We start from the raw sequence: 144,179 nt of genomic DNA, 5'->3' as shown, positions 1-144,179 counted from the left end.
GTTCCCACTGTCATTTCTGGTAATTTCACCACTATATTTCTCTGTCTAAAAACCAGGCATCAAGAAACAGTGATTTAATAAAAGCTTACTATAGGAGAAGTCCAAAATGGTACAGATGCCCGGTCTACAAACCATTGCATTTTGTGTAAGTGGAAAGATGAGTCTTTGCTTTGTTGCACACACAACATATTAAACTTGCAGCTCAGCACTATTGCCATATTGACCCTTGCCACGTATAGCGCCGTCTCATTGCCTACGAGTATTGCAGTGCTTTGCAAGAGCTCAGCCTTTCCGAGTAGCCCAGGCCTCTGTAAACGTTAATACATAGAAACCTCAATTAAATAGAGTTGGGAGACCAGAAGGGGGCGCTCTCATGCCCTATGCTGATAGCGGAACCCAACAGTCCTTTCATGGCAAGGACTCAGCCAATGAGGGACTATTAACGCTCAGCCAATGATGAAACATGGACTCTTTGTTTACTCCACTCTCATCCCAACTTCCTTTTCCCCCGCTATAAAAGAGTTCTCCCCTCCATTTTTGTGGGGGGATTTGCACATGGCTCACCATGATTGCAGACTCCCAATTTAAGTCTTTGCAAATCTCCAAATAAACCCAATTGTGCTAGAGAAATAACTGGCAGTCTATTTGTTTTAGGTCAACACCTGGCTGGATTAGGGGACACCAACTGCCCATGATGGCACCCAGGGCTCATCCCCAGCACGCTTTGTCCCAGAACTAGTTGACAAGACAACAAAATACCAAGGCCTGGTTGGCTCAGACCCTGGGGTGGTCTTGGGTGCATCCTGGGGGACCCAGTTGTATAAACCCAGCTACAAAACCTACAGAAAAGAAAAAAGAGGTGGAAGGAACACATGATGACCTTGCACAGGGTTCAGAAATTAATAACTCTATGAATTTATTTCAAAGAACTTTTCAGAACCGTTTTTATACCAAGGAATATGGCAAAAATCTGCACTTTTGCTCTAAATCTCTGAGTCCTTTTTGGATGAGATAACCACTCTCCGATTCACCGTTCCACATTATAAAGGCTCACTTAGTTCTCCTCTGGTCCAGGTTTGATTTGTTCCAATGGTCTCTGGATTTCAGAGTATCGAAGCATCTATGCACGTTGATATGGATATAAATTACTTTTAAGCTACTCATGAACTTTAAGCCTGCAGTTCGTTTTTGAAAACTGAAGGGCTTTACTAAGCTACTTCATGGTCTCCTATTGTAATTTAAACAAACAAACAGACAAACAAGCTTTTAATTAATGCTTGTCTTGCTTTATTTAAAACATGTTTTGTTAAATTGCAAACTTGGAATGTGCACATTTTGCCTGCCTACTAGGTCTTCCAAATAATTGGTAGTTTAATTCTACAAACAAAGACACTATTTTAAGTTGGAAAGAAAATTAATCTTTCTTTTCTTCTTATCTCTTTAAGAGAAGCTATTTTCCTTCTTCCCCTTAATTCATTTCTCTTGAAGCTCTTAGACTTGATTTGATAATACACCAAGTCTTTGGGATTTGGGGAGAAGTTTTAAATGGACAGATAACTTTTACAATACATGTTTTTCTCTAGTTCATTATAGTTTCTACTTTGAAACCAGAAGTTTCTAATACTACTTCAGAAATAAGACCAATTATGCATGGGCTCTATGCTTAATGTTCTATAGGCATCATCTCATTTAATCCACATAACCACACTACTGAGATGGACACTTAAAAAAAATAAAGGATACACACATTTCGATCAGTTTTGACAAATGCATGAGAGAGGACATTTTCATCACCTGAGATAGTTCTCTTTTGCCCCATCCCAGAGATCCCACTGCCATACATACACATACTGATCTACTTAGAGCTCTTCTGCTCATTGAAAATTGGATCAGTTCTTCTTTGAGATCAGCTTGAATGTTACCATTATCAACTATTTTATATGTATTTTCTAATCTTAAATGGTGGTGTTCCTGAAACCCGAGTACTGATTAGAACCTTAACGTGCTAAAATATGTCATACTCCTACATGCTTCTATGAAGAAGGAACCTTTTAGAGAGGGGAGAAAAACATTAGGCTGCTTTCCTTTTTCTCTGTTGTCCTAAAGCCTTCAAAGAGCGTCACTGTTCTTTTCATGTAATATACTTAGATATAAAAGTGTCTCATAGTATAAAGAATTTCATCATTCCTAGTTTTTTCAGATATCAATAACACTACCCCTTAGGGCAAAAAAACAAAAAGAATCCATACACTGACTTTAAGCAAACAGTTCAGTTTTTCCTACTTAGCATGTTATGTAGTATGTATTTTTGTGTGTATTTGGGTTTATTAACTTATAATATTCATGTTGTTGATTCCATGAGTTACAACCTATATAAACTCTGTATAGGCTCATCTATATACACTCAGCTGCAAAGCTAGAGAAAACAAAAAGAGAAAGAAGGGGAACTTCCCTGGTGGTCCAGTGGTAAAGAATCCGCCTTACAATGCAGGGGATGCGGGTTCCATCCCTGGTCAGGGAACTAAGATCCCACATGCCATGGGGCAACTAAGCCCGCACCACAACTACTGAGCTCGCAGGCCTCAACTAGAGGGCCTGTGTATTGCAAACTACAGAGCCCATGTGCCCTGGAGCCTGCACGCCACAACTAGAGAGAGAAAACCCGCACGCCACAACTAGAGAGAAGCCCACGTGCCTCAACGAAGATCCTGCGTGCCGCAACTAAGACCCAACACGGACAAAAATAAATAAATAAATTAAATCAATCAATCAATCAATCTTTGAAAAAAAAGAGGAAGAAGAAACAGAGGCTGACATTGCACAAGGTACAGAAATAAATAGCTCAATTAACTTATTTCCAGCAGATTTTTATTCATTCTGTTTCGCTCCTTTTTTTTTTTTTTTTTTTTTTTTTGTGGTACGTGGGCCTCTCACTGTTGTGGCCTCTCCCGTTGCGGAGCACAGGCTCCGGACGCACAGGCTCAGCGGCCATGGCTCACGGGCCCAGCCGCTCCGCGGCACGTGGGATCCTCCCGGACCGGGGCACGAACCCATGTCCCCCGCATCGACAGGCGGACTCTCAACCACTGCACCACCAGGGAAGCCCTGTTTCGTTCCTTTTTTATTGCTGAGCAGTGTTCTGTTGTGTGGGCATACTGGAGTTTGTTCATCTGTTGATGGACATTTGAGCTGTTGCTAATTTGAAGCTGTTAGCAAAAAAAAAAAAAAAAGCTGTGATAAACATTTGTGCACCTATCGTTGTGTGGATATATATTTTCATTGCTCTTGGGTATATACACCTAGCAGTGGAATGGCTGGGCCATGTGATAGGTGTATGTTAACTTTGCAAGAAACTGCCGATGCAGTTGTAAAACTTTGCATCGCTACTGGAAACGTACAAAATTTCTAATTGCTCCACATCCTTGCCAACACTTGGTATTGTCAGGTCTTTAAAAACTTATATTATCCGTGAAATGAAATCTCGTGGGGTTTTTTGTTGTTTGTTTTTAATATTTATTTATTTAGTTAGTTGTGCTGGGTCTTAGTTGCGTCACGTGGGCTCCTTAGTTGTGGCATACGAACTCTTAGCTGTGGTGTGCATGTGGGACCTAGTTCCCCGACCAGGGATCGGACCCGGGCTCCCTGCGTTGGGAGCACACAGTCTTAACCACTGCGCCACCAGTGAAGTCCTGAAATCTTGTGTTTTTAATTTGCATTCCCTGATGACTGATGATGTTCAGCATCTTTCACATGCTAATTGGCCATTCATATATCTTCTTCTGAGAAATGTCTATTTAATTTTTTCCCCATGTTTTTCTATTTGACTGTCTTCTTGCAACTGAGTTTTAGTACTTCTTTATATATTCTTTTTTTTTTTTTGGTACCTGGGCCTCTCACTGCTGTGGCCTCTCCCGCCATGGAGCACAGGCTCCGGACGCACAGGCCCAGTGGCCATGGCCCATGGGCCCAGCTGCTCCATGGCACGCGGGATCCTCCCGGACCGGGGCATGAACCCGTGTTCCCTGCATCGGCAGGCGGACTCCCAACCACTGCACCACCAGGGAAGCCCTCTTTATATATTCTTGATACAAATCCTTTGTCAGATAAATAGTCAATGTTGGCACTGGCACTTAGCTGTGCTAGAATTTAAACAAAGCATTAAATAGACATATTGGAAATGTTGAGATCATTATCAATGAAACATTTACAGACCAAAGATTATACATCGCAGGTGGGAGGAGTATTAGACAGCAGTCAGATTTACCAATTCAGACTGCTATGGGCTTTCGGTAGACAGGAGGTCACAGGCAGGGCCCACTGCTGCCAAAGTGAAAGGTACTGACTCACACCATGGCCATATGTAAGTTAGATGAGCAAAAGATCATTATGCAAATACACTCTGGTTAAATCTAAAGCAAGGGGTGGGGGACTTCCCTGGTGGTGCAGTGGTTAAGAATCCACCTGCCAATGCAGGGGACATGGATTCAAGCCCTGGTCCCGGAAGGTCCCACATGCCTCAGAGCAACTAAGCCTGCGAGCCACAACTACTGAGCCCATGAGCCACAACTACTGAAGCCCGTGCACCTAGAGTCCGTGCTCCGTAACAAGAGAAGCCACCGCAATGAGAAGCCCGTGCACTGCAACAAAGATTAGACCCCGCTCGCTGCAACTAGAGAAAGCCTGCGTGCAGCAACAAAGACCCAACACAGCCAAAAGTAAATAAATAAAATAGATAAATTAAAAAAAAAAATCTAGAGCAAGGGGAAAAGCTGCCTCCAGGAGGTCAAAGCATGTAGCTGTGTAGGAAAGCACACAGAGAGTAGGTAGTTTCTATCTGTATCCTTCAGAGACTAAGCTGAGAGAGATCATCAAATGAAACAAAGGTGCAGTGGGATAACCCCGTGTATGCACATAACAACGCACATGACAACCCTTGTATACACACCTAACATCCCTGTGTGTGCACATAACAACCCCATGTATGCATATAACAACCGTGTATACACATATAACAACCCCGTGTGTGCATATAACAATCATGTATACACATATAACAAACCCCGTGTGTGCATATAACAACCCTGTGTACACACAACAACCGCGTGTGTGCATATAACAACCCCGTGTACACACATAACACTCCCCTGTGTGCATATAACCAATGGGGGACCAACAAGAGAGTCATTCAGTAAAAAATTATAAAATAATAATAAAATGACTTAATCTTAAATGTGGTGGAGACAGAATTGAAAGGTGCAGGCACTACCCATTCTTCTACTCTAGAAGCCATTTACCAATGATTAGATCCCTTTTAAAGAAAAGAATTGCCTTTAAATATTGTTGAACCTAGACTTCCCCTGGACGCCTGTAGCTCTCTTGTTTGAGCAAAGGACTAAATAGAATTTTAAGGATGATTTTGACTGTGAGGATTTATCTTCTCACACTGTGACTTTAAGGGTTGCGGGCTTTTACAAAAGGGTGGAGTTTCTTCATTCCTCGCTGAATCTCTGGTCTGTAGACTGGGACGAAGGATCAGCCAGAAAATAGAGGACAGGAAGCATGAGTTTGTTAAACTGATGTAAGTAAGGCATTGAAAAGGATGGCCTCTCACGTGGAAAACGGTATATTTTCTTCTCCTTTTTTTTTTTTTTTTTTTTTTTGCCGTACGCGGGCCTCTCACTGCTGTGGCCTCTCCCGTCGCAGAGCACAGGCTCTCCGGACGCGCAGGCTCAGCGGCCATGGCTCACGGGCCCAGCCGCTCCGCGGCATGTGGGATCCTCCCGGACCGGGGCACGAACCCACGTCCCCTGCATCGGCAGGCGGACTCTCAACCACTGTGCCACCAGGGAAGCCCTTCTCCTTTTTATGTATCACTCAGATCTGGCCTCCCAGATTATATAATTTATAATTTTTATAAATTATATATTTAATTAAAATAACATTGTTACAAATAAAATTAAAAACCTGTGATCATTTTGCACATCACACTTTTAGCTACAGCACTCTTCCCGTGGGATGTATTTTGTCTATTTATATTGGTCTCACCTCTTCTTGACTATCCACACCAGGATCCAGCACTGTGCCATTTTACATGAACACCTGTGAATCACTCAACCTCCTCTGCTGTATGGTGAGCGCTGCTTACGCGATCAAGCGCTGGGTGTTATAGGAAGACATGGCCCGTGTCTAGCTTGATCTTATTCTTCTACAGGTACCATCATGGTGCTGTTGGATCCTGGGGGAGCCTTGTGCTTTTAGAAGAGTTTTCTACCACCATGCTTCTCAAACCGGGTGCCCATGTCTTTAAGGGAACCTAAGGACAAGGACAGCTAACAAATTGAGCGTTTACTGTATGCCCAGCACTGCCCTAAGCACTTTGATGTATATCAGGTCATGCTGCCCTCATCCCAAAGGCTTAGGGGTTGGGTGCCATCCTCAGCTCCTCTTAGAACAGAGAAAATAGGTCACTAGCTACCTGTGGTTTTGAATGATCGATCCCGGGCTCTTCCTTCTGCATTTCCATATATCAAAGGTCATTTGTTTTATATTTCTTCCCTTGAACTAAAACCATTTAGTCTGTTGTTGGTCCACACTGATTATAGAGAAAGTTAGTGAAGCCCATTCTTTCCCCGAGGCAGGAATGGGCTTCCCTCTTCACGGTGACACCGTCCTCGGTCTGGCTGTACTTTAGGAGGCAGGATCAGAGATGTATGGAGTGCAGTTCCACAGACTTGACCTTCAGTGTCCCAGCTTGCACAATACATTCCTGATTAAGTTTCAACCAGGGAGTTTGGTTTTTTAAAAAATCATGTAAAGAATTTATACCATGTATTAACTGGGTTCTCCTCAGGCAGTAGATTCACATTTCCCTCTCCTGTCACGGACCTCGCTGACTGTTCAACTTCTACTTTGGGCTCCTGTGTCACCTTGGCCAGCCCTGTCACCTCCATGGATCTCGAGTTTCTTCACCTGTAAAATGAGAAAACCCTCTGCTCCTCTGCTAAGGCATCACTGGGATGCAGGCATTTCTTTAGAACACTGAGAGAGAGGAACGTGCCCCAGGAGTGTCAACGGGTTAGTCGACCTGATGAAGAGGCGGGACTCTTGGCATTGTCACAAGCCTTCAGCCACCGACCCCTCCCCACCCCGGGGTCCTCATCCTTCCCTCTCCAGGGAAACAGCATTGGAGCTCCCACCACGCGCCCACCCGCCCAGCCTCCGTGGGCATCCCCTGACCCGTCCACCCAACTATAGATTCCAGTGTTTTTTTTTTTTTTTTTTTTTTTTATTCCAGTGTTTTTTATTGACTCCCCTGCACCTAGCCCAGTACTTGACACGTGGCCGGTGCTCATTCACTAGTATTGAAGGAAAGAAAGAATAAATGGATGAATGTAAGTTTGGGAAAATGTGGGTCATTGACACTTCTCCCAAGAGAGAGACAGACCAGAGCTCCATAAGTGTCTATTTAGGACAAGAGCTAGACAAGAGCTCTGTATATGTCCATTTTTGTGAACCTGGAGAATTATCTGGGAGACAAGGAGGAGGGTCAGGGCAGGAGTTGGCGGGGGGTGGGGGGTCCTGAATCACAGCGTGCACGGGAGTCAAACCAAGCAAGCATGTGGGCATTCTTCTGAGTCGAGGGCGGAGGGAGCTGAGCTCCAGTCTAGGCTTTGCTGTGTGGCGGGGACAGTTAGTCAGGAAAGCCAGGCGATCACATACGTGAATCTGAAAGGCTGTTAGCCTTGCTGCCACCCAAGGGCAAGACCAGTCCACCGTTCAGCCGGTGTTTTCTTTTGTTAGTACTGGATCCTATCACAAAAGGATTGCTGTCTGTGACAGTCAGGTGGCTCTTAACTCCGTAATGAGACTAATACAGCCTTACTTGTTCACAAGAGAGGATGCTACATAGAAACTAATACTACCCAGTAAAGTCCAAGGCAACCTCTACTGGGAAAGCTGTTCCCAGTCTGACAAGTCTGTCCCTCTCCGGGCCCACAGCAAATGCACCGTGTCGCTTAGTGAATCCCTGTACTGGATGATCTCTTCCTGAAAAAACACTGCAGCCTTCATTCTTTCATTGCTGACACTTTCATGTTTGAGGGAGCCACCCAGGTGATAAGGGAGTGGGGGGAAAGTGACAGTCACCCCTGAGAGCAGACCTTGCCCAGCCCTTGGCTTCCTGCCTGAGGGGGGTGCTCAGTAAAGCCAGCTGATCTAATTCCCTCCGTTCCTCTCTGTCTCGCCCTGCATGCCTCCCTTTTCATCTCCTGTTTGGCTTAACAGCCCTTTCTTAAAATGAGTCCATTTGCTTGTGTGAAGTGCAGAAACCCATCAGGCCAGAAGGATTCAGCTTTTTTTACCCCTCCCCAGGCTCCGGTCACGGGGCCCGCCCTGGTGGCCCTCTGTCCTTGGGTTCTGCCAGCTCGCGTCAAAGCGAGGTCCAACCTTTGGAACAAAAAGCACCGCACGCCAGGCCGGAGGACCCTGCAGCATCACCGGACATGACGGCGCCTGGGAATGAGACACCGACTCCCCCGCTTGCCACGGGGCAGCGCTTCCAAGGCCTTGGGGGGCGGCGAGGAAATCTCCACTCCTTTTCTCAGAGCTTTGATGTGCCGCTGTAACCAATGCACAGCGGGCGCTGCACCCTGGTTTGAATTTAAGCCGTCCTGTTGAATTTGAGCTAACCTCTCTTTACAGGAGAATTACACAATAACCACGTCACAGGGAAGTCTTCACTGCCAGCCCAGTGACATGGCCCTAGGAGTCCACAGCCTCCACTGAGGAAGCACAGATGTCTGGGAGAAGGAAGAATTTTGTTTGTAAGCTGCTCGGGGTCTGGACTTGTCCATTGGCTCCTTAGCAATCTACTGAAAGCAGCCATTTCGTCTCCACCCTGTAAGACCAAACCCTTCCCTTGCCCTTCCGGCTTCCTGACTCACCAAGGAAGCCTTGGTCTATTTCAGTTGGTTAATGGAACACCGTCAGTCTGGCTACCTGTGCTTACGCAGACCTACCGTTCCTAGAGGGACAGTGCAGTCTTTAAATAAAGCCCAGACTCGGGTGTTCAGACCTGGGCTCCAGTGCCTGCACTGCCACATTTAGCTGTGCGCTCCTGGGTAGGTAATTACCCGGACTGTGATATTGCCTCTGGAAAAATCAACAGTGGGACCCAGCAGTCTCTGTGGCGCGTCCCAGCTCTAACATCTCTCTTGAGAATGTCTCTGGGCTAGAGAATTGTTGGCAAATTTCAGCCTAACTCATAGCATCCTGACATGGCATCCGTCCCTCGAGAGGTAACACAGGCATGTAACAATTAGCTGCAAGATTTCCTCAGTTCATTATAAATTGCCAAAGAGGGTTCATCAGGCTCCAGACTAGACTTTTTTTTTTTTTTTCGGTACGCGGGCCTCTCGCTGTTGCGGCCTCTCCCGTTGTGGAGCACAGGCTCCGGACGCGCAGGCTCAGCGGCCATGGCTCACGGGCCCAGCCGCTCCGCGGCATGTGGGATCCTCCCGGACCGGGGCACGAACCCGTGTCCCCTGCATCGGCAGGCGGACTCTCAACCACTGCGCCACCAGGGAAGCCCCAGACTGGATCTTGGCTAGCTCTGAGTAGTCCGTTTTTATTGTGTGTCTTAGAGATATTTTCCATGTGCATTTCCCTTGTGTGGTATGGTCTCTGGGAGAATTCAGGTGCAACAAAAGCAGACGTCACAGAAATGTCAGGTCATTCCGACTCACTGCAGTTTTTGCCTTTGCAATCGGGCACGAGGCACAACCCAGAAGTACAGAAATGAGGAAGCAGAAGAAATTCAGACCCACCGCCCTACGCCATGCTCGCGCAGACCAGCCAGTGAGACGCCTCTGTGACCGCCCACCCTGGATACTTTTGGTAGCCATGTCGCTGGGATAAAGGCATGTCCACGTTGTCTTGTCCTGAACCGAGGGGGAAAATGCTTGAAATCTCAACCTCTTCCTAATCCCATAGGAGTCCTTTCATGGCTCAAGCAATGCCGTCCCCGATTGAAATGGAAGACGGTGGTTGGTGGTCATTTTTCACTCTGTGACAACAAAATCCAAGGCCCAGCCCAATGCAGTTGCTTTGGGAGACCCTAACTACAGTGTCTGAATTTATAGACACCTGTGAGAAGTCTCTGGGGCCTCAAGGTCACATCAAATCAAAGTCTTCTTTGCAGCTGTGAGCGCAGTCAGGCAGCCAAGGAGGAACTCTGCCCACACAGCTCCCGGTTCTTCCCTCTTTTCTTTTCTTTTCTTTTTTTTTTTTTTTTTTAACATCTTTATTGGGGTATAATTGCTTTACAATGGTGTGTTAGTTTCTGCTTTATAACAAAGTGAATCAGTTATACATATACATATGTTCCCATATGTCTTCCCTCTTGCGTCTCCCTCCCTCCCACCCTCCCTATGCCACCCCTCTAGGTGGTCACAAAGCACGGAGCTGATCTCCCTGTGCTATGCAGCTGCTTCCCACCAGCTATCTACCTTATGTTTGGTAGTGTATATATGTCTATGCCTCTCTCTCGCTTTGTCACATCTCACCCTTCCCCCTCCCCGTGTCCTCAAGTCCATGCTCTAGTAGGTTTGTGTCTTTATTCCCGTCTTGCCCCTAGGTTCTTCATGACCTTTTTTTTTTTTTCTTATATTCCATATATATGTGTTAGCATGCGGTATTTGTTTTTCTCTTTCTGACTTACTTCACTCTGTATGACAGACTCCGGGTCCATGCACCTCACTACAAATAACTCAATTTCGTTTCTTTTTATGGCTGAGTAATATTCCATTGTATATATGTGCCACATCTTTATCCATTCATCCGATGACGGACACTTAGGTTGTTTCCAACTCCTGGCTATTGTAAATAGAGCTGCAATGAACATTTTGGTACATGACTCTTTTTGAATTATGGTTTTCTCGGGGTACTTCCCTCCTTTCTGAGCTGTGTTTTGATGTAGCAAATGGCTTAGGAATAAAGGATGGTTTTGCTCACCACCACCAGCTTCCAGAGGCTGAGATGGTAGCTGGAACCCAGTCCACAAGGGAGAAGAAAAGAGGGCAAGATGGCGGACCTTTGGGTCGGTCTCTGGTGAACTCTAACCTCGTTGGTCCCTAACACCATGTCTGTGCCTGACTTGAGTGACACTGATCAGTGTCGTGGAATCTGATCCTGTCATCAGGAGCCACACCTCTTGTGGAAGAGCAGTCCTCCACCTTTACTTTAACCTCACCATAAATGCCATCCTTCCTGACTTCACAGCCACAACAGAGAAAGAGGCACCAGCTTAGTACCGCCTAGGAAGCCTTGGGTGGGGGAATGGGGCTGGAAGTTTCCCTTTGCCACTGCAGGGGTGGCATGTGTGCTCACACTCAGCAGACAGACGATCAAAGCTGAGTGAGTCAGGGTCTCCCCGGGACCCAAGGGACCTACGTAGCAATTTACCAGATGGGACCAGAGACCCGCTGGAAGAATCAATGGGCATCTACCATTGCTTGACTTCACTTCCCGATTCAGCCTTCCACACCACGGGAGTCTGACTCAAGATTTGTCAAGTGCTTTCATATAATATATTTAAAAAATAAGTTCCCCCAGAATCCACTTAATACTGAGGAAGATACCCATTTTTCAAGAAAGGAAAGCCCGTACTCTTGGTGCGCTATCCACCTTGCTTAAGATACAAAAGGAATACGCGATCTATCATTGGGTTGGCAGAACTTGCCATGTTTGGGCCAAAATACGAATTCCCTTGGGCTAGTAAGTCTACAACCCATCAAGTCAGGAAATTAAAAAATCACTTAAACTTTTTACTTGACTGAGTTGCCGGGCACATTCATTCAAAACAATCAAACAACTACTCCTGAGAAGATACATACACGATTCCTCTGAGAATTTGATCCCTCCTACCTCCATATCTCTAGTAAAATTAGAAATTCTTGGACTCAGAGCCCATCTATGTTGCCGAGTTTTTCATCTTTCCATCTTCTGGCAGGGTGTGAGGTGTGCAGTAAATTGTCTTAAAATGCTTTTCGCTTCCTGGAAAGTTAAATGCTTGGTCCCAAGATTTTACCGCAATATCCTATACCCAGGAAGGGACTCTAAAACTGAGTCTGGAGTTTATTGTAAGAAAAGTGACATTGCTAAGCAGGTTATTAAGTGGCAAATGAGGTCACATTTTTACAACACAACTCTTTTCCTTCAACGTTGTAGGTATGTAACAGTTCTCCTCTTTGCTAGTTACTTAATGCCTTTAATTTGCAGAACTTTTTCATGGTCTAATTGGCACCTTCACTGGAAACATTATAAATCTTTTTTTTTTTCTCAATAGCCTTAATAATGGAATAAAAGCATTGGGACCAGAAACATATCTCCTCTCCCTTTCCTCATGTCAGGAAGCCCTTTAGGGTACATGAGTGAGTCATCGTATTATGCTTTATAATGAGTATTTTTCTCTCTTTTTTCCTCCTCTAATGGGACAACATTGCTTGTAGCCTCAATCAGTCACAAGAAGACGTAAGCAGGCCAACTCCAAACACAAATCATAGGAACAACTGTGAATAACTGCAGTGAACCACATCCAATCCCTCCTTTAATTTATGCTAACGTGACGTTAGAGCAACACAAATGGCCATGACCAGTTTCTCTGTATATAATTTATAGAAAGTTACAACACCTCCAGCTGTAAGCACTATAGCATGGCCAAGGCACCGGCTTTCAAAATCAAGCTCACTGAGTTCTTAAGACGACAAAAGGAATCCCAGGGATGGCAAAACGGGGCACCTGTGATGCCTGTTATCCCTCAATGTCCAAGGAGGACGTCACAAAAGGGTCCCTTTCCCTTGGAACCCAAGCGCTTCTCAGACCCCTTCCCACACAGGAGGGCTCCAGGCATCCACCATCACTTTACCCGAGCTGGCTTATGATGTCAAGTCTCTTTGTCATCCCTTCCCTATATGTGTATGTAAAACTCTTTCTAGTAATGGAAATGAATAGATTTTATAGCTCATCTTTAAAAAGTTTCATTAACCCCCTGTAACTAAGATGTTATTTTCACTAATAGATGACATTGAGGCTCGAAAACACAGCTATTTTTGTTTGTGCAAAAGTCCTGCAACTTCTAGTAGATTGCCCAGCACATAGTAGGTGCTCAAAGTTATTTACAGAATAAAGAAAGCAGAATTAGTATTACCAACCAGAGCAAAAGATGACAATAACCAATTATAGGCCCAGCCTTATTCATGGATAGCACAGACAGCCACGGACATGATCTATGTATTAGTCAAGAATCTCCAGGGAAAAAGAACCAATAGAAGATATATATGTGTGTGTATATATGTATGTACATGAGAACTGGCTCACAGGACTGTGGGTACTGGCAAACCTGGCAGGCTGCAGATCCAGAGAAGAGTTGATGGTGCAGCTTGAATCCAGAGACAGTCTGGAGGCAGATTCCTTCTTCCTTGGGGGTCCTCAGTCTTTTCTCTTTAAGCCTTCAACAGATTGGATGAGGCCCACCCACAATAATTGGCTTTACTCAGAGTCCACTGATATAAATGTTAATCTCATCTGCAAAAATACCTTCACAGCCACATCTAGATGCAATCTGGATCAACATTCCAATAGAATTTCCTGAAATTTCACAAGCTCATTCGAAAATTTGTGTGAAAACGCAAATGGCCAATAACAGCCAAGGACATCTCAGGGAGGAGAAAAGCGCTATTTTCACTGCTGGGTTTTGAGTTTATTAAGAACTACGGTAAATTAAGAGAGAGGTATTTGAGCAAGGAGAGACAAATACACGGAGAATCTAAAAATCTAAAAATAGACCCACTCATGTATGGACACTTGCTTTATGACCAAGATGACATTGTAGAGCACTGGGGAAAGGATGGTCTTTCAACAAAGGGTGAAGGATCAAATGCATATCCATATGGAAAAAGATGAAACTTGATTCCCACCTCATGCTATGCACAAAAATCAACTCCAAGCGGATTTTAGAACTAAATGTGAAAGTTGGAACAATTAAACTTCAACAAGTTAATACGGTGGAGTATTATTTTTTTGATTTAAAAAAAATTGTCCCTTTTGACAAAGGGTGTTTTATTTATTTTTTAAACATCTTTATTGGAGTATAATTGCTTTACAATGGTGTGTTAGTTTCTGCTTTATAACAGTGAATCAGTTATACATATACATATGTTCCCTTATCTCTTCCCTCTTGCGTCTCCCTCCCTCCCACCCTCCCTATCCCACCCCTCTAGGTGGTCACAAAGCACCGAGCTGATCTCCCTGTGCCATGCGGCTGCTTCCCACTAGCTATCTGTTTTACATTTGGTAGTGTATACATGTCCATGCCAATCTCTCACTTCATCCCAGTTTACCCTTCCCCCTCCTTTTGTCCTCAGGTCCATTCTCTACGTCTGAGTCTTTATTCCCGTAATATGGTAGAGTATTATCAGGACTTTGGGGGAGGAAAAGATGTGTTAAGCAGGATACAAAACCAAAACCCACTCATCATAAAGAGAAAACTGAAAAACTGTAATGAGTACATTAAAATTAAGAATTTTTATTTATCAAAGACACAGTACAAAACAATAAAAGGTCAGCCACAGAGTGGGAAATATAACCACAACCTATATCAACAAAGGAGTCCTATCCAGAAGATATTGAGTCATTAAGAAAAAAAAAAGACAACCAAGTAGAAAAATAGGCAAGAGATTTGAACAAGCATTTCATAAGAGATCTCCAAGTAGCTAATAAATAGATGAAAAAGCGTTCAACGTCATTAGTAATGAGGAATGTGCAAATTACAACCATAGTAAGATACCTCTACACACTGCCATTTAGACATTTTAAAATGGAAAAGACAGACAATACCAAGTATTAGCAAAGATACGGAACAAATGAAACTCTCATCCACTGTCAGTAGGAGGCTAAGTTAGTATCACCCTTGGAAAATGGTTTAGCATTATCTACTCATGTCTGATAAACTCATGACCTAGGAGAGCAGTTTTACATACGTGTGTGTGTGTGTGTGTGTGTGTGTAAGACTTGTAAAGAATCATCATAGCAGTGCTGTTAATAATGGTCCCAAACTAAAAACAACACCCAAATATCTGTCAACAGAATAGACAGATATAACAAAATACTCTAAAGCAATGAAAATAAACGAACATTTGCCACTATATGCAACAACATGGAAGAATTTCACAATCTTAATGCTGAGTGAAAGAAACCAGGAGCAAAAGTCTTCATACAATATAACTCCATTTATATAAAATTCAAAAGTAGGCAAAATTGAACTCGGGTGTTAGCAGTCAGAATTTCTGCTACTTTTGGAGGGGAGGGAAGGAAAGCGCCCAAGAGAGAGGACTCATGGCGACTTCTTGGGTGGGGATGTGGTTCTATTTCTCGATAAGGTGGTAGAGACAAGATGTGATCACTTGGAGGTGACTTGTCAAGCTATATACTTAGGATTTTATGTTACACTTTAATAAAAAGAACTTTTAAATTCTTGAGCTGATTTGGTAGAAAAAGTTGAGGAAATCTGAAATAGAGAATAAAGTGGCAAAGAAATTTTAAAAATAGAAAAAGCTAAGGAAGGTAAAGGATTAATCTTGAGATCGACACCCAAGTACTAAGAGTTCCAGAACAAAAGGTTATAGAAAAAAAGTGGAGGAAGACATTATCCAAAATATTTCAATGGAACTTCCTAGAACTAAAATTCAAAGTCGCCTCCTAATCCATCAAGGCACACCACAAACAAATTTCAGAATACTGGGGCAAAGAGTAGATCCTAAAATCTTTCAAAAAGAAATAATATCCAACTTCTCGCATCCATATAGGAGCAGAGCCTGCAACATTTGCAGAGCAAACAATTTTCAATGTAGAATTCTACACCCAGCAACACTATCAATTAGTGAAGAATAAAGAGTGTTTTTTTTTAAGATTTGACTGCACCGCGAAGCTTGCGGGATTTTAGTTCCCTGACCTGGGATTGAACCCTGGCCCTCAGTGGTGGAAGTGCAGAGTCCTAACCACTGGACAACCAGGGAATTCCTTAAACAAGATTTCAGAATGCTCACTAGAGTTTGGCTAGTTAGGCTAGAGTTTCCTCCCAAATAGGAAAACTGTGTATTGTTTTGTTTCAAAAGGTTACAAATTCAGTGCTTGAGAAATGCAGCAGGTAAGCCACAGGACTAGTAAAGTCTGTTTTCGGAGCTGTCTGCCAGCAGACAAGCAGGTCTCTGTTCAGGAAGGCTTTTCTTATGAGGGGGCTTGAAGGAAGGTTCTGTTTACATCCCACCCTGCCCTTCCCCCCTTCAACCAGCCTCACTTCTTTTTTCTTGAACTTCTCATAGGGATAGAAATTGGTGGCATTGTCCTTAGCAGGACTCTTGTGGTTAGGGATGGGGGGGGACCCCTTCTCAAAGGGCAAGTGTTGGGCTCTTCCTTGTTCTCCATTTGGGGGCATTGAGCGCCTCGTGGTAAGATCGGTGGGCTGCTCATAATCTACACACTGCTGGTGAACACAGAGGATGTTTCATTGTCTTTCTTCTTGTTCTGCTGCCCTGCCAACAGATGTTAGCATCCTCCATGGAAATATTTTTTATTTCAGCATCACGCTGGAGGTCTACCTTGGGGATGCCGCTCAGCGTCTGGATGCTCGCTGCACGTTCACAGAGACCGCATTCTTCAGCTTGACTTTCTGCTTTCATGTTCTGCAGCTCTTTCCTCTTCTGCAGCTCTGTCTCAAAGTTCTCCATCATGTGTGCGACCTCATGCCTTTGGTTGGTTTCTGCACGAGCGACGTGCTCAGATGGGGTCTTCCTCTTCATTGATCTCTTCTGTGCCCCTGTTCCTCAGTTTCCTCATGTCTCCACACCTCCTGTCTTCTGAGTGGTCTCCCCTTGTACTTTCTCTCTCGCCAGCAGGGCCACAGCACAGGCCATGAGCCCCCTTCCCCAAGTCCTGCACCCCTTGGGGCTCCTCCAGTTTGATAAACTTCTTCTGAGTCCAGCTCATCTTCCCACAACTCTGAGTGGGTCCAGTGTGGGTGGAGAGTCTCCATGATGGCACAGACCCTGAGGTCCAGCTGCGGCAGTCAAGACATTTTTAGACATGCAAGACCTCAAAAAACAAAGACAAGACAAAAACAAAAAACAAAACAAAAAAGCCTCTCAGGCACGCTTTCTTATGAAGCTACGTATGTACTCTTTGAAAACAAAGGAATACATCTAGAAAGAGAAAGATATTGGCTCCAGAAACCAGGGATCCAACAAGAGAGAAGGGAAACAGTCCCCAGGAGATGCCGAAGAGAGGCCATAAGATGATCTGCACATTCGACAGGAGGGCAGAGGGGTCCAGGAGGAAGGGCTCCCGTGAAAAAGAATGAAACTGACAGACAACCTCTGTTACAGTATTGGGGCAGGCTTATACCTCCAGCAGAGTCATTTACTAAGTCCAGGGAAACCATAATTTGTTCAAGAAAGGAAATATAATCAGAGCTTAATAAATAGTTAAGCTGCTATTTACAGGGGCATAATGAAAATGCTAAATCTAAAAATTATCATGTAACTTCATTGAGTGGAAGGGAATATAAGTGTGGGAGGGAAAAGGTGTGAGTTGTGTGGGAAGAGAGTGAGACCCTGACTTTCAAAATGGCAAATGGCAATCATTTCTAAGATATTAAAATATCAAGAAATGGCAGTGTAAAACCAGCTAAAGGGTTGCAATGGCTGCATGGAGGATGTGAACATTGGAGAGGGGAGGGGCAACGTAGAAGACTTCTGGTTTTCTTTTGCAGAACCGTAAGCAGCTTTCGGCAGGAAAGAGCTCTCTACGGCGGCCCCCTTTGTCTTGTCACTACCCTTACACCAGGTGCCCGTCATGCTCTACTCATCTCCGGCCCTAGCACGCCTTTCACATCTTTTGACCACACGGTACCTTGCCTAACCTGTTGGTTCTTTCCATAGATCAAAGAAGTAGCCATGAAGAATAAGTAATTAACAGATGACCAGATCTCTCTTCTCCAGCTTCCCCTGCTGTAATCTCGTGAACAAACTGTGTGAACAAGACAGCATCTAAAGAGAGATCACGACGAGTCAACAAGCCTGCACACACGCCTGCACGCAGTGGGGTGTGGCGAGGGCTCTGACCCCCTACCTCAGTGATTCACTGAGATGACCTCCCTGTTTCCCTTTTTAAAGGCTTTCACGGCTGAGCAGAATCTTCGGAGACGGTTTTTAGGAGACACTGAGTCCACCATCTCCCCAGATTGCTGGCCTTCTGATTAAAAGCAACTTTCCTTTCTACCCACATTTCTCCCTCTCTCTCTCCCTCTCTCTCTGTCGCTTTCTTGTATTGAGAACAGGAGCCTATAACCTATAAAAACCAAACAGCTGGGTACAGGCAGCTAGGTACTGTATTGCACTTAGGTAAGTCATTTACCTCTGGAAGAGGATACGCAAAAGTGTCCGTGGCTGTGCTAGCCCGGAGAGACTGCTGGGGAAGGTGGCTTTGCTTTAGTCTTACAGGAGAAGCTGTAGCAAGAAAGACACAGGCAGCCGGGATGGGAGGAAGCCTGGACCCACTCTGCTCACCAGTGGGCGGAAGCTTGAATACACATAGAGGACAGAAGTGGTCTTTTCTACCAGAAGGAATCACTAAAAACGATGGACTTAAAAGGAGCAAGAAGCTGAAGACACAGGTAGGAGTCCACATGAGAGCGTCAGGTTAGGGTCTTTTCTTTGAGGGAATCTTTACCTTGTCTGGCAGTATGCCCCGACTGCAGTAGGCACTGGAGGACTCTGGCTACAGAACCCTTCCTGGGAAGGTGGCCTATCCACTTGCTCACCCACATGTGAACTAACTAGCACAAGTCCCTCAGGCTCACCCATCGCTCACCCATCCAGGCAGCTGTCCTGGCTCACAACATTGTTGAGCCCCCGATGAAAGTGGATACATCAACAGGCCTCCCCTGGGTGTTCTTTGTTAATCCCTTGAAGGACTCTATTTCACGAGCAATTCCCAAGCTGTTTGGCATGACAAGGTAAATTAACAGAGCAGTTGTTCTTTCTGTCACCCAAGAACATTGATAACAAGAGAGGAGACGGAAGGTGAGACGGGGGTCTGGTTTCTGGTCCTGGTCCTGTCTTTTTTTTTTTTTTTTTTAATTTTTATTATTTATTGGAGTATAGTTGATTTACAATGTTGTGTTAGTTTCAGGTGTACAGGAAAGTGATTCAGTTATACATATACGTATATCCATTCTTTTTCACATTCTTTTCCCATGTAGGTTACTACAGAGTATTGAGCAGAGTTCCCTGTGCTGTACAGTAGGTCCTTGTTGTTGACCTATTTTATATAGAGTAGTGTGTATATGTTAATCCCAAACTCCTGATTTATCCCCCCCCTTTCCCCTTTGGTAACCATGTTTGTTTTCTATGTCTGTGAGTCTCTTTCTGTTTTGTAAATAAGTTCATTTGTATCATCTTTTTAGATTCCACATATGTGTGATATCATATGGTATTTGTCCTTCTCTGTCTGACTTACTTCACTTAGTATGATCATCTCTAGGTCCATCCACGTTGCTGCAAATGGCATTATTTTTTCTCTTTTATGGCTGAGTAATATTCCACTGTATCTATGTACCACATCTTCTTTATCCATTCATCTGTTGATGGACACTTAGGTTGCTTCCATGCCTTGGCTATTGTAAATAGTGCTGCAATGAACAGTGGGGTGCATGTGTCCTTTTGAATTATGGCTTTCTCAGGATATATGCCCAGTAGTGGGACTGCTGGGTCATATGGTAGTTTTATGTTTAGTTTTTTAGGGAACCTCCATACTGTTCTCCATAGTGGTTGTACCAATTTACATTCCCACCAACAGTGCAAGAGGGTTCCCTTTTCTCCACACCCTCTCCAGCATTTATTGTTTGTAGACTTTTTGATGATGGCCATTCCGAGCGGTGTGAGGCGATACTTCATTGTAGTTTTGATTTGCGTTTCTCTAATAATTAGCAATGTTGAGCATCTTTTCGTGCGCTAACATCACACTCAACGGTGAAAAGCAAAAAGCATTTCCTCTCAGACAAGGATGTCTACTCTCGCCACTTTTATTCAACATGGTTCTGGAAGTCCTAGCCACGGCAATCAGACAAGAAAAAGAAATAAAAGGAATCCAAATTGGAAAGGAAGTAAAACTGTCACTGTTTGCAGATGACATGATACCATACATAGAGAATCCTGAAAATGCTACCAGAAAACTCTTATAGCTCATCAATGAATTTGGTAGAATTGCAGGATACAGAATACACAGAAATCTCTTGCATTTCTGGTCCTGTCTTAATGAGCACAGCTGTTAATTGTTCTCTGACTCAGGTTACCATTCATTTTCCCTTATAGGTTTGGACTTCCTCAAGGGAATAAATATTATTTTATTCGTCTTTATTTTTTCTTTGATGCCTACAAAATTGCCCATAACCAAGCAAGTGCTCAGAGATATTTCTTTTTGAATTAATGAACTGAGCGCACTTAGTCCCCTTAGCAATCACATAAACATAACTGCCTCCCCCGACGTGCTGAGGGCAACATTCTGGGGTTCCATTGCCTTTTACTGATTCAGTTCTCTGTTGATTCTTCCTCCTCCTAACTCTATGTCCTTCTCTGTTGATTTATTTTTTCCTCTCTTGGCTCTCTGGGTCCCATGCGTTCTTTCAAATATTGCCTTGAAGCTGTGATTCTCAGCTATGTGATAACTCCCATGATGTCAAAGTCTCTAAAAATGCTCAGAACAGTAACAATTTAAATTTCCATCCATTAAATTTTACCTAAATAAAACATGCCTAACTTGGGTGGAGAGAAGTGGAAAAGAAGTTAGGGAATTAAATAAACAAGAGGATGTTGCAACCTCCAGAAAGTTGGGAAAGGTCTGTCCCAGAGGACCAGAAACCATGTACTTTTATTAGTACTGGGACTGACCATCTGTAGCAGACCCTGATAGAAATAAATCTTGTTAAAGCAATATTTTTCAAGCTCTGCCGCCCACCTGGTTTTGTTCTTACTGGGACTTGGAATCACAACAGACATGGTCACAGAGTGGACTCATGGCTCAGGTGGTCATTTTAAGAATAATCAGAAGGGCTCCTAAATGCAATTACTCTGAAGTTAACAAAAAGTTGACTTTTTTTCCCCAGGAAGTAGCTGGGCTGGTGTCCTTTCAATTTTCCTATATGTCACTCTCATTAAATCTAGCTATAAGGTATCTCGACTCTGGCTGGCATTGGCTGAGAACAAATGCCATGCTTTGGGGGGATGGGTTAGGTTCAAGGATAGGATCAGGGAGACTAGTTAGAGAGCTACTGCAATAGGCCATAGCAAAGGAGAGCACAGGTAGTGGGAGAGATCAGATGCCGGGTGTACTTTGGAGCAGAGTGGACAGGACTTGCTGATGGTTCAGATGTGGAGTATGGGAGATGAAGATTCAAGAATTTTTTACCTGAGAAACTTGAAGAAAGAATTTGCCACTTACTGTGATGGGAAAGGACTATGGGGGGACTGTTTCTGGATAAAAATAGTTTGGCTTTGCAGATGTCAAATTTGACAAGCTTATAGAACCTCAGGGGAGATGTCAAGTATGTGAGTGTGGAATTCAGAAGACAGGTCCAAGATGGAGAAATAAATATGCAAATCTTCCTCCTATATATGTCTTTAAAGCTGTGGGGGAACAGGGAGTGAGCAGAGGAAGGACAAAAGACATATTTTAGAGGACTCTTTAACAAAGGACAAAGAACTGTGGATTCCGGGGAAAGCCAGTTCTTGGAAGTAGAGAAGAGGAGGAGAAACTGCTGGTGAGACTGGGGCTGAGAAGGAATAGGGGGCCACTAAAGAGGTGTCCTAGAGCCCCAGGGAGGAAGTCTATGGAGAAGGCAGGAGTCATCAAAGGACGGAGACACTGACCGCTGGATTCAGCGACACACAGGTCACCTGGACAAGCGCAGAGCTCGAGGAACGGGAGGAATGAAGGCCTGGCCAGGGTAGGTTCATGAGACAATGGGAGAAGGGGAAGAGGAAGAGGCAGGCATTGGAACTAACTCTTAGGAACGTTGCTGGAAAGGGAAGCAAAGAAAAGAAGCAGCCTGGGGGAAGGACGTGGGATCAAGGGGGTTTCCTTGGAATCGCGGTGCTGTGGTTACCATCATTGAGATGGGAGCTGGCATGGCGTGTTTATACGATAGAGGGAGAAATGAACGACAGGAGAGGGGCCTGATGGAAACGGAGGGCTTGGGTGTCACATCCAGGATGTGCAGGGTAGGGACAAAGGCAGGCAAAGAGGAGGACTGCATGGCGAGCTGTGTGGAAGTTCTCTTCTGATACTTCCATTTTCTTCTCACTAATATACTCTTGAAAATACTGCTATTTAATGAGTTAATGGGATTTTTCGTGGGCAGATCTCCATTTCTTTCTGTGCTGTGGTGGTTGTGATGGGAATGATATTCTAAATCCTATTTAGAGGAAAAATCAACTCAATACAACAACTCAATTCAGCATCTCTCGGCAGAGTGCCATGTGCCACGTACTTCCAGCCAGGTGTCCGAGCTACGGGCTGGTCCCCATGGACAGTGCCATCACTGGCTTTTATGTAACACAATTAAATGCCTCCTGATGGCAGTAGCTGTCACTGCTGCTCTTTACTGCACTTTACAGCTCAACCAACACCGGCCCAGATCACCTGGGCTATAGCAACAGTCATGGTAGTTCCCCATTGTATTTGGAGGGCCATTTGCCTCAGAGGGAAAAAGAGAAAGAAAGAAAGAAAATAAGCTTAGGTGACTTCTCCTTATTTTGTTTCTGGCTGGTTATTTTGGAGGGTACGGGACTTCACTTTGTCTTTCTTTTTTTTTTTTAAATTTTATTTTATTTATCTTTTAATACAGCAGGTTGTTCACTTTGTCTTAAAGAGAAATAAAGATTCAATTTGCTCTCTATATTAAAGCCCCAATGACAAATTTTGTCAGAGACTTAAAAAGCACCCTTTAAAAAAGTAGACAATGGGGACTTCCCTGGTGGTGCAGTGGTTAGTGCTCCACTCTCCCAATACAGGGGGCCCCGGTTCGATCCCTGGTCAGGGAAATAGATTCCACATGCATGCCACAACTAAGAGTTGGCATGACACAACTAAGGAGCCAGCGAACTGCAACTAAGGAGCTCCTGAGCTGCAACTAAGGAGCCCATGTGCCACAACTAAGGAGCCGGCAAGCCACAACTAAGACCCAATGGAACCAAAAAAAAGTAGACAGTGGGGACTGGATTTATGTCGCTTTGTACCTACTTACAACTGCCGGCTGCCATCCAAAAACATGAAACAGTTTTAAAATTACAGTTTTGGAAAAGGCTATCCTTGATAATGTATCCTTTTGTTCATTACTGACACCTGAAGTTAAAGGCATTTGAGAATGTTTCTTCTGAGTAATGAAGAGAGAGAGAGAGAAAGGAAAAAATACAAGTTGATCTGTTTGATTAGGGGCAAAAATTGTTTCGAAGAGCTGCAGAGAAACCATATGAAGATAGTAAAATAGCTGTTGGAAAGTGGACTCATCATGAATAATTAGAAATCATTTAATTTACTAATGAAATAGCTACACTGCGGTTGCCATCACGTATGCAGAAAGGAAATATTTAACTCGTAGGTACTATTAGCACTATGTAAAGTTGCTTTTTTAAGTCAAGTAACAAAAGCACGGAAGGAGCAAATTAAAGCACTCGAAAAAAAGAAAATTCAATTTGCGCTGAAATTTTCCACGGAATGATCCTGCTTCCCTATATCCCAAACCTGCTGATTTTTTTACGAGCGTGCTGCTCCCACCCAGATTTATTCCAAATTCAGTTGTGGTTTTCATCTCTGTAAATGCGGATTCCTGTAATACAAATAACTCAACGTTAAGAAAGAAGGAGTAATCCTGGTCCCCAAATTATCTAGTAAAATTGCCTTCCCCTAAGAGCGCATGGCATTTGAGGAATAAACACAGGAAACAGTAACTCTGCCCACCTCCCCATCACTGCCTTAGTAAGAAGTGACTGGGGAATTCACTCCCTCGGGGAAAGCATCACACCCACGGTCAGTGTACGTCCACAGACCTCCTGCGCTCGGCACTGGGTTTTCATCAATTTCACACGCACCTGCGGGGCCAGCTGGCCTGGGGAGGACGTTGGGAGGCGATATGGAGCTGACTGACACCTCCCTGTTTCTCAGGGGCTCCCGGAGTACATGGCAAGATCACCACGTGTATACGTGACCACAAACCAAGGGTGACACGGACTTCCTGGGAGACACAGGTGCAGTGGAAGAGAGATTCTGACAGGGCCAGCGGACGAGGCGAGATCTGAGTAAGGACTGGTGCTGTCGGTGGCTCCTCGACAAGCACAGGTGCTCGAGAATGACATCGTGCCCTTCTGGATAACCACATCTCCTAGTCTCTAGATGTGATGCTTTGGCCTCCAGGGCCTGAGAGGGGACTGCCCCACCCAGAGCCAGCCAATTCCTACAGACAGTAAACAACGCAACTGGGAGCTCACCTTTCACCTGCCAACCAACCCATCTAGAGCCGGCACCCCACCACCTCCTCTATGGGGTGCTCACTCCCCCCCCGCCCTAGTCACCCAGGGCCAGGTGCCAGACACCTAAGGAAGTCCCTACACCCAGAGCCCTGAAGTGGTCCAAACCAGCCAGTCCAATGCAGTTTTCTGTAGTCTTAACGCCAACATGCATACTTGAGGGTATAAGACAGTCTACGGTGCGTTCAGTCACTCATTGTATTGTGTTTATCGAAGTTTAAGTTAAAGAAGCTTCTCAAGCATTCTTAGTTAAATATCTATATGTAGATATAAGTACCCATACTACAAATAAGATACAGTGAGATTTTGGTATAAAGCTTATTCCCTTCTATGCTAGTTAAGGACAGATTCAACAGCAAGCATGGCAAAGTCCCCAGTAAGAATAACTTAAATAAGGTAGAAGCTTATTTCTCTCTCACATTCAGTCTGAAAGTAGGTGGTCCAAATCCGGCAAGTTTCCTCTACTTAATAAAATACCCAAGTGACCGAGATGCCTTCTATTTTGCCATTTTATCAAATGCGGTCCTCAATCCCAGAGTGGTTTCATGGTCCAGTGTGGCTGCTTGAGGTCCAGTCATCACATCACAAACTCATTCCAGACAGCGGGAGCATGGAAGGGAACAATAAGGGCATGTCTCGGCATTTGAAGCACCCTTTCCAGAAGTTTCCATTAGCCAGAATTTAGTCATATAGCCACACTGAGCAGCAAAGGACGCTGGAGGCTGTGATCTTTCACTCTGGGTAGCCACATGGGCTAGCATAACGTCCGGGGCTCTATGAGTAAAGGAAGAGGGGACAGCTCGCAGACTCTGCCTGCCCTTCTCACAAGGAATCACTGGGGCCTCTAGGAAGATGTGACAAAGTGCAGTCCGGCCCCTCCACATTCCTATTTCTCCTCATCCTGGTTCTGTATCTCAGCGGTTCTCCTCTGCATCTTCTGGGGAACGGTGTCCATGGCCATGGGCCCTGGAATGACATTTCCCAGTATTTTCAAGAGAGAGAGGAGTGTGGCATTTTTTAAAGCGACATTTTCCAGCCCTCGCCTCACTGTCAGAGGCACGCAGGTTGTCGTGCCTGGAAGGGTTAAGCTGGCTTGGAGGCCCCAGAAAGGGCAGAGTCTGGTGACTTCTCTTCCTAAATTAGCAGCGTCAAGTATTAGAGATGCAAGCTTGGCATTTAAGATTTGCTTTTCTCCCAAGGATTTGCTCTAAAGTGAAAGCCTGAGTTGCTTATGACCAGGAAATGGTCTCCCGCCTTCCCTCTCTGTTCTGTCCCATCTCCTCCCCATAGTGGGATGGTGACAGGGGCTGCTCTGGTTTTTGACAGAGAGGGAAGGCTTCTGGGTTGTGGAGCACCTGAAAAGGGCTCGGTCACTTTGTGGAAGCTTTGACCTCTGTGATGCTTGGCTGGTTCAAACCAACAACCAAACATCCCTCAGTTTCTTGTGACTTTGTTCTTTAATTAGCATGTACACATTATACATACACTATAGGGATGCCCTTGCCTTGGAGACTTAGCAGGGCAAACCTGGAATTCCGTATAGAGCTGGAAAGAACACTTATGCACCAACAAGGAAACAGATCATGTTTCCAGGTTCAACAGCGACCCGGCCTTCTTAGAGATGCCCGGAGCACCGCACCTCGGTGCCACACTCGTCATGTCGTGGCACACAATGTCCACACTCATGTCGTGGCACACAATGTCGTCTCTCATTAGACGCTCAGGCACCGCAGAGAGCACAGCTGGCAGCTCCTACTACCTGTATGTGGGTGATCGAAACATCCCTATCCCTGTATTCCTTCTAGCTTCCCAACCACAGAGTGGCGGAGTGGGGAGGGTCGAGCTCCCTCCAGGGTCCCACTAGACCCCGGGGAGGGAACCGCAGAAAGATCAGGGCCCCGGGGCTAATCGTGGTCACCACCCTGTCCCCTCAGGGCCTGCGTTGTAAGCGACTTCTCAGTATGTATAGCCCGAGGGCTTATATCCAGTCTCCTTGGGAAGCGGGCTGAAGGTCAGAGCTCTGACTCCTTGCTCTGGTAAATTGGCATTAAGTTCCATAAGAAAATCCTTTTCCCCTTCATAATTTTCACGGGGTGAAGAAAATCACCCTACTCTTTCCTTACAGCTTAGATTTTCCTAAGAGATTTGAAGTCTCTGATTTTTCAGAGCACAGCGATTGCGTGGCTATATTTCTATATAGAAATACCTCAGGGATATATTTCTACCATTCCCCGGGCTTATCTGTTGATTCTCTGAAAACCGTATCAATTTTTACTTCAACCCCTGTCACCAGAACTTCTTCATGGTATGGGGATCATATTTTCTGCATCCCAAATGGTTATCTAATGCATGTTTAGACCACAAACAATTTAAACTGTGACTGATCTGGAAAACCTGGGACACTTGGTTGACAATCCCTTGGGTCCAACCAGACAAGGCGGAGTTTTGGGGGGACTGTGCTCTGTGGTATGTGAGTAACAGTAACGTTTACCGTGTGCTTTCCGTGTTCCAGGCAGTGGGTGAGATGCTTTCAAGATAGAAACACATTACTGGCTTGGGACAAGTGACGTGAAATGGCACCAGCATGCCCAGTGGGACCCTTCCCTTGTCTTTCTGTAATTTAAAGGAGGGCAGCCAACAGCAATCTTCCCAGACTTCCTTGCAGCTAGGGATGACCACGTGACACACTTCTGACTAATGGGAGATAAGCTGAGATTTCTCCTCCTCTGGAGAAAATAACAAAGCTTCAGAGCAGCAGGCTTTGTATTGTCTGTCTTCCTCCCAGTTGGAGGACAGGACAGACAGGAAGCCTAGAGGGGCCTCGTGAGGATGAACGTTACAAATCAAAGATGGTGGAAAAGAAAGTTAGAAAGAGCCCAAAATAGATAACAAACAAGGACCTGCTGTAGAGCCCAGGGAACTCTGCTCGCTTACTTTAATGGCCTATATGGGAAAAGAATTTAAAAAGGAGTGAATATGTATACGTATAACTGATTCACTTTGCTGTACAGCAGAAACTAACACGACATTGTAAATCAACTGGGCTCCTATATAAAATAAAAAATTTTTTAAAAAGGGAAAAAGATAAAAAACCTTTTTTATTGGACACTGGGCAAACATGAATAGGATTTTCCACGTTATATGTATATCATAATCATTTACTCAATAAACAAGTATTATTTAAACAAAAGAAAGAGCCTGAGTCCTTGGTGACACTGCTGAGCATACCAGCCCTAGACTGCACACCTGGGCCTTCTAGCTGTGTGAGATGAACAATACCCGTCCTGTTGAAGTTGGATTAATTGAGTTTTCTGTTTGCCGCAGCTAGGCAGTAGCAAATACGTTAAGTCATTTTCACCGAAGGAGTCTGGGGTCCGAGAGATTGTCCCCTGCCCAGTGCCAGCAGTGATGATGCTGGGTCCAGGTGTGCAACTCCAGCGCCTGTGCTGGACCAGCGTACTCTTTCCTCCTTACGAGCTAGGGATCTGGAGTCACGCAGGGCTTGGGACCTTTCTGCGACAGCCTCACCGTTTCCCTCCCTGTTCCCTACGCAGTCCTGTGGCTTTAGCTTCCCTGCTCTCCCTGCCACCCCCCTACCGAGATGTGGTCCAGAACCCTCCCAGAACTGGTGGGACAAATCTCTCCCATCAGTTAGTTAAGTGTCTCTTTTCTAAGGAGAGGAACCCCGTTTAGGGGAACCTCTGAAGAACTGTTGGTACTTTGTCAAAAATCCCACAGGGGTCCACAGGTTAGAACCCTCGCTGATGGTTTCTCTACGCCCTTGAAATAGACTGGCATATTCAAACCCACCGAGTCAGGTCTGTCTGTTTGGCCGTCTCAGGCATTTGGTCTGAGGATGCCCATCTGTGTCACACCAGACCTCAGGGGTTCCTGCCTTGCAGCCCGATGACACTGGCCATCACAGTATTTGTATCAGGAAGTCGGCGAGGACCCTTTTCACAGCATTGCAGGGCATCCTCGCTGTAAGGACCCTTGGGGGAAATGGGTTTCAAAGCATAAGAGTAGAAAGAAATGCTCTTCTCCTGAGGAACTAACTGAATTCTATTTCGTGAACACTGGGACTCATACAATTGGTTATATTTTTCTGAGCGACTTGCCTAAAAGTGTGTCCAATTAGTGTTTCACTAATTCTTTTTGCCCTTATTTTTCCCTTCACTCTGATTTATTCTTCACCTTCTGATACACCTATATTTTTAGAGGCCACCTGAAACCCCCTTTTGGGAGCACGGTGTGTACAAAAGTAAAATGCCATTCAGCCCAGGACCTCACTGGCTGCTTCTATAGCTCAGACGCTCCTTTTTCATCGCCAGCTTTCCTCAAAACTAGGAGAGGCCCTAGGCACCTTCCAAAATCTAACGAACAGTGACAGCTTTTCCCTCGCTCACTCAGACTGAAGCCAGCATCGGCTGAGAGTCCTGGATCTCGGAAAAGAAATCTGAGGGCACCTGTCAAAAAGAAAGATGGACACAAGGTTTCTCAAATGCAAGGAAGTGTTCTGACAGGCAATTGTTTTCTCATTCAGCCTCACCTAAACATTGAGAGCTTGGCAGTCGGTGTGTGGGTAAAGCATTCTTGCTCTTATCAGCGGAGTGCCTCTCTGACACCTGGCAAATCCAGCCACTGGGGCTTGGGGATTAGAAATGGAGTCAGGGGTCTTGCCAAGTAGGATGGTGGCAGCCGGAGCCCAGGAGAGGCCCGTGGAATCATGCCCTTCCCCAACCAGCCCTGCAATCGAAGTGGGTTTCAAAATGTATGGTTGAGACTCTAGGCTTTTAAGAAGTGGATCTAAAAAGAGGGGAGAAATAAGAACAGACGTCTCGATCCAGTCACCATCATCCATTGTTTTATTTCAAGAACATCTCAGCTTTGCATTGTAAAAGAGACCACGTATCTTTCAGTGAAACTCTTTTTCATGGGGTGGGTTATTTAAGCATGAATGCTTTGGATAGTATTTTAAGATGCTCTTTGCATTTTAGACTGATCAAACTCACAGTCAATGTCAAATATTGCCAAGGAACACGTCCTTGTCTTTGGGCCATGGCTGTTTCACTTTTAAACTTGGGCTAGATTGCACGAATGGTCATGAGGTCTTCCTTGCCCCCAACCCCCATAATTCACACCCTGGCATGTGGTTTCATAACTCCTTCCATCAAGAGCTGGGGTCTCACTTTGTTATAAAGCAGAAACTAACACACCATTGTAAAGCAATTATACCCCAATAAAGATGTTTTAAAAATTAAAAAAAAAAAAAAGAGCTGGGGTCTTCCTTTCTCCCATGTTTGGGTTGACCACATAGCCTTCTTTGGACAGTAGCAAGTGTGATGCAATCAGAGACTTGAAAAGCACTTGCCCTGCCGCTGTACTTGGAACCCTTCTGCCCCAAGTGAGTAAGCCCAAGGAGGCCTGCTGGATGATGAGGGATGTCACAGACATATGACATACGACCTTTCATTCCTATTGCCCAGCTTAAATAGCTCCCGCCTCCCGCCCCAGCACAGAAACTACAAGCTGCATGGGAGTGGATGGACCACAGACATGTGAGTGAGCCCAGCCAAGGCCAGCAGAGAAGAACCAGCCAGCTGAACCCAGCCCAAATTGGCAGCCCTCTCACCTGGAAAAGAAAATCGCAGCATCAATTCTTTAACTCCATGCTAAAGGATGCCCTGGCTCTCTTCACGGAAGCATATAAAGTGTCTAGTCTGGAGTCTGGCACAAAGGAGTAATTTAAAAACATTATTGAAATCATTGCATCTCTTCTCTTTGCCATCAGAGGCTCATCTGATAGCACAATGGTTCAGAAGAGTTTTTTTTTCTTTCCATTTTTATATTGTGATAAAATACACATAAAATTTACCGTCTTAACCATTTTTAAGTGTACAGTTCAATGGTATTAAACACGTTCATGATGGTTGTGCAACCATCACCACCATCTATCTCTAGAATTCTTTTCATCCTATAAAACTGAAATTCTATACCTATTAATAACTCTCCAACCCCTCCTCCCCTCAGCCCCTGGCAACTACCATTATACCATTAGTCTCCATGGTTTTGAATACACTTAAGTACAGCCAGCCCTCAGTATCTATGGGGGATGGGTTCCAGGATCCCCCGTGGATACCCAAATCCAAGGATGTTGAAGTCCCTGATGTAAAACGGTGTAGTATTTTATACACATCCTCCCGTATACTTTCAATCGCCTCTAGATTACTTATAGTACCTAATTCAATGTAAATGTGCTGTAAATAGTTGTAAATACAATGCAAATACTATATAAACAGTTACCAGTGTGCAGCAAATTTAAGTTTTGCTTTTTCGACCTTTCTGAAATTTTTAAAAAAATATTTTTGATCTGCAGTTGGTTGAATGGGTGGATGTGGAACCCACAGATAGGAGGGCACACTGTACCTCCTATAGTGGAATTATACAGTATCCGTCTTTGGGTTCATCCATGTTGTAGCATATGTCAGAACTTCCCAACCTTTTTAAGGGTTTTAAGGTTCCATTGTGTGTATATACTACATTTTGCTTACCTATTCATTGCAAATGGACCCTTGGGTTGCTTCCACGTTTTAGCTATTGTGAATAATGCTGCTAGGAACACGAGTGTACAAATATCTCTATGAGACCTGCTTTCACTTCTCTGGGTATATACCCAGAAATGGACCTGCTAGATCATATGGTAATTGTTTTTAATTTTTTGAGGCAATGCCATACTATTTTCCACATCAGATGTACCATTTTACATTCCCATCAACAGTGTACAAGAATTCTAATTTTTCCACATCACTAACACTTGTTATTTCTTGTGTGTGTGTGTGTGTGTGCGTGCGTGCGTGTGTTTTGATAGTAGTCATCCTAATGGGTGTAAGGTGGTATCTCATTGTAGTTTTTTTTTTTTTTTTTTTTTGCGGTACGCGGGCCTCTCACTGTTGTGGCCTCTCCCGTTGCGGAGCACAGGCTCCGGACGCGCAGGCTCAGCGGCCATGGCTCACGGGCCCAGCCGCTCCGCGGCATGTGGGATCTTCCCGGACCGGGGCACGAACCCGTGTCCCCTGCATCGGCAGGCGGACTCTCAACCACTGCGCCACCAGGGAAGCCCCTCATTGTAGTTTTGATTTGCATTTCCCTAATGATGCTGAGCAGCTTTTTATGTGCTTATTGGCCACCTGCATGTATTCTTTTGAGAAATGGTTATTCAAGTTCTTTTTCCATTTTGAATTGGGTTGTTTCTTTTTCTGTTGTTGAGTTTTAGGAGTTCCCTATATATTCTGGATAGTAATCCTTTTTTTTTTTTTTTTTTGATCAGATATGTTTTATCAGATATGTGATTTACAAATATTTCTTTCCATTCTGTGGGTTGCCTTTTTACTTCCTTGACGGTGTCTTTTGATTACATTTTAATGAAATTCAGTTTGTCTGTTATTTCTTTTGTTCCCTGTCCTTTGGTATCCTATCCAAGAAAACATTGCCAAATACAATGTCATGAAACTTTTGTTCTATGTTTTCTTTTAAGAGTTTTAGGTCTTACATTTAGGTTTTTAACCCATTTTGAGTTAATGTTTGTATATGGTATTAGATAAGGGCCCAGCTTACTCTTTTTCATGTGGATGTCTGGTTTTCCCAGCACCGTTTGTTGAAAAGACTGTTTTTTCTCCCAATGAATGGTCTTGTCACACTTGTCAAAAATCAAGGGTTCATTTCTGGGCTTTCAATTCTAATCCATTGGTCTATATGTCTATTTTGATACTGTCTTGATTATTATAGCTTTGTAATAAGTTTTAAAATCAAGAAGTGTGAGTCCCCCAGCTTTGATCTTCCTTTTAAAGATTGTTTTCGCTATTTGGGGTCTCTTGACATGTCATATGGATTTTAGAATGGGTTTTCTATTTCTGAAAAAAAACATATTTGGAGTTTCGATACAGACTGCTTCAAATCTGTAGAACACTTTGGGTAAATTTGATATCCTAACAATATTAATTCTTCCGGTCCATGAACATGGATATTTTCTATCTATTTATGTCTTCCTAAATTTCTTTCAGCAATGTTTTGTAGACTTTACTGTACAAGTTTTCACCTCCTTAGTTAATTCCTAAGTATTTTATTCTTTTTGAGGGTATTGTAAATGGAATTGTTTTTGTGATTTCCTTTTCAGATTGTTTATTGTTAGTCTATTGAAATGCAACTGATTTTATATGTTGACTTTGCATCCTGCTACTTTGCTGAATTCATGTATTAGTTCTGTTGTGTGTGTGTGTGTGTGTGTGTGTGTGTATGTGTAATCTTTAGGGCTTTCTACATATAAGATAATAACATCTGTAAACTTAGATAATTTTATTTCTTTCTTTCCAATTTGGATGCCTTTTATTTCGTTTTCTTGCCTAATTGCTCTGGCTAGGACTTTCAGGACGATGTTGAATGGAAGTGGCAAAAACAGGCATCCTTACCTTTTTCCTGATCTTGGAGGAAAAGTGTCAGTGTTTCACCATTAGAATGACGTTCACTGTGAGTTTTCCATATATGGCCTTGATTATTTTGAGGTAGTTTCCTTCTATTCCTGGTTTGTTGATTGGTTTTATGATGACTGGGTGTAGAATTTTGTCACACACTTTCTTTGGCATCGAGATTATCATGTGTTTTTTCCCCTTTCATTCTATTAATGTGGTGTATTTTTTTTGTGTGTGTGTGTGGTACGCAGGCCTCTCACTGTTGTGGCCTCTCCCGTTGTGGAGCACAGGCTCCGGACGCGCAGGCTCAGTGGCCATGGCTCACGGGCCCAGCCGCTCCGCGGCATGTGGGATCTTCCCGGACCGGGGCACGAACCCGTGTCCCCTGCATCGGCAGGCGGACTCTCAACCACTGCACCACCAGGGAAGCCCTAACATGGTGTATTATATTGAGTGATATTTGTATGCTGAACCATCCTTGCATTCTAGGAATAAAACTCACTTGGTCATGGTGTATAATCCTTTTAATATGCTGCTGAATTTAGTTGCTCACATTTTATTGAGGTTTTTTTTTCATCAGTGTCCATAATGGATATGGATATTGGTCTGTAGTTTTCTTTTCTTGTAGTGTCTTTGCCTTTTGTATCAGAGTAATGCTGGCCTATGGAATGAATTAGGAAGTGTTCTCTCCTCTTCAATTTTTGGTAAAAATCTGAGAAAAATTGGTGCTATTTTTTTAAGTGTTTGGTAGAATTCACAAGTGAAGCTCAGTTTCATGGCTTTTCTTTGTTGGGAGATTTTTGATTACTGATACAATCTCCTAAAGCTTACTTAGATTTTATATTTCTTCAATAATTTAGTCTAGATAGGTTTTATGTTTCTAAAAATTTGTCATTTCATCCAGGTTTTCCAATTTGATAGTGTATAGTTTTTCATAGTACTCTCTTATAATCCTTTTTATTTGTGTAGAATTGGTAGTAATGTCCCCAGTTTTATTCTGATTTTAGTAATTTGAGTCTTCTCTTTTTATCTTAGTCCTACACAACAGTTTGTCAATTTGTTGATCTTTTCTAAGATGCAGTTTTGGGTTTTGTTGATCATCTCTATTCTTTTTCTCTTCTCTATTTTGTTTATCTCTGCTTGAATCTTTATTATTTCTTTCCTTCTTCTAGCTTTGGGTTTACTTGGTTCTTCTTTTTCATTTGTAAAGTTAGATTATTGATTTGAGATCTTTCTTCTTTTTTAATGTAAGCATTTATAGCTATTAATAAAAGTTGTGTCCCACAAGTTCTGGTATAATGTATTTTTGTTTTTGTTGTCTCCAAGTACTTTCTAATTTCCCTTGTGATTTCTTTTTCTATCTGTTGGCTTCTTAAGAATATGTTGTTTAATTTTTACAGTTTTCCTTTTGTTACGGATTTCTAACTTTATCCCCTTGTGGTTGGAGGAGATACTTTGTAGAATATCTATCTTTTTTAGTCTATTGAGACTCAATTTGTGGACTAACATATGGTCTATCCTGGAACCTGTCCCATGTGCACTTGAGATTAATGTGTATCCTTTTGTTGTTGGGTAGGGTGTTTGGTATATGTCTGAGAAATCTAGCTGGTTTATTGTTGTTTAAGTCCTCTATTTCCTTGCTTTTCTCTGTCTGCTTGTTCTATCCATTATTGAGAGTGGGGTGGAGTATTGAAGCCAACAACTAGTGTTGTAGAACTGTCTATTTCTCCCTTCAATTCTGTCATCTTCTGCTTCAATTATTTTGATGGTCTACTGGGTGCATAAATGTTTTAATCATTATATCTTCTTACTGTATTGAACCTTTTATTAGTATATAATGTTCTTGGTCTCTTGTAAATTTTTTTTACTTAAAGTCTATTTTGTGTGATATTAGTGTAACCACTCCTGCTCTCTTTGGGTTGCTATTTGCATGAAATATCTTTTTTCCATCCTTTCACTTTCAAACTATTTGTGTGAGTCTCTTTTAGATAGCATATAGTTGAATCATGTGTTTTTATCCATTCTGCCAATCTTTGTCTTTTGATTGGAGCAGTCAATCTATTTACATGTAAAGCAATTACTGAGGAGGGACTTAATTCTGTATTGTGCTGTTTGGTTTTTATATGTATTGTAGCGTTTTTGTCCTTCATGTCCTGCATTATTGTCTTCTTTCTGTGTTTTAGTTGATTTTTTTGTAGTGAACATTTAAACTCCTCTCTCACGTCCTTCTGTGTATATTCTATAGCTATTTTCTTTGTGGTTACCATGGAGATTATACATTTAACATCCTAAGGTTATAACACTCTAATTTGAATTAATATCAGGTTAACTTTAATGACATACACAAACTCTGCTCCTTTACAGCTCTGTCCCACTCCCTTTGGTTGTTGATGTAACAAAATTACATCATTATACACTGTGTGCCACAAACATAAACTAAAAATTCTTCTAAATTTATTCGTTTCTTAAATTCTGTAGAAAACAAGATTTGGAGTTATAAACCAAAGTTATAATAATCCTAGCTTTTAGATTAATAATTATTTTTCTTTAACTACATTAATCTTTTAAATCATGTAGAAAACAAAATGTGCCTTTACAAACCAATGTTACAATAATACTAGCATTTTTTTTTTTTTTTTTGGTACACAGGCCTCTCACTGTTGTGGCCTCTCCCGTTGCAGAGCACAGGCTCCGGACGCACAGGCTCAGTGGCCATGGCTCACGGGCCCAGCTGCTCCGCGGCACGTGGGATCTTCCCGGATCGGGGCTCGAACCCGTGTCCCCTGCATCGGCAGGCGGACTCTCAACCACTGCGCCACCTGGGAAGCCCAATATTAGCATTTTTGACTTGAATTTGCCTTGACTGAGTTCTTTATTTCTTTACATGGCTTTGAGTTGCTCTCTCATGTCCATTACTTCACCCTTTAGAACCTCCTCAGACGTTTCCTACAAGTCAGCTAAAGTGATAATGAACTCCTTCAGCTTTTGTTTATCTGGAGACATCGTAGTTTCTCACTCACTCTTGAGGAATAATTTCACCAGATGTAGGATTCTTGGTTGACAGTTTTGTTTTGTTTAGTTTTGTTTATAGCACTTTGAATACATCATCCCACTGCCTTCTGGTCTTCAGAGTTTATGGATGTATTTGTTTCCTATTACGGCTGAAACAAATTATTGATACCACAGCTTAGAGCTTCAAAAAGCACAAATTTATTATCTTACAGTCTGGAGGTCCTAAGTCCTAAAAAAAAATCAAGGTTTCAGTAGGGCTGTGTTCCTTCTTGGAGCTCTGAGGGAGAATGCATTTCCCTGCCTTTTCCAGCCTCTAGAAGCTACTTGCATTCCTTAGATCACAGCGTCTTCCTCCATCTTTAAAGCCAGCAGTGGCAAATTGAGTCCCCACATAACCTCACTCCAACCTTGCTTCCAGCATCACATCTGACTCTCCTCTTCTGCCTCCCTCTTCTACTTATAAGAACCCTTGTGACTTCACGGGGCTCACCCCAATAATCCAGAATAATCTCTCCATCGCAAGGTCATCTGATTCGTAAATTTAGCTCCGTCTGCAACCTTAATTCTCCTTTGCCATGTAACCTAATGTATTCACAGATTCCAAGACATGGACAGCTTTGGAGGTCATTATTCTGCCTACCACACTGGACAAACCATGCCCTTGTTTTAAGAATCCCTTCTTCCTCTCAGGCGCTGAGGCCTGGAATTTTATGTCAGAGAGCCATTCTTTTTTGGCAAGGTGCCCCCGTTAGGAGATACCAGTGAGCCTTCAAGAACCTTGAATTTTTTAGCACCTATAATTCTGATTTCCATATTCTAAGTCACTCTGGTGACAGAAAATTTCATCTCACACTAGCGAGTATAGACGAAATCCTATTTTTGTCCAAGATTCATAATCCTTCAGCCCCCAGGCTTGTAAAGCTTATTTTTTGGTTTTGTTGATACTCTTTGTTGCAAACTGTTTACAATCTGTGAGTCTTCAGCTCTTTCAAGCTTGTATTCGAGTCTGGATCACATAACTGTCAGGATAGACACAAACTGAACCAGATTGCTCCTACTGAAATCCTAAGAATTCTAACTGCACCTTTAAACCCTATATTGCTTGCAAGTCAGAATGATACTGTGGAGGAAGCACTCATGTTTGAGGCTGAAAGAACTGAACGGAAACCCATCTCTATGACTGATTACTTGTGTGACCTTTGGCCAGTTACTTCTAGTTCTCTCAACTACAGTTTCTTCATTCCTAATGTTATTTTTTACAGACATTGTAAAGTTGTTAGGAGGATAATAGATGGTATAATAAACCACTTCGCATAGCCCATGTTGAACATACAGTAGCCATTATTACTATTTAATCTCCAAGTATATATATATGCACCCAGTAGACTATAGCCAACATCCATGCTAGTCTCTGGGAGGAGTTCAAAGCAGGAGGCAGGTGGTCCCGAATGATAAAGAGTTCTCAGTGAAAACAAAGAAGGGAGGAATATGATCTTGACTAGTTTCTTTTTTTTTTTTTTTGCGCTTTCGTTTCCTAATCTAAAAAATAATCAACTTAGATTAGATGATCTTTAAACATTCTTCCCGTGCCGACATTCTGTGGTTTTCAGAAGCGTCCTGACTATTGGTAAGTATGACTCATCCAGGAAATAAATAGGATTTTCACCAAAGGTATGTGTAAAAGAATGCAAAGTTATCATGTCCAGTACTGACCTCAGGACCTTGAAAACAACATAACTGTCATTCAACCACATCATTTTGAATGTCTCCTTTGGACACACAATGTATCTTCAAGCCAAAAGGCACCATGAACTAGAACAAAATGGCAGACATCTGGTTTGAAGAGAAGTTTCACACAAAACACAGAGGTGGCAGTCACTCTGGCCACGAAAATGGACCAAAAGGAAAGCATTTAATACAACTGGCTGAATAATAGCCCTTGGAATTCCAGCAGTGTGGAGGTGGCCATCCAACACTGATGAAAATCTTCCATGTGTCTCCAGTATTTTCTGCTACATTTTGCTTTTTGTCCTTCTCTTTGGGAAATAACAGGAGGATTTCAGCTTGGCTGCTGTTGGCTTCAAGGCTTTCTTTTAATGTACAATTGTCAACCAGATCACAGCAAGAACAAATTATATGTCAGCCAATGATTGCATAACAGAACTCATTTCCATTTGAAGAAAGGGATGAAGGTGACAATGTACCCTCTCTCAGGAACATCCTCTCATGCAGAGTGATGGGCTCAAGTACAAAGCTTAGGCAGATCCAGCTCAGAAACAGCCGAGAGAGACAGGCTGTGAATTAGAGGCTGCCCACGGTGACAGCTCTGTGACAGAATAAGCAGGGCAGGAAGGATGGGCCTGGGGAGGGTGGCCGACATTCGTTTGTGTAAGGACTAATGGGAGAGCCAGCAAACTCAAACTTCATGGAAAGAAGGATCTGTGTCTGATACCCACAATTACAGAGGAGGTTGTCATAAATGTGGGACTTAAATAGTTTGGGAATTCAGAGCTCTTTATTGATAGAGATGCCCATTAAATGCTAGCTGAGAAATATTGGCAGACTATGTATTGCATTAGCCCTTTTGGGCTGTCACTGGGTGTCCCATGGGAAGGTCCTGGTATCAGAAGTGACCTGCCCGATATTCAGAGCAAGATTTTGAAATATAGAGAAACAAAGCAGATTTTACGGTCTTCCTTCTACACATCACCTTCTAGTTCTTTTATGGTTAACGATGATAGGGAGTTGACTGGAAACTCTTTCTGAAGGTGTATCAGCAGAATTAATTAGAGAGACAACCTATATTTCCCTGTCTTTGGGGTTTTGCCTCTTCTATGACCCAAGTTGTCACTTTTCATTTGTGTTGGGGTGTTTCCAGCTTAGCCCATGTGGGAGTTTTACTTTTAAAACTAATTGCATCTGCTCTTTTCTGGGTTGGCAATGCCAGTGGATTGTTACACGAGCAGTAGCTTATAGCTTGATCCAGGTTGGCACGAGTCAACAAAACTGGCCTCTTTGTTTCTAGCCGCTTCTTCCCCTCGTTCCATGGGATGCACAGAAGTTTATTTATCCTCTCTTTTTTTAAGGATTCAAAGACAGATGCAATTGGATAAGAGTGAAAATATGAACATTTTGAGGGCCTGCTTTGAAGAGTTGGTCACAAATACATACGTATTCAATGAAAGAAAGTGGGAAAAGGAAAGAAAGAGAGAACAAAGGAAACAAAGAGCAGGGAAGGAAGAGGGAGAGAGGCAGGGCGGGAAGAAGGGAGGCTTAGGGAACTGGGCAACATCTCACCTAAATGTAATGGCTTCCGATCACCATTTAATGGAATTCTGGTATCATCTTAAGGACGCAGCCTTCAATTTAATCAGAACCACATTTTATGCTGGAAACCACTGGACTCAGCTTGACTCAGTTCCGAGTCTTATTTTTATCTAAGGGAGCTTTAACATCAAACCCTCTTTAACTCCTTACCTTCAGCTGTCTAGGAAGCAGACATCAAGTTCCCTGCATTCCTTCCTTATTCACCTCTTTCTAATCTTATGTCTCTTAATCTCTCAATTATAGGCTGGAGGATGGGGCGGTGCGGGGGGCGGGGGGAGTGAGGGGATGGTGGGGGAAGGCCCTTCCTGGTAGGGTTGCTAGACAAAATATATCAACTTAAATCTGAATTTCCGATAGAGGGTAAATTTGTTTTTTAGTATAAGTACGATCCAAATACTTGGGACACACTCAGACCGAGAGAGTATTTGTTGTTTATCATTTGTTGTTTTGGTTTCTTTTGTCAATAATCTGAATCTGAAAGCACACATATGTAGACGCATCTGAGCTTTTAAAGAACAGGGTATCTCTGTCCCAGTGTCCTTCCCCTTGGTGGCTGTGCTGTGTCACAGGGTTCACCCAGCAGCTCTACCCTGAGCGACCACCAAGACTGTTTGTACATAGCCCAGGATGCAGCGGACTGCACAGTCTCAAGATGGGAGGAGAGAACCGCCTGCTAGGGGCCCCTCGTGTCCCTAACTTCCGTCTCGACAGGCGCGTGAAAGACAGACTCAGCAGTTTCCTTCATCAGTGGGAAGGAATTATTGAGACATAACATTATTTTTACCAATTTACTGTCTATATAAACTATTCATTAAGAGTGGCATGAACATAAACAGTCAACAATTTGCTAATATTTGTGAATAAAAAGCTACACACATATACATCTCAACAGACCCATCTGCATACGTATTTCCTCCTTCTGAGATGGTCCATTCCACAGACAGATGAATAACAAGAACTTGAAGAAGCCAAACATATACAGTTCCCGCAGAGGATTCTTAAGGGTGAAGATGAGAGACTGCAAAACGAAATGGCTCAATGACTATTTCTTCACTGGGGAGGATACGGAAGGAGCAGCTGTACCTGAGATCGGTCACCACAAGTTCCCACTCAGACTGAGAAGCAGGAAAGTTGATGGGGTCTGTCTGCAGTGTTCCTGGAGCCACGATGCCCCGAGTGGACAGCTGACACGAGGCATCTTGGGGAAGAGAGATGCTCTGTCCCCCGGGCCACACCAGATGGGTGGTGCTCGCTAAGGTCATCAGACTTGGGCAGGAGACAAACCCAGCACTGGGGATGGGGGGGTGATGCCGTGGGGGGAACCCGGGCTTGGAAGGCAGACCTTTTCGGATCCACCACCTCCTATGACTCTGACCTAACCTGAATCTGCAGGTAGTTTGATGAGAACCGGTGAAATAAAACAAAAAGAACGGAAAACAGGTAAAAGCTCTTGCACCAACTCGGTCAGGGGAGCCAGCCTTCCAAACGTGAGTAGAGACGGAGGGAGATGCTGGTGACCCGGGGCTCAGCTGGCTACTAGCTGTTGATCCTGGGACAGACCACTCAACTCAAGAAGCCTTTGAAGCCTCCTTCGCAGAGGAGCAGGTGTTGTGAACAGCAGCTTCTGGGGAGGGCTGAAGGAGGTGGTGAAAGGAAAGTTCTAGCTCAGTGCGTGACCTGCAGGAAGCTCTCAAAAATGTAATGAAGGTTCTTACATCCAGGATGTGACGGGGTCCCTCATATTCTGGCTCTAGCGGTTACTTGGTCACTTATGGGGAGCAATCAGGAGGTGGCGGTTACACAAATGGCAAGTTGCTCCACTAAGGGGGAAGAGTGGTTAGGCTCCCGCCGCCCCCTCCACTCCTAGAGCTGCGTCATCGGCCCAGATGCCTGTGACCTCCCCGTTTTGGGCATCTTTTTCTAAATTTGCATGATGGCATTTATATGGCCCTGGAATGAAGTAGCCCCCAGCACCCTGGAATCTTATCTGGGAGAGGAATACGATTTTGCTCCTCTTTTCCCAGGTGCCTCTGGCTTTCCCAATCTCCCAGGTACAGTCCTGTTTTCCCCAATACACCCCCATCTCCATACCCGGCCACCACAGTGGTGGGAACTCAACGTTCTCTACTAGATGGTCGGATCTCCAAGCAGATGTTATAACTTGGTCCAATGTAGTCATCCCCTTGCACCCCAGGAAAGCAGGGACCCACACCCTGCAGGTTTGGAAAAGACGGCACCTCTCAGGTCTCTCTCTCTGCAACACCACTTTCTTTTTCTACAGCTCCGTCCTTCCATCCCTCAGCCTGGTGTCTTCCTCCCTGCCCTCAGGAAATTCCTCTCTTTCCTGAAGGAGAAGGAGATTCTGAAGTGCCCTCCTCGAGCCTGGAGACTCTGGTTTGATGCCCATGAGTCCCTTTTCCCCTAGTGCATCCTGCAGTGGGAAAGGGGCAAGGAAGAGGGCTCAACGGAGTCCCAGAAGCTGGAGGGAAGGTGCCACTTCCATATCTGCTTCCTGACCAGCAAGACTGGAGGCCACTTTCCTCCCAAATCTAAGGAGAAGCACACAGAGGCCAGCATTCATCCTTTCTGGGAGAGAGCACAGTCTAGTTTCACTCTGGGAAAAGAACATCTCTGTCATTGTCATGGATGGGAACTTGCCCCTTGTGAAATAAAGACCCAGCATTATTAGGCTAAAGAGCACGTGAGTCTTTTCTGCACCTGGCTTCAGTGCTAAGTAAGAAGACGTTAGGTGAAATGGCACGCCATCTACCTGCCATCCTGGCTGGGTGACCCACCTCATGTTAGATCATATGTTTTTAATTCCAAAATAGTCTTCCTCGTCAATGGGTTTTTAGATTTCTCCTCTAAGTTTATACTGCCACTGTTACTGACGGTTTGCCACTAACCTACAGTCCATATACTAAGAGAGTCTAAGAAAGATGACAACTCTTCTTTGCCTAACAGAATAGAGATCACCCCTGGCAATGGTCTAAGCTCCACCTGTAAAACAGGGTGAGTTACCACCTCCTTCGTGACCTCCACGGGCATAAAAACAATGAAGCCAAGGAGGTGGAGATCGGGGGGCTCCTCAGAGGACCATGGAAATGTGAAGGGTCGTGGCTACTGAGGTAAAATGGGATGGAGGCTGTGTGCGCCACCCGTACGATGCTGTTTATGACGGAGGGCAGTGCCTGGGCCAAGCTGTGTGCTGACATGAATTGTGTCTGCAAGCTGATAACCACTCTGCCGAGTGACCTGGACTGAGGGACGTGTTGAAGGAGGACAGTCTCCCCAGGGATTAGAGGGGCACCATTTTGGGGGCCCCCAGTGTACAGACCTCCCAGTTATCTTGTGGAGTCTCCTCAGCACACACTCTGGACTTAGCTGAGTGACTAGCGTTGGCCAATGGGACCTCAGATAGCCTGAGGGAAGCAGAGTCTGAACTCAGCCATTCTGCACGAGGAAGCCCAGCAGTCATGGGGAGAGGCCCACGTGGAGGAAAACCATAGCCCCTGGTCACGCTTGGCTCCCAAGACTTTAATGCGCCGGTGTGGCCCTGCCCAGCCAGCCATCCTAGCACTCCGGCAGAAATACAGAATCACGCAGAACCGCCCAGTCAACCCACAGAGTCATGAGAAATGGTAAATTGTTGTTTTGGAGTGGGTTGTTGTTGTTTTTTTTTTTCCCCAGCAATTATGGATGATGACTGAAACACCCTTCTAGTTAATTCAATTTAACTGGCGTTTCTTGAGTGTTTACTACGCACAAGGCATGCCTCCAGGAACTGTGTGCCTACTCACAGCCAGGTGCCAGGCCAGGGAGGATAGGCAGAGACAGGGAGAGATGGGGGGCTCACATGGAGGACTGTGGGGGTCCTTGGTCGAGCCGGAAGAGCAGATTTAATGACCATACAGAGCCTTAGAGTGAAGATCTAGAGCTACAAATGGGCAATTTGCTGACCATCTAACTAGATGTAGAAGCAGTTTTCTAAAGTGAGACCAAAATCCAAGCCAGGGTCTCAGCACCAGAATGATTGGTTATTTAGGGACAGTTCTCCAAAAACTAGGTGAGGTCGACAGGAGGAGAGTCAAGATGTAGCCCCTGGTGAGGCAACGTGAGCTCCGTGTTGACCTGGACATCTGAGCCTTCTAGAACGACTCAGACTTCAAGGTTTGCTTCATTTTTTAAAGAAATAAATTTATGTATTTATTTATTTATTTTTGGCTGTGTTGAGGCCTGGTTGCTGCGCATGGGCTTTCTCTAGTTGCGGCGAGCAGGGGCTACTCTTCGTTGCGGTGCGCGGGCTTCTCACCGCAGTGGCTTCTCTTGTTGCGGAGCACGGGCTCTAGGCACGCGGGCTTCAGTAGTTGCGGCACACGGGCTTCAGTAGTTGTGGTGCATGGGCTTAGTTGTTCTGTGGCATGTGGGATCTTCCCAGACCGGGGCTTGAACCCGTGTCCCTGAACTGGCAGGTGGATTCTTGACCACTGCGCCACCAGGGAAGTCCAAGGTTTGCTTCATTTTGATCATTGTTATTACACTGGTGAGGCTGCCACTGGGCAAAGTTGCGGGTGGATGCAGCTCAGGAAGAAACAGCAAAATGCAGGGTGACTCCTCAACACAGAGGGAGCTGAAAGCAGAAGGGGACTGGTTAGCCATCTTTGAGAAAGACAGTGAAGCTGCTTTGGGTGCTGTTAGGAAAACACAGTACGGAGATTATCTAGCGGGTGAGTGTAGCAAGAAAAGACAGAAAGCTGTAAGACGCTCCAATATTTCTAGGTCAGGGAGATGAGAAGGAGCTTACAAAGGGGTCTGAGAAGTAGCAGCCAGAGAAGTGGGAGAACCAAGAGAAAGCGGTCCCCTTGGCTTAAAGGTGCTAGAAGGGGATGGTTGTTGAGACGTGAGAAAGACAGGATTTGGTGATGTTGGTCACTGGCAGTCTTGATGGGAGGGTTTCCTTCCGTGATGGGTATGGAGGTCTGACTGGAGAAGGTTCAGGAGAGAAGAGGACTTCTAAAGGAAGCTAGCCGTCCAAGGGAGCAGAGAAATGTACCAATAACTGGAAGACAGGGGCATACGTTTCCTTAAGACGTAGGGTATTTCAGCAAGTTTGCATGCTAATGGGAATAATCTAGCAGAGAGGAAGCAATGGGAAGGGAAAAGTTAAGGGTTAGCGTTAGGGTTAGGAGGAGGAGGTGAGAGTACATAAATTTAGGGGACAAATGGTCTCTTAAATAAAAGCACACACAGAGTGCTTGGAATTCCCTGGTGGCCCGGTGGTTAGGATCCCAGGCTTTCACTGCCGTGGCCTGGTTTCAATCCCTGGTCGGGGAACTGAGATCCCGCAAGCCACGTGGCATGGCCAAAAAAAAAAGAAAAAAGAAAGAAAAAGAAAAAAAACGCATATGGTTTGCCCTTCCTGTGCCTCTGTTTCCTTATCTGTGAAATAAAAATGATAATGTATTCATCACACACGACTGTGATGAGGGTTGAGTCAACGGGTGTAAAGCACTTAGAACTGTGCTTGGAATAGTAAGCACTCAATAAATGTTAGTTCTCTGTCCTCTTACCATTATGATCAGTTGTAACAGGAGGAAGAGAGAAGACGGGACCAAAGGATACAGGATGGGATCAGAGGATACAGATGGATTTGCTGATGGGTGGATGAAGACATCTCCTGTGAGCTTCTACTTCCCCAATGAAATAGAGCTGCAGTGAGAGGAGGGGTCGCACTGCCGGTGGGGTGTTGTAGGATCAGGGGTCGTGCTGAGGGCCCACTCGAGCTCTGTGGTGATAATATCAAAGAAAGACCCCTCGGCATGGCTGGGTCTTTTCTCTGTATCTATATGCAGCTACTCAGACGCAGGTGTGCCGTAGGTGGAGAGTTGGATTTAACTACATTTGGGTTTTTTTCTGGTCAGTGGGATAGGGGAAGAGAATGGTCAGGGAGCTGCGGTAATAATAACAGGTCATAGAATCTAAGTTAAGTAGGAAGGAAGTGAGGATATTAGGGGAAAGGAAGGACAGAGAAGGGGACAGTGGTGGGCTCCGTCAAAGGTCCTAGCAAAGAAGTGTTGGAGAGCGAAGCTAGGGCAGGTGAGCCCCAAAGATGAGAGGCTGTGATCAGAGAACCGGATGGTGGAAAGCAAGAATTCCGAGCTGATGCCGTTTTGGTGATGACAAGATAGAGCGAGACCTTGAGGTGGGAGTCTGGGGTGAGAGTAGGAGATGGCGGATCTGAGTGGGTGAAGGTGGGGGGTGGGTGGGGGAGTTACCAACGAGCATGTTGAATTTGCTGAGAAGCAGACAGGAATCCGTGGGCCAGGTGTAAAATTATTCATGAATAAGGGTGCACGGCCACAAAGGAGGAGCTGTGGCCGACGGAATAACCAGATAGCACGTTCTTTGAAGGAGCTGGATTGTTTCTTTGTTTGGTTTGCTTCGCTTTAGTTTGGGAGGACAGAGAAGAATGCCACTTCCAGAATGCTCTGGAAGTGGCAATGAAGACCCAGGAGGGCTTTTATGTTACTCCAGGCCCAAGTCCATGGGAGGTGGGAAAAACTAAGAGGCACCACTTAGGAGGGCTACAGGGGAAGCAGTGTCTTCCAAGGGCAGCCATGTATCCGTTGAAGCAAGAAGGGAGACCGCTTTCACTGAAGCAGTCACAAATATAGAGGACTTGACTGAGGACACACCTGAGTTCCCCAGGGCCCAGGGGAGAGGTCTGGGGGATTGAAGAGGGCAGTGTGAGGTAAGTCTAGGTGTCAGTGGGGGACCTGGGAGGCTTGGACTGAGGCTGACTGAGGCTAACTGCGAGGTAAGGCAGGTGGTTTCTTAGGGCACGATTAGGAAGTCTCCATTCGCCAAAGCACCCAGCAAAGATGGCCTGCAGATCTACCTAAGCAGCCTGGAGATCAAACATGCAGGTATTGCTCGCAATTACCAGGCGACATGGCCAAGGGAAGCACTGACAAATGGAGTCCCAGGTAATTATATTAGACATTAGAGAGTTTGCAGTGAAATGCGCATGGGCTGCAGCTGCAGTCAGGTTTCCATGCAGGGAAATGCTGTGACGCCTTGTGACTCCCTGTTCACTCGGTATATTCGTTTTGGGTCATCAGACCCTGGGCACAAAAGTACTGGCTGGAGTCCCTTGCAAGTCCAGGGGTTGCAGTACTTCCCCGATGAAGGGGGTTTTCCATCTTGACTGCAGTTGAGGTCTCCCATGTTACTTCATTTAAAAACAAACACTGACAAACTGAACCATCTTGGTTAATTAAGTCTTTGGAATTGAGATCGCACAATGGTCTTGAGACAGGCAGACTTTCTTTCTTTCTTTCTTTTTTTTTTTTGGTATTAAAGTTAGTTTAAGTTTATTAGTTTAGTTAGTACAGACATGTCTTTAGAGTCATCAGCATTAAGTATAATACTTTTATTGTACCTAGGTTTACTGGAAGTCAAATAAGAGCCTATCTCTGTTACAAAATTTGTCAGCAAGAAAATGAAATTGGTATGATGAAATTTTTATAAGTAAATTAAATATAAATGAGATTTTTTAGGTGAACTCTTTAGGAGTAATTATGTTTCACGGCATGTCTACTTCAAAATAGTTGCCCCAGATTTTTAGTAACTTAAAACTTTAAAGTTTTGCTAAATTAAATTAGACGATGAAAGTTTATTGATGACCTAGATCATTGTGAAACAGGAGGGGACGGGGCAGGGCACAACCTTTAAAAGAATGACATAGCCTGAGGACACGACATAAATGGATTAGAACCAAATGGGTCCAAGATGGCAGACGAGTCGACTTCCACTAGACCTTTAGCCTCAGTATAGGAGACACTGCAGACCTTTAATTAAAGTTTCTGGCAGTGACTTCCCAGAACAGTAGGGTGGAGTTGTCAGCAGTAAGTTTTGTCAGAATTAGACTATAAAGGAAAGTTACAAACAGAATCTAGGTGTTGGGGCCAAACCCTCCATTTCCCTCGTCGTCAGTTTCAAAGCAGGTACGACACACATTCCTACGGGGGTTGGAGGGGTTCTAGTTCCCATGAGTCTGCACCAAAAGGCCAGTATGGAAACCAGCAAACCCCAGAATGGGTAGAATAGGCAGGCGGTGGCAGGTGGATGCTGAGAGATGAAGCCCTTTCCAGCTGGAGAAAAGGTGTTTAGCAAATGAACAAAAGTGGGGAGGCTTAGGGTGTGTTTGGAAGAATGGAAGGAGCCTTGTCCTGTTGCCACAAAGTCTGTGAAGGAAGACAGGAGTCTGGATACGATTCAGAGAGCTTGGAATGCAGGGTGTGGCCTTTCTATCTATCAGTATTACAACCTCTGGCTTTCTTCCTGGTGTGGGAGTGATCCAGATAGGGAGGGGGAGGGAAAAGCCTTGAGTAAGTTGCATTTCAGCCTGTGAAGTTAGTTTTTAAGTCCAGTGAACAGATCTCATAGTAACAGATGCCACAGTAATTTCTTTAGTGGTAATGTGTGCTCAGAGCTGAACTCAGTCCCTCCTGAGGCCAGCGAACCTGGAGGAAGAGAGTGGATTCTTGGCCTCTTCTCATAGAGCCAGGGTAAGGTGGAAACCTTGATACCTACTCAGGAAGGATTAGATGGGGAGTGAAATGTTGGGGGCAGGAATGTGGGAGAAGGGAAGAGGATTAACAAGGGGTGACTCCAGGGGTTTTCAAGCTATTTTGAGCAGCAGAATTCCCTTCCCCCAGTGAAGCTTGCACAGAAGCGCACTACAGGATTGATGAAGGCTGCTGCCCCGGGTGAGGTAACAGGGCTCTGCTTCCTCCCCGTCCCCTGCCCCCGCGACCCCCTGTGGTCACCCGGCAGCGGCCGCTGAGGGTCTCGGTCGGCCCTTAGCACAGCTGACAACCCACTGGTTTTCAGCTGGTTTTCCTCTTAGCAAAAGGAGCAACATTTTTAGAATTTTGAGCTTCAGTATTCTGTGATTTATTCAGCCTTAAAAGGATGGAAATTCGGATACTTGCTACAGCATGGATGAAGCTTGAAGCCCTTACTCTACGTGAAATAAGCCAATCACAAAAGGACAAATACTGTATGATTCTCGCCTGGGTTAGGTCCCTAAAGGAGCCAACTTCATAGAGACAGGAAGTAGAGGGTGGTTGCCAGGGGCTGGGAGGTTGTTTCTTAGGGACAATCTCAGTCTGGGGAGATGACAAGGTTCTGGGGATGGATGGTGCTGAGGATGGTCGCCCAACGATGTGAATGTACTGAATACCGCGGAACTCTACACTTACCTGAGGATGGGAAATTGTATGTTACTTCTATTTTACCCCAATAAAACAAAACCCGCGGATGGGAGCTGGCGAAGAGTATAAGGGAGTGACGGCTCCAATGTCACTTGAGAGCTCCCCTCCAGTGACATTTTCAGAACTGAAACAGATGACCCCAGGGCCCGCCTCCTCTCAAGCTTCCCACCGCCCGGCTGCAGGGGCGCGAGGGTCCTCCGCGCTGTCAGCGGACCCGCACCCGGGCAGGAGGGGCGAGCGCCACCTAGAGGTGATGCACCCCGTGCAGCCCACGCCTGGGGCCAGGCTCAGACCGACACAAACAGGGCACCATCGCCCCTCTTCCTTCTCTCTCTCTCTCTCTCTCTCTCTCTCTTTTTTAAAAATCGGTTGCCTTAGGCTGGGGGAGGGAAAAATGGGAAATGACTACTTTTAATGGGCAAGGGTTTTTTCAGAAGGTGATGAAATCGTTCTGCAAATAGATAGTGGTAATGGTTGTACAACATCGTGAATATGCTTTAAAACACCTCCGAATTGTACACTTGAAGATTGTTTAAATGATGAATTTCATATTACGGAAATTATTTTTTATTGAGGTGGAATTCACATAACATAAAATTCCGCATTTTAAAGTGTACAATTCAGTGGCATTCAAAACATTTACAAAAAATAGAATAAAATAAAATATAAATAAAACATTTACCAGGAATGTGAGGGAAGACTACACTCACATGTAACATGTGGAAAGAATGTCAGCCTTCCCCCTGTTCCTTCTCTTGCTTCTGCTATTGCTTTTCTCAAATTCTGTGCTGGATTTGGAGAAGGTTCCCTGGGATTAAATCAACATCTGTTTCTAGCTGTCATTCGATTGGTAAGCCCCCAACACCCAGAGGTGGCATGTAGAACCCCGTGTCTAGAACCCCAACTGTCCTACACCCGTTTTAAAGTCTCCCCACGAGAAGTCAGCAGTGCCTCCTGCGTGATCAGGACACAGAGCTGGAGACTGAGGCTTGGGGGCTTCCTGGGCAGAGGGGGACAAGCCCTGCCTGCTGACAACTCATGTCCCTAAACTACAGACCTGCTACATGCAACCGGACATGGCACACCATACAAATCATTCTCCAGAAGTATTAAAAAATACAAAACCTTTTTTTAATGGAATTTTTTATTGAAGTATAGTTGATTTACAATGTTTCAGGTGTACAGAAAAGTGATTCAGTTATACATATATATATTCTTTTCTTAGACTCTTTTCCATTGTAGTTATTACAAGGTATTGAATACAGTTCCCTGTGCCATACAGTAGGTCCTTGTTGTTTATCTATTTTATATATAGTAGTGTGTATATGTTACTCCCAAACTCCTAATTTACACCTCCTCTCCTCCCGCCTTTGGTAATCATAAGTTTGTTTTCCACATCTGTGAATCTTTCTCGTTTGTAAATATGTTCAATTGTAGCATATTTTAGATTCCACATATAAGCGATATCATATGATATTTGTCTTTCTCTGTCTGATTTACTTACTATGATCATCTCTAGGTCCATCCATGTTGCTGTAAATGGCATTATTTCATTCTTTTTTAAGGCTGAGTAATAGTCCATTGTACATTGAAGATTGTACCACATCTTCTTTATCCATTCTTCTGTCGACGGACACTTAGGTAGCTTCCATGTCTTAGCTATTGCAAATAGTGCTACTATGAACATTGGGGTGTGTGTATCTTTTCGAATTAGAGCTTTCATCTTTTCCAGATACATGCCCAGGAGTGGGATTCCTGGATCATATGGTAACTCTATTCCTAGTTTTTAAAGTAATAATACAAAACCTTTTTTAGACTAGTTGGGGTATATCCTATTTGAACAACCAAAATTTTTAAATTTGGGGAAGCATTTTAAGGGAAGCATTTTATTACTTTTAAGTTTACTGACTACTAGCAAGTCGCTGCCCCAGATTCTGTGCAGCGCTTAGAACTCTCTGCTGCAGGTGCTAGAAAACCACGAGCCCTCTTGGCTTAAGGAAAAGAAAAGATGGTGTGTTTTCTCATGTAACTCGGAAGCTGGATGGTAAGGCGGGCTGGAGTTGCCTCTTGAGACGGGCGCTCAGCTGATGCTCCCAGGACCCCTACGCTTTGTCATTTTTTAAGCTCTTACAGAAAAAGGAAAAGGGCATGAGCCATGCACACGTTGGGAAATAAAATTTATGTGCACTATTTACTCAGCAACAGTGAAAAATGTACACAATGAGGCATCAATGTAAAACAATGCAATACAATGTAAAATGATAATCATTTAACATCAACAAAGAAAACAAAAACAAGTACCCTCTGGAAGAGACCGCTAACACCACAGTCAGTTCCGGAGCTCTCTACCCTGCTCTCATGAATTTTTCCTCCTGAACTAAGGGCCACTGGACCCTACCTGTTGCCCACTGACTGGTCCCTGGGACTTATCTCCAAGTCTCCGTCTTGGCTTGGCTCCAAGACACTCAAAGGCAGGGGAGGAAGGAACTGACAGGGAGGGCAATATGACGGATATACGGTGTCTTAGCCTGGGTTCGTCAGAAAACACCTCCTGAGGCCAAAGCTAATAGGTCACTGTTTCATTAGGCACTATACTCCCAGGGGAGCAGGAAACAGAGGCAGGGAAGGATGGAGAGCCACACCAGGATGCATGGCCCATCAACCTCCACTGAGTGCTTGTCACATGGGACCATGTTCCCTGGGGCTGTAAATATAAACATGTTTCAGGGCAGCCCCTCCAGAAGAGAAGAATTATCCTTTGGCTCTGGTCCTGTGGGACATAACTTTCCCCACAGGTGTTAACCCTCCCACACTTTGGGCTGAGCAGGTGTGGGCACCCGGTGGGTCATGTAGCATCTCATGTAGCAGCACTGACCGGGAAGGGGACGCAGGCCATGGGCACAGGTGAGGCACGGGGGACTGTACCACGTGGAGTTGGTCAGGGCGTGTGCAGTGCTCTGTCTCCTGGTGACTGATCAGAACAGTGGCCAGAGGCCCCAGAGGAGGCTGAGGTCAAAACGTCGGATGTAAGAGCTGTGCGACTCACAGAGCCCTCTAAAGAGAATTTGCTAGAGAAGTGATGGATGTGGGGTAAAGGAGGCACAGAACTGCCATGAGGATCAGAGGAGGGAGGGGGCAGGGGGTGAGCCCTGGGGATGGCGAGGGAAGGTTTTAAGAGGAGGAGACGGAAGCGGCCCAGCATAACTTGTGGGCCAGACACTCCATCTGTCAAGGGGCTGGAATCAGACCCCAAAGCAGGGATAGCATTTTGGCAAGTCCATCTCTTTATTAAACTAAACATCCTTGTAATTTTGTTGTCAGTATTCATTTGTTTTGTGAAAACCTTTCCTCATAAAATAGAAGCCACAGTAAAACTCAGCTCGGCCCAGATGGAATTATTAGGAATTCCAAACCAGTGAAATCTGAATCACAGGCACACACAGAGCTGGGTCACAGGGACGCAGGGGCCCCAGGCGACGCAGAACTCACGGTGACCAAGTCAGGGGGAGCTGGACCAGAAGAGAGTCTCAAGGGAGAAGCGTGCTGTGCCGAGCTGAGATGGGGGAGGTCAGGGATTGTTAGCAGGAAGCTGGGGGACACCCAGCCTGTGGAGGAAAAGGGCCCGAAAGAGGCGATGCTACAGGCCCCCTTCTGGCAGGGAGAACTAGTAATTTTCTCTTAGAGATGACTTCAGGAGATAATCTAGCAGAGTGATCTAAACTGGAAACCAGATGAATACCAGGCCAAACAACTTTCTTTTGTGTCGCTGCTGTCCTCTCCAGGCCCCTAGGTGCCCATCAGATGGCTCTCAGCCCTTCTTTCTCCATCTCAGAGCGAGGCTGCGGTGAGGTCTCAGCTCGAGGCAGACTACATCGACTGGCAATTCGGGAGTTTCTCAAAGGAACCCCACAGCTACGTCTGTTCCAGGAACACAGAGGTAAGGAGGCCCACCCGCACCCCTTGTGTACAGTCCCCAGTGAGATCGCGGGGCCCCCGGGGAACCAGCATTTCTCGGCAGAGAGTGACGGGGCGGCCGCCCAGGGTTGTCTCTGGTGAGGCTGTGAGGAAGGTGGGGCTTATTTGGTGATCCCTGGACCACCTCTGCTGAGCCTCTTCCTAGAGTGACTGACCTTCCAGTTGACTTGGAACTTTCCTGGTTTTAGTACTGAAAGTTTCACATCTCAGGAAACCCCTCAGATCTGGGGAAACGGGGACAGTTGGTCACTCTACCTCCTCCTCCTTTATTCCAGAAGTCCTTTGTTTTGTGAGCCCAGAGACTTGCCCTTCCCCCCGCAGCTCAAGGAGTCCCTCAAACTAATTAAAGGTACGGTTCACAGACTCCAATACCAACAAGGTCAGGGAGATAATACAAATGGGACATGTACATCATTTATCATTATTTATATTAGTTATCATGGGTAGAAATGTCCAATTTGTTTCCCAAAAGCTCCTTAAGTTGTGTTCTTTCAGCAGTCTGTTTGCATATTAAACATGTATGACGGCACACAGGATCGCCCTTGGGCTCCATGTTGGGAAGACACCCGAGAACAGTGGGACTGAAGCACGCCCCTGTGGGAAGGGGTGCCTGTGGGTTACTGCACGTGGGAATGGCAGTTCTGGGGGACCAGGCTTCTCGATTCTTCAAGAGAAGCTGGAATTTGCAAATGTCATGTGAGATCTGTTTTGAAATAGGGGCACACAATTGGATATTTTTAAAAACACAGTGTGACCCAACTTTGTTGGGGAAAACTAAAACACGTCCACAGGTCACGTCTAGCCCACAGGCTATCCGTTTTCACACTATGGATTAAACTCCCTGAATAGTTATTGCAATTTTCCTCCCTCCCCAATCCCTGAATTGTGACATTAGTACCTTGACATTTTAGTCTTGTCTGCAGACATCTGCTAGTTTTCAGAAATGGTCACTGCAATGGCCCCGGAAGGCAAAGCCTCTCCCACTGTGCTGTGCTTCCCCAGGGACAGCGGAGGATGCACCCACAGCCTCAGGGCACATCTGCTCTTTCGACCCTCCATTCATTCCTTCAAGAGCCATCAAAGGAACAAAAGGATGAGAAATGAATGATCCCTCTTATCTCATGGGGGTGTTCCCATCACCAATCATCTCCCCCTCCCTACTATCTGTAGAGATGCTGCAGAACTGAGGTCAGCTCCTCGGTGAGAGCAACCACCTCCAACTGAACAGGGAGGGTCATGCCTCCAGGGTAAGCAGCTCAACAGTCTGGAGAGAAATGATTTGAGGATACAGCTAGGAAGGTGGCATGGAGGAGACAATCTTCTCTGGATATTCTAGCTTAAGGTAGAAGGGAGCAAAAAGGAGGCTTTGCACTTAAATGCAGTCAAGAGAGTTTCTTGTGGAAATGATCTCTGGTTGGGGTAGAAGGAACTATGTCCTCTAGCAAAATGGCACTTATCATCACCATCATCATCCCAGTCTGGGATTGCTTGGCTCATGGGCCAATGTGATGGGCTAAACATCCGTGGCTGCTTTGTAAAAATAATCATTAAAAATTCATTTCAAACATCACATCATAACAGGAAATTAGCTTATTATGCTGTGTTAACTGGGATCTGCGTCTTATAACAGGGAGCCAGTAGTTACGTCATGATATTTAATGAGTTAGTCAAATCGGATCTAAAAAGCAAGGATCAACCTCCCATGGTTGTTAACCCATGCTCAGATCTGCACACTGTCTTTGTTCATAAGAGGCTAAAACTTTCTGCCAAAATCCTCTTACTGGTCTAGGAAAAATGTCCCTGTGTGCGGTCAGCTGTCACTGAAGCCAGCCCTCCCTTGACGTATGTAGGGAAATGAGACCCAGAGACTTTCCCCCCAGCGTCCCGGTCCAGCAGGCATGTCCAGCAGCCCAGGTATTTTCTTGTAGGGTCGAAGGCCACTCAGTCCTGCAGACTGCCATTCCAGGCACGGTGCCCAAACTCCCAAGATCAGATTGGACGACTACTTGGCCATTTTGTCTGCCTTCCCCTTAAATTTAGGCTTCCTCCTGCAATCTCCTTTGAACACATCAGCCTCCTTCTGTTACTACTTCAAATGCATTCCTGACAGACAAGATCTTCTCTTTTTATTTTTAAATATGTGATAAAATTCCCTCACTTGCAAATAGCCTAATGTATCGTTTGGACTAATGATAGGTGATAGCCTGAGTGGGTCAAATATTTTAAGATTTATTTAAATTCAATGGATATTTCTGCATGGATAGGTTTGCATTTTATGCCACAATGACTGGAAAATTGAGTGAATGATAAATTGAACACCAGACGAATAACAATAAACCAGGTCAAGCAACCTCAATTCTGTGTTACTGTCGCCTTCACGAAATGCAGCTTGAGAGAGAGCCAGGAAGTCATGGGGTCTCCTTTAGTCTGGAATAGGTCCCAGAGCTGAATCTGGTTTTCTCTCTCATCTTGTGTGCATGTATGTACACACCACACACACACACACACACACACACACACACACACTCTACTATTCCCTTTAACAGGTGCTGTGTAAATACAGATACATTGAATGGATCACCGAGAGTTATCAAGCAGATATGTATCTGATGAATAATCACACAGTAACTGCACTTCATTAAAAAACCCAAGAGCCATTTTTTAACGTGCCAGGTATTTACAGAGCACTGTGCTATGTGCTACGGTGAATTCAAAAACAAAAACAAACAAAAAGCATCGTTCTTGACCTTAAGGAGTTGGCAGCTGTATCAGCCAGGGTTTAACCAGAGGCAGAACCAGTAGGATGGATAGATAGATAGGTAGACAGATAGATGATGGATATTGGTCAGACAGATAGGTAGAGGGATCCATGGATCTACTATAAGGAATTGGCTTATGCAATTGTTGGGACTAGTGAAGCAGATCCAAAGTCTGTTAAGGCAGGTCATCAGGATGGCAAGGTCAGGAGTAGCTGGGAGCCGTTGGGCACGGGCTGAACCCGTTGTCCAAAGGGAGGGATCTCTCCAGCTGATTACCTAAGGCCTACCTAGGATAATTTCCCTAATGTAACAGTCAGGTGATTAAAGACTTCAGTTCCATCTGAAGTCTTCATCCCTTCAGGGCCCTAGATGTGTGCTGATGGAACATCTGGGAGAAGGGGTGTGTGCGCTACAGAAAGCCTGCAGCTCCCCTTCCCCCCTCTCAGGAGACAGTCTCTTTCAGCCCAGTTTCTCACGAACTTGAAAGGAAATTCTGGGGTGTGTAATTTAGACCTGGTCAAGCTGACACGCCACAAAACCAGCATAAGACCATAGTCTAACAAAACAGAAAACAAAATATGAACACCCAAAACAAGACAGGAAATAGCTCAAGGCCACGGCCTACCAAAATGAATGCCGTCTGAAGTGGATGCGCGTACACACTGACGTGTCCCGTTTGTGATCTAGTTTCCTCTGGTCCTTAAAGGAACAGGGGCCCCTCAGTCTGGCTGACGTAAGGGATGGAAGTGCCCCAGTGTTAGCCACACTCAGAAGGCAACAGGCTCGCTGAACTCCAGCTCGACCATCTGGGATCCTTGCCGACGGGGAGCAGACGGTTGTCGTTTTGTACAATAACAGTCACAAACTATATAGTGAAACATACTGAAAATGTCCACAACGGCTCCACTGGGCACGGTGAGATCTACCAAGCATGAATTTTTCTCAGCAAACTGCATCTCTTCCGGGTTGGAGCACGTCTGGCCCCTGCTGTTGATACCAAGGGTTGTTGAAACTTGTCTGTTGCTGAAACGTGAATCCAAAGACCAACTCTGGATGCCCGGGCCTTGGACACACCCATTCCTGCGGGCGGGGTTGAAGGGAAATGGTACCACTGCATTCCTCGTGATTAAATCCTCTATCAGGTCATAGAGTTCAAACAAAACACTCAAAACAGGGAGAGGCGGGGAGAAACCACAGCTCTCCCAGCTCAGGATAATTATTTCTTAGCACACATTGGAGTATCCTTGGTGAGAAAGCATGGCGGCATTATTGGTTTGCCCACTTGCAAGTTTTTGGAGCTCACCCTAACCTAATTAAGTGTCTGTTTACCCTTAGGCCTGGCACTCTCTCTGGGTGAAGTGACAGCTGGAACGCTGCAAGCAGCCACATGAAGGGCAAAATATTGGTTGGTTGCTGCTGTTTTCAGCCTTGCCAGAGTAAACAATGAGGGGCTTAGCCCTATCGGCTCATTAATCTTCAAAGATGCTGGCCTACACGTGTCACTGCTCATGGTCTGAGACAGTGGTGTGGGCTTGATGAAGAATACAGGTTGGGGGAAGGTGCTGGAGCTGACCTGTTCCACCTGAATCAGAGGAGCCGGGGGGGATTACATGTTTGGTCCTATTTAAGCAAATGTACAAAGCAGTGTCGTCAGCCTTATAGTGTATACAGGCACCACCTCTAGAAATTCATTGACATGTGGATTTTTGCTGCACCCTCAGAGATTCTGAATCCAGTTTTGGGGGACACAGGACTCTGCATTCTTTTTTAAGTTCTTTTTTTTTTTTGATGTGTACCATTTTTAAAGTCGTTATTTAATTTGCTACAATATTGCTTCTGTTTTATGTTTTTGGTGTTTTGGCCACAAGGCATGTGGGATCTTAGCTCCCAGACCAGGGATCGAACCTGTACCCCCTGCATTGGAAGGCGAAGTCTTAACCACTGGACTGCCAGGGAAGTCCTGGAATCTGCATTTACAAGCATTTTACCATTTGATTCAGATGAAGATGGTTTGAGAAGTACTAGTTTAAAGAATAGAGAGTCGAGAATGTTAGAACTGAATATAATCCTGGAAGACTGTTTCTAATTTTAAAGATAATTTAACATTTAGCAGCAAAGGGACAGGACCCATGAAAGCAAGCTATACAATCTTATTGAAAGACGCAAAACAAACACCAAAAGAAACTGGGAGGTTTACCTTGTGTGTGATGGGAGACTTTATAATCATCAAAGAGAGAGAAGCAGAGATAGAGAGAGAGATTTACATACATAGAGTCATGAAAGCATGCACTCCAAAGTGGTATCTTCAGATAAGACTGAAGGAGAAACAGATGAGATTAGTAACCTTCTTCTTGGTTAGCTTTAGATTCTAGGCATCATGCATGAAGAGACTTGTCAAATTTTAATATGAGGGTTGTCTTTCCACTTTGTTTATGGTTTCCTTTTCTGGGCAAAAGCTTTTAAGTTTCATTAGGTCCCATTTGTTTATTTTTGTTTTTATTTCCATTTCTCTAGGAGGTGAGGATCTTACTGTGATTTATGTCATAGAATATTCTGCCTATGTTTTCCTCTAAGAGCATTATAGTGTCTGGCCTTACATTTAGGCCTTTAATCCATTTTGTTTATTTTTGTGTATGGTGTTAGGAAGTGTTCTAAATTCATTCTTTTACATGTAGCTGTCCAGTTATTCCCAGCACCACTTATTGAAGAGGCTGTCTTTTCTCCACTGTATACTCTTGCCTCCTTTATCAAAGATAAGGTGACCATATGTGCGTGGGCTTATCTCTGGGCTTTCTACCCTGTTCCATTGATCTATATTTCTGTTTTTGTGCCAGTACCATACTGTCTTGATTACTGTAGCTTTGTAGTATAGTCTGAAGTTAGAATGGGATAAAATATTTTCAAACAAAGCAACTGACAAAGGATTAATCTCCAAAATATACAAGCAGCTCATGCAGTTCAGTATCAAAAAAACAAACAACCCAATCCAAAAATGGACAGAAGACCTAAATAGACATTTCTCCAAAGAAGATATATAGATTGCCAACAAACACATGAAAGGATGCTCAACATCACTAATCATTAGAGAAATGCAAATCAAAACTACAATGAGGTATCACCTTACACAAGTCAGAATGGCCATCATCAAAAAATCTACAAACAATAAATGCTGGAGAGGGTGTGGAGAAAACGGAACCCTCTTGCAGAGTTGGTGGGAATGTAAGTTGGTACAGCCACTATGGAGAACAGTATAGAGGTTCCTTACAAAACTAAAAATAGAACTACCATGTGACCCAGCAATCCCACTACTGGGCATATACCCTGAGAAAACCATAATTCAAAAAGAGACATGTACCACAATGTTCGTTGCAGCACTATTTACAATAGCCAGGACATGGAAGCAACCTAAGTTTCCATCAATAGATGAATGGATAAAGAAGATGTGGCACATATATACAATGGAATATTATTCAGCAATAAAAAAATGAAATTGAGTTATTTGTAGTGAGGTGGATGGACCTAGAGTCTGTCATACAGAGAGAAGTAAGTCAGAAAGAGAAAAACAAATACCATACACTAACACATATATATGGAATCTAAAAAAAAAAAAAAAGGTTCTGATGAACCTAGGAGCAGGATAGGAATAAAGACACAGACGTAGAGAATGGACTTGAGGACACACTGAGGGGAAAGTGCAAGCTGGGATGAAGTGAGAGAGTGGCATGGACATACATACACTACCAAATGTGAAATAGATAGCTAGTGGGAAGCAGCTGCATAGCACAGGGAGATCAGCTTGGTGCTTTGTGACCACCTAGAGGGGTGGGATAGGGAGGGTGGGAGGGAGGTGCAAGAGGGAGGGGATATGGGGATGTATGTATGCATATAGCTGATTCACTTTGTTATACAGCAGAAACTAACACAACACTGTAAAGCAATTATACTCCAATAAAGATGTTTAAAAAATATTTTTAATATGATTGAAAACCAGTGACAAGGGTGGAGAGGGGTCTGGAGACCATTATACTTTCCCCATAAGGATGTGTGAGAATGAAAAGAGACAACCCAAGGAGAACACATAGTAAGCACTCAATAAAGATTCACTTAAATTGGTTCAAAGCAACTACAAGTTTAACCTGGAGGAGAGAGAACATTAGAGAGAGACCCAATCACAGTTTCCTAACATTTGAAGAATCTTCTGTCCACTTTGAGTATGGTTGCAGGACAGTAGGTTGCAAGTCCACAGAAGGAAGGATTTCCAAACCTACGGCGACTTCCCACCCTTGCCTCCATCCCCATCACTAACGCGGCTCCTTTGGCGATGGCATGTCAAGGCTGTTTCATGGGAGGTGGACAAGCCTGGTTCGGAAGGTACCTTCCAAGTCAATCTTCACATCACTGTGAATCAAGTCAAAATAAGCTGACTGATTGGAAAGCCGGTCACAGACTGGATTGGAAAGCAGGTCACCCCATACTTATCCATTCCACGTCAAGGTCTGTTGACTTGCCTCAGACGGTTCTTGTCACTCTGATAGTAAGCTAGTTAACATATACGGTACTATGGTATAAGTTAGAACCTGAATATTATATATGAGATTTTTTAAATCAAAGGTCCAAAATAATTTATTAATTGGGTGGGTTTGCAACTAAAAGGATAATGAAAAGATAGCCTTGTAAAGAGTTTGGAGGGCATTTACTTCCCAATGTCAAGAGAAATCATGATAGGAAAGCACTAGAGAAACAGTAGTTACGGGTGACTGACAGGTTGTCTGTGTCACATCAGTCTGCCAGTTTTCTCTAGAAATTGGGAAACAATGCAGTGGGGTAGAGTGGAAAGAGCTGCAATTTTTAGGATCAGTTCAAACCCGGGCTCTGTCATAGGTCAGTGAGTCACCATGAGAGACTCCCTGTCACTTTCCTTATCTGCAAAATAGGAATGATACTAGATAATGAAGGAAAAATGAGACAACGCACACATCAACTACCCAGGCCATCAAGAGACACTTACTAAACATTAGTTTCTCTCTATTCTCTCTCTTTTTTTTTTTTTTTTTTTTTTTTTTGCGGTACGCGGGCCTCTCACTGTTGCGGCCTCTCCCATTGCGGAGCACAGGATCCGGACGCGCAGGCTCAGCGGCCATGGCTCACGGGCCCAGCCGCTCCACGGCATGTGGGATCTTCCCGGACCAGGGCACGAACCCGTGTCCCCTGCATCGGCAGGCGGACTCTCAACCACTGCGCCACCAGGGAAGCCCTATTCTCTTTTTTTGATAGTACATTCCTGCCCACCGCTATTTTCCCAGGAAATCAAAGTGTAAGATGGCGATGGCTTCGTCTGATCCCCAGAGCACCCCTTCCTCCGTGCTTGCCAGGGCTCTGCGGCAGCGGCAGTGGGTACGGGTAAAACAGACACATCATGCAGCTCAGCTGTACACCCATGGGAGAGACAGACACGAGGCTATCTTTCGAGTCCCATAGCTTGTATAACTGGGGTAGGCATGCATGATTTATACTCACATACAGATCCCACGTTCAGTTTAGAAAGGGTTGTTTTAACATTTCTAAAATTATTACACAAGTAAAGCCTATTCTGGGATAAAAATTTTAAACTATCAAAAAGAAAACAGGATGAAGTAAAACTCACCAATAATTATACTACCTAGAGAGAATTACTTTTAACATTAAGTAGGTATCCTCTGATATATATATGTATAAATAGAAATATAGTATCTAAACTGGTATATGATAATATCTGCAATCTAATTATACATGTACTATTTGATATGTATCCTGACTTAAAAATACAGTGAACAGGAAGTACAAAAAATTCTGTCTCTGCGAAAATGTAATCTTTAAAAAAATTTTTTTATTTTATATTGGAGTACAGTTGATTTACAGTGTTGTGTTAGTTTCAGGTGTACAGCAAAGTGATTCAGTTCCACACATACATATATCTATTCTTTTTGGGAAAATGTAACCTTAATGATACGTTCACCTATTATCTCTCCATTAAGTGCCAAATCTGAGTAATGATTTTCAATAGGGAGAGAACAGAGAAAAATTACTATGTGTCCTTTCTGTAGCCCAAGGGTTCTTTTTTCCCCCTTATAGAATGTGGTTTCTTCTTACTGGCCAGACTGTAGTAGGGCTAGAATTTTTGAGTCTAGAAATAGTGGAAAGTAGGCTTCCAATCAACAGTTTATGGTATTTTTATTCCAGGAACTTCCTTCCTGGCTCTCTCTGAAGACAGAACAGAATTTCAATGTTCACTAGGAGTGTTTAAGAACATATGAGAGCCTCGAAGGAGATGGTTCGGGGTATTACGTAGAATGCCAGGAGGCCATCTGCCTCCAAATATGCTGCAATGGCTGACAACCAGGAGTAACCACTTACACGATGGATAGGCAAATAAAATGTCATGACAACGTGGAGAAAGCCCTGTGCGCTCGGTGAAAAATGTTGTCAGAGATAAATAAGACAGGCTGATTCATGGAGCCCCTCGTATTTCAGCCATAAAGATGGGCTTAGTGACCAGGATAATTAACTGTCCATGTTTGTGACTAATCATCTGATAGCATATGGGCATATATCCTGTGAGGTGAATATTTTATATACTTAAACTTATTAAAACAGCTTGGGTGAGTAGATTCCTTCATGTAGTTTTAAAGCATTATGCTATATCCAGGAAAGCAAACATCTTCTGGCTATTGTGTGAGCAGATGGGAAATGCTGAGAAAATCTGGAGATCAGACAAGTTGGCAACTATAGTACCCCATTAAATTGGTTTATACAATGATGGATACTCACAATAAACTAACAAGGTGTTTTCTGGTGTTGCCAGAACTTGCTTTTCTGGTACTTCAATTATAAGAGAGGTACACATATTCTGTAGATTTGTCTTTGGGTGTGTACTATAAAGGGAGAGAAAGAATAGGGAACTCAAAGGTCCTCGCATAATTCTGTTTTACAGTGCTGTTAGTTTGCCCTGATTACAAGTCACCCTTTCATCTGCCTTTTGCTGCCCAGCCTTCCTGCTACTCTTACTCAAGGAAGTGGTACTGTACCCAGCATTCAACTGCAGAAACCAATCATTTAATTCTTATTAATTATTAAAAGAACAGAACTGTGTCATTCTTAAAGATAAGAACTGCTTTAGAACGAATTTGTCCACTTCTAGAGCATACCTCCAGTGGACCTCTTATGTTTAACTGTCTAATCAGAGGTCCAAGGTATCAAAGGTTGCTGATGAGGTCTAATGTGATCAATACTATTATATTCCATTTCAACGGTTAATCCTAGATGGAAGCCAAATGCCCTCTGCAATACATTCCATTGAGTAGAAAACGTTAATCACTACATTGATTCTACCTTTATATCAAGCCATTAACTTAGCTGACCCTTCAAAAGGATCATTTGCATTAAAATGACCAGTTTCAGAGAGTGATGCTGGCACAACTTAAAAACCATCAATGGATATGAGAGATTTTGGAGAATCCAGGGTTGATTCCTAAAAAATCATGACCCTGCTTTATTTTATACAGAACTTAGCAAATCATGAACCCTTGGTTCTGTCCTAGCTGCACAGAGCCAAGAAGGAAGTTACTGCTTAAATATCTGCGTTTGGAAGTTAAAAAGATTATACACAGTTACTAGAATCCACTTTCCAGCATTTCTGAGGGTCAAACCTCCAACACCTCTACAGGTGGTGCCTGACTAGGATCCGCATTCAATGAGGGGAACATAGAATTCTCAGGCTACTGGAAATCTTACATAATAAACAACTATACATTAAATGAGGATTAGGATTTTGGAAGAATGGCATTCCTTAATAGAACACTTTCTGATTGGACATTTGAGTATATCCTCTAGCTTCTTTAAGTGAAATCAACAATGCACCATCGTGCACAGACACCAGCTCTGGCCAGTGGTTCACCAGTCACTGCTAGAATGAGGCTTAGTAGTCAGGGATTTCAGATGTTTTTCTGCCACTGGGCACTTTTGCACTTTCAGGGGATAGACGGGAGAAACAAAACGTTGATTTGCCGCTGTATAAACTGCCAAGTAAGAGTCGTGACATTTTATCCAGCCTGCTTGGTGAAGATGCCTGCAAACCCTATAGAGATACTGCCAGCTTACTCCTGGGTCTCCACCCCATGACTCTGCAATTATTCCTTCCCCCTCATGGCTGGAGCCAGGCCATCCTCACCAGCAGGTTTAGCAATGTTCTCCGTCCTCAGAATCAATTTTAGTGTGAGGTAGAAAGCATTAGGCCAGTTTCCTAAGGTGATGTTCTACATAGATAGATAGGTAGATAGACAGATGATAGATAGATACCAGATGATGGATAGATAGATAGATAGATGATAGACAGACACATAGATACCATATGAACAATAATGATGGATAGATACATAGATGGATAGATAGGTAGATAGATAGATAGAAAGGTAGATGGATAGACACAGATAGGTAGGAAGGTAAGGATATGTGTGTATGTACATTTTGCTGCTTGCTGCTAGTTTGCCCTGATGTTGTGGTACCCCAGGTACACTAAGCAAGCTTCTCTCTTAGCCTTACTTTAAGGTGCCCGTCTAGGATCTCAGGGCCCTGCTAGTTCTGGGTCTCTACTTGGATCTCATTAGGCCTTCTCCGAGGACCAGAGCTTGCGGCCTGCTGACTGTCCTATGTACTGACTACTGACCAGGAAACTTCCAGTACTGCACACCAGAGCACCTTCCTTTCATGAGCACTTTTTTTTTTTTAACGTCTTTATTGGAGTATAATTGTTTTACAGTGCTGTGTTAGTTTCTGCTGTATAACAAAGTGAACCAGCTATATGCATATGTATATCCCCATATCCCATCCCTATTGTGTCTCCCTCTCACACTCCTTATCCCACCCTTCTAGGTAGTTGGAAAGCACCAAGCTGATCTCCTTGTGCCATGCAGCTGCTTCCCACTAGCCATCTATTTTACATTTGGTAGTGTATATATGTCAATGCTACTCTCTCACTTCGTCCCAGCTTACCCTTCCCCCTCCCGTGTCCTCAAGCCCATTCTCTATGTCTGTGTCTTTATTCCTGTCCTGCCCCTAGGTTCATCAGAACCATTTTTTCTTTTTAGATTCCATATATATGTGTTAGTGTATGGTATTTTTCTCTTTCTGACTTACTTCACTCTGTATGACAGGCTCTAGGTCCATCCACCTCACTACAAGTAACTCAATTTCATTTTTTTTTTAATTGCTGAATAATATTCCATTGTATATATGTGCCACATCTTCTTTATCCATTCATCTGTTGATGGAAACTTAGGTTGCTTCCATGTCCTGGCTACTGTAAATAGTGCTGCAACGAACACTGTGGTACATGTCTCTTTTTAAATTATGGTTTTCTCAGGGTATATGCCCAGTAGTGGGATTGCTGGGTCATATGGTAGTTCTATTTTTAGTTTTGTAAGGAACCTCTATACTGTCCTCCATAGTGGCTGTACCAACTTACATTCCTGCCAAGAGTGCAAGAGGGTTCCGTTATCTCCACACCCTCTCCAGCATTTATTGTTTGTAGATTTTTTGATGACGGCCATTCTGACTGGTGTGAGGTGATACCTCATTGTAGTTTTGATTTGCATTTCTCTAATGATAAGTGACGTTGAGCATCTTTTCATGTTTTTGTTGGCAATCTGTATATCTTCTTTGGAGAAATGTCTATTTATGTCTTCCACACATTTTGGATTGGGTTGTTTGTTTTTTTGATACTGAGCTGTATGAGCTGCTTGTATATTTTGGAGACTAATCCTTTTTTGGATTAGTTGCTTCGTTTGAAAATATTTTCTCCCATTCTGAGGGTTGTCTTCTCGTCTTCTTTATGGTTTCCTTTGCTGTGCAAAACCTTTTAAGTTTCATTAGGTCCCATTTGTTTATTTTTGTTTTTATTTCCATTTCTCTAGGAGGTGAGGCTCTTACTGTGATTTATGTCATAGACTATTCTGCCTATGTTTTCCTCTAAGAGTATTATAGTGTCTGGCCTTACATTTAGGTCTTTAATCCATTTTGAGTCTATTTTTGTGTATGGTGTTAGGAAGTGTTCTAATTTCATTCTTTTACATGTAGCTCTCCAATTTTCCCAGCACCACTTATTGAAGAGGCTGTCTTTTCTCCATTGTATACTCTTGCCTCTTTTATCAAAGATAAGGTGACCATATGTGTGTGGGTTTATCTCTGGGCTTTCTATCCTGTTCCACTGATCTATATTTCTGTTTTTGTGCCAGTACCATACTGTCTTGATTACTGTAGCTTTGTAGCATAGTCTGAAGTCTGGGAGCCTGATTCCTCCAGCTCTGTTTTTCTTTCTCAAGATTGTTTTGGCTATTCGGGGTCTTTTGTGTTTCCATACAAATTATGCAATTTTTTGTTCTAGTTCTGTGAAAAATGCCATAGGCAGTTTGATAGGGATTGCATTGAATCTGTAGATTGCTTTGTGTAGTATAGTCATTTTCACAATGTTGATTCTTCCAATCCAAGAACATAGTATATCTCTCCATCTGTTTGTATCATCTTTAATTTCTTTCATCAGTGTCATATAGTTTTCTACATTCAGGTCTTTTGTCTCCTCAGGTAGGTTTATTCCTAGGTATTTTATTCTTTTTGTTGCAATGGTAAATGGGAGTGTTTCCTTAATTTCTCTTTCAGATTTTTCATCCTTAGGGTACAGGAATACAAGAGATTTCTGTGCATTAATTTTGTATCCTGCTACTCTACCAAATTCATTGATTAGCTCTAGTAGTTTTCTGGTAGCATCTTTAGGATTCTCTATGTATAGTATCATGTCATCTGCAAACAGTGACAGTTTTACTTCTTGCTTTCTGATTTGGGTTCCTTTTATTTTTTTTTCTGTGATTGCTGTGGCTAAAACTTCCAAAACTATGTTGAATAACAGTGGTGAGAGGGGCAACCTTGTCTTGTTGCTGGTCTTAGAGGAAATGGTTTCAGTTTTTAACCATTGAGAACGATGTTCGCTATGGGTTTGTCATATATGGCCTTTATTAGGTTGAGGTAGGTTCCCTCTATGCCTACTATCTGGAAAGTTTTTATCATAAATGGGTGCTGAATTCTGTCAAAATCTTTTTTCTGCATCTATTGACATTATCATATGGTTTTTATCCTTCAGTTTGTTAATATGGTGTATCACAGTGATTGATTTGCATATATCGAAGAATCCTTGCATTCCTGGGATAATCCCCACTTGATCATGGTGTATTATGATCTTTTGTTTTGGCGGTACGTGGGCCTCTCACTGTTGTGGCCTCTTTCATTGCGGAGCACAGGCTCCGCGGCCATGGCTCACGGGCCCAGCTGCTCCGTGGCATGTGGGATCTTCCTGGACCAGGGCATGAACCTGCGTCCCCTGCATCAGCAGGCGGACTCCCAACCACTGCACCACCAGGGAAGCCCTAGAGTATTCTTAATTTCAGTAATTGTGTTGTTCATCACTGGTTGTTTGCTCTTTAGTTCTCATAGATCCTTGTTAAATGTTTCTTGTATTTTCTCCATTCTGTTTCTGAGGTTTGGATTATCTTTACTATCAGTACTCTGAATTGTTTTTCAGGTAGGTTGCCTATTTTGTCTTCATTTGTTTGGTCTTGTAGGTTTTTACCTTGCTCCTTGGTCTGTAACATATTTTTTTGTCGTTTAATATTTTTTTTCTTTTTTTTGATGTGTGGTGCTGTATTCTGTCTTACTGGTTGTTTGGCCTGAGACGTCCAGCACTGGAGTTTGCAGGCAGTTGGACAGAGCTGGGTTTTGGTGCTGAGATGAGGACCTCTGGGTGGCCTTACTCCGACTGATATTCCCTGGGGTCTGAGGTTCTCTGTTAGTCCAGCAGTTTGGACTCGGAACTCCCACCACAGGAGCTCGGGCTCGACCTCTGGCTTGGGCACAAAGATCCTGCAAGCTTCGTCGCAGGGTAAAAAAATAAAAAGGAAGAAAGAAAGAAAAAAGGAGCAGTAAAATATCAAAGAATTAAAAACAAAATAAAATTAGAAAGATAAAAAATATATTAGGAAAAATAAAACTATAATTGAAACAACTGCAACAAGGTAGAATAAAACCACAACAGAAAAAAGAAATAAAAAGGGGGTGGGTGAACAAGCCAAAAGGAGAGATCACTAACAAAGTATAAAGAATAAAATAAAATTAGGAAAACAAAAGATTTATTAGGAAAAATAAAAATATAAAAGAATCAACAATAATGAATCAACAAGGTAAAACAGAACCCCAACCTAAAAGAGGAAAAAAGAAAAAAAAAAAAAAAGCCTTGGCTATAGGGGTGGGGTTTAGGCAAGGGGTGGAACTTAGGCAGGGGTGGGGTTTAGGGTGCAGCAGGACCTAGGCGGGTGGGGGGGCGTGACGTTTCAGTGTGGGGCGGGGCCTAGGCGGGGCGACGTTCAAGTGTGGGGCGGGGCCTCTGCTTAGGACCTGCGAGAGCTAGCATGTGGAAGGACGGCCTCCGGAGTGTGGAGTTCCGGAGTTTGGAGGCAGGGCCCTGGGTGAGGGTGTGTGGGTGGGTTTTAGGCCCAGCTCGTTGGAGGGGGTCTCCGCGTGTAGAGGTGGGGCCCTGGGTGGGGGGATAGGGGCGGGGCTTGGGCTCTGCATGGCAGGAGGGAGGCTCCGAGGGCAGAGGATTAGGCCCTGGAGCCCAACACGTTCCCTGGTGCCTAAGTGGACAGGGAAAGCCCTGGCCCCGTTCCCCTCCGTTCCTTTGCGCCCCTCCCCCACCGTCTCCCCCAGGGCCTCCCCCATAGTCACTGGACCCCTAAGCGTGGGTGGGTCCCGCTGGGTGTAGGAACTCCTCCCCTCCCTCAGCTGGCCCTCAGGGGTGCTGGTCCGGGAGATCCGGTCTTTATTGTTGATCCCCCTTCCTTCCGTCCATCCCACTCCCTCAGGACCCGCGCGGCCTCGGTGGGCAGAGGATCAGACCCGGGGATCTCAGCAGGTTTCTGGGGGCCCAAGTGGGCAGGGGAAACCTGCCCACGCTCCCTTTTGATCCTCTGCCCTCCCAATGGTCCCCCAATTTCCCCCTTCGGGAGTGGGATCCCTTCTCTTCCCCCAGCCACCCCTCAGGGGTGCCAGTCCCATCCCACCTCCACTTCTCTTCCCCCTTCACTCTCTCTGCACCCCGCATCCTACCCAGTCGCTGGGTGTTCCTCCCGTCCCCTTAGGTGTCCGTGGTCCCCCACCGGTGCTGGGTAGGTGCCCTAGTTGTGCGGAGACACGAATTCCGTGTCCTCCTCGTACGCCATCTTGACTCTGCCCCCGTGAGCACTTCTTATTAGGAGACTGGCATCTCTGTTGGAAACCATTTGAACCATGTGCTCACAGTGAACACTGATGGCTGTACCTAGTGGACAGTCTGTCTTTCCCATCAGACCACCATATACTCAGCTGGTTCCATTCATCTGGGCACCCTGCCGAGTCTGGTTCCATTACTCAGCCATTTCCCACCTCCAAGACTAGCACTTTAGAAAATATTACTAGAGAATCACTGGGAATAAGAGTTGCCAGATTTAGCAAATTAAAGTAGAGGAGGCCCAGTTAAATTTGAATTTTAGGCAAACAATGCATACATTTTTAGTATAAATATGCCCTATGCAATTCTAAAAAGTTCTTCATCGTTTACGCAAAGTCCACATTTATCTGGGTGTCTGGTTATTGATCTGGCAGCCATAGTTGGAATGCCAGGTTGAGTTCATAAATGCCTTTTGAAGATGGCAACCACTGGAGTCTCTCCTGTTACTAACGTTTTCTTGTTGAACTGGGCTCCACCGGCCTCCTGGTAACCTCCTGCAGGAAGAACGTGGTCTGCACGCCTGTTAGCCATTGCTACCCTGGGGAAGAAATCTTTGTTCTTCAAAACTTCTCTCGTTTTTGGATTTGTTTGTGTTCTTTGAAATTAACAAGATTCTCAAGATCTTTGTCTGAAGGAACCATTGTCCACTGTGGTTTGACGTTTCTTAGGAATCCCCTCTGCTCAAGGAACTCCAACCATATTCCAGCTCCTTTGTTGTGTCTCTGGGCTTCAGGGTGTTGGAAAGAGGAATGTTCTAGCTCTCTTGCCCACTTTGGACAAAATGTGAGCATTCTTTGGCTATTCAGTCTGAAACCCATCATGTCCTCCCTTGTGTTGATTTTCTCTGGCCACCTTTTCCACTAGTCTCATCTCTGTTCTTTTATCACTGTCAGTTCTACAGGCAGTTTTATTTGCTGTCCTGCTTCTCCCAAGGCCATGGTTCTGAACTCTTTCTGTAAGCCGCAATAACCTAGAGACGTTTGAGAAAAGAGATACGCCTGATCCCCAAAGATGCTATGTAATTGGTGTAGCGTGGGTCCCGGGCACTGACAGGTGTAAAAGCTCCCCAGGTGATTGTAACATGCAGTGGAATGTGGAAACCCTGCCTTAAGTCATCCTTCCAGAACGAGGATTCCCAGGTGTTGGGGCAGCCTGCTGATCCAGCACGTTACAGCCGGCACGTTCCCCCTTGAGCATGATCGCTCCCCCCACGATGCCATTACAAGTGATTTCTGACGATATTGGCAAACACCCTCAAATCCGTCCCAACAGAACAAAAGCAGAAGATGATAGAACTACAGTCCTTTAGCATTTTTCAGTAAAATCCTGTGCCATCTGGGTACACTTGTCCAGGTTTTTGGTATTGACTAAACAATCCATATCTGCGCTTGCAATTCAAGACTGGGCTTGCATGGTCAAAACAGAACGGAAAATAAGATACCTAATCCTATAGTAATCATTACATTCTGAATTGTATCTAATTATATATTAATCAAAATTAAATCTTTATAGCTCAATTCACAGTTCTCTATTGTACTATATTATTTTCTATTTCAGTCTCGCTCACTTTCTGCCATTTAAAAATACTTCTCTTCAAATTGGTTCACCAAAATTAATTCATGATTTCCCAGGCTCGTTGACCTTTTCATCTAACCCACAGAGCATTTCTCTTCACACAGGGATCTTTTATAACTTTCAACAGCCTCCAACACTTATGGAAATATTCTTCTGCCTGCCCATAAAGAGAGGTGGAGAAAATTCCTGGAGATAACCTGCTCTCAACCCAGCTGTTCCCTCGAGTCTCCTTGCCAACCATGATTAGGGACGACTTTCTCCCCTTCTATATACAGCTATTCAAGTAATAAGTTCCCAGTCCCATCCACTGCACATGTCTCCACTCCTTTCTGCTTCTGAGGCTGAAGGATTTCTAGGCAGTTGACTGCTGCATAATACTGGTTTTGTTTACCAAATATGGGGGAAATATTGGAAGGAAGGAAAAGAAAGAAAGAAAGAAAGGGATAAAGAAAGAAAGGAAGGAAGAAAAGGAAGGAGGAAAGAAATTTATTTAGCAAAACCTGAAAATGAATAATAAACAGTAAAAATAAAATGCAGTTTTTAATGACATCTCATATTCCATCCCTAGAATTTTAGCATTCTCCAGAAATGTGTTTGGGTTGAGATACCTAGAATTATCAATGTCCTTTAACTGAAACATTAAAAACCTCTATCAGTTTCACTAAGAAAAGTAATGGGTCTTCCAACGAATTAGCCAAAAGCTAAAATTCCAGCACATTACACACAGTCTTTGACACACAAGTGTAAATTCAAAACAGAAATGGCTATCATTCTACACTCACATTTTCAAGCCAATGCATAGCACATAAAAGATATTCAGTGTTTTTGAATGAAAAAAAAAAACCCTGATTATATCTTACCATCACTATTTCTTCCAATCCACCCTCTAGATGCTCAAAGACATCCTTCCAAGGGTTGCCTCTTAACCCGGTCACTTCAACTTAGGTCCTTAGAGAATGTTTTGGATTTTCCCATGCACTGTCCCTTTCCTTTCTGATTTTCCTCTAGAGAATACCTGCGCCATTGTATGCAGTCCTGTTGACCAAGGATTTCTGCTCTATTCTGACCAAGGATAGAATACAAACTAGGCCAGGGCAGTCAGACTCTGTTCTTGTGGTAATCTGAGATTTGAGATGGGTGAAATCGTTGCTGTTCTGGCCAACCTAACCTCCACAACCCATCCCAAGACCTTGAAGCAAAGTTTATTTCAGGCCAGCTCTGGTGAACCGGCCGGCCTGATCTAGCTTGCTGCCCTTACTCAAGAGGAGCTATTACTGTTTTCGACACCACCCTTAGGCTTGAACTTCCCACAAATGAAGTCAGTTCCTTTGGAGAGCTTTAGAGTTCTCTTCTTACTGCTTGCTTCTCCCCATGGACAAAACATCTAAGCCGCTACTCTGCATGCTGGCTGGGAGAGCTCTCTGGTCTTCCTGACTTTCCCCTCCTGATGTAGAATCTTTATTATCAAGGTGGGGTGAGACAGTCAGGGCCCCAGGATTTTCAGTCTGCCCTGCCTAGGGTAGAGCGTCCATTCTCTGAGTGTGGACCCTCAGTGGAGGAAGGTAAGCCCCAGATTCTCAGCCACACTCACCAGGAATTTAACCTCTTCAACATGCAGTTGGAGGAGATGACGAATGGCCACAGTCTGCCCCTCCCAGCGGCAGGTCACCCTTGACTGGAGCTGAGGGGAGAAGGAGCTGTGTCTTTTTGGCCACAACCTACGTGGAGAGGAGATTCTATCAGACTGAGCTGAGTGCGGGTGAGGGAGAGGGAAAAAGTGGGCTGTTGTTCAAACACCACAAGAGAACACTCTTGCTGTTCTCACCGAGTTTTAGTAGATTTTCTTGAGTAAATGTTTACTTGCTGTATGCTCTTAGGAAAGTTTTCAGAAACTTTAAATGGCTTGGTTTTCTAAAAAAATGATGTTCCCAGTTTGGCTTGTTTCCCTGGGGGGTGGGCCCATAGAGCTCCTCACACTGCCCTCCAGAAGCAGAAGTCCCTGCCTGGAAGTTTTATTTCATCATGCCACATGGGTTACGGTCTCAGGCTTGGGAGTCTAATGCATCTGGTTTGGATTCCCATCATGGATTTGATGCATGGCTCTGGAAAGATACTTACATTCTCTAAGCATTAGTTTAATCATATGTACGTAGGACTAATATGAATCCTTGTTTCAAAGAGTTATCACAGCAATGTAAAATGATAAAAGATTAAAAACACAGTGCCTGGCACATCACGATCCCTTATCACCTATCAGTTGTTATTCTAATCTTAAAGGAAATGAGAAGCCATCGAAGGACTTCAAACAGGAAAGTGTCACGAGGAGATGTGCGTTTTAGAAAGTTCACTCTCAGGGCACAGGTCAGGTGATGAGGAAACCAGAATAACGCACGAAAGCCGGGAAGGGATCACTGGAAACTGAAGATGGAGACACGAAGGAGGAAGAGTTAACAGGACTTGGGGTCCAGAGAGATGCCGGGAGAGGGAAGTGAAGAAAAGGGGTATGAGATGACTTCTGGGCATCTGACTTATGTGGTTGGACACTCTAGACCTCTTCTCATGAACCAAGTCTTACTGTTTCACAGCGGTGGCCTTCAAGGGCTTGACTCCTAAAGGGCTGGTGCAAACTTCAAATCTAGGTTCTTTATTTTCAGTCTCTAGACCTTAGACCTCTTGAGTCGTTCCTGTTGTTTAGTGCATTGAAAGTAACTCAACGTCTACCTCCTTATTTGAGAGACTAAAATAAAAACATCAAACAGTGAGGATATGGAGAAATTGTGCGTATGTAAAACGGTACAATCAATTTGAACACTGGAAACTCCTTAGAAAGTTAAACATACATTTACCCCATAACCCAGTAATCCCACTCCTAGATATTAATCCAGCAGCAATAAAACATCCATAAAAATCTTATAAAAGGCTACTCATAGCTTCTATACTCATAATAGCTCCAAACTAGAAACAGCAAGTGTCCATTAATAGAAAAATAGATGAACTATTGGTTTATTTTTACAGAGCAGAATACATTCCTCATCCATAGAAAGGAGAGAACGACTGTTACGTGCTACGTGGAACGTGGATTAACCCCTAAAACCTCTTCCGTAGAAGGAAAGCCTTCTTCATGAAGAAGCCTCACACAAGAGTACAGCTGTATGACTTCATTTACATGGCATTCTACCATAGGAAAAATGAGTCTGCACTGGTCAGATCAGATCGGTGGTTGCCTGGGAGGGGGCCGCAGAGGGAGTGACTGGAAAAGGGCACAAGAAAACTTCCTGGTGTGATAGAAATATCCTCTATATTGACAGGGGTGTGAATTACACGGGTGTATCGTTTGTCAAAAATGACTGAACTGTAGACTTAAGATATGTGTATTTCACTCTTTGTAAAGTACATCACCATAAAAAAATTCTTAAAAATTCGTCAGAACTCATCTGCAATCTTGACACCTGCCTCTGGTGCACCCCAATACTAGTCATGGCCTTAGGGCCATGTACATAGTGTACAATTTTTCTACCTCACCTCCAAGAAAATGTAGACTTAGTCTCGATCCAAGTAAAAGTTTACTTTCCTTGTTCTTGTCATCTACCCATTCTTACGCTGGCCTCTCACCGTTGTGGCCTCTCCTGTTGCGGAGCACAGGCTCCGGACACGCAGGCTCAGCGGCCACGGCTCACGGGCCTAGCTGCTCCACGGCATGTGGGATCTTCCCGGACCGGGACACGAACCCGTGTCCCCTGCATCAGCAGGCAGACTCTCAACCACTGCGGCACCAGGGAAGCCCTGCCCATTCTTTTTTAAAAGGCAATACCAAAACAAAAGAGAAAAAGCCACTCTTCATTAAGAGCTAGAAAAGCTTGAATTAACAGTAGAAGTCACTGGAGACTTTACTTTCTGGGATATGATATCCATTCAGAATCCAGGCCCGGAGGGGACAGGTCACCCAGGTTGCAGATGCCTCTGGTATGTCCCATCCAGCGCTTGGATTCTGGCTACTGAATCACACAGACATTACTCAACAAAAGTCCGGGAAGAGTTCGAATAACTTTCCAAGGGTCCCAGCTGTAGGTTATGCCTTCTATGATGAATTACCGCTCTACTTAATTATATGTTTTTCAGAAGTGCATGGAAAAGAAATGGCTTGAGATTATTTTTAGCTTATTTTATGGGAATGAAAATTAGACTTCTTTTTGACAACTCTCCAAGTTACTACTTGAACAAGCAGAATTTTAGTGTGATTTCTTTTTTCTTGACTATCTGCAACAATAATAGACATTAATAATGGTGACAGATTAGGAAATGAGGACTTTGCTTGTTGAGTGATGAGACACATTTCACTACTAAAAACCACAAGCCCATTTGCTCTCCCATTCATAATCCAGACCTGGTCCTGAGACTTGCTGAGAGTGTCCAATGTTCGCCCTCCTGGAACGATTCGACCACAGTCAAACCACTGTTGGATCATGACATCACTTCCTCAGAGCTGTGAACTGGTCTTCAGGAAATGGATACATGACTCCCAGCAAATCAAAATTTATTAGAGACTGTTGAGATATGATTTGTGTTCCCGCCCTTGCAAATCATCCTTTTATCAAATGCATGATTTAATTCAGTCTCTCCAGCTAAAGTGGTGAATCAACATTAATCAGACAGCTCTGGGCTGTGTCGCACAGCCATTCTAATTTACCTTCCATATGGGTATCACTTTAAAAACAACTGCCATGCTTACCAGCAGTGCTCGTTTCGTTTCCAAGACCTGGTGGACAAACACATTATTTACAAAGTCTGTAATCAGGGAACCTGATCCAACTCATTAACTATATGACATCCCACTCTTTATTTAGACAGTTTACTGGCTATGGACTTCCGTATGGGATCTGTCATTTACACTTCCTCATAATAAAACTTAATTGAAATTTCATTCCTGTACAAGCAAGATGCCAGTTTAACAGATGGTCTGTACTTGTTATGTCCACATATTTTATATAGGATGGTATCACACACAATTTCACACAACTGCTATTCATTTAAAGGCTGGGTTCATTTAAGGCATTTCTTTCATATTAAAAACCTTATTGTTTAATATGAGTGTAAAATCTATCACTGAAATGAATCAGTTGAAATTGACAAAAATGATTAAAACTGTCCTACTGAAAGTAAATAATAATGAATGATTCAAACCTGAGCTGTATTATTGAGCACAGTGAGAATATCTGTACAGAAACATCTAGGTTCGTGTGTGTGAGGCCAGAATTGACACAGAAGGGCCGAGTGTATGCCGAGTGTATCATATTTTAACAAGTAATCTGTCGCTAAATTTTAATTCTCCTTTGATCATTCCAAAATCTTTTTATGTTCTTCTTAAATATTGATTTTGGGTCTGCTGACTTTAGTACTCTGTATTCAGAATGCCAGGAATTCTCACCCTTAAGATTGGGATGGAAAGGGATTTGCAGGAAGGAATACATAAGGGGCCCTGAATATGCACAGAGGAATTCCAAATATTTTCATGTAACCCCAGTGTCATTCTATCCCAAGTGTTATAGTCAGTGGAATTTGAGTACTTATGATTAGGCTAATTTAATTGTTAATGTCATGTTTACAGGGTATATTAAAGGAACTTAGCAATATAGTCTGAAAGTAAAGTTAATTTAGTTCAGCTTGAAAGGCTGACTTGCTTCTCCTTTGTAATGGCAGTAACATCCATCTCCCTTCTCTGCCTCCTCTCCCAATAACTGCAGTTACCTCCTGCTCACAGTTTTTCTATCTTTCGCATCCAAAACCTATTCTCAGAAAAGAATTAAATAAACTCACTCACCCCAATATAGAAAGGACTTATAAGACTCAAAACAATGATTTCCCCAGGGGTATTTACACTCTAGCCAGAGTACACACCTTTCCGAGACAAGAATCTCTAAGTACGAAATATCGGAAATTGATGAGTAAGGGAAGTCCCAGAGTCTCCCAAATTGTACCACCCCCTTGGTGGCTTTATGTATTCCTCCATCTTACCCTGCTGTCCATATTCAAGAAACAAACCACTTAAATAAGGAAACACCCATCATGCTCTTCTTGGAGGAAAAGGGGAAAAACACAGTAAACAGAAAAGGTGGGAAAAGTGAAAAGGGTCTACAGAAGGTCCTGAAAGTGCACTCTGGAATTCTCAGAGAAATGAGGCACCAAGTGACCAAGAAAAAGGAGAGAAACACAGAGAAATTATTTGGAAATATTTTCCACCTCGTATAAGAGCTCGCTGTCTGCCAGAAGATATTCTAGAGACATTACTGCAGTGTACCTCTACTTGTCCAGAATGGCTGTGAATGGAGTGCTCTGGTGGTTCCCTTTTCATTTCCTGCTTGGATGTGAGTTGTCGTTTACTTCCCAAGAGGGAAGGAGACTGTGCTTGTCTTGGTCACCACTACGTCCCCAGCACTTAGCATAATGCCTGGCACAGATTAACTATTCAATAAGTATTTGCTAAATAAATAAATGAGGGAATGGCTTGACAGTTACCAAAAATTATCACACAATGAAAATGTTTTATTTTTTTTAAATATAATTATAATTAATTATTATTCAGCTATAACAAGGAATTAAGTACTGATACATGCTGCAACATAGTTAAATCTTGAAAATTTATGTTCAGTGAAAGAAGTCCGTCCCAAAGAACAACATATTGTATGATTTCTTTTACATGAATGTCCAGAATATGTAATATAGAGGCAGAAAGTAGGCTAGTGGTTCCCACAACTGGGGAGAGAGGTGATGGAGAGGTTTTTGTTTTTTTGGCCAGGCTACATGCAGCTTGTGGGATCTCAGTTTCCCGACCCGGGATTGAACCCAGGCCATGGCAGTGAAAGTGCCAAATCCGCTAGACATCAGGGAACGCCCCAATTTGGGTTTCTAAAAAGTTTTGCAATTAGATAATGTGGACATTTACACAATTTTGTGAATATACTAAAACTCAGTTATATACCCTGGAAGTGTGAATTTTATGACATATGAATTATGTTTCAAGTTTTAAAAATATGTGGAATTAAAATGATACAGCCTTTCAAATCCAGTACATAGAAAAGTATATCAAATAGATGATCAGGTTTTTTTTTTTTTTTTTTCTGACAAATGAACAGCAGTTAAAAAACAACAAGGGGAGGGGAAACAGTCATTTGTTACCCAAATGCAGTGGTGGACTTTGATCTTTATTCGAGCAAACCAACTATTAATTACAGAAAATGACATGATATTAAGAAATTTTTTATTAATTTTTTACGTGTTATAATGGTATTATGGTCATGTTAAAAATGTGTTCTTATCTCTAGCATTATGTATTGATGCATTTATAGGTAAAATAATATGATGTCTGGGATTTGCCTTAAAGTTATTCACTTGGAGAAAGGGAAGGTTGGTATTGATAAAGATGGGCCATATATCAATTATGTTGAAGCTGGGTAATGGGTATGGAGAATAATTATGTTGTTCTCCATTTTCATGTACGTTTAGAATTTCCATAATATAAAGTTAAAAAAGAAAAGAAAACAATAATAATAAATCTTTCTGTTCCAAATTACCAACTTAATCCTACACAGCAGGAAAGACATGACCCATGCTCTCTTGGAGTTAACATTTTGGTATGGGGGAACAGAATAAACAAGTAAACACAGAAAGTAAAAGAATTATTGCCTTTGTTCATCATTTAGGGAGAAATCAACAAGATAGATAACAAAGAATAGGAAAGGTGTTTTATATAACATGGCCATAGATGGCCTCTCTGAGGAGATTCCATTTAAGTTGAGACATGAAGTATTAAGATGACATATATCCATGTGAAGAGCTGGAGGACACGCCTGGGCTAAAGTAAATACACTCTATTTACCCCTCTATGCCCTACAAATATTATGGGTCTACATGAGCCAAGGCATGAGAACCTTTGCTGGAGAAGTGAACAAAGTGGGGCAGGGGTAAGAGGATGCTGGAAAGGGGAGGGGCACAGATGATATCAGAAGAGGATAGATTCTGCAGAAACTTAAAGGCCCAAATAAAAAGTCTAGATTTTATTGTAAGTGTAGTGAAGTCAATGAAAAGTTTTAGGAAGCAAAATGATGTATTCATTCATTTGCGTATTCACTTAACAAATATTCTTTAGCCTCTGTTCTACCTCTTTATTTACATTTTCAACAGTTCACTGGGGTTATTGTGCAGAGAATGGATAATAGTGAGAAAAAATAAAAGCAAACAAACCAAAAATTCTCATAAATCATTTTAGCTGCCATGATTTTAAAACCACCAAAACCAATAACTACAAAATAAAATTTCTGAGGACAATTTTCATTTGTCTGTGTCCAGTTGAAAGAATATAAGAGAAAAACTGGATTAAACAACACACTTCTCATGCCCAAAAAGGAAGTCACAATGGAAATGAGAAAATATTTTGAAATGAAAAAGAGTGAGAACACACTGTATCAAATTTTCGGGATGTAGCTATAGTAGGACTTCTAGGGAAATTTATAGCAGTAATGCTTATTTTAGAAAAGCAGAAAAGTCTACGATCAATGATTTAAGCCTCTAAATCATTACTCTAAATTATTAAATCTAAATTAGAAATTAGAGAATGGAGAAAAAATTTAATCTGAAGCAAGCAAAAGAAGAAAATAAGATCAAAAGTGAATGAATGAAAACAGAGAAACAAGTAAATGAAAAAGCTGTGTTTTGAAAACTGACAATCTACTATCTTAGTATCTTTTTTGTTATAGCTGTTCTTTTCTCTCTTTTTCCTCTTTCTGCATGCTTTTGAAGTAGAAAGATAATCTTTTTTTAATTTAATTTAATTTTTATTTTTGGCTGCGTTGGGTCTTCGTTGCTGCGTGCGGGCTCTCTCTAGTTGCGGTGAGCAGGGGCTACTCTTTGTTGCAGTGCACGGGCTTCTCATTGCAGTGGCTTCTCTTGTTGTGGAGCATGGGCTCTAGGCGCATGGGCTTCAGTAGTTGTCGTGCACAGGCTTAGTTGCTCTGTGGCATGTGGGATCTTCCTGGACCAGGGCTCAAACCCATGTCCCCTGCATTGGAAGGCAGATTCTCAACCACTGTGCCACCAGGGAAGTCCCAAGATAATCATTTTTTATTCAATTTTTTCTTACTATTTAAATACTTCTCAGTGGTTGCCTTAGGGTTCCAATACACATCATTATTTAATCACACTCCACCTTTAAGCATTTTGTACTTTTCCCATGCAGTATTAATGCCTCACAACTATATAGCTTCAGTTCCTCTCTTCTATCTTTTCTGCTATTGTGGTCATACTTTTTATCTTCTGTATGCTATAAACACACAAGACACTGCCACTATTTTTCCTTTAAACAGTGAACTATATTTTAGGGTGATTTAAACTAGAAAGAAATAAATTTTATGTCTTCGTTTTCATTAGTTCCAGCTCTCCCCATTTCTTTGTGTAGCTCAAAGTGTCTGCATAGTACCATATTTCTTTTGCCTGAAGAAATTCCTTTAATATTTCATGTAAGGAAGGTGAGATTCTAATGAGTTCTTTCAAGTTTTGTATGAACACATCTCTATTTTTTCTTAATTTTTAAAATGTATTTTCTACCGGATACATTATTTCTTTGTTGACAAGTGTTCCTCTCAGTACTTTAAAAATATCATTCCATTGCCTTCTGTTTTACATAGCTTCTTATGAGACATTTACTGTAATCCTTGTCTTTGTTCTTCTGTATGTAATTAATACATCTTTGTTTTCTTTGGCTGCTTTCACAATTTTCTCTTTAGTTTTGTTTTTTGGCAATTTGAATATGTCATTTCTAGTTGTGTGTGTGTGTGTGTGTGTGTGTGTGTGTGTGTGTGTGTGTGTGTGTGCTGTATTTATACGGCTTGATTTTTCTAAGCTTTTTGGATTCAGTATTTGTTATCTTTCATTTGATTTGGAAAATTCTCACCTACTGTCTCTTCAAATGTACCTTCTTCTTCTCTCTATTCTATTCCTGAGATTCTAGTTATGTATATATTAAATTGTCTGATATTGTCCTACAGGCCTTGGATGTACCATTTTTTAAACCTCTTTTCTCCTTTGGTTGGTGTGGTTCCTACTGGCTTGCCCTTCAATACACAGATGATTTCCTCCTGTGTGTTGATTTACAGATGAGTCTGTCCAAGGTATTCTTCATCTCTGTTAACTCTTCTTTTTCTGAAATTTGCTTTTTTAAAAAAATCTTATTTTATTTTTTTATGCAGCAGGTTCTTATTAGTTATCCATTTTATACATATTAGTGCATATATGTCAATCCCAATCTCCCAATTCATCACACCACCCCCCACCCCCCCTCCACTTGCCCCACTGGGTGTCCATAGGTTTGTTCTCTACATCTGTGTCTCTATTTCTGCCTTGCAAACTGGTTCTTCTGTGCCATTTTTCTAGACTCCACATATATGTGTTAATATACGATATTTACTTTCCTCTTTCTGACTTACTTCACTCTGTATGACAGTCTCTAGGTCCATCCATGTCTCTACAAATGACCCAATTTCATTCCTTTTTATGGCTGAGTAGTATTCCATTGTATATATGTACCACATCTTCTTTATCCATTCATCTGTCGACTGGCATTTAGGTTGCTTCCATGACCTGGCTGTTGTAAATAGTGCTGCAATGAACACTGGGGTGCATGTGTCTTTTTGAATTATGGTTTTCTCTGGGTATATGCCCAGTAGTGGGATTGCTGGGTCATACGGTAGTTCTATTTCTGTTTTTTTAAGAAAAAAACAGTCCATACTGTTCTCCATAGTGGCTATATCAATTTATATTATCACCAACAGGGCAAGAGAGTTGCCTTTTCTCCACACCCTCTCCAGCATTTATTGTTTGTAGATTTTCTGATGATGCCCATTCTAACTGGTGTGAGGTGATACCTCATTGTAGGTTTGATTTGCATTTCTCTAATAGTTAGTGATGTTGAGCAGCTTTTCATGTGCCTCTTGGTCATCTGTATGTCTTCCTTGGAGAGATGTCTTTTCTGCCTATTTTTTGATTGGGTTGTTTGTTTTTTTAATATTGAGCTGCATGAGCTGTTTATATATTTTGGAGATTAATCCTTTGCCCATTGATTCGTTTGCAAATACTTTCTCCCATTCTGAGGGTTTTCATCTTGTTTATAGTTTCCGTCGTGCAAAAGCTAAGTTTCATTGGGTCCCATTTATTTATTTTTGTTTTTATTTCCATTACTCTAGGAGATGGGCCAAAAAAGATCTTGCTGTGATTAATGTCGAAGAGTGTTCTTCCTATGTTTTCCTCTAAGAGTTTTATAGTGCCCGGTCTTACATTTAGGTCTCTAATCCATTTTGAGTTTATTTTTGCGTATGGTGTTAGGGAGTATTCTAATTTCATTCTTTTCCATGTAGCTGTCCAGATTTCCCAGCACCACTTATTGAAGAGACTGTCGTTTCTCCACTGTATATCCTCGCCTCCTTTGTCATAGATTAGTCGACCATAGGTGTGTGGTTTATCTCTGGGCTTTCTATCCCGTTCCATTGATCTATATTTCTGTTTTGTGCCAGTACCATATTGTCTTGATTACTGTACCTTCATAGTATAGTCTGAAGTCAGGGAATCTGATTTCCCCCGCTCCATGTTTTTTGTCCCTCAAGATTGCTTTGGCTATTCGGGCTCTTTTATGTCCATACAAATTTTAAGATATTTTGTTCAGGTTCTGTAAAAAGTGACATTGGTAATTTGATAGGGATTGCACTGAATCTGTAGATTGCTTTGTATAGTCATTTTCACAATATTGATTCTTCCAATCCAAAGACGTGGTATATCTCTCCATCTGTTTGTGTAATCTTTGGTTTCTTTCATCAGTGTCTTATAGTTTTCTGAGTACAGGTCTTTTACCTCCTGAGGTAGGTTTATTCCTAGGTATTTTATTCTTTTTGTTGCAGTGGTGAGTGGGATTGTTTCCTTCATTTCTCTTTCTGATCTTTTGTTGTTAGCATATAGGAATCCAAGAGATTTCTGTGCATTAATTTTGTATCCTGCAACTTTACCAAATTCATTGGTTAGCTCTAGTAGTTTTCTGGTGGCATTTTTAGGATTATCTATATATAGTATTATGTCAGCTGCAAACAGTGACATTTTTTTGTGTGTGTGTGTGTGTTTTGTTTTTGAAATTTATTATTTTTTATTATTTTTTAACATCTTTATTGGGGTATAATTGCTTTACAAAGGTGTGTTAGTTTCTGCTTTATAACAAAGTGAATCAGTTATACATATACATATGTTCCCATATCTCTTCCCTCTTGCGTCTCCCTCCCTATCCCACCCCTCCAGGCGGTCACAAAGCACCGAGCCGATCTCCCTGTGCCATGCGGCTGCTTCCCACTAGCTATCTACCTTACGTTTGTTAGTGTGTATATGTCCATGACTCTCTCGCCCTGTCACAGCTCACCCTTCCCCCTCCCCATATCCTCAAGTCCGTTCTCCAGTAGGTCTGTGTCTTTATTCAACAGTGACATTTTTACTTCTTCTTTTCCAATTTGGATTCTTTTATTTCTTTTTCTTCTTTGATTGCTGTGGCTAAGACTTCCAAAACTATGTTGAAGAATATTGGTGAGGGTGGACATCCTTGTCTTGTTCTTGATCTTAGTGGAAATGCTTTCAGTTTTTCACCATTGAGAATGATGTTTGCTGTGAGTTTGTCATATATGGCCTTTATTATGTTGAGGTAGTTTCCCTCTGTGCCCACTTTCTGGAGAGTTTTTATCATAAATCGCTGTTGAATTTTGTCAAAAGCTTTTTCTGCATCTTTTGAGACGATCATATGGTTTTTATTCTTCAATTTGTTAATATGCTGTATCACATTGATTGATTTGCGTATATTGAAGAATCCTTGCATTCCTGGGATAAATCCCACTTGATCATGGTGTATGATCCTTTTAATGTGTTGTTGGATTCTGTTTGCTAGTGTTTTGTTGAGGATTTTTGCATCTACATTCATCAGCGATATTGTTCTGTAACTTTCTTTTTTGTGGGTATTTCTGTCTGGTTTTGGTATCTGTCTGGTTTAGAATGAGTTTGGGAGTGTTCCTTTCTGTACAATTTTTTGGGAAGAGTTTGAGAAGGATGGGTGTTAGCTCTTCTCTAAATAGAATTCACCTGTGAAGCCATCTAGTCCTGGACTTTTGTTTGCTGGAAGATTTTTAATCACAGTTTCAATTTCATTACTTGTGATTGGTCTGTTCATATTTTCTATTTCTTCCTGGTTCAGTCTTGGAAGGTTATACCTTTCTAAGAATTTGTCCATTTCTTTCAGGTTGGCCATTTTATTGGCATAGAGTTGCTTGTAGTAGTCTCTTAGGATGCTTTGTATTTCTGTGGTGTCTGTTGTAACTTCTCCTTTCTCATTTCTAATTTTATTGATTTGAGTCCTCTCCCTCTTTTTCTTGATGAGTCTGGCTAAAGGTTTATCAATTTTGTTTATATTCTCAAAGAACCAGCTTTTAGTTGTATTGATCTTTGCTACTGTCTTCCTTGTTTCTATTTCATTTATTTCTGTTCTGATCTTTATGATTTGTTTCCTTCTACTAACTTTGGGTTTTGTTTGTTCTTCTTTCACTACTTCCTTTAGGTGCAAGGTTAGATTGTTTATTTGAGATTTTTCTAGTGTCTTGAGGTAGAATTGTATAGCTATAAACTTCCCTCTTAGAACTGCTTTTGCTGCATCCCATAGGCTTTGGATCATCGTGTTTTCATTGTCATTTGTCTCTAGGTATTTTTTGATTTCCTCTTTGATTCTTAGGTTTTTTTCCCTGTAATTTATTTCTAATCTCATAACATGGTCGGAAAAGATGCTTGACACGATTTCAATTTTCTTAAATTTACTGAGGCTTGATTTGTGACTCAAGATGTGATCTATCCTGGAGAATGTTCCAGGAGCACTTGAGAAGAAAATGTAATCTACTGTTTTTGGATGGAATGTCCTATAAAAGTCAACTAAATCTGTCTGGTCTATTGTGTCATTTAAAGCTTGTGTTTCCTTATTAATTTTCTGTCTGGATGATCTCTCCACCGGTGTAAGTGAGGCGTTAAAGTCCCCCACTATTATTGTGTTACTGTCGATTTCCTCTTTTGTAGCTCTTAGCATTTGCCTTATGTATTGAGGTGCTCCTATGTTGGGTGCATATATATTTATAATTGTTATATCTTCTTCTTGGATTGATCGCTTGATCATTATGTAGTGTCCTTCCTTTCCTTTTGTAACAGTGTTTATTTTAAAGTCTATTTTATCTGATATGAGTATTGCTACTCCAGCCTTCTTTTGACTTCCATTCGCATGGAATATCTTTTTCCATCCCCTCACTTTCAGTCTGTATGTGTCCCTAAGTCTGAAGTGGGTGTCCTGTAGATAGTATATGGGTCCTGTTTTTGGATCCATTAGTGAGCCTGTGTCTTTTGGTTGGAGCATCGAATCCATTCACGTTTAAGGTGATTATGAACATGTGTGTTCCTATTACCATTTTCTTAATTGTTTTGGGTTTGTTTTTGTAGGTCCTTTTATTTCTTGTGTTTCCCACTTAGAGAAGTTCCTTTAGCATTTGTTGTAGAGTTGGTTTGGTGGTGCTGAATTTTCTTACCTTTTGCTTGTCTGTAAGTTTTGATTTCTCTGTCGAATCTGAATGAGATCCTTGCTGGGTAATCTTGGTTGTAGGTTCTTCCCTCTTATCACTTTAAATATATCATGCCACTCCTTTCTGGCTTGTAGAATTTCTGCTGAAAAATCAGCTGTTAACCTTATGGGAGTTCCTTGTATGTTGTCATTTTTCCCTTGTTGCTTTTAATAATTTTTCTTTGTCTTTTTGTCAATTTGATTGCTACGTGTTTTGGTGTGTTTCTCCTTGGGTTTATCCTGCCTGGGACTGTCTGCACTTCCTGGACTTTGGTGGCTATTTCCTTTCCCATATTAGGGAAGTTTTTGTCTCTAATCTGTTCAAATATTTTCTCAGGTCCTTTCTCTCTCTTCTCCTTCTGGGACCCCCATAATGTAAATGTTGTTGTGTTTAATGTTGTCCCAGAAGTCTCTTAGGCTCTCTTCATTTCTTTTCATTCTTTTTTCTTTATTCTGTTCCACAGCAGTGAATTCCACCATTCTGTCTTCCAGGTCACTTATCCGTTCTTCTGCCTCAGTTATTCTGCTACTGATTCCTTCTAGTGTATTTTTCATTTCAGATATTGTATTGCTCATCTCTGTTTGTTTGTTCTTTAATTCTTCTAGGTGTTTGTTAAACATTTTTTGCATCTTTTCGATCTTTGCCTCCATTCTTTTTCTAGGTCCTGGATCATCTTCATTATCATTATTCTGAATTCTTTTTCTGGAAGGTTGCCTATCTCCACTTCATTTAGTTGTTTTTCTGGGGTTTTATCTTGTTCTTTTGTCTGGTACATAGTCCTCTGCCTTTTCACTTTGTCTGCCCTTCTGTGAATGTGGTTTTTGTTCCACAGGTGGCAGAATTGTAGTTCTTCTTGCTTCTGCTGTCTGCCCTCTGGTGGATGAGGCTATCTAATAAGGTTGTGCAAGCTTCCTGATGGGAGGGACTGGTGCTGGGTAGAGCTGGGCGTTGCTCCGGTGGGCAGAGCTCAGCAAAACTTTAATCCTCTTGTTTGCTGATGGGTGGGGTTGGGTTCCCTCCCTGTTGGTTGTTTGGCCTGAGGCCACCCAGCACTGGAGCCTACCCAGCTCTTTGGTGGGATAATGGTGGACTCTGGGAGGGCTCACACCCAGGACTGCTTCCCAGAACTTCTGCTGCCAGTGTCCTTGTCCCCATGGTGAGCCACAGCTGCACCCTGCCTCTGCAGGAGACCCTCCAACACTATCAGGTAGGTCCAGTTCAGTCTCCCATGGGTTCACCGTTCCCTCCCCTGGTTCCTGATGTGCACACTACTTTGTGTGTGTCCTCCAATAGTGAAGTCTCCGCTTCCCCTTGTCCTTCCGAAGTCCCACAATCAAATCCTGGCAGCCTTCAAAGTCTGATTCTCTGGGAATTCCTCCTCCCGTTTCCAGACCCCTGGGTTGGGAAGCCTGACATGGGGCTCAGAAGCTTCGCCATTGTGGGTGGACCTCTGTGGTATAAGTGATCTCCAGTCTGTGAGTCACTCCCCCAGCGGCCATGGGATTTGATTTTATTGTGATTGCGCCCCTCCTAACGTCTCATTGAAGCTTCTCCCCTGTCCTTGGATGTGGGGCATCTTTTTTTGGTGAGCTCCAGTGTCCTCCTGTCGATGATTGTTCAGCAGTTAATTGTGATTCCACTGCTCCCGCAAGAGGGAGTGAGCCCACGTCCTTCTACTCTGCCATCTGCCCCAAACTCAGTTCTAGGGCTATGGATTAGGAGACATAAAATAGACTTATACTCATAAATAACTTCTTTCCTCTCCAGATCTCTGGCCCTTGAAACTCGAGGTTAAGTTAAAATTAATTTCCTTTAAATTGTTTATGATTAGTTTTCAGCTATTCTGAGTGTAAATATGGGGCAAAGGGCTAATGTATATTGAATGTCTACCATATGCTAGACCAGTGGTTCTCAAGCTTTGGTGAGTACCAGAATCACATGGGACTCTTGGTAATAAGACAAAGAGTCTTCTCCTACCTCAGTGCACATGGGCTTCTGTATTCTTTACTAATTTGTAGGTGATTATGACACATATCAAGTTTGAGAACCACTGTGCTAGGCACTTAATAAACATGGTCTCGTTTAATCCTTTATTCTACTAAAGTAAATAGTATTACACTTATTTTACAGATAAAGAAACTGTGGCTCAGAGCGACTAAGTAGCCAGCACAAAGTCACAGAGCGAATAAGTGGCAGACGTAGTGTGGAAATGCAAGTGGGTCCGTCTCTAAACCCATGCTCTTTCAGTTCTACCACGCAAGGATGCAACACTTTCACTACACGCTTCTTAAAGAGGTGGTAAAGGGCAACCCTTCCCCACTGAGCCTGTAAAGCGAACCAACACTGCTCTCCAGGGCTTATAACAATTATTTTGTTTTGCCTTTTTAAAAATGCAAACATAGTGGATTATAAACATCTTCTCTCCTAAAGGATCCATTAATTGCATCCCCACTGCACCACCATCCATATGTCTACGAGAAAGCTGAAGGATTTTGGGAAACACATAATTAAGACCCAAAAGGGAAGCCAAGAATGAAGAAAAGCTTCCAAAGGATGGAGTGACTGCCAGCAAGGCTTCCCAAGGAACTGCCCTGAGACAAATGAGGTGTGAACATAGGTGGTTTTCTTATAAAACTACCAGGAAGGAAGAGGGATAAAGGGTCCCTAGGAGTATAAACAACATCAGTTAAGGACAAGAAAGGAAAAGGAGATAGTGCTGCCAGCCAGAGGGATAAAGGGAAATAAGATGCCCTTTTACTCTTGTGCCAGGAGAGAAACCAATGCCAGAGAGGATCATTCTAAACCTATTAAGAAATAAAGGGAGAATTAGATCCACGGGCCCATTTGGAAGCTAAGACAGCAAAATGGTTTGTTGTCTGCCAGTGGGAAGACCAACAGAAAACTAGAACAATTTATAAACATGCTTATCCAAGAGATTTGGACTGCAAGGAACTGTAAAAGATTGGAAGAAGAGACTGTCATCCAAAAAAAAAAAAAAAAAACTGAAATATGAAAAGCTCGGTGTGATTAATGTTTACCCTCAAATTCAATTCAACCCTGTCCTAGATTAGAAGGCCCATAATATACTTTCTGCCAAAAATAAAAACTCTTTTGAGATTTCTGCAATATGCTGGCATTATTTTGAGTTATCAAAATAATATTTAACTGATTCCCACACCTAGAGTCCCTAGTAAATTTCCTAAAAAATGTTCAGAGTTCTGTGTTTTGATATATGAGTACCACAAATGCCCTGGCAGGTTTAAATGGACCATTTTCACAGTTTGTCTGAAGTAACAATACCTTTCCTCCATATGCATTGCATTTCTATGTGTGACCATTTGGTGAGCTGCTGGAAATTTCCCACTTTAAGAAAAGCTGTCCTTCACTATGTTCTTCTAGAATGTATCCTGCTTATTTTGTCTCATTTGATTATAGTTAATTGATTATTTACCTCCAGATTGCTGCTTTTCAAACTACAGGCGGTGACCCATTAGTATCGGCCAATCATGAAATCAATTTAGCGAGTCCCCGCTAGCACTGAAAAAAAATGAAATAGAATACTGCAAACAGTAATTTCAAACCATATCATACTTACTGTTATCTAGTATCTTGCTTTGTGGCACACGTATGCATGTAAGTATGTGTGAGTGTATGCTGAGTCACAGCATAGCACATATTTCTCACTGGACACAAAAGTGTCTCAGAGCTGGGGCTCTGTGTTGTGCTCTGCAAGGCTTCTCGATGGTTGCCATCACTCTAGCTTCTCTCTCCTAATTTGTCCTGCACCCTACTGTCAAGCTTATCTCCTTTACAACTATGTGTTGATTATGCAATTCTTATCCGTTCATTCATTGCTTCATTCAGCAGATGTTCAGCAAGTATTCATTCTCTGCCAGACCCTGGGCTACCAGAAACAAGTCACAACTGTTCCATCCCCACTTCCTTCCAAGGAGACTGCAGCCAGAGCATCAGGGCTAATTCCCAGTGCAGGGATCGGCCCTCATTCCCCGTTCCCCTTTAGACCAAGACTAAACTCTTCTCATCTATCAGGCTCCTCTGTGATCTAGATTTACACTCTCCATCCAAACTTCTTTTCCACTGTCAATGCTGGTGAGAGCTCACCTTGTCTACAAACCTGAAAATACCTGTCTGCACACCATGTGAATTCTGACTCTTGTGTTCCTCCTCCATCACTGACGCTGTCTTTGCTTCTCTCCTCCTAAGCAAATCCTCTTCAGGACCTTCCTCCCTTCCGAGCACACAGCCTCTCTATGGGCCACATCTGGTCATCATCCCAATTCCCACCCCCTTCCTACTCCAGCTGTCAGTGCAGAATTCTTCTCTGCAAAGTACTTTCGAGTCCATTGTCGCTTTATTTAGAATGTCTCCGGGGACTGTGTTTCTATCACTTGACTTGAAAGCCTATTTCACAGTCTAGTAGGTCTCACAGTATAGAGAATTTTTCTTATCTTCCTCTGGAAATGGTCTTTTTAAAATTTTAATCTATTATTCCTAGTTATACCACTGACGACCCCATCAATAATACTTCAGATTTTGGCAAAATAAAATCTCTTTTCGTGGGCTCCCCTGGTGGTGCAGTGGTTGAGAATCCACCTGTCAATGCAGGGGACATGGGTTCTAACCCTGTTCTGGGAAGATCCCACATGCTGCGGAGCAACTAAGCCCGTGTGCCACAACTACTGAGCCTGTGCTCTACAGCCCATGAGTCACAACTACTGAACCTGCGTGCCACAACTACTGAAGCCCACATGCCTAGAGCCCGTGGTCCACAACAAGAGAAGCCACCACAACGAGAAGCCCATGCACCGCAACGAAGAGTAGCCCCAGCTCGCCGCAACTAGAGGAAGCCCGCGTGCAGCAGCCCAAAATAAATAAATTAAAAATATATTTTTTTAAGTTTACAAAAAATTTTAAAAAATAAAATCTCTTTTCTTCGCTTAAGACTGTGTGTTTAAATTAATCCTCAGTCATCAGTTAATTTCATTGCTCATTATTGAATTCTAGCAGCTCATCATCACACATAATCCTGAAAACAGGGCAACTCAAGCTAAAAGCAGCTGCAGTCTAACATGAGAACTGTCATCTTTCTCTTTCTGGAAGAATCCAGGAATGAAAATGGACTATACAATCTTTGATGACGTGGCCTCATTTGATTTCCTTCTCGCTTTATCATAAAAGGAAATAAAAACATGTAAGTGAAACATTTAAAAATTTGCTGTGATGTCTTTAATTTGTATGTCATCATCTGCCTGCTTCCTTTTGTATCTGGTAACTCTTACTGAGTTTCCACCTGGTCCCAGGCCCTTCATCAAATGCAGGGCATCAAAGCTGAGTTAGAGCACTCAAGCTGCTCACTGTCTAATCGGGGAAACAGATTTGTCTGGCCAGCAGATCATTACAGCCCTGTATTACACAACTTCAAATGGGATCAGAAGAATGGCTGCAGTGGTGGGAAAAAATCAGCTCTAGTTATGACAGTCATGACAGTTGTCCCAGGAAAGCTGACATTCACACTGGGTCTTGAAGGGATGAGTAGAAACTTCTTAGATAGAAAGAGGAAGAAGAATATTCCAGACAAAGGAGTACAGCATATGCAAATGCACAAGAGACCTGAAAGTTGCGCCATACCCGGGGAGCAGTGAAAAAGAAGGAAGGCTGGAACCTACTGTCCATAACTAGGTACATTTGGAAATGATCTTGAGTATCTGTGAAGGATTTTTTTTTTTTTTTTTTGCGGTATGTGGGCCTCTCACTGTTGTGGCCTCTCCCATTTGCGGAGCACAGGCTCCGGACGCACAGGCTCAACGGCCATGGCTCGCGGGCCCAGCCACTCCACAGCATGTGGGATCTTCCCGGACCGGGGCACGAACCAGTGTCCCCTGCATCGGCAGGCGGACTCTCAACCACTGCGCCACCAGGGAAGCCCTGTGAAGGATTTTAAAAAAAATATTTATTTATTTGGCTGCACGGGGTCTTAGTTGTGGCATGCAGGATCTTTTAGCTGCGGCATGCGGGATCTAGTTCCCTGACCAGGGATGGAACCCGGGCCCCCTCCATTGGGAGTGTGGAGTCTTAACCACTGGACCACCAGGGAAGTCCCCTCTGTGAAGGGTTTGACACATGCTAAGGAGGTTATCATCCCTTCTGAAGCCAACTGCGAATCAGTGGAAGTTTTTTTTAAGGGAGACAGAGTTGGGGCTCGTCCGGGTTATCTTAGGTAAGCCATTGTGAAAGCCATATAGAGAGCAGACTGGAGAGAGTTTTATACAAGCAGGATCAATTCAAAGATTGTTGCAGTACTGCAGGCAAGATAATATTTTATAAAGAAAAAAACTCACATAATCTACCCTTCGGGGGAAAAAAGTTATTTTTTAAAAAAGAGAAAGTAACTGCTTCTTTTCAAAAGAAATTTGTTCCATGGGAAGAGCATCTTGAAAATCGATGTTCTGAAATGTTTCCATTGCTGTGTAATTTTATTGTAGAAAGTGTGTCACCTATAACAACTCTCTTTGGGTATAAAATTTTCTAACATATTTAAGGATGTTCCATCTGAAGAATTTCAGTGGGTTTTAAACACATCTTTGTGTGTATATGTGCACTTGTGCATGTATATATGTGTTTACACACATACTGAATAAGAAATACACACATACAAAAACATATATAAACTTCTCTCTCTCTCTCTTTCAGATCAGTCTATAACATAACTGATTCATATCAGAGGACATAGATTAAATTATAAGACAAATACTGTACACAAATTGGTAGGTAGGATAAAAAAATAATTTTAAAATATTATAATGTTCTAAGTATAGCCCACAAGGCATTACCTCCATTTGGATGTATCTGTATTCATGCAGTAATTTATTCAGCTACAACAGGGATTAAAACCCATTACTAAAGCGAAAACCTACAAAGAGAATTTTGAAGACCTCTGTGTAATTAGGATGTAGCAAATCATGTAACTTGGGCCCATGATGACAAGAAAACCCCAGAAAAGCAAAAATAATACTTGTCTAACACCCTGTAACAAAGAGTGTTGGACACGGGTAATACTGGATGAATGGAATTCCAAAGAAAACCAAGCCCTTTATAGCCAGCAGAACAAAAAGCTGGAGCAGCATCCTTTGCGGAAGGTGGCAGACAGAGAAGCAGGCCCGCCATAGATAAAAATGTTTTGGAGGACAAGGAGAAATCACGTGAGCCTTAGATAACCGTGTAGGCTAGCAGGACATGTGGGGCTCTGGAAGAGCCCCAAATGTAGAAACAAATTACCCAGTCTAAAAATTCTCCCATTCTACCCCAAATTATGCCAAGAACATGGCAATGAAGCGTAGTTCTGCACCTTCTCATGTTGTGGCAATATAAGTTTCACTCAGCCTCAGTGAAGAGATCTTGGAAAACTAGAGCACTGAATAGAGACCCAGCGGGTCATACCTTAGTAGCACGACAAGTCTACTCCTAGAATAAGGACTCTGCCAGAATTACAATAACAAAGCATTAAAAACAAGCCTGGAAGAGAGTAAGCTGACCCCCCTGCTCCAAGCAACTGAACTCACCGCCCAACAACATAATAAAGGCCATATATGAAAAGCCTGCGGTAGCATCATAGTCAGTGGTGAAAGACTGAAGGGTTTTCCTCCAAGATCAGAAAAAAAGGCAAGAATGGCTGCTTTCAGCGCTTCTAATCAAGACATAGTACTGAAGGTTCTAGTCATAGCAATTAGTCAAGCAAACGAAATAAAAGGCATCCAAATCAGAAAGAAAGAAGATATGCAGATAGCCAATAAGCACATGAAACGATGCTCAACCTCACTGATTATTTAGGGAAATGCAAATCAAAACCACAATGAGATACCATCTCACGCCCACTAGCGGGACTACTGTCAAAACACAGAAAATAATGTGTTGACGAGTATAAAGAGAATCAGAAATTTATGCACGCTTCCAAAGAAAACCAAGCAGCATCCTTTGCGGAAGGTGGAGCAGCATCCTTTGCGGAAGGTGGCAGACAGAGAAGCAGGCCCGCCATAGATAAAAATGTTTTGGAGGACAAGGAGAAATCACGTGAGCCTTAGATAACCGTGTAGGCTAGCAGGACATGTGGGGCTGACCCCCCTGCTCCAAGCCAACTGCGAATCAGTGGAAGTTTTTTTTAAGGGAGACAGAGTTGGGGCTCGTCCAGGTTATCTTAGGTAAGCCATTGTGAAAGCCATATAGAGAGCAGACTGGAGAGAGTTTTATACAATACGGTGTTCCTCAAAAAATCAAAATAGTACGGTGTTCCTCAAAAAATCAAAAATAGTACGGTGTTCCTCAAAAAAATCAAAAATACAGTACGGTGTTCCTCAAAAAATCAAAAATAGAATTACCATAGGCTTCTGCAATTCCCATGCTTGGTATATACCCGAAAGAGTTGAAAGCGAGGTCTTAAAGAGATACCTGTATACCTATGTTCACAGGAGCATTATTCACATTAGCTAAAATGTGGACGCAACCCAAGTGTCCATCAGTGGATGAACGGATAAGTAAAATGTGGTGTATGTGTATAAACAAGGGTATGTTATTCAGCTTTAAGAGGAAAGGAAATTGTGCCATGTGCTACAATATGGATGAACCTTGAGGACGTCACGCTAAGTGAGATAAGCCAATCACAAAAGGACAAATACTGCATGATTCTACTTATTTGAGGTGTTTAGAAGAGTGAAAATTGTAGACACAGAAAGTAGAATGGTTGCAGGGCCTGCAGGAGGGGAGAATGGGGAGTTATTGCTTGATTGGTATAGAGTTTTACAAGACGAGATGAGTTCTTGGCACAGACAGTGGACACAGTTGTGCAACGTTATGAATGGATTTAATACCATTGAGCTGTACACTCAAAAATGGTTGAGATGGTAACTTCTACGTTATGTGTATTCTGCTACAATTTTAAAAACTGAAAAGAAAAAATAAGCATTAATAAAGAAAAAACAGAACTGTGACAAGTGTTTATGCATCGAGCTATGCTCGTTAAAGAACCGAAATGTGGGCTTCCCTGGTGGCGCAGTGGTTGAGAATCTGCCTGATAATGCAGGGGACACGGGTTCGAGCCCTGGTCTGGGAGGATCCCACATGCCGCGGAGCAACTAGGCCCGTGAGCCACAACTACTGAGCCTGCGCGTCTGGAGCCTGTGCTCCGCAACAAGAGAGGCCGCCATAGTGAGAGGCCCGTGCACCGCCATGAAGAGTGGCCCCCACTTGCCACAACTAGAGAAAGCCCTTGCACAGAAACGAAGACGTAACACAGCAAAAATAAATTCATTAATAAACTCCTACCTGCAACATCTTTAAAAAAAAAAAAAAGAACTGAAACGTATACAAAAATAGCTCAGTAATCAACAGAAGCAAACAAAAGTGTCAGGAACCTGATGGTCAAACACCACATCTTTCTCCTTTACTTTTATAAAATTAAAAATGAAAATTTCTAATATCTGTAGGTCTTGAATGCGAAAATCTAAATATGCAGAAATTAACTTTCATTATTATTTAGGCTTGTTTTAAGATTTGGCAGAAACCTAGGTTTATAAAGCTATATACCCAGTGTTGGTGTGTTATGAAGCTAAAACAATAATTCCGAATTCTTTTTCCCAAATTGAGATGAGCTTTACTAAATGATGGTGAGTGAGGATGAGTTTTACCAAATTTGTATCACTTCATACTAGAATGCACTTTGTTGATACTGCTAGTCCTTAAAATTAACTTATAAAGTAAAATCCCCTTTGTACATCAAGGGTTTTGACTATATTTGGGGATAATTATGCAAACATACCTCAGGCAGTGTGCTGACCCTCGTACCCCTCACTGTGTTTCTAGTAGACATCCAGCCCACTCCTATTACAGAACTGTGTCTTCTAAGAGGGGCCATCATTTTTCCTATCTTACTTACTGAATATCACTTTCTCAATCTGTCCTAAGAACCATACCTTTCAACTCTGATCAGTGTAATGTTACAAAATCACACAGCATATCAGTTTAGGTGTTATCGTTTTGCTGTTTTTTAACTCATCTATGGAGGGTCCTTAAAGAAAAATACTGAAAGAAACAGCTGGTAGGTAAAGAGAATACAAAAATGACTAATAAACATATGATAAAATGTTTATATCACTAGTAGTCAAGGAAATGCAAAGAAAAAGTTAGGTATTTTCACCAATGTCAGAGAATTAAAAAAAAAATTATTAATGCTGTTTAAGTTTTTGTGAGATGGGCCCCTTATACACTCCTGGGGGTGAGGAGTCTAAATTTATATAATCTTTTTAGGAAGCAATTGGAAACTATCTTGCAATATCTATCAAAATTCCATTTCCATTCTCCATCTTAGTGGGCACAAGGCTAGAAGAGCCCCCAAACTTCCTCCAGGGCCTGTGCCGGGAAATGTAAAAGGGCGGGGGCCCTGGCCTGGCTCTCCTGGCTGGGGTGGGGTGAGCACATCTGATGAACGTGATGTAAGTGGGCTGCACCCCGAGTCACCAGCTCATGTACCGTGGCTATGCCCCCCATTTCTGTCCTCGTCCTGGAGTACAAGAATTCACCACAGCCTATCCCTCCCATCCAGCCTGGAGTGTGCCCAGTTCATGGACACTGGTGCCGACAGTCCGCCAAGAAGAGAACCAATTGTTCCCAGTGTCAGAGTCCTGTTTAGATGTCTATCCTCTTGCTTCTCTGGACTGTGAGCTTCTTGAAGGCAGGAATTAGGTCTTCATGATTGTATCTCCTGTGTGTAGAACTGTGTGGCCCAGAGGAGGAGCTGAAGACCTATTAAATTTATTTCATCAGAGCTACCAGGGCAGCACGTGGGATGCCAAGTCAGGGACGTGGGGCAGAAGAGGAGGACACGAGATAGAAGACATGCTGTGGAAATGGGAAAAACTCATTTCCAACAGACGTTATTCTTAGGCTGAGGAGAAAATATGCATTTAGCCAAAGTAAAACCACAAAAGAAAGTCTAATAAGACTTATTAGGGAGGCCACAAAGGGAAATTATTTGACATGGAACAGGATTAAGAGAGAGGTTTACTCGTTAAGGATGAGAGTGGGTAAGAGGAGAGGAAAGTCAAAAATGTCGTTCTGGGTATTGGCCACACTGACCTCCCAGGGCCAAAGCTGAGGTAAACGAAAGACAACAAGAACCAAAATCCCTCTATCCTAGAAAAGCAAGAGAAGCTTCAACTACATTTTTAAAAAATCAGTATTTTGGGCAACACTAGAATGTACTCTAGGATGTGGGAAATACTAGGATTTTGTCAAGAATGTGACAGGCTGAGACTAGGACTAAATCAATTGTCCTTGATGAGCTACAACTGCATTTCTTCATTCCTGAATCGTCTTCATTCTTAAAATCATCGGCCCACAGAATAAAACACGGTGGTAAATAGAGAGGGTCACGGGAGGTTGAGTGGGGCTCTCGTCATTCTCAAGACTCAGATGTAAAAGTGAGACAGAGAAGCCTCGACTGCGCTGCATTCTCAAGAGAACTGCCAGCAGGGGGCTCTGGACACGTGTGCTAGAGCTTGCTGAGAGGTCTTCCATCGGCTCTGCTCCCCTCACCGAAACTCCCTCCTCTGCTCCTCTGCAGTCATATAAGCAGAAACCCTGGGGCGGGATGAGCGGGGAGGATGGTGTCAGGAGAGAGAAGGGCGTCTGGTCCTGAGTCCACCACTTGGTGCAGGGAGATGGGCTTTCCGCTCTCCTCGGCGTGGGACGTCGGCACAGCAAACCAAACGGGGGATGCTCTGGGGCAGGGGTCAGCAAACCACGGCCCACGGCCAAGTGCAGCCCACTCCACTTACTCGTTGTAGGTGGAGTCTTGTTGGAACACAGCAATGCTCGCTCGTTTTCACATCTCTGATGGCGGCTTTCTCACTACAACGGCAGAGTCAAAGCACAAACTAGATGGCTCGCAAAGCTGAAGTGTTTACTATCTGGCCCTTTACAGAAGAAGGCTGCCGACCCCTGCTCCAGGATAGTTACTTACAGAGGGTACGGGTGCTGGGAAAGGGGAGACTGGCGCCACTCAGGTTGGACGCCCGCGGAAGCCGCTGTCTAAACAGAGGAAAGGAGTCGTCGAGGGAAATGGCAGAGGGTTGACAGGTACAGCCAAGGAGTCACTTCCTGGCCTGGTAAGGATGGGAGCATTTCCCATGGACCGGGTGGAACGATGGAAGGCTATGGAGCTTGAGGCCATCCTGGTCCAAGCCAAGGGGTCTGTCCTCTGGCAAGAGTAGGTGGGGTGTCTGACTGTAGGGGGTAACTGGAGAAAGGTGAACTGACCTCAGGGATGTACGCACTGGGAAGGTCCCTTTCATCCAATGAGGCCCCGCAAAGGGGAGCTAACTTTGCATACCTACTATGCGTGGGCCCTGGCGGCCATCTAGCTCTGGCTAGGAAAGCAGGGACAGCCGAAGGAGGACTACAGCGGCGGCAACTACCTAAGGGACGCTGTGCTTTTCCATACACCCACTCCACCCCAACCCAGAAGTGTTAGAACCAAGAGAAGGAGCAGGGCAGTGAAAGAGACAAGCCCTTCCACATCTCACTTCAAATACCGCCTGCAGAGGCCTGGCTGGTACTGGGGGAGGAAAGAGGCTGTGCAGTGACTGGGTGATGGGATTGGACCACTTGTGGTACAGGGTGAGCCGTCGCTGAGACACGCGACAGGGGGATTTGACGAAGCACAGACGAACACAAGGATTGAAAATACAAACTCGTTTGATGTTTATACCCACTCACCCAACTCTTCCCTTCAGGAATTTAGACTCTAAACGTACGGGCGACATTGTCTGGATTTTGTTGAATGATTTATTATAAATTTTCACTTATTTCCCTTACTAGTTTTCTTGGTTTCCTAATTGGGTTAAAATAATTTGTTTTCATTTCTAAACCCGAAATCTGCCTTTGCATACCTAAATTAATCAATTTTGAATTTGCAGTTGTTGAATACCTGGCACCCAGTAGCATATGGTGCTTGAAACCAAAGGGCAGAGCCAAATTCAATTTTAAAAGCTAAGATTAAAAAAAATAATAATAAAACTAAGGTAAAAGATAAGAATTCTTGCAATGCCTGCCTCCAAAAAATAAGAGTTGGTAGCTGGGGCATCATACCACCAAATGCTGTACAGAATATTGTATACCTGGCTTTCATCTAGGACCCCTAGAACAAGAATAGTATACATTAGACTTCTTTCATGTTAATCGGCATCTAGGAAAGGTAGGCCACAGGACTTCAGGCAGGTTGTTGTTTTTTTTTTAACTATTAAATAAAGTGATTTAAGCTTTTAGAAGATGGAATTCAGAGAAACTTACTGTCTTCTCAGAAAATATGTATTTAAACCCCCTAATACAGAAAACTCTCTTTGAGGAAGGCCGTTTTGTGCTTAGCTTCTCGAAATGGATTTTTCAAACTATTAAACAAGATAGAAGGTCATGTTGACCCTTAATTCATTCTATCCTGGTAAGGGTTTTACAAGATTAAAATTGAGCACTCATGACACAGGAGGAGGCCGCAGTGTTTATAAACGAGGTGGGTCCTGCACGCCAGAGAACGCTCTGATCCCGACGGAGCAACACAGACACGTACCACCTCTAAGCGAAATTATGCTTCACTCTCTACACTCCCCCAAAGCTAGGCAAAAAAATAATAGTGACATAAAAGAAACATCTTCTTCTAACTTGAGATGCTTTCTTGTAGTTACTTTTTTAAAAAATTAATTAATTAATGATTGGCTACGTTGGGTCTTCGTTCCTGCGCGTGGGTTTTCTCTAGTTGCGGTGAGCGGGGGCTACTCTTCGTTATGGTACACGGGCTTCTCATCGCAGAGGCTTCTCTTATTGCAGAGCACGGGCTCTAGAGCTCAGGCCCAGGAGTTGTGGCACGGGGGCTCAGTAGTTGTGGCTCACAGGCTCTAGAGCACAGGCTCAGTAGCTGTGGTGCATGGGCTTAGCCGCTCCGCAGCATGCGGGATCCTCCCAGAACAGGGCTGGAACCCGTGTCCCCTGCATTGGCAGGCAGATTCTTAACCACTGCGCCACCAGGGAAGCCCTGTAGTTACTTTCTAATGTTACAAAAGTAGCCAACACTAGAAGCTGAGTTTCAGTGAAGGATACTCTGAGCATATTATCCTAATCACTTGCTTAATTACCCGTATCTTACAGTGAATGTAAACCGCATGAAAGCAGGGACAGTGTGTGACTGGCTTCCTGTGTATCCCTAGTGCCTTTCACAGCATCTGATATGTGGGAAACACTCTATATTTGTTGAACAAATTAGTGATGATGAGCAGTACTGAGAGTAGGTACCTTGCCTAGAGATAGCTGGAGTATTTTAAAACTCACAATTTACCCTACATTGCTTAAACATCAAGATAGATTTAAAAATTTGTAGCATATTCATGTGACTATATATCTCTTCAAATTGTCCTTTCAATGAGAAGAGTCCTCATATTCAAAATAGGGTATTTGGATTTTTCACATCTAGGGTTTTTTTTCTTTCTTTCTGAATGACTCTTTACTAAGCATGGCATACCTCTATGAAATAAAAATACTCTAAACTCGAGGATCTCAGCACTAGAAAAATTTTAAAGGAAATTTCCTGGACATAGTGCCAGGAAAATTCAATCGAAGGAGAAACTTTTTCCCACTGGGCAGTATATCTACTGTTATCAGAACTTAGAAAATAATAAGCAAAGTGCATTTGAATAGAAAAAAAATTACTTTTCTTCAGTAATTCTAACTTTCAAAATGTGTATAGGAAGACATGCAGAGCTAATGGATTGATTTTAGTGAGCTAGGCAAAAACTGATTTGGATAACCTGCACTTCAATTAATCTGAAACGAGAGCTGTTAGGGCAGAAAAAGGATACAGCTAATAGACGACATTAAACTCATGCTTTTATTAATCCAAGAAATAGAGAAATAAAACTACCCTTCACAATGAGAAAAAAATCTGAATATTTTTCAAAATAAAATTTGTTTATATAGAGAGCTGAATCATGCAACCTTTGGGGAAGGTGATTTGGCAATACAGATCAGATTTTCAAATGTGCCAGCTATTACACTTCTTAAATTTTACTCTTAAAAAATTACATACATAGGGCTTCCCTGGTGGCGCAGTGGTTGAGAATCTGCCTGCCAATGCAGGGGACATGGGTTCGAGCCCTGGTCTGGGAGGATCCCACATGCCGCGGAGCAACTAGGCCCGTGAGCCACAACTACTGAGCCTGCGCGTCTGGAGCCTGTGCTCCGCAACAAGAGAGGCCGCGATAGTGAGAGGCCCACGCACCGCGATGAAGAGTGGCCCCCACTTGCCGCAACTAGAGAAAGCCCTCGCGCAGAAACGAGGACCCAACACAGCCATAAATAAATAAATAAGATAAAAAAAAAAAAAAGAAAGAAAGTTTAAAAAATTACATACATATGTGATGATTTGTCAACCTCATTTATAATACTAAAGTTAGGGAATCAATTGGGATGCTCTTTAACAAGGGGGTAGTTTTAAAAATATACTATGGTATATCCATACAATGAATACTAAGTAGTCATTCAAATTATAATATTTGTATATGTTGACATGGAAATACCATCACATTTTTATTATTAAATGAAAAAAGAATATAAATAGGATGATTTCATTTTTCTCATTTAACAAAAAATCTCTACATGTAGAAACTGTCTAGAAAGATACATGTCAAAATATCAGTGATTCTCTCTGGGGATGGGATTACAGGAGATTTTTCATTTTCCATTTACACATTTAAATCACTTATTGTTAAACAAAAGTATGTATTGCTTTTCAATTCTGAAAAATCCATTCTAGTTTTAAATAGCTTTAGACACTTTTATAAGGCACAGTATCAAACTACATTGACCTGACTGATTGCAAACATAGTTGTTGACAAAAACAAAGAAATGTATTTCTAATTTTCTGAAAGATTCTTCAGAATTAATAAATACCTCCTAAGTGTAAACAGGTATAAAATTCAGAGATTTACCTTTTTTTTTTTTTTTTTTTCCAGAAGTATCAGAGGGACAGTTTTTTAGACACCAGGAATGGCCTGGAAAGTCTCTGGTTTTCAAACAGAGGTGTTTGCCCCAGCATAACTAAAGAACACCCATCATGGCAGAGACTTAGTTTTCCATCTTAATCAAATTGAGAGGACTTTTTTAGATCTTTGTACGAGGCCTGGAAATGAAGAGGGAACTGGTAAAAAATTAATCAAAAGCAATAATAAAGTACCTACAGTGTATAAGAATTGTTTTGGTTGCAATGGACAGACTTACTAATTCAAAGCTGTCTTGATTTTTTAGAAGTGAATTTACTTGCTTATGTATTGTAAGAGTCCATGAATTAACTATTTTCAGATGTGTGAGCAGGACCCAGATTCCTTATTTCTCTGTCTGAGTGCTGGCTCCATCTCTAGGAAGACTCTCTCCTGATTGCTTCCAAGATGGCTTACAACACACTTCATCATTCAGACCCAGTGGGAAAAAGAGAGTGTTTCTCCCAGAACAGTTTTAAAACATTTCCTGATGTGGAATCGTATGCCCATCCGATTATTGTTGCCTGGGAGAGGAAATATGCTTGTTTTAAACTAGCAGTGGGATTGACCTCATCAAATCACATTGCTCAAGAGCGGGGGTTGAGGGGCTGCCCCAGAGGAAAATTATGGTAAATATTTTATCCGAAGAAAAGTGAATGACTCTGAGTAGTGAGATTCATAGATGTTCATTATAGCCCTCTGGAAGATTATTTAGACAATAAAAAGAAGTTTAAAACACATCCTTAGCCACGAAAGTTACCACAAAGGCAGTGAGGAATAAACCACAGACACTTGAAAAAATAACTGCAATTAAAACTGACCATACTCAGTGGTAAGTTAGTTTTACGAATAACAAATGTGTCTCAGAGGAGGAGACATTGCTGGATGTTTAGATAGTTATCCAGATGTCATCCCTTCATCTAACAGTTCTAGTAACAGCATGATGGTATAAAATATTCTTGCCCAATCCAAGGTTTTTTTTTTTGATTCTTGACTTTTTGACCACATTATTAAGTGATTAGTCTTCAGGCTTTAGACTCACGATCTGAGGCTTTGAAATAATTTTTCTAGGATTGCAATAAAAGTAATAATTCGATTACCATTTGAAATGCTTTTCCATTGGGTTTTCATGTTTTTCTTTCCTTTTTCTTCTTTTTTCTTGAGCATATATAATAGAAAACATCTTTGCGATTATCCCCAAGTGCTGAAACTTTAATCTCCATTGTGTACTTGACATTTCCTCTGCAGCTAAGTGGTTTTTCTGGATGCTCAATAGGCTAAGAACATCTAAGTGCTGATTGTTCCCTCAGGGGGAAAAAGGGGAATATATATATACAAAGTCTCTCTCTCTCTCTCTCATTTTGTTTTTTTGTTTCTTTTTTAAGAAAATTATCTCTTTGGTTTCCATTGCCGTTTATCGTGAACCTCTTAAGGAAACACTACTTTTTTTTCCCATTTGAATGTTTAAATATCTACTCATTGAACAAATATTTCTCAAATGCAATTGTGTGCCAGAATACAAAGGGCTGTATTAAAAACTAGGTATACAGTGGTGAACAAAACAGTCATAAGTCTGTCACACAAAGTTTACAGTTGAGCGAAGAAGACAGAAAATAAATAAGCAAAGAACCTAGACAAACAGAAAAGACTGTCACCCTACATACTTACACCTTGTAATAAAGGCATCAACAGGGGGCAATGATGGGAAACAATGGGGTGTGGGCGACGTGGGATGGGAAATCTAACTTGGTGGGACTGTCACAAGGCCTCTCTGAGGAAGTGATCTGTCAGCTGAAATCTGAAGGACAAGAAGGCATGGGTGCAGAGTAGACTAATCGTGTTCTACAGAGGGGATCACGAGATCTTTCCAAAGCGAAAAGGACGAGCAAAGGTCCCGAGGTGTGGACGAGGTCATCGTGTTCACGGAACAACGGGAGGACAGTGTGCCTGGAGCATCAGCGAGCAAGCTGGGGCCACTGCACAATGGATTCCGAGGGAGACAGAGGTCAAATCACACAGTCCTTGTAGGCCCGTGACAAGGAGCTTGTATTTTACTCAAAATCTAAGAGAGCACCGTTAGTGAGGTTTAAGCCGTGAAGAGATATGACGTGACTTATGTTTTTAAAAGATTTGTGCAGTGAATAGATTGAAAGAGGTGAGAGAAAATTGGGGAGACCAGGGAAGAGGCTGCTACCTAGTCCTGGGGAGGGGAGAAATGGCTCATTTCAGGATGTGTGTGTAGGAAGCAGCATCCACAGGGTGCATGGGGGCAGAAGGGGGACAGATGGGAGGATGCTGTGGGTTTCTGCCTGGAGCCCCCCCGAGAGGTGAGAGGCGGTGGCGATTGAGGCTGGACAGTCCCATCAGTCAGGGTCCGGGCACTCGAGCAGGGTGAGTGAGGAAAGCTGAATGAAGGAGCTACTTAGGAAGGTGTGGCCGGCTTCAGGGGGACCACGGCAATGGTGAGGGACCCTGCACCACAACGGAGGAGCCATCAGCATCTGTAGGCTGGAAAGGGCAAGCAGAGCGGTCAGTTGCTGGGACTCAGAGACCGTAGAGTGGTAGCCACGGCTGCAGAGGAATGTCCCGTGGAAACCGTGACCTTTCTACACGGGAACACAGCCTCCACCGCCCCTGCCAAGGGCTGGTCTAGAGAGAGTCAGGGAACCTGGCAGCGTGGCAACTTTCCTCTTCCTCCCGCTCTCACACCTGCTGCGGTGCCGCCGCTGACTGACCCCAAACAGGAGCCGAATCCGGTTTGTCTGCAAAGGCAGCAGAGCCAGAGGAGAGAGGTGGAGTGCGTGTGAAGGTGCAAACATAGAAGGTTCAACACAGAAAGCTAACCTGGGACTATGTCGGGGGATAGGAGTCAGGTCACGGTTTGCACCTGTTAAGCTGGGGATACTCTTCTGAGGCTGGGACCGGATGTCATCACCACCTAAGTAGTTTTGGAAGTGTTATTTGATAAAAAAAAGAATGAAATTCACATTCAAGATGGCAGAGTAGAAGGATGTGCGCTCACTCCCTCTCACGAGAGCACCGGAATCACAACAAACTGCTGAACAATCATCGACAGGAAGACAGTGGAACTCACCAAAAAAGATGCCCCCCATCCAAGGACAGGGGAGAAGCTTCAATGAGATGGGAGGAGGGGCACAATCACAATAAAATCAAATCCCATGGCCGCTGGGGGAGTGACTCACAAACTGGAGAACACTTATACCACAGACGTCCACCCACTGGAGTGAAGGTCCTGAGCCCCACGTCAGGCTTCCCAACCTGGGGGTTCAGCAACAGGAGGAGGAATTCCTAGAGAATCAGACTTTGAAGGCTAGTGGGATGTGACTGCAGGACTTCAAAAGGACTGGGGGAAACAGAGACTCCACTCTTGGAGGGCACACACAAAGTACTGTGCACAGCAGGACCCAGGGGAAGGATCAGGGACCCCACAGGAGACGGAACCAGACCTACCTACTAGTGTTGGAGGGTCTCATGCAGCAGCAGGAGGTGGCTGTAGCTCACTGCGGGGACAAGGACACTGGCAGCAGAAGTTCTAGGAAGTACTCCTTGGTGTGAGCCCTCCCGGAGTCCATTAGCCCCACCAAAGAGCCAGGTAGGCTCCAGTGCTGGGTCACCTCAGGCCAAACAACCAACAGGGAGGGAACCCAGCCCCACCCATCAGCAGACAAGTGGATCAATGTTTTACTGAGCTCTACCCACCAAAACACCACCCAGCTCTACCCACCACCAGTCCCTCCCATCAGGAAGCTTGCCCAAGCCTCTTAGATAGCCTCATGCACCAGAGGGCAGACAGCAGAAACAAGAAGAACTACAATTCTGCAGCCTGTGGAACGAAAACCACATTCACAGAAAGACAGACAAAATGAAAAGGCAGAGGACTACGTACCAGATGAAGGAACAAGATAAAACCCCAGAAAAACAACTTAAATGAAGTGGAGATAGGAAACCTTCCAGAGAAAGAATTCAGAATAATGATAGTGAAGATGATCCAGGACCTTGGAACAAGAATGGAGGCAAAGATCGAGAAGATGCAAGAAATGTTTAACAAAGACCTAGCAGAATTAAAGAACAAATGAACAGAGATGAAAAATACAATACCTGAAATGAAAAATACACTAGAAGGAATCAATACCAGAATAACTGAGGCAGAAGAGTGGATAAGTGACCTGGAAGACAGAATGGTGGAATTCACTGCCACGGAACATAATAAAGAAAAAAGAATGAAAAGGAATGAAGACAGCCTAAGAGACCTCTGGGACAACATTAATGCAACAACATTCACATTATAGGGGTCCCAGAAGGAGAAGAGAGAGAGAAAGGACCTGAGAAAATATTTGAAGAGATTATAGTTGAAAACTTCCCTAACATGGGAAAGGAAATGGTCACCCAAGTCCAGGAAGCACAGAGAGTCCCAGCCAGGATAAACCCAAGGAGAAACACGCTGAACACACAGTAATCAAATTGACAAAAATTAAAGACAGAGAAAAATTATGAAAAGCAACAAGGGAAAAACAACAAATAACATACAAGAGAACTCCCATTAGGTTAACAGCCGATTTCTCAGCAGAAACTCTACAAGCCAGAAGGGAGTAGCATGATATACCTAAAGTGGTGAAAAGCAAAAACCTACAACCAAGATTACTCTACCAGGCAAAGATCTCATTCAGATTCGATGGAGAAATCAAAAGCTTTACAGACAAGCAAAAGCTAAGAGAATTCAGCACCACCAAACCAGCTCTACAACAAATGCTAAAGGAACTTCTCTAAGTGGGAAACACAAGACAAGAAAAGGACCTACAAAAATAAACCCAAAACAATTACGAAAATGGTAATATGAACATACATATTGATAATTACCTTAAACATGAAAGGATTAAATGCTTCAACCAAAAGACACAGGCTTGCTGAATGGATACAAAAACAAGACCCATATAGATGCTGTCTACAAGAGACCCACTTCAGACCTAGGGACACATACAGACTGAAAGTGAGGGGATGGAAAAAGATATTCCATGCAAATGGAAATCAAAAGAAAGCTGGAGTAGCAATACTCATATCAGATAAAATAGACTTTAAAATAAAGAATGTTACAAGACACAAAGAAGGACACTACACAGTGATCAAGGGATCAATCCAAGAAGAAGATATAACAATTACAAATCTATATGCACCCAAAATAAGAGCACCTCCATACGTAAGGAAAATGCTAACAGCTACAAAAGAGGAAATCGACAGTAACTAAATAATAGTGGGGGATTTTAACACCTCACTTACACCAGGGGACAGATCATCCAGACAGAAAATTAATAAGGAAACACAAGCTTTAAATGACACAATAGACCAGATAGATTTAATTGATATTTACAGAACATCCCATCCGAAAACAGCAGATTACACTTTCTTCTCAAGTGCACATGGAACATTCTCCAGGATAGATCATATCTTGGGTCCCAAATCAAGCCTCGGTAAATTTAAGAAAATTGAAGTCGTATCAAACATCTTTTCCAACCACAATGTTATGAGATTAGAAATAAATTACAGGGGAAAAAATGTAAAAAACACGAACATATGGAGCCTAAACAATACCTTACTAAATAACCAAGGGATCACTGAAAAAATCAAAGAGGAAATCAAAAAACACCTAGAGACAAATGACAATGAAAACACGGCAATCCAAAACCTGTGGGATGCAGCAAAAGCAGTTCTAAGAGGGAAGTTTATAGCAGTACAATCCTACATCAAGAAACAAGAAAAATCTCAAATAAACAATCTTACCCTACACCTAAAGGAATTAGAGAAAGAAGAACAAACAAAACCCAAAGTTAGTAGAAGGAAACAAATCATAAAGATCAGAACAGAAATAAATGAAATAGAAACAAAGAAAACAATAGCAAAGATCAATAAAACTAAAAGCTGGTTCTTTGAGAATATAAACAAAATTGATAAACCATTAGCCAGACTCATCAAGAAAAAGAGGGAGAGGACTCAAATCAATAAAATTAGAAATGAAAAAGGAGAAGTTACAACAGACACAACAGAAATACAAAGCATCCTAAGAGACTACTACAAGCAACTCTATGCCAATAAAACGGACAACCTGGAAGAAATGGACAAATTCTTAGAAAGGTATAACCTTCCAAGACTGAACCAGGAAGAAATAGAAAATATGATCAGACCAATCACAAGTAATGAAATTGAAACTGGGATAAAAAATCTTCCAACACACAAAAATCCAGGATGAGATGGCTTCACAGGAGAATTCTGTCGAACATTTAGAGAAGAGCTAACACCCATCTTTCTCAAACTCTTCCAAAATTTTGCAGAAGAAGGAACACTCCCAAACTCATTCTACGAGGCCATGATCATCCTGATACCAAAACGAGACAAGATACTACAAAAAAAATAAAATTACAGACCAGTATCACTGATGAATATAGATGCAAAAATCATCAACAAAATACTAGGAAACAGAATCCAACAGCACATTAAAAGGATCACACACCACGATCAAGTGGGATTTATCCCAGGGAAGTAAGAATTCTTCAATATATGCAAATCAATCAATGTGATACACCATATTAACAAATTGAGAGATAAAAATCAAATGATCATCTCAAGTGATGCAGAAAAAGCTTCTGACAAAATTCAACATCCATTTATGACAAAAATTCTCCAGAAAGAGGGCAGAGGGAACCTACCTCAACATAATAAAGGCCATATACGAAAAACTCACAGCCAACATCGTCCTCAATGGTGAAAAACTGAAAGCATTTCCTCTAAGATCAGGAACAAGACAAGGATGTCCACCTTCACCAATATTCTTCAACATAGTTTTGGAAGTCCTAGCCACGGCAATCGGAGAAGAAAAAGAAATAAAAGGAATCCAAATTGTGAAAGAAGTAAAACTGTCACTGGTTGCAGATGACATGATGCTATACACAGATAATCCTAAAGATGCCACCAGAAAATGACTAGAGCTAATCAATGAATTCGATAAAGTGGCAGGATTCAAAATTAATGCACAAAAATCTCTTGCATTCCTATACACTAACAACGAAAGATCACAAAGAGAAATGAAGGAAACAATCCCACTCACCATTGCAACAAAAAGAATAAAATACCTAGGAATAAACCTACCTCAGGAGGTAAAAGGTCTGTACTCAGAAAACTATAAGACACTGATGAAAGAAATCAAAGATGACACAAACAGATGGAGAGATATACCATGTTCTTGGATTGGAAGAATCCATATTGTGAAAATGACTATACTATCCAAAGCAATCTACAGATTCAATGCAATCCCTATCGAATTACCAATGGCATTTTTTACAGAACATGAAAAAAAAATCTTAAAATTTGTGTGGAGACACAAAAGACCCCGAATAGCCAAAGCAGTCTTGAGAGAAAAAAACAGAGCTGGAGGAATCAGATTCCCTGACTTCAGACTATACTACGAAGCTACAGTAATCAAGAGACTATGGTACTTGCACAAAAACAAATACATCAATGGAACAGGATAGAAAGTCCAGAGAAAACCCATGCACCTATCGTCAACTAATCTATGACAAAGGAGGTGAGGATATACAGTGGAGAAAAGACAGTCTCTTCAGTTAAGTGGTGCTGGGAAAACTGGACAGCTACATGGAAAAGAATGAAATTAGAACACTCCCTAACAACACACATAAAAATAAACTCAAAGTGGATTAAAGACCTAAATGTAAGGCTGGACACTATGAAACTCTTAGAGGAAAACATAGGAAGAACACTCTTCAACATAAATCAGAGCAAGATCTTTTTTGACCCTTCTCCTAGAGTAATGGAAATAAAAAGAAAAATAAACAAATGGAACCCAATGAAACTTAGCTTTTGAAAAACAAACGAAACTCTAATCAAGACGAAAGCCCTCAGAATGGGAGAAAATATTTGCAAACAAATCAACGGACAAAGGATTAAACTCCAAAATATATAAACGGCTTATGCAGCTCTATATCAAAAAAACAAACAACCCAATCAAAAAATAGGCAGAATTGACATCTCTCCAAAGAAGACATACAGATGGCTAAGAGGCACATGAAAAGCTGCTCAATATCACTAATTATTAGAGAAATGCAAATCACAACTACAATGAGGTATCACCTCACAGCAGTCAGAATGGGCATCATCAGAAAACCTACAAACAACAAATGCTGGAGAGGGTGTGGAGAAAAGGGAGCCCTCTTGCACTGTTGGTGAGAATGTAAATTGATACAGCCACTATGGAGAACAGTATGGAGGTTCCTTAGAAAACTAAAAATAGAACTACCATATGACCCAGCAATCCCACTACTGGGCATATGTCCAGAGAAAGCTATAATTCAAAAAGACACATGCACCCCAGTGTTCATTGCAGCACTATTTACAACAGCCAGGATATGGAAGCAGCCTAAATGCCCATCAACAGATGAATGGATAAAGATGTGGTATATATATACAATGGAATATAACTTAGCCATAATAAGGAATGAAATTGGGTCATTTGTCGAGACGTGGACGGACCTAAACACTGTCATACAGAGTGAGGTAAGTCAGAAAGAGAAAAATAAATATCATATATTGATGCATATATGTAGATTCTAGAAAAATGCTGCAGATGAACCGGTTTGCAAGGCAGAAATAGACACACAGAAATAGAGAACAAACGTATGGACACCAAGGTGGGAAGGGGGGGTGGGGGTGGGGGTGGGATGAATTGGGAGATTGGGATTGACATGTATACACTAATATGTGTAAAATAGGGAATAAGAACATGCTGTATAAAAATAAATAAAAATTTTAAAAAGTGTTATTCATGTTCACATGTAACGGGTTTACTAATGTTGCTTTTAAATGAATTCACTACACACTTTAAAAACTTCACCCTTTCAATTTCTAGGAAATGTTGATAGAAATAATCCACGTAAACAAAAGCTCTTTGGAGTACTCAAGAATTTCTGAGAGTTTATAGGCTTCAAGAAGTTTGAGAACTGCTTGGCTTAGACGACATAAAAAAAGAAGAAGGGAGTGGACTTGCCTTTCTAGACATCAGTAGTTATTGTAAAGTTACAATAGTTAAACATAGCAGTGAAAATTAAAATGTCTACTCTTTACCAAGTTTTGTGATAGAATATGAAGAAAAAGGTGTCCTCACATGCTGGTGGTGGCACAGTACATTGGTTCAACTGCTCTGGAGAGTGATCTGGCAGTGCTCAAGATGTGTATCCCATAGAACCTGGAAATTCCAATTCCAGGTATAAAATCCTAAGGAAATTTGAGCACATGTGCACAGAGGGACAAGAATGTTAATTGCAGCATTGTTGGTAATAAGAAAAATTTGGAAACAACCTACATGCCCCCTCCCATGGGAATGGGAAGGGTATACAGTAACCCAGAGTAACGGGTACCCCTTGGAAAGGAGGGCAAAGAAATGGAGAGGAAGCAAAAGGGCTTTCATTGGTAGCTGTATGTTTTGTTTATGAGAGAGAGAGAGAGAGAGAGAGAGAGAGAAAGTGCAGTGCAGGCAAGCAAGCACGGCACAACGCCAGCACGGGGTTAAATCTGGGTGATGTGTACACAGGACCTGGTTGTATTACTTATTCTTCTCAATGTTTAAAATATTACACAATAAAAACAAGTGAATGGGCCCACAGATTGGAGACCAGACACATTCATTCAAACACATTCTTGTTCTTTAAAATGCACACGGTGAAACTGGCTGCCCCTAAAGAGAATGTTAAAAATTTAAATTCAGGTACAAAGTGGTCTAGATACACACCATAGTCTAGCTCTTCCTAACACTTTGAGTGTCAAAGGAAGTGTTATTTGTTGTGAGTTTTGTAACCAAGCTATTTCAAGAAATGCAGTCGAAGCACGGAGATCAGAATACTTCAATCTTCTGGTGCTTCTTAGGAGGTGCCATATGTTGGAATAGCTGTCAGCCAGAAAAGCATCCGCTACACAAATGCACCCGGATTCTGGGGAGTCGGCTTGCATAACCTATCTGAGAGTAAATCTGGAGAACAAGGTTGACATCAAGGATGAGCAGGGTATCTTCCTGGTCTGTGGTCAGCTCATTCTTAACCAAGGTGGACCTAAGGATTATCAGCCAAATGAACTGGTTGCAGGAATCAACCAAAAGCTTTGATCCTGATTTATTACCTAGGATCACAGGGGACGAAGTAAGTTAGTTTCATGGGTCACTATTCCCAGGGCCCCAGCCCCCAAATTTCCGGGTGGCAGAGCTCTTAGCTAAGTGGTGAGGCAGACAAAGTATACAAGACCCTGATTTGTAAACTATGAATAGATGCAAGTTTTAATTACTGTTTCTATTCAATTCCACCAACATCCATTAAACATATACTTTATGAAAGGGGCTGCAGTAGGCTCCTCGCTGGGTATGAGGGAGGAAAACAAAACTGAATAAGACATTCTCAACACATACACATGTAGAAGGTGCCTGGCACAGGGAAAGTCAGTTTTATTTATTAATTATTTTAAGCCAGGGCTGCCGATTGCTTTTCCGTAACGGGACATAGAACATTCTCCAGAAAAGTTCTTGGACTCTTCTCACAACACTACAGAGGTCTCTGTTATGTAAACATAAGTATATACATCCACAGGCCTTAAGAATCAGATCCGTTTTTTGATTCGGTGGAAACTGAGAGAAAAGAAGTAGATTTTCACGGGGTTCAGTAGGTTTCAAAGAACAGAATCCAGCCCATGACTCCTTCCCTTTAGCTGTCTGAAATAATTAGGCACTCTGATGTTTTAGGATTGTTTCAGTCAAAGTTCCCTGGCAGGAAAGGACCCTGAAGACCCCACAGCAAACAAGAAAAGGTTCTTAATCTGTCCTAGTGGCCCTTGCTCTGCACAGTGTCTAGATCATCAGGGGGAAGGGCTTTAAGACAACTCCAGATCCAGCCACTCTGTGAATGCGAACCTGTGCGCAAAAACCAAAGTCACTTGCACCCTCGCAAACTGTGGTGGGATCAGGACCACGGAAGCATCTGGTCTTCGGATGCCACACTTTGTTGCCGCAGTAGGAACCATGGCAGCTGAAAAGCAAGGCCAACTAGTTAGCAGGTTGGCCTGGCATTTGTAAGCAGGAGAGGCCACTTAAATAAGACCAAGTAAGCATCTCAGGATCCCAGTCCTTTGGGATAGCAGAGTTCATAAAAGTTTGATGCTGGATTTCCTGCTAACATAAATATGTGGAGCTGGCACAATCTACTGGAATATAATAGGAGAATCATTATATTTGTTTTCCAAACTAGAGCTGTGGGCCATAGTGGTTACACACACGTATCCCCAGATCATCTGCAAAACGAACCATATTGAGGAAATGGCACGACTGCAGAAGTTTGCAACTAGTGCTAAAGAAACATTATGGAGAGAGCCAGTCCTTTAAAAAATCTGTAGAAATTATTTTAACTGACAAGAATAAATAGGAAACAGCTCATAAATGGTTATGTATTGTTCAATCATTTTTGTTATGCACTAAAAATATTGTATGCAGAATTACATTAGTTCTACCTCCAAAGAATTGCTATGAGCAATTACATATCAAAGTTTCAGAAGCCAAATTTATCATTAGCGTGAAATGTACGCATTTTAGTTCAGACTGTAAATTTAAAAATTTAAAGGTAATATTCAGATCCTACAGAGGAAATATATAACCTCCACAAGGTATTCCCAAGTGTGATACACACCAGCCACGTCCAGAAAGGCTGTGCTAAAGGCTACGTGCATTGCAGAGTCAAGCAGAAAGCCTGTAGGCCACTGGCTGTGCCTCTACCAGCTTGGAGTAACAGCCAGGGCCAGCTGCAGAATCTGGGGGGCTCAGTGAAAAGTAAAAATGCAGGACTTGTTCAAAAAACAGGGAGTGCCTAAAATATAAAGCTTTTCCCTTTCTTCCAAGGTCTCCCTCTCAACTTTTCACAGTGTTTTTATTGGCTATTTGTATTAATTTTTCTATGGCTGCACGACAAATTACCCCAAACTTAGCAACTTCAAACCACACCTGTGTACTACCCCATGGAATCTGTGGGTCAGGAGTCCAGGCATGTATAGCTGTGTCCTCTGCCCAGGGTCTCACAGGCTTCAGTCTAGGTGTTGCCTAGGGCTGGAGTCTCATCTTTGAGTCTTCCTCTTTCAAGCTCATGCTGTTGTTGGCACAAAGTATTTTGTTTTTTCAGCTGCAGGACTCACGGTGCTTGTTTCTTCAAGGCCAGCAGAAGAAAGAGTGTCTCGCTTCTAACCGCTTTTAAAGGGTTTGCCTGATTAGGTATGGCCCACCTAGGGTAATCTCACTTTGATTTACTTTATTTTTTAATTTTATTTATTTATTTATTTTTGATTTACTTTAAAGTTAACTGATGAGAGGCTTTTTAAAATCTTCCATGTCTTTATTTTTATTATTTTTTTACACCTTTATTGGAGTATAATTGCTTTACGATGGTGTGTTAGTTTCTGCTGTATAACAAAGTGAATCAGCTATATGTATACATACATCCCCATGTCCCCTCCCTCTTGTGTCTCCTTCCCACCCCTCTAGGTGGACACAAAGCACCAAGCTGATCTCCCTGTGTGATTAGGGGCTTTCATTACATGTGCCAAACTCTTTCACCTCTGCCATATTCTATTAGTTAGAAGCAAACTACAGGTCCTGCCGACATGCAAAGAGAGGGATTGTACAAGGGCATAGGTCACTGGGGGGTCATTTTAGAACTCTGCCTCACTGTTTAATGTCTTTCAAAGTAAAGAAAAATTAAAATCTTACACAATTAACATAATTTTTACTGTTCATCTTCATACTGTGCAACATCAGCTTTAAATATGAATAGCACATTTACTTGTATGTGGAATCATCAAAATTACACAATTGGCATCTTGTAATGTTGACATGCACAGACAGTGGAAATGCTGCCCCAACTAAACTAACTCAAGTATTCTATTTCACTTCTTGATACCTGCACATCCTACCAACACCCTCCACCACTGGCTTTCTGATGACTAAGGAAGAGCTGTCCAGGACAAGGAACTCTGGGTTGCTCTATCTTTCTCTGTCCTTCGGTGTCATCATTTTCAACATCAGTGGTCGGCTAACACAGGGAAGTAACATGAGCGAGAAAAGATATGATGGGGTTCCTTGGTCATTCATGCTTCTTGGAACACCACTGCCTTCTTTCTGAGCTTGAAGCCAGCTCTGGCTCACACAGAGATCCTGCCTCCCGGGGCTGCCCAGTTGTAGATGGAATGCGCTCACCTAATTTGTGTTAAGTCTCACTGAGCTCCCACATGCAGTGAGTCCCATGGAATTTTGTGCTTTCGGGGTTCCACGAACACTGTAGGCAAACAGGGTAGCAAAGCGATAAATATACATGCTGTGCCTCTTTACTCTGGCACATGTGCCATTGTCCCATCAGACTTGAATTTCTATGTTTACACAACACAAAGAGAAAATTGTTAAGAATTTCAAGACAGTGATAACAGAACCTTAAACCATATGCAGTGCCCTTCTGAGTAGAAGGTAATTGTCTACAGAAGCCGTACAGCTATCTATGAGCGGGGTGGGAAGCAACAGGGATGGACACACCAATGGTGCACATCTCCCCTGCTAATGTGGATGCACTGCTGTCTCACTAGACTTCACTCAAAAACACAAACGCAAAGAGAAAATTATTAAGAATTTCAAGATGGGGCTTCCCTGGTGGCACAGTGGTTGGGAGTCCGCCTGCCAATGCAGGGGACACGGGTTCGATCCCTGGTCTGGGAAGATCCCACATGCCAGATCCCACATGCCGCGGAGCGGCTGGGCCCGTGCGCCACAACTGCTGAACCTGCGCTCTAGAGCCCGCGGGCCACAACTGCTGAGGCCCGTGCACCTAGAGCCCGTGTTCTGCAACGGGAGAGGCCACTGCAGTGAGAGGCCCGTGCACCGCAACGAAGAGAAGAGCAGCACCCGCTCGCCACAACTAAGAGAAAGCCGGCGCGTAGGAACGAAGACCCAAGGCAGCCAAAGATAAATAAATAAATAAATTTATAAAAAAAAAAAAAAAAAAAAAAAAAGAATTTCAAGATGACAATAGGAGAGCAATAAACCCAGTGTGAGGCTCTTCTGAGTGCAGGGTTTATGCAACTGCATAGACTGTATTCCCGTGAAACCAGCCCTACTAACATGTTTCTGAGCCCCTCCTTTTTAAGGGGACATCAAGTACAGCTGGGTCATTCTTTAGGTTGCCCCCCAGGAAGGCTAACCCATGGCTATCCGTGTACGTGTCTAAGAGTGTGGAAGTTCACGAGACAGCTCCTCTGACCTACCCTACTTCTGATGAGCCATACCTGTTGCTGCCTTCACAGTTGTCAAGAATCTATCTTCTTTTCTATAACATAAGCAGGTTCCTCACTTCTAGCTGAGGATCAGGCAATAGGGCATGGGATGGAAGGTAGGGCTTCTTTTTCTTTTTTTTAATAAATTTATTTATTTTTGGCTGGATTGGGTCTTCGTTGCTGCACGCGGGCTTTCTCTGGTTGCGGCGAGCGGGGGCTACTCTTTGTTGTGGTGAGCAGGCTTCTCACTGCAGTGGCTTCTCTTGTTGAGGAGCACGGGCTCTAGGTGCACGGGCTTCAGTAGTTGTGGCTCATGGGCTCTAGAGCTCAGGCTCAGTAGTTGTGGCTCACGGGCTTAGTTGCTCCACCGTACGTGGGATCTTCCCAGACCAGGGCTTGAACCCATGTCCCCTGCATTGGCAGTCGGATTCTTAACAACTGCACCACCAGGGAAGTCCAAAAGGTGGGGTTTCAATGGCGAAGTTCATCAAGGAGAGGGAAGTATAGCACTGAACTGACACGGAGATTGGCAGTTAAATTCAAGATGCCAGTGGATTCATGATGTCCTTTAGTTAGAAGGACTCATGTGTCAAGTCGTCTGGTTTCCGGCAAGTACGGGTGGTACCCATGTGTCAGAAGTGCTGCTATTATTGTGTCTCACCATCAGGAGAACATCTTCTGGTACACATCCCCTACCTGGACTTGACCTGCACTGATGCTGCATTGATATTGAACATTATTAAGACAGTCATATTGGATGATGTCACTATTGCTGCACTCTCGGCATGATGATTGATTTCCCCATTTTATAGGTGTGAAAACTGAGTCCCAGAGAGACTTGCCTAAGATTAACAGGTGAGTGGAGGAGCCAGGACTCTTAACAGGTCTGCCTGACACCAAACACAGATGCCTTCCCTGTGGCACAGAGGATAAATTCCCACATCTCTAAGTCAGTTCATTTTTTGGTTAGTGTTTTCAATATGAATGTTATAGAAAGTCTGCCAGACACACAGTTTGGGTTTGCTATGACCCCAGTCTGACACATGAAGTGGCACCTTCTAACGGAAAGAGGGGAGCAAGAGAGTAGCAGACTTCATTATTTGGGGCGCATTCCTTATTTATAAAATGAAGGAGTTGAACTAAATGATTTCCAAAGTATCTTCTAGCTCCAAATTCCTATGAATTCAAGCTTTCTTTTCTGACTGTAATTGTCTAAAAATGTCAGCTGCTTTTTAATACCACACTGGGATTCAGTATGATCATATTCTCAGCATAGAGATGGGTATTTCTTTGTTGGTGCAGGAGAGCATACCTTTGGTTTAGTAAAAACAATTGAGTTAGAGCTCTAAATGCAAGACAGTGCCATCTGAAAATAAAAAAGTGCCTCCCTAAATATCTGGTTTCTGACTACTACAGAGGGAGTCAGGGATATGGAGAACTTTGCTGACAAGATGCCAGCATTCACACTTGGAACTTTTCCAGACGATTAGAAAGATCTCTTCCCCCAGGTTAACAAATACTGTCCCAAAGTACTTGGAAATACTCTTAAGAATTCTGGATATGCAAGCAATCATTTTCAGACCAACTCTTCTGACAGTAGGTTCCTCCGCATCTAAAGCAATCCATTATTTTTTTATGACATTCTGAGTCCAGAATTCCATCCCAATTCTCTCCACAGTGTTGACACCAAAATCACAAGTTATGAAATACAGTCCTCCAGGCAGTTGTTGGGTGTGAAACTCTCTGTAATTGAGCAGCTTCCCTTAATGAGACAAAAAGCAAAACCCTCCAAGGTTTCTAGGAGATAAAAGCTGAAGGAGAAATCTCTGGGTAGAAAAGGGGTTGTCTTTTTTTCTGTCTTTCACTATGTAGACCCTGGGGGTTTACTGCTCCTCCTTTAGGATTTCAGCTCAATTATGAGTCACAACCAAATCCATTTCCAATTGCTCTCACAGCTCAACTATAAGATCCTTCAAAAAGAACTATATTAAAACCAAGAAGAAAACAGAAAATAAACAAATAAAACAAAGTATCCTAAATAGTCAAGCTTGCAAGTATAGGTTTCTGAACCTGTAATAAGTGACTCATATACTGACTCATAGACCTGTTCCGTTCCACATGCTTTCTTTCACCTTATGACCTTCAGCTGTTATCTTGTACCATTACTTGGGAGCTTATCTAATCTCCCATCCTGGCCTGCTCCTGGACAAACACATTCTTTATTAAAACCCAAACCTTTGGAAGGATTCCTGCTGCCAGGGGTTCTCCCACTCAGTTATAATGTCAAATGGAACGTTTGTTTTAACCATTTGGAAGGAAGAGTTGATTTCCTGACTGAGGTTTTATTGAAAATATATCCTCCTAGGGCAGGCACACAGATACCGTGGTACATTCTCTGTACTATTAAATACACCAACACTCCCAGGCACATTCACTGTCATATATGCTAGATAAATGGTATTTGATTCAATCCCCAACCTAATCCTGTAATGAAGAAATAATCTCAGAAAACCATACACCACATGATCAAAGACGCAAACACCATCCATCTGCCTCCAAAGACCAGGGTTGTAACGCTTTAATTTGCCACTAGGGTTAGTGGTCTCTCCAATAAAATTGAGAAAGGCCCTGTTAACATGTTTTGCTGTCCAAAGCGAAAATATTCATTTTCCTCTGTGGCCCCAGCACCTTTTCTAGTAGATAACCTTTAGCCCAGGCCCAGCCTCTCCATCACGCTCAGGGTTCAGTTTCTACAGCCGGTGTCCCATGACCTACTCCTTCCCAAGGCCTGCTGACTGAATTTGACGTTTATCTCGGGCTCTGTTAAAAAACACCATCTTCTCGTCCCTCCAGCAGCACCTCACTGGGCGATGTTGAAGAGTAGATTTCTAGTCCATTTTTGGCCAACCTAATCCCATCTGCTTTGCATCTTCCAGATCTCTGGGGCTACTAAGGGTTCATTCTTATTTTTACATCTCTTCTCTCATTTCACTGGGATTTTGAAAGGAAAGGACCATAACCTTCCCTTAATACAAAATTTTAAAGCAAAAACAAAATTCTTATCTGAATTTTCTATTTTTTTCTAGAATTTACATATATTATTTGTATAACAGAGATATAAGTAATATTTGGAAAATAAGGAAATATTTCTACTACTATGGCTTGGCACTGCAACCTAATAATGTTCATCCTGAAGTCTATTATTTCCTGGCACGACAGTCAGATCTCTGGAGAAAAACATTAAAAATGCCTTGGTCCTTAACCAAGTAAATTATCCTGGTACTGTTTTAGGTTAAAAATGAGAAGAGGAGAATCCAGCAAGTCTTGGCTCACAAACTGTCATTCTGTACAACTCTCTAGATACTTTAATCCAAATTAAAACACAAATAGACTGAAGGATGGCTATATATCTAGGCCCAAGGACAGTTTATGAGTAGGCAAATATAAATACTATTTATCTAATAGACATAAAAATATATTTATCTTATTTAGATGTTGCTTTGTTATGAAATTTCTTTGCCTTGCCAACAATACAATGTGATAATTTAAAACTTTTTAAAATTTATAGTCTTGACCTATATGTTTGCAACAAATAAAAGTCTGGTTTCTAAGTTTCCATAATAAAAGCACTGCTTGTACAGGCAAAAAAATTAAACTGAGATGTGAATGGGTGGCTCTGACCAGAAAGCCACAAGGGCTTGAGAGTTCAGTACCATTGTTCTTTGTATCTAAAGATAGCCTCAATAGCATGCACGTGACTGGAGAAAAAAACAACATATTGGATGTATGCATCTGCACGGGCCTCTTCAAATCTGCTTATAGTAACAGTTCAAAGGACTTGTCAACACTGACAGCTGCCTCCTAAGCTGCAGGGTAGGCCCTACCCTTATTTCTGTGGCTCACCCCCATTCAGCTCTGCCCACAGCAGTTTAGATACCTAAGATGCTCAGAAAGGCTGGATTGCAGGAGCTTAGTTTTACCAACAACTAAATGACAGTCTCCCTTATTTATGACCCTGAAATACTATTTCATGTTTCAATGATTTTAAGGCATTAAGCAGATAAATAAGGCTTCAGAAGTAGTATCTATTATAGTATTCTTAAAGAACTAAGTTTACAGGTTTTAGAATGAAAACATGAAGTACAATTTGAAGATAGGATGCAAAGAGGAAGTACTAAATACACGGGAACAGGTATTTTCACTAGAATTAAGCTAGAAAATCCACCACCACAATTCTAGAAATAAGTATTCAGGGAATAACTCAAAGAGAAGCTTATTCAACTACTCTATTTGTAATTTAAAGTACATTAGCTCTTTAGTCTTTGTTGTACCTTAAACACACTGAATTCATTTCCCTCACCTATTCTCATCATAGACAATGACTTACTCTCAATCAAATAAAACAGTTTTTAAAGAATTATTTCTCTCATGATTCTGATATTGCTTATATTTTGTCTCCTCCATAATAACGAAAACTTGCTGACAATTTACAGACCAAATTGGTGTCATTTGACTATCTAGCTACAGCACCCACCAGTAAATTATTTTAATTTTGTGAGATGATATGTTATATGCTTTATATTTACCGAAAAATTAAGACCATAAACCATTCGCCATTAAACATACTTCATATTTCAAAACTTCCAGTGGTGATAATTTCTGTACCTCTAAGAAATTATTTCAGTAATTTTAAATATTCAGAATGTCATGACTACTTACTGGCGCTCATTTATAAATTAAAATCCTCTACTGTTTCTATGATTATGCTTGACATTCGAGGCTCCCTACAATCTGGGACTTACTCAACGAATTTTCTTTCAACCCCTCTGTAGTATGACTCTACCGCTCTAATCAAGATAGTATTTTCACAGTCTCATGGATACATCATGCTCATTCTCATCATCATTCTTTATCCATATTGTTCCTCAAAATATAGCATCTTCATCTCTTGCCACCTATTGAAATTCTACTTTTATATCATTCAAAAGATAACACCTACATAATTATTTAATTACTTATAAAGGAAGGAAAATTAGGGCCTCGCCTCATACATCCAAAAATGTTTGCTATATTAAAAAATTAAGGGTGAAACTTAAAAATACAACAATATTTACATAGAAGAACACATAGGTAAATATCTGAACACAAAATAAGGTCTAAGTATAAAATCAATGGAATAAATTATAAAGAAATGATCACTAGACTTCATAAAAACAAACTGTCCTATATTAAAAATAACTTGAGGGCTTCCCTGGTGGTGCAGTGGTTGAGAATCCGCCTGCCAAGGCAGGGGACGGGGTTCAAGCCCTGGTCCAGGAAGATCCCACGTGCTGCGGAGCATCTAAGCCCGTGAGCCACAACTACTGAGCCCACGTGCCGCATCTACTGAAGCCTGTGCACTCTACAGCCCGTGCTCCACAACGAGAGGCCACCGCAATGAGAAGCCCACGCACTGCAACGAAGAGTAGCCCCCCGCTCGCTGCAACTAGAGAAAGCCTGCGCACAGCAACGGCTTTCACAGCAACACAACACATCCAACACGGCCAAAAATAATAAATTTATTAAAAAAAAAAATAATAATAACTTGAACAAGCTGAAATGACAGTAAACTGAATTTCTATACAAGAAACTGTATAGGAAGACACTTTTTTAGTTCCCTTCTCCAAATCCTTCAGAGAACACCTAAGGGTGTTCCAGCAAAACAAAAATACTACAAATAACCATGTCTCCAATAAGGATATTTTTAGGGTTTCTGCTTGTTTTTACTGCTCAATTCTAATCCCCCCGTTAGGTATTTTCAATGCATGGTCATCATTTATTTGTCCAACAAATGCTTTTTGAATCCCAGCCACATGCCAGAGACTGTGCCAGATACTAAGACCACACTGGTGCGCAAAACAGATACAGTCCCTTCCATCACAGAACTTAAACCTATCATAAGATAAACATTAACCAAGTAATCACACACACAAATTGTGGTTTAAAAAAAAGCATATAGAGCACCGTGACAGCATATAAAAAGGACTTCACCTATTGGAGATATGGAATGTGTATGTGTCCAAGAAGATTTCCCTGAAGAATTCCTATCTATATAGAATAGTAAGCTCTTATAACTGCTGCCGCTATATACTAAATTCTTTTGTATCTTTCTGCATCTCATACAGTAAGTCTTCTATATTCGGTAAACAATTTATTGCCATTAAAATTTGAAGCTATCTTTATTAACTAGCCTTTTCAATGGTGTGTATGAAGTCAACTTGAGGATACTTTAATAGAGACAGTTTAGGAAGATACTTTTATTCTTAGAAGATCAAACAACTGAAATCTTACCTGGGTTATAAGGCGATCCCATGATCAATCTTGTCAGATTTAATGGTAGAATCCTATTTAAACAGCAAAGGAATGACAAACACTTATATTCTGAAAAATTATATACATAAATTTATGTACTAAAAATAATGTACAGCTATCAAATTAAATGTTATGTAAAAGCACATATTTTTCCACTGTATATCCTGGAAGTTTATTTATTACTAATTTGCAAATAACTCTGCATTGCTTGGAAATGTTTAGTGAACCAAGGTCATCATTGACTTCGTCAAAGTGATCTAATGTACTGCTATCCAGGACATTAAGTTCTAGTTCTGACAAATTAGAAGGCAGATGAGAACTCACTTGAGATGTCCGAGGTGACTGGCTTTTTTCTGAGGACTTGCAACCTGTTCTTGTTTTAAGTTTAGTAGGGATGTCTTGATTCCTCTTTAGAACTTTAGAATTATGCATACTATTTTGGTCTCTCTGGTTTTCTTTTTCCTCAGTCCAGTGTGATGAAGAGAAATCACTGGTAGAGATATTAGACGCTTCCTCCAAACTTTTCTCTTGAGCCTTTGAAATACGAAACCTTTTATATGAGAGTACTGGGGATCCAGCTGAAAAAGGTGGGCTAAGAATAGAACTCTGTTCACTGCTATTTTTCCTTACGGACAACCTTGTTTCACTGGACTTGTCTGTTGACTATGTTTTGGATTTTCTGTCCCCGGACTGCTATCACGAGCTTGTAAACTTCTGCTGGTGTCTTCAGAACAGCAAGGACTGGTGAAGTCATCTGAATACTTTAGTTCTGAGATGCTTTCAGAGCAACTACTTGTACTTGGATTATTTTCATTCATATCAGCAGTAAGAATGTCGTTAGAAGTGATTTTGACCTGTTTATCATCTATTTCTTTGTCTACTACAATTCTGTCAACTACTGCGACCCGTTGGAAATGACCTGGACTTTGGACTTTCACTTCCACTCTTCCACCCACAATATTTGTATGAATAAACCTTTCTGAGACAATGGAATTTGCAGGACTCACCATTTCTTTCAGTAAATCATCAAGTGTCTTTTCAGTTGCACATTTCAGTTTAGTTTCTTTAGTTGTGCTGGGGTCATCAAAAACCACACTAATTTGAGGTATTGCTATTTTCAGCAAAAGATGCATCTGAGTCTAAAAACTCATCTTTAGGCAGCTGATGTGGCTTCCGATGTTGTTCTGCAAAACTTAGTATCTTAACTTTGGATGATGGAATTCTGAGTTTTGCACCTAACATTTGTGCTTGCGATTTTCTATACTCTTCTCTCTTTTCGTGTACTACTAACATATCAGGATTTGTTTGCTTTAAACGTAGCTTAAGTGTGTTTGTTAAGCCATAAAGTAGCTTCCCCCTTGGAACTCTTTTGGGGGGAACACCACCTTTCTTTTCAAAATATTTACCTTTCTTAAGATTTTCAGTTTGGTTCTTTTTATACTGAAGACTCACTGACTTTTCATTTTCCCCCAGAGAAAGTTTATCCTTAGATTCAGATTTACATGTGGAGTTGGCAGAAGGTTCTGGTGACTTCTTGTCCTCAGTTCTATATAACCAGGCTAAATGAGGATGTATATGAGTAGGGCTTGCCATGGGTTGGTTGTATAACAAGGACAACTCAACCAACAAAGCACTTAACAAAGGCAGCTGCCTTACAGTATTGATCCTATTTTGTTCAGTTTGAGGATGGTAAGTAGTTTGGTTACTTGCTCCTACATCCTGAATATGTGCAGGATGCGTAAGCACTGGAGGCCTCTCATGTGTTGCAAAATTTGTATGTTCTGGAGGATTAGTCTGTGTTGGGGGATTTACAAGTTTTTCTTCCAGAAAAGTACCATCCAATTCCTCAGGTGCATTCATTTGAGGCTCAATAGTGATTTCACCCTGCTTAGGAGGTGTCTTTTCTTGGGTCACATGAGTGTAATACAGAGGAGGAGGGCAAATTATGTTGGTTTCAATGTCTAACTCTGTGACTTCCCGATTTTGGGGGCTAACACTCCTCTCACTGCTACCCTTTGAACAAATAACGGAGCTGGTTTTGCCATTCTCCACGGAAGCCGTGTAATCAGAGTTGGCCTTGCTGTGGAAGACTCCCTCCTTCAAATCCTTCCCTGCCGTTGAGACTTTTACACCCACCAGAGGCTTATCAGCATCTCTTGGGCTTGGCTCTGAGTCTGGCTGCCGCAGCTGCTGGTTTTCCTGCAAGGTTTGGGGACTGACCTCCACACCCTCCACTCCACCTCCTGTGGAAGCGACTGGCCTCTCCAGATGGCCCAGCAAGCTGCTTCCCAGGTCAGTCAGGCGGTAGCCCAGGGCAATGTGCCCAATCCGCTCCCCCTCTTGGTTTTGCAGAGGGAAACTTCCCCGATGACCCTGGGAGCAGCCGGAGGCGGCGGGCCCCAGGACCCTGTGGGCCGCGGCGGCCAAAGAGATGCTGCAGGCCCCCAGGAGCTGCGGGGCAGGGGTCGGGCGCCCTGGGTGCAGCTGCAGCAGCAAGGTGTAAAGCGGGCTCCGAAGGAGCAGGCGGTGCAGGCTGGCGGGCTGCAGGCGGAAGAGACAGGACTTGCCGCGACCGAAGCTGACCAGGCCGGGCCGAAGTTCCGGTGCGGGGGCAGCGGGGCCGCCGGGAGGGTAAACCAGCAGCGTGGGGAAGTCCAGCAGGCGGAAGGCCACGGCGGGGCACAGGCCGCGCGGCGGCGATTCCTCCTCCTGCGCCGCCGCCGCCGCCGCGACCACGGGCGGCGGCGGCAGCCCGGCTTCAAGACGCACCCAGTCTACGAGCAGGTCCAGCAAGAAGAGCCGCTCTGACAGCAAAGCCGCCATCGCTGTTGCCCCGGGAACGCTGTGAGCTGGAGGCTGGAAGTCATGGTTCTCGCGAGAAACAGGGAGAACCTGGCGCTTGTTTTGTTCTCTCGCGAGACTTGCTAGGGCCCCCGGGCACGTCTGAGCTGTGGCAGCCGTGGGAATTTTCGCTGCTCAGTGTGTCTTTGCTTTCCAGAGTGGTGTTAAAACAGTGCTTATGATAATACTGAGGCTACGAATGGAAAAAAAAAAAAAAAGGCTTATTTTTTGGTTTGGGTCACGTTTTATCACTGCAGGTCCCCTGCAAGTTTGGAGCCAGTTCAGGTCTATCAGAAGAATATTAAAAGTAAATCAGGGCTCCCTTTCTAATCTCCAGGCTAAAGAAAGCCAGCTAACTGCCCGCAGCCGGCCTTCTCTGCTGCTGGTCTACTCAAAAAATGCGGACATGGCTCTGAAGCGGCTTGGGAGCTCTATCTGAGTGTGGTGGCACTGGGACACGCACAGTGAGTGTGGCCACATTTCCAACCGAGCCATCACCGTGTAGGAGAGTGATGTCAATGATTCCCATTCAACAAAACTAATGTATTTACATAAACGGGGGGGGGGGGGAGTGGAGGAGATCTTACAGCCCTATCCAGATTTTCAAGGAGACATACTTCTACCCTCAATAAGCTAGCTAGGTTGAAACCAAGGTTGATAAGTGGCCTTGAATGCCATAGCAAGGAATTTGGACTTTATTCTGTATAAGTTGTTTTGAGTGACTAAATGTTATTATACCTATTTCGGAAATGTAGCAGTACAGATACAAAGGAGGATTCTGCTAATAAGAAATTGAATTCAGAGCAGTCTTTTTGGGAGGCTGTTGCAGTGGTCTAAGGAGAGAGAACTGTGGCCTGAACGTGGTTAGGGTCAGTGGAGTTGAAAAAGAAGTGACGGATATAAGAGGTATTTGTGATAGCAGAGTTTAGAGCTTGGTGACCCTGAGAGAGAAGTTATGGGTGAAAATTTTCTGCTTCTGTGGGAGAAAAAACTGAGGAGGCACAGATTGGATTTTTCAAAGTTGCTTTGGGTTTTGGGGATATGTAGAGTTTGAGATGCCCGGGGGACATTATGTGAATATGTTCTACTTTAGGCAGCTTTATAATTTATAGTTAAATTATATTAGATTGAATGCAAAAAACAGCACTGAGAAGCTCAAAAGCAAATTCACAATGGGAAGGGCTTGGTGCTTTAGAGTGAACTCGTGAGGGAGCTTTCATTGCAGTATGTAAGTAGAAGATACTGCCTTTGGCCTTCGGAATCTTACTATCTACTTGCAGAGGAAACTTATCAAGTGACATGCTTAATAGATGGATGACATAGAGCAATAAATTACAGCATGTTTACAAGTTAAAAACAATGAGGTGAGTCCATGTGTGCCAGACGAACACAGTAGGTAAAATTCCTCATTGAAGACATCCTGCAGTGAGTGTTTTGAGTAAGGTTAATAATGTGGAATATTAGCACTTTGTATGTGGACAGGGAAACCAATGTATCTCCTCTATAAGGACATTACTTCTATAATAGATAAGGTTTCTACAGGGCTAATAATTTCTCTGCCCAGACACTCTACATCACTGGTATTACAGTACATGAATAAGTTTTTATAACTGTAAATAATGTAAATAATGTTAAATGTAGTGAGTAAATGTTTAGCTGTGACAATTAAAAATTTTCTATGTTCATAGGCCAAACATGGAAAAATAGCACAGAGCAGTGGATGAGAGCCTCAATTTTGTAGGCAAACTACCTGGCTCAAATCCTGGCTCTGTGACCACATACTAGTTTCTCAACAGTTTGTGAATTGTTTCCTCATCCAAAAAAATGAGGTAGTTATAGTGTAAACTTCATAAATATAAGTATTAAGTGAATTAATAGTCACAGAATTCTTAGAAAAGTGCCTGGCACATAGTAAATACTTGTTAAAATAAATGTTATTTTATTTATTATTTGCCAAATAGCAGACACTTTTTTAATTGAAGTGTAGTTGATTTACAGTGTTGTGTTAGTTTCAGGTGTACAGCACAGTGATTCAGTTATATATATATATATATATATATATATATATACATATTCTCTTTCAGATTCTTTTCCATTATAGGTTATTACAAGATATTGAACATAGCTCCCTGTGCTATACAGTAAGTCCTTGTTGTTTATCTATTTTATATATAGTAGTCTGTATCTGTTCATCCCAAATTCCAAATTTATCCTCCTCACCCTGTATCCCTTTGGTAACCATAAGTTTGTTTTCTATGGCTGTTACTTCTGTTTTGTAAATGATTTGTATCATTTTTTTTAGATTCCGTATATAAGTGATGTCATATGATATTTGTCTTTCTCTGTCTTCACTTAGAATGATAATCTTTAGGTCCATCCATGTTGCTGCAAACAGCATTATTTCATTCTTCTTCATGGCTGAGTAATATCCAATTGTGTGTGTGTGTCTGTGCATATATATATATATATATATATATATATATATATATATATATAATTCTTTACACCAGTGCTTCCTTTTCCCCATCTAAAAGAACAGAACCTACAAAAAGCTTACAGCTAACAGCAGACTTAATGGTAAGAAAATAGAAGCTTTCTCACTAAGATCAGGAACCAGGCAAGGATGTCCCCTTTCACCACTTCTTTTCAACATCGAGCTGGAAGTCCTAGCAATAACACAATTAGAAAAGAGAAGGAAATAAAAGGTATACAGATTGAGAAAGAAAGAATAAAATTGTTTTTGCAGATGACATGATTGTCTTATGTAGAAAATCTGGAAGAATTGACAAACTCTTAGTATTAATCAACGACTATAGCAAGGTTGCTGGATATCAGCTTAATATACAAAAGTCAATAGCTTTTCTATGTAGCAGCAATTAACAAGTGGAATCTGAAATTAAAAACATAATATCTTTACATTAGCCCCCAAAATGAAATACTTAGGTATAAATCTAACAAAATATGTACAAGATCTGTATGAGGAAAACTAGAAAACTCTTAACCAAGGAAATCCGAGAAAAACTAAATAAATGGAGAGATAGTCCGTGTTTATGGATAGGAAGATTCAATATTGTCAAGACGTCACTTCTTCCCAACTTGATCTATAGATTTAATGCAATGACAATCAAAAGTCTGGCAAAGGGCTTCCCTGGTGGCGCAGTGGTTGAGAGTCCGCCTGCCGATGCAGGGGACACGGGTTCGTGCCCCGGTCTGGGAAGATCCCACATGCCGCGGAGCGGCTGGGCCCGTGAGCCATGGCCGCTGAGCCTGCGCGTCCGGAGCCTGTCCTCCGCAACGGGAGAGGCCACAACAGTGAGAGGCCCGCGTAACGCATAAAAAAAAAAAAAAAAAAAAAAAAGTCTGGCAAGTTATTTTGCAGATATCAACTAACTGATTCTACAATTTATTTGGAGAGGTAAAAGACCCAGAATAGACAACACAATATTGAAGAGGACTGACACTCCAGGACTTCAAGACTTACTATACAGCTATGGTAATCAAGACAGTATGGTATTTGCGAAAGAATAGGCAAACAGATCAGTGGAACAAGATAAAGAGCCCAGAAATGGATCCACATACCTACTGTTAACTGATCTTTGACAAAGGAGTGAAGGCAACCCAATGGGGCAAAAATAGTCTTTTTGACAAATGGTCCTGGAACAACTGTACATCCATATGCAAAAAAAGAAAAGGAAAAAAATTAAGACAAAAGCTTTACACCAGTGACAAAAATTAATTCCAAATGGATTACAGACCTAAATGCAAAACACAGAACTATAAAACTCCTAGAAGGTAATAAGAAAAAATCTAGATGATCCTGGGTTTTAGTGATGACTTTTTAGATACAACACCAAAGGCGTGATCTATGAAAGAAAGAATTGATAAGCTGGATTTTATTAAAATTTAAAAGTTCTGTTTTGTGAAAGATACTGTCAAGAGAGTGAAAAGACAAGCCACAGACTGGGAGAAAATATTTGCAAAAGTCATATTTATACAAAAACTGTTATCCAAAATATACGAAGAACTCTTAAAAGGCAACAGTAAGAAAACAAACAACCCAACTATAAGAAAGGGGCCAGGGGCTTCCCTTCCCTGGTGGCGCAGTGGTTGAGAGTCCGCCTGCCGATGCAGGGGACATGGGTTCGTGCCCCGGTCCGGGAAGATCCCACGTGCCGCGGAGCGGCTGGGCCCGTGAGCCATGGCCGCTGAGCCTGCGCGTCCGGAGCCTGTGCTCCGCAACGGTAGAGGCCACAGCAGTGAGAGGCCCGCGTACCAAAAAAAAAAGAAAGAAAAAAAAGAAACCCCCTCAGTAGACTGAATCCTGCCAGCCAAGACACCAAGGCCGTTGTCCTGGTTCAGGGAAGACTGCCTATAGGTTCCTTGGCCTGGATACTCTTCTGCCTTCAATTGTGGGGGAGGGCTGAAAGATATAATTTAACTTATGAATTCTTTCTTTCCCATGCAAATCAACACTGTTGGGCCTTTTGGCCTAGACCATCTTGTCAAGACTAATGTAAGTAGATGCTCTCTTTAATGGAATGGGGTTTTAAATTGGGTTTATTCTAAATGGCAACCCACATAATTTAGACTCCACCAAAAGATAACCAGCTGTTGTTTCTATAATTAGTAAGATACTTATCTTTTAAAATCTGGCAAATAAACCAAGTCTTGATAACTTCATCAAGCAGACAGGTCCTTCAGGAGATTTTGACCATAAACAAGCTGGATGTACACTAAAATAACTCTCTAGAAACTTCCATTTTTGTAGTGCTTCTTCTGTGTGCTTGCCACTAGATTAGATCCTTTACAAATTATCTCTTTAATCTTCAGAGCAACCCCATGAAATTATTGATAATAAAACTAACTTGGAGAAGTTAAAAAATGTATACAAGTATGAATTTACACAACAAGTAAGTGGAGAAGCTGGCATTAAAATTCAATTCTGCCTATCTGAGGGAAAAAAAAAGCTTACGTTCATCCCAATAAATTCCCTTAGCTTATTCATCTCTGCTCAAAGAGAGTATTAATATATAGAAAATTGACAATGTCCAGTTCAGAAATGTATTTTGATATGGAGAAACAGTTAAATAATACCACAAGGAAGCTAACAGGCAAACGCAGGGTGTGGTATGTTCTATGAGATAACTGACGCAGTTTAAACAAGTCAAGGGCACAGAGAAAGAGGAAGAAGAGAAGGAGGCTGCTCCAAGTTGAGCTGTAAGAGACAGAACCACCGATGTCAAGTGTGGACCTTCTTTGGATTCTTATGCAAAGTATCTAAGAAACAGCATGTTTGAGACAATGGGGCAATTTGAATGTAAATGCCTATCATTTTAGATGATACAAAAGAGTTATTGTTAACGTTAAGTGTGTGAATCTCATTAAGATTATTTAAGAAAATATTCCTGTGTATGAGAGATGCTAGCTGAAGTTGTAGGAATGAAGGGACAATGCCTGGAACACTTTATAATGCCTCAGGATTCTTCTAACAAATGGAATAAGGAAAGCAAACGTGCCAATCTTGATAATTATTGAATCTAGGTGATGGGTATGTGTGAGTTCATTCTTTTGTAATAAAAAAAAAATATTAGTGAGTTTTGTTTCCCAGGTTTCTTATCAGATCAGCCCTGTGATCTGTGAACTTACAACGGTGTAGTTCTGGGTCTTCAGTACTGTAGAAATTAACCACGATGTATAATAATGTTTCTGGGGGGGAACTTCTTTTCCTTGCTGGAGTTGTGAGCTTCTGGACTGCTCAGAATTAAGTTCTGATGGCTGTCCCAAGTAGCCACTTAAAATAAGGAGTATTTGTAAGTAGGTTACATATAAATAGCAGGCCTCCTATTTATAGATCTTAAAAGGGCAAGCATGTTTGGAATTCCTTCTGACCTTGCCTCATTTCTCAATGCCAGCTGCATATCTACAGCAAGAAACCCCCTCTCCACCTTTCCTGTGTATGTTATCTCTTAATTACTGCTTTAACTTTCCACCAGCTATTTTAAGGTAACAGGCACAATTTACATTTAAAAGTTTATTTTGCCTGAAAATATGCATGTGTTTATTATGTCTTGAACTGGAACTTTCAAAGGGAAATTTGGCTCTGTAGGTAGGTGTCTATGTATCAATCATAAAATGTTAAATACACAGTGACATTTCCAAATTTTAAATAGCAACACAGGAACCTCTAAGACCAGATCTCAACCAACTTTCTCACCTTTATTTCTGTTTATTCTTTAATTTCAAAATCAATTTTATTGCAGCCAAAACAGTGGAATTAACTATATATAGTTAATATATATATTTTATATATATATATATATAACTTAAAATATAAGTTTTAAGTTATAGGGAATAACGTTTACTTTGGCAGAGAGTGTTAAAATTAAAGTTGCATGTATTACTAACATAACTCAACATCCTTAATTTGGTATAAGTGTGACTCATTTTCTTGTTTTCCTATGTTCTTCACCTATTAATGCCTCCCTTCCCCACCTCCCCTAACCCTTGGCAACCACTGATCTTTTTTTACTGTCACCACAGTTGTGCCTTTTCCAAAATATAAAGTTGAAATTATAGGGTGTGTAGCCTTTTCAGATTGGCTTCTTTCACTCAGCAATATGTAGTTAAGTTTCCTCCATGACTTTTCATGGTTTGACTGCTCATTTCTTTTCAGTGCTGAATAATATTCCATTGTCTGGGTGGACCACAGTTTATTTAGCCATTCACCTACTGAAGACTGTCTGGGTTGCTTCCAGGCTTTGGCAATTATGAATAAAGCCACTATAATTATCTATGTGTAAATTTTTGTGAGTATGTAAGTTTCACCTTGTTTGGATAAATACCGGGGACCATGGTCACTGAATCGTATGGTAAGAGTATATTTAGTTTTGTGAGAAGTTGCCAAAGTGTCTTCCAACGTGCCTCTACCATTTTGCATGCTTGCCTTTATTTCTGTAGTCCAAATTGAACCATTTACTTTTCCTCTTTTATACACATAGTTTCCTATTCTCAGTGCCAGATTTATGGTCTGCTTTCCCTCTGCCTAGCATACTCTCTCTCCTTCTCCACAGGCCTCAGACTTGAGCTGTCTGTAAAGTCTAACTCAAATACCATGTCCTTTTTGAAATTCTTTTCTGGTGGTCCTCGCTGGAAGTGATCTTTCTTTTCCCAAAGCGCTGAATCTCTTTTGCGAACTCTTTTTCTGTCTTGGAGTATTCTTCTTACACACATGAGTTACTGCCCCTCATTCCCCATAAGCTCCTCGATAATGTTTTTTCTTTCAGTAGAGCCCTATTTCTGTACATTGGACTTGGATATATTTGACATATTTCTAAGTGAAGACTATAATCCCTTATATGACTTGCTTGTGCAGAGCACAAAGTTTGGAAAATATCCTAAGCTAAAAACTTAAAAAGCAAATAATTAAAGGAAAGCTCTGATTCCTCCCAATTTGCAGCGTTCTTCCTTGTGTGTAATAGTGTTTTCTAGGGCTTTCCTGGTGGCGCAGTGGTTGAGAGTCTGCCCGCCGATGCAGGGGACGCGGGTTCGTGCCCCGGTCCGGGAAGATCCCACATGCCGCGGAGCGGCTGGGCCTGTGAGCCATGGCTGCTGAGCCTGCGCGTCCGGAGCTTGTGCTCCGCAGTGGGGGAGGCCACAGCAGTAAGAGGCCCGCGTACCGCAAAAAAAAAAAAAAAAAAAATAGTGTTTTCTAGAAACCAAGGATAACCTCACAGAATGTGTGGGCCTTTTCAAAGAGACCCTACTGCATTCAGTTTGCCTTAGATTTTGAAGTCATTGTTGACTGAATCCAAGGCCCTAGGTATTAGATGAAAGTAAACAGGATTAAGTGCTCTTCTCTTCATGCCAATTTTATGATACGAGGGCTTCTCTGCAGGTTTCCTTTCCGTCGAGGCACCGGGTGTGAACATTCTCTGAAGACTGGTTGGTGCCCACCTGACAGTAAGAGGGCCAGGACCCCTGCTGCTGCCACAGCTGAGGCTGTAAATGATACCAGGCAATTGTGAGCTCTGCCGTCTTTGAAATGATTACTCTTAATGTATGCAATGTCCGAAGGAAACTGTAATCCAGCCCAGCTAAAAATAGACTCTGTGATCACTTAGCTCAGATTTTCTTAAATCGTTCTGCCCTTTCTTGGAAATGTCAATCTTCTCCTTTGTTTCTCCACTCCCCACCTGCAAAGCCTGGCCTATTGGGGCAAAACTACTTGCCATAAATACAAAGAATTCAATATATAAGGGTGGCTACTCAACTCATGTTGCCCAGGCCCCACATAAAGATCACACTTCACACCCATGGCTACTGTCAAAAAAAAAAAAAAAAAGGAAAAGAACATGTATTGGCCAGGATGTGGAGAAATTAGAACCTTGTGCACTGTGGGTGGGATTGTAAAATGGTGTAACCGCTATGGAAAAGAGCATGGCGGTGTTATATGGACTGACTTGTGTCCTCCCAAAATTCATATGTGGCAGCCCTAACCCCCAAAGTCACTGCTTGGAGGTAGGGCTTTTAAGGGGTAATTAATGTTAAATGATGTCATTAAGGTAGAGCCAAAATCCAATAAGACTGCTGTCCTTATAAGAAAAAGAAGAGACATCAGGAGTATGCACACACAGACAAAAGGCCATATGAGGACACTGAGAAAGTGGCCACCTGCAAGCCAAAGAGAGAGGCCTCACCAGAAACCAGTCCTGCCTGGACCTTGATCTTGAACTTCCAGCCTCCAGAACTGTGAGAAAATAAATTTCTGTTATTTAAGCTGCCCAGTCTTGGTATTTTGTTATGGCAGCCCTAGCTGACTGATACAAGTAGTTCCTCAAAAATTAAAACTAGAGCTGCTTTATGATTTATCAATCCCACTTCTGGGCATATATTCAAAAGAATTGAAAGCAGGGTCTTGAAAAGATATTTGCACACCTGTGTTCATAGCAGCACTATTCACAATAACCAAAAGGTAGAAGCAACCCAAATATCCATCAATAGTTGAATGGATAAACAAAAGGTGATCTATCCATACAATGGAATATTATTCAGCCTTAAAAAGGAAGGAAATTCTAGCACCTGCTACAACATGGGTGAATCTCAATCTAGAGGCTTTTGCTTTGATTTATGATTTCATGATTTTTCCTAAAGAACACTTTATGCTCCATCTTGTGGGTGTCTGTTGTATATATGTCATCATGAAAACATCTGCTCTAAATTTATATTGTAATTTAGATTTCTCATGATTTTAGGTTTACGTCACAACTAACTCCTAAAGCTTGATGACCTAAAAAGCACTAACTTAATGTATACTTAGAGGAAAGGGGGAAAGGTGTAATTTGGGATACTTTTCTTCCTAAATATTACCAACTCAACTAACAAGTTGAGTTGTTATTCAACTAATTGAATAAAAATCACAAAGTCTGGGTTTTTATTGATGCATGCTTACTTGTATAAAAACCAGGAAGCCTGAGTCCTTTTGTGCTGTTGTTTCCCTCAAAAATCCAGTGTATATTGATAGACGGAATTGTCTCAAAGACTCTCCCCAAATAGTAGCTCTATTAGGTTTTCATATATATATGGCAATCAATGCAAAAATCATTTAACTTGGCATTCACTGCAAATTAAACAAGTCTTTAGTATTTTGAAAAGACACCCTGGTAAAATCTAAATATGTAAAGTGAACACATTTGCAAAACTTGGGGGTTGTAAACATGTTAAGAACCTCACATTTTATAATTGAATTGTTCTCCTTTATCTGAAATTCCCAGTTCCTTTCCTATCATCTTCTGGTTTTTTTTTTTTTTAAGATTTTTTTGATATGGACCACTTTTTTAAAAGTCTTTATTGAATTTGTTACAATATTGCTGCTGTTTTATGTTTTTGGTTTTTTGGCGGGGAGGCATGTGGAATCTTAGCTCCCCGACCAGGGATCAAACCCGCACCCCCTGCATTGGAAGGCGAAGTCTTAACCACTGGACCGCCAGGGAAGTCCCTCCTATTATCTTCCTTTGATCAGAATCTGTGGGTTTCTGATCTGTGCAACATAAGAGCCAGTGACACTAGTTTGACCACTTTTTATTCTGAAATGAGGTGAGGTTCCATCATCATTTTGTAGAAGTGTTAGAATTAATAACAATAGTTTGTTTTTGTACATATGTGGGATAGATTCTGGGTAATAGAATACCTGGGTCAAAGGGTACTTACATATTTAGTTTTGGTAACAATACAACAAAAAATTTTAATTTCTTTAAAAAATTAAAAAAAAATTTATTGAAGTATAGTTGATTTACAATGCTGTGTTAGTTTCAGGTGTACAGCAAAGTGATTCAGTTACACATATATACATATATATTCTTTTTCAGATTCATTTTCATAACAGGTTATATTGAATATAGTTCCCTGTGGAACTATACGGTAGGACCTTGCTGTTTATCTATTTTATATACAGTAGTGTGTATCTCTTAATCCCAAACTCCTAATTTATCCCTCCCCTACCTTTTCCTTTTGGTAACCATAAATTTGTTTTCTATGGCTGTGAGTCTGTTTCTGTTTTGTAAATAAGTTCATTTGTATCATTTTTTTAGAAATACGCCAAAATTAGTATCCAGAAGAACCATATCAATTTACACTCTCACCAGCTTCAGGTAGTGTCAATATTTTTAATTTTTTTGTTAGTGTTGTAGATAAAAAATGGTATCTCATTTGTTTCTAATTTGCATTTTTCTGATTACTTAATGAAATGAACAGCTTGTAGTACATTTATTATCTCTCTCTATCCTTTTGACTATCTTCCTATGGATCGTTTTCTTTTTCCTATTAATTTATAGGAGCTTTTTATAAACATATATGTGTTTATGTGTATGTGTGTGTGTATGTGTGTGTGTGTGTGTTTAATATTTCCAGTTTGTGGATTATGTTTTAACTTTCTTTATCGTAAACTTTTATGGACAGCTGTTCTTAATTAAAGTGTAGTCACATTTATCACTCCTTATGTTTTTATTAGTGATTTCTGTGTCTTGTGCAATAAATCTGTACTCTGAGGTCATAGATATTTTACACTGTATTTTCTTTTAAAATGTTTTGCCTTTTACACATGATTATACTTAGAAGTGATTTTTTTGTATCTAGTGTAAGAATCTGCCTGCCAATGCAGGGGACATGGGATCGATCCCTGGTCGGGGAAGATCCCACATGCTGCAGAGCAACTAAGCCTGCATGCTGCAACTACTGAGTCCACACGCTGCAACTACTGAAGCCCGTGTGCCTAGAGCCCATGCTCCGCAACAAGAGAAGCCACTGCAATGAGAACCCATGCCCCGCAACAAAGAGTAGCCCCCACTCGCTGCAACTAGAGAAAGCCTGCATGCAGCAATGAAGACCCAACGCAGCCTCCCCAAAAAAGAAATATAAAAATAAAAGTCCACTCTTTCCCCTGATAATCTGTAAATGCTGTCCCTGTCATATATCATTTTATTGCACTCAAAGTTCTGTTTCTTAATTTTCTACTCTGTTTCATAATTTATTTTTATCTGTCCTTGTGTCAATACCAATACCGCCTTAATTACTATAATTTCCTAAAAAAAAATCTTCGGGCTTCCCTGGTGGTGCAGTGGTTGAGAGTCCACCTGCTGATGCAGGGGACACGGGCTTGTGCCCTGGTCCGGGAAGATCCCACATGCCGCGGAGCGGCTGGGCCCGTAAGCCATGGCCGCTGAGCCTGCACGTCCGGAGCCTGTGCTCCACAATGGGAGAGGCCACAACGGTGAGAGGCCCGCGTACCGCCAAAAAAAAAAAAAAAAAAAAAAAAAAAAAATCTTCCTATCCAGTAGGGAAAATCCCATTTTCTTCTTCTTCTTAGAAATGCCTTCTTTAATCTTGGGCTTTTCTCTTGGGTACATATTTCAGAGTTGGTTTAAATCCCTGGAAAAGCACTATTGAGATTTTTGTTGGAATATCTGCATCAGTTTGGGAAGAAGTCATGACATCTCAACATTATTGAATCTTTCCATATAATAACATGCTATATCTCTCCATTTATGTAGGCTTTCTTTAATGTCTCAATAATTCTCCATAAATGTCTTGCACAGTTTTTCTCAGATTTATTTCTAGATACCCTATCTATTTGTTTCTATTATAAATACTTTCTTTTTTTTTGTGGTATGCAAAAATTCTTGATATAGATTCTGTTTATTATATATAATCTGCTTTCAATTCTTTTGAATATATGCCCAGAAGTGGGATTGATAAATCATAAAGCAGCTCTAGTTTTAATTTTTGAGGAACTACTTGTATCAGTCAGCTAGGGCTGCCATAACAAAATACCAAGACTGGGCAGCTTAAATAACAGAAATTTATTTTCTCACAGTTCTGGAGGCTGGAAGTTCAAGATCAAGGTCCAGGCAGGACTGGTTTCTGGTGACGCCTCTCTCTTTGGCTTGCAGATGGCCACCTTCTCAGTGTCCTCATATGGCCTTTTGTCTGTGTGTGCACACTCCTGGTGTCTCTTCTTTTTCTTATAAGGACAGCAGTCTTATTGGATTTTGGCTCTACCTTAATGACATCATTTAACATTAATTACCCCTTAAAAGCCCTACCTCCAAGCAGTGACTTTGGGGGTTAGGGCTGCCACATATGAATTTTGGGAGGACACAAGTCAGTCCATATAACACTGCCATGCTCTTTTCCAAGCTTTAAATGACACATTAAACAAGATGGACTTAATTGATATTTATAGGACATTCCACCCAAAAACAACAGAATACACTTTCTTCTCAAGTGCTCATTGAACATTCTTCAGGATAGATCATACCCTGGGTCACAGATCAAGCCTTGGTAAATTTAAGAAAATTGAAATCAAATCAAGTATCTTTTCCAACCACAAGGCTATGAGACTAGATATCAATTACAGGAAAAAGTCTGTAAAAAATACAAACACATGGAGGCTAAACAATACACTGCTAAATAACCAAGAGCTTACTGAAGAAATCAAATGGGAAATCAAAAAATACCTAGAAACAAATGACAATGAAAACATGAGAACCTAAAAACTATGGGATGCAGCAAAAGCAGTTCTAAGAGGGAAGTTTAGAGCAATACAATCCTACCTCGAGAAACAAGAAACATCTCAAATACACAGCCTAACCTCGCACCTAGAGCAATTAGAGAAAGAAGAACAAAAAAACCCCCAAAGTTAGCAGGAGGAAAGAAATCATAAAAATCAGATCAGAAATAAATTAAAAAGAATGGAAGGAAACGATAACAAAGATCAATAACACTAAAAGTTGGTTCTTTGAGAAGATAAACGAAATTGACAAATCATTAGTCAGACTCATCAAGAAAAAAAGGATGAAGACTCAAATCAATAGAATTAGAAATAAAAAAGGAGAAGTAACAACTGACACTGCAGAAATTCAAAGGATCATGAGAGATTACTACAAGCAACTATATGCCAATAAAATGGACAACCTGGAAGAAATGGACAAATTCTTAGAAAAGCACAACCTTCCGAGACTGAACCAGGAAGAAACAGAAAATATAAAAAGATCAATCACAAGCACTGAAATTGAGACTCTGATTAAAAATCTTCCAACAAACAAAAGCCCAGGACCAGATGACTTCACAGGCAAATTCTATCAAACATTTAGAGAAGAGTTAACACCTATCCCTCTCAAATTCTTCCAAAATATAGCAGTGGGAGGAACACTCCCAAACTCATTCTACGAGGCCACCATCACCCACATATGAAAACCAGACAAAGATGTCACAAAGAAAGAAAACTACAGGCCAATATCATTGATGAACATAGATGCAAAAATCCTCAACAAAATGCTGGCAAACAGAATCCAACAGAACATTATACACCATGATCAAGTGGGATTTATCCCAGGAATGCAAGGATTCTTCAATATATGCAAATCAATCAATGTGATAAACCATATTAGCAAATTGAAGGAGAAAAACCATATGATCATATCAATAGATGCAGAGAAAGCTTCTGACAAAATTCAACACCCATTTATGATAAAAACCCTCCAGGAAGTAGGCATAGAGGGAACCTACCTCAACATAATAAAGGCCATATATGACAGAGCCACAGCCAACATCGTTCTCAATGGTGAAAAACTGCAACCATTTCCTCTAAGATCAGGAACAAGACAAAGTTCTCCACTCTCACCACTATTATTCAACATAGTTTTGGAAGTTTTAGCCACAGCAATCAGAGAAGGAAAAGAAATAAAAGAAATAAAAGGAATCCAAATTGGAAAAGAAGAAGTAAAGCTCTCACTGTTTACAGATGACTATACTATAGTATAGTACTATACATAGATACTATATATAGAGAATCCTGAAGATGCTACCAGAAAACTACTAGAGCTAATCAATGAATATGGTAAAGTAGCAGGATACAAAATTAATGCACAGTAATCTCTTGCATTCCTATACACTAATGATGAAAAATCTGAAAGAGATATTAAGGAAACACCATTGCAACAAAAAGAATAAAACACCTAGGAATAAACCTACCTAAGGAGACAAAAGACCTGTATGCAGAAAACTATAAGACACTGATGAGAGAAATTAAAGATGATACAAACAGATGGAGAGATATACCATGTTCTTGGATTGGAAGAATCAACATTGTGAAAATGACTATACTACCCAAAGCAATCTACAGATTCGATGCAATCCCTATCAAACCAACAATGGCATTTCTCACAGAACTAGAACAAAAAGTTTCACAACGTGTATGGGAACACAAAAGACCCTGAATAGCCAGAGCAATCTTGAGAAAGAAAAACGGAGCTGGAGGAATCAGGCTCCCTGACTTCAGACTATACTACAAAGCTACAGTAATCAAGACAGTATGGTACTGGCACAAAAACAGAAATACAGATCAATGGAACAGGATAGAAATCTCAGAGATAAACCCATGCACATATGGTCACCTTATTTTTGATAAAGGAGGCAAGAGTATACAATGGAGAAAAGACAGCCTCTTCAATAAGTGGTGCTGGGAAAACTGGCCAGCTACATGTAAAAGAATGAAATTAGAACAGTCCCTAACACCATATACAAAAATAAACTCAAAATGGATTAAAGATTAAATGTAAGACCAGACACTATACAAAACTCTTAGAGGAAAACATAAGCAGAACACTCTGTGACATAAATCACAGCAAGATCCTTTATGACCCACCTCCTAGAGAAGTGGAAATAAAAACAAAAATAAACAAATGGGACCTAATGAAACTAAAAACTTTTGCACAGCAAAGGAAACCATAAACAAGACGAAAAGACAACCCTCAGAATGGGAGAAACTATTTGCAAACGAAGCAACTGACAAAGGATTAATCTCCAAAATTTACAAGCAACTCATGCAGTTCAATATAAAAAAAACAAACAACCCAATCCATAAATGGGCAGAAGACCTAAATAGACATTTCTCCAAAGAAGATATACAGATTGCCAACAAACACATTAAAGGATGCTCAACATCACTAATCGTTAGAGATGCAAATCAAAACTACAATGAGGTATCACCTCACACAAGTCAGAATGGCCATCATCAAAAAATCTACAAACAATAAATACTGGAGAGGGTGTGGAGAAAAGGGAACCCTCTTGCACTGTTGGTGGGAATGTAAATTGATACAGCCACTATGGAGAACAGTATGGAGATTCCTTAAAAAACTAAAATCAGAACTACCATACGACCCAGCAATACCACTACTGGGCATATACCCTGAGAAAACCATAATTCAAAAAGAGACATGTACCACAATGTTCACTGCAGCTCTATTTACAATAGCCAGGACATGGAACCAACATAAATGTCCATCAACAGATGAATGGATAAAGAAGATGTGGCACATATATACAATGGAATATTACTCAGCCATAAAAAGAAACAAATTTGAGTTATTTGTAGTGAAGTGGATGAACCTAGAGTCTGTCATACAGAGTGAAGTAAGTCAGAAAGAGAAAAACAAATACCATATGCTAACACATATATATGGACTCTAAGAAAAAAGGGTTCTGATGAACCTAGGGGCAGGACAGGAATAAAGATGCAGACGTAGAGAATGGACTTGAGGACACGGGGAAGGGGAAGGGTAAGCTGGGACGAAGTGAGAGAGTGGCATGGACATATATACACTACCAAACGTAAAATAGATAGCTAGTGGGAAGGAGCCCCATAGCACTAGGAGATGAGCTTGGTGCTTTGTGCCCACCTAGAGGGGTGGGATAGGGAGGGTGGGAGGGAGATGCAAGAGGGAGGAGATATGGGGATATATGTATATGTATAGCTGATTCACTTTGTTATAAAGCAGAAACTAACACACCATTGTAAAGCAATTACACTCCAATAAAGATGTTAAAAAAAATAACCATTCTCCCTTTTTAAAAAATCTAAGTAATATGCACGCTTCAGTATATTAGCCTTTATGTATCAATTCTAGGCTCCTATCAGTACCCAAGGAAAGCAACACGGGGTTTTGTAATCAGGATGCTGTTGCCATAGGTACTCAGCCACTCATGAATAACAGAGTGAGGCCTGGCACCCAGAAGATGAGAAATGCATGATATTGGAGAAGCCTTGACAAGATTATCTAGCTGGTGTTCCACAGACTTATTGTATTTGGAAACTCTTATTTATCACGTGGAAAAATGTACTGCATCCCCAATGACGGCAGTTGTAATTTCACTTAAGAGGCCATATCATGAAGCACAGTGGTTGCCAAATGTGGTCCCTGAACAGCATTATCAGCATCACCTGGAAACTTACTGGAGATGCAAATGTTCTGTTTCCACCTAAGATCTGCTGCACCGAAAATTCAGGAGGGGGGCCAGTCCTCCAGGTGATACTGGTGCACCCCAAAGCTGAGGACCACTGGCGTGGTGATTAATATCATGGGCTCTGCAGCGAGGCTGCCTAAACATAAACCCTAGCTCTGCCAACTCACTGCCTGGATTGTGTTCTATGCCTTGGTTTCCTCACCTAAATAACTGGAGTAATAACTGTATCAACAATAGGGTTGTTATGAAGTAATTCACATAAAGTGCTTTAAAACAGTGCCTGACACACAGTAAGCACTGATCCCATCAATGCTGAGTATTAGGAATTTTTTCAGGATAAAAACAATGCTTATAAGTCTACTTATAGAGCAAAACTGCTTTTTGCTCTCTCTGTATCCCAGAGATCTGCATTTGGGAATCCTTGAGCAGAGTGTCACAATGAAGTACATCTGGCTGTGAAGGATGTAGCAGGAATGTCAAGGTGTTGGGAGGATTAGCACACAGTAGGGCAGCCAGGAGAGCATAGTCAGTCTCCAGGCGCAGGTGCTGAGGTGGAGTTAGGGGTGCAAGGTGTTTATGAGAGATCAAACATGTGAGAGGAAGGGGGTATGCTTTAGTCCATTACAGTTGCTAAAACAGAACACCACAGACTGGGTGGCTTATAAACAACATTCATTTCTCGTAGTTTTAGAGACTGGAAGTCCAAGGTCAAGCCGCCGACAGATTTGGTGTCTGATGAGAGCCCACTGGCTGGTTCATGCATGGCCGTCCTCTCCCTGTGTCCTCACGTGGTGGAAGAGGTGTGGGAGCTCTCTGGGGTCTCTTTTATAAGAGCATGAATCCCATTCCTGAGGGCTTTTCGCTCATGACCCAATCACCTCCCAAAGGCCCACCTCCAAAGACCATCACTCTGGGGATTAGGCTTCAACATATGAATTTGGGGGCGACACACTGTCCCTAATAAGGAGGAAGCAGGCATGAGCAGAGGAAGGTGTGAACTGTGATGCAGTCCCAGGGAACCCTGGGCTGACTTGCCAGGGAGTTCCAAATCACGGGTCGGTCCTCAGAGTGTCCCTGGCTGGCCAAAATGGTCACCAGGGGCAGGATATTCCAGGAAAGCCATGGACCTCAGGCCAGACAGGCTCTGTGACCGAAGCAGACCCTGCAGAAGCAGGCAGCTGGGCAGCAAGTTCTTCCTTGGAGGAAGATCTGGGCCGCCCACTCCCTGTCTACCACGGTCAGTATCGGGAGATTCAAAGTAAACGGAGAGGTGGAATTGAGAGCCAGGAATGCAATGAATAGAATTGTAGGTTCAACTCAAGTTCTTCTCTCTGCATTTTAGCAACTAGACCATATGTAGACTGTTGTGTTTAGTTCTGGATGCTATACTTAAAGGGGTTGGCATTCAAAAGCCATGATTTTTGCCCTGTTATCCACCATGGTACTCTTGAGACACATCAGATAGTCCATTGTGAAAGTGGATTACTGTGGCAGTGGTTCTCAGCGACAGAGAATGCATCTCCTAAAGGACCATTTCAGAGTGCTAGGGGTGCCTGCGGGGCTTGACAGGGCCCGTCAGATGATTCTAATACACACTCCCCCAAAAGAACACCGCCCTTCATTCGGGAATCCTTAGTCCGAAGGAACTCAAAACTCTAATCATATGAAACAAGACTGAGGAGTTCTAGTGTTTAGCCTCGAAAAAAAAAAAGAGAGTGGATCTCAGATGAAATGGAGTTGCCAGCAAGGCTTCTCAGAGTTAAGTATAGTATGGATCTCTTATAAAGGAAGGAGTCAAACATAGTATTGACTAACATTGTTTTTACTATAATGTTAGCGAAATACATAAACCAGGTGTGCAATTACCTAACAAATATAAAACAAAATATATACTGATTAAGTACAGAAATATCCTGTAGAAAACAAATGAACAAGCAAACATTCATGTGATGCTGATAGAGTTTTAGTGGAGCTATTAAATCACATTGGCAGTGCGAATATCATACCGATGCTATAAAGCCGTTGTTTTTAAAGTTGGCGTGCTACCATGTGCCATGAGATCATCATTTTACCACCACTTCTTTTTATTCAAACTCCTGGGAAACCTTTAATTACATACCATGCTGCAATGCCATCGGGCATTCATTTAGCTCAAATGCATCACTTCCGATTGGTCTGCTCTGTTCTCCTTTGCCTATGTACAGAGCATCGGTTGATTCTCTTCTTCCTAATGTCCCTTCTCTTACATAACTGTCCTTCCCTACCTCCTGCATGATGATAAGCAGCAAAGCTTACTAACCCACCCTTCAAAGGAGTGCCCATGTGATCTGGATTTGGATCCTAGTATCCATCTCTCTGGCCCTATGGATGGACAAATGACCCAAGCAGGTAAGAGCCCTACCCTGGTAATTTATACATGGATACTACAAAGACGGGGCTCTTTCTTCTTCTGGGGTGGCTTCATGTGGCTGTGATAAGCCTTCTGCTCTTTTTCTTTTAAATTTTATTGAAGTGTAGTTGATTTAAAATGTTGTGTTTAGTTTCAGCTGTACAGTAAAGTGACTCCATTATACATACATATACATTCTTTTTCATATTCTTTTCCATTATTTTTTATCACAGGCTATTGAATATAGTTCCCTGAGCTCTACAGTAGGACCTTGTTGTTTATCCATCCTATATATAACTGTTTGCATCTGCT

At 42.3% G+C, this 144,179-nt stretch overlaps 1 protein-coding gene and 2 long non-coding RNA genes across 3 annotated transcripts; 2 read left to right on the top strand and 1 right to left on the bottom strand.

The window, feature by feature from the left end:
• Positions 1-67,268: 67,268 nt before the first annotated feature.
• MAP10 (microtubule associated protein 10) lies at positions 67,269-126,017 on the bottom strand. Its single transcript, XM_032608442.1, is given in 5 exon segments — positions 67,269-67,398; positions 121,817-121,869; positions 122,162-122,499; positions 122,502-122,941; positions 122,943-126,017. Coding segments are annotated over 4 exon segments (2,544 nt in total). The 5' UTR covers positions 124,661-126,017; the 3' UTR covers positions 67,269-67,398; positions 121,817-121,821.
• LOC116741607 lies at positions 125,934-132,691 on the top strand. The gene is made up of 3 exons (XR_004346212.1): positions 125,934-126,042; positions 126,763-126,819; positions 132,573-132,691. It is a non-coding gene; the product is annotated as an uncharacterized LOC116741607 (long non-coding RNA).
• Positions 132,692-134,625: 1,934 nt separating this feature from the next.
• On the top strand, positions 134,626-135,843 carry LOC116741606. Its single transcript, XR_004346211.1, has 3 exons — positions 134,626-134,770; positions 135,265-135,324; positions 135,809-135,843. It is a non-coding gene; the product is annotated as an uncharacterized LOC116741606 (long non-coding RNA).
• Positions 135,844-144,179: the final 8,336 nt, after the last annotated feature.

This window comes from Phocoena sinus, chromosome 16 (assembly GCF_008692025.1).
Source record: "Phocoena sinus isolate mPhoSin1 chromosome 16, mPhoSin1.pri, whole genome shotgun sequence".
Lineage (NCBI taxonomy): Eukaryota > Metazoa > Chordata > Mammalia > Artiodactyla > Phocoenidae > Phocoena > Phocoena sinus.
This window is presented reverse-complemented; position numbering and strand designations above follow the sequence as displayed.